The sequence below is a fragment of the Nicotiana tomentosiformis genome, chromosome 2 (assembly GCF_000390325.3).
Source record: "Nicotiana tomentosiformis chromosome 2, ASM39032v3, whole genome shotgun sequence".
In the NCBI taxonomy this organism is placed as follows: domain Eukaryota; kingdom Viridiplantae; phylum Streptophyta; class Magnoliopsida; order Solanales; family Solanaceae; genus Nicotiana; species Nicotiana tomentosiformis.
Genome location: NC_090813.1, coordinates 28291692 through 28420050, shown reverse-complemented (window position 1 = coordinate 28420050; position 128359 = coordinate 28291692). Strand labels below are relative to the sequence as shown.

Below are 128359 nucleotides of genomic sequence, written 5' to 3'. Positions count from 1 at the left end.
AAAACATTATATTGAGGAAAAAAAGGTAATGAAATCCCCCAGTCTTCCTTCACTATTTAAATATTATTCATTATTAATATTTATTACAATTGTATTTAGAGAGTTTAGGGCTTACCTACATCCTCCTGCCAAACTCCCTTCCTTATCATGAAATGATGTTCATAATAATAGTTCACTAATGTAATAATTCTTTAATATTTATTAATTCATAATTGGATTTTGATACTTTTGAATATAAAAAATTATAACGCAATTTTCCTGCATTTTGTTCCGTTTAAATGTTATTCCTAACTAATATTTTAACAATTGTAATAGTAATAATTATATGTGGTGAATTTACAGAGTATTATATTGAGCTTTATTGATGAGGAAAAACAATGAAAGTGAGAAAAAAGATACATATGTTTTCTAGTCTAAAGATGTGCCATATAATCGATCTCTTCAAATACCAAAATTATATACAGGAAGATAGATAAAAATTAATTATTATATTTAGAGATTACTGGGCTTTAATGAGGAGAAAAAATAACTAAAAAGTTTTTCCAAAGTGATAATATATTTTTATATCCAGAAGGTGCCACACCATCTCTTCTTCATGACTCTTCCCCTTGATATAACATTGCTATAAAATTTTATCGAGGAAAGAAAGGGAATAGACAAAAGAAAGAGAATGAAAAAAGGTACTAATAAAACAGAAACAACCAAATGTTGGGTGCAGATTTCTTTAACTTCAAGAAAGTATTCAAATAAATAAATTCAAACAAATCTGTGCATTCATAATTAGATCTAAATTAGATTTTCGATCTCAATGGCATTATACAACATAGACAAACAATATTTTACAACAAATTAATCAGGAGTTGTCTCGTTAATAATTTTTGAAGAAAACTCAATACGGGCATTTCAGTCATGAGTTATTGGCAAGTGAGTATGAAATTGCTTGTTCGAATTTACTGGTTGTGCATTGTAGTTCTCCGCAATCAACCTCTCAATATCGGATCCTACTAATCGGTCTTTGATATTTGCTTTTCTTTTTCATTGCCGTAGATTTAGCAATGGCCAGTGATTCTCCTGCGTCATGGCCCTATTATATCAACATTGAAACTTCTTCTAATTCTTAACAAATAAAACCACAAATTGATTAAGAACATAACCTTCACATAAAAATGTTCAATGAATGTGAGAGACACTAATTTTACTACCTGAAAACCTAATACCACTTGCAGAAGTTACCCCAGACAAAAAGTGAAACAAAAAACGTATGTAGTATTCCTTTCTTTTTCTATGTTTATTATTCATTTTTTAGGTTTTTTCTTTTTCTTTCCATTTCTTCTTTATTTTTTTCCCGTTCAGTGTACTTGTCTCCCCCCAACCACCAATTCTTTTTCTCATCACGCTGAATCTATTTTCTACTCCAAAATAAATTCCACAAACTTACTCGTGTTCCTCAATAACTCCTCATACAATTTAAATATTTACACTCTTTATAGATAATAAAAGAGTAGAAGAAAGAACTAACATTTAGCATTTGGCACCATCCTCACGCTGTCACGCGACTTCACAGATATTTTCAGAGGTGATCATGAGTGCTTCTGATCTTCGATTCATTAAGTTCCTTGGAAAAATGAGATTCAATCCACACATGTAGTATTCTTTTTTTTTTTTTTCCTGATATAAAGTTTGTAAAATTCATTAATTATGATAATCAAAATTTTGCTCACTGTAAAAATCATTTAGGAAGTGATATATATCTTCAAAAAGCTATACCGATGAATTCGTTACCTGAGGCTGTTAAGCTCCTTTCACAATGATCAATCTGGAACTATTATATCCGTGCAAAAAATTTGTTCGTTCAATTATCTTGAGATCTTGTGTTCCCATGGCTAACATTTATACTGCTTTTCATTACCTTTCTCTACTATAATTATCCTTTCCGTTTCAACTTTTTATTAACGTTACAAATCCAGCGTGGTATTTTAAGAAGGTGACCATTGGACCTTTTAAGATAACACATAAATATGAGTATTCCTACAATTAGTGTAGTTTAAAGATCATAATAAAGTAGGTAACGTATAAAGCTAAATGCATTATTGGGCTAATTTATTAAATTAAAAACAAAAACAAAAAAAAAGGCAAAAAATTGAGAAAAAAGATAAATAAGAATCCTAGTCTAAGAGATATGCCACATCATTTTTCTTTTTCCCAGCTTTATATATATAGATAGATAGATTGTTCTTGTATTACTATACTAAAACATGTTTCGGAATTGATTGATTTAACATTTTCATGTAGATCTAGCAAAAGTAACACTTTGGATTTAAGATTTAATTATGAGAGTATGTTTATATGAGTTGTTGTCTATTTTAGTGGAAATTGTCCAGAGGCTCTAGTGTTTTATATTAAATCTCTAATTATAAATAATGGAATGAAATGGATTCAAATGAAAAATAGTGATGATTCATATAGCAAATTCCAAATAGCGAATCTTAGTTTGGAACGTATTTACTATTGTTGAATGTTTTACAAAATCATGTACCTTCTGGTTTATTTTTTAACCTATTAGTAATTTTCATCAATTTAAAAATAATTAAGTATTTGAGGGTAAGAAGAAGAAATATGATGGACAAAGTCTTAACACGGGTGACAACTCCTTTCGCCGCCCTATGCCGTGTGAAAAGATATGAATTTCAAAGTCAAAATTGCATAAATAAATAAATAATAATAATTATTATTATTATTATTATTATTATAATTTAAATCACTAAATTGAGGGATCTTTGTTCTCTAAGCAACTATAGTACATTAATTTATTGAGACGTGGGAATATTTGGAAAAAGACATGAGCCACATTTTACTGATTATTTTCAATGTTTGAACTTTGATTATCAACTTAAAGGTCAAACAACCAAAATATAAAAATAAGATAGTGGCCCTAATCGTGGAAATTAGGGGTGTATAAATGAAACTGACAAACCGTATCAACCCGATAATCTGAGTCAAACCGAGAAAAAAAAATCCGACTATGGTTTGGTGTTGGAAAAATAAATTCGACCATATTTGATTTGGTTTGATTTTAAATTAAAAAAAGTCAAACCGAAATCAAACCAACCCGACATTATATGTATAGAAGTTTTAAATATATTTAATACATAAAAATATTTATGGTAGTGTAGTTTATAAATATTTCTTAACCTTTTTCATAGTTTTATCTTTTAACGTATTATTTCAAGCTTGGACTTATAATTTTTGGATGCTCCAATAAGTTTTATAGTCCATAAATGTTAGTAACTCAAATAAATCTTAAACCAAAATCAAATCAATACTAATGCTAATAAAAAATATTCAATTCAATTATACTATGAATGAAAATAGTGTTGGATATCTATTTTTTAGTTTTTTTATGGTTTAGATAAAATGTATAACTTATTTTTCTTTTAGTGGTTAGTCATGTAAATAATATTACTTATTAGTCATAATTTTAAATTATGTTTGTTTTCATTATAGCTTATTAATAATATTTATTTTATGCGATTTTATTATCTTTATTATTTAATATTTTAGTACAATGCCATGACTCATCTCATATTTATGTTATTTTATTGAAAAACACCTTATATAATTCTGTTTTACTAGGATTAAAGAAATATTTGGAGCACAAATTTTACGGTTTGTGCTATGAAGACTTTATGAAGAAAAAAAATCGAAAAAACCCGAAAATCCGAAAAACCGAGATTAAAAAATCCGACTTTTATTGGTTGGTTTGGTATTTAGATTTAATAACCCGATACAATTGATTTGGTTTGGTAATTAAAAAATCTGAACCAACCCGACTCATGTACACCCCGAGCGGAAACATTGCAGTACAAGTTTTCTTTTTCAATATATTATAGCACAAGTTTGGTTATTTTTTGTAATACGCAATCTTATACTTTTGTTATTTTATTTTAAATAATTGAATACAAGTAGTTGACAAATTGGATAGATATAATATGGCATACCCTATGTCCCGGTCCTAAGTTGTATAATTGTGATATTATATTACATATCAAGAATAAATATATAGAGTTGTCATAATTTTTTATTTTGTCATTTGAGTTGACGTCGTGTATATCTATATCACAAGTATTGTCGCTGTTGGTTAATGTTGACTTTACAAAAGAGAGACTTAGTACTTACTTCTATTAAAGTTTGGGCAAAGATCAATTTTACGTCGAGGCCGAAATTATTTATATTTGGTAATCGCAAAAATTTATAAAATATATATATTTTATATATTATATATATATGTTGGTTAATGTTGACTTCACAAAAGAGAGACTTAGTACTTTCTTCTATTAAAGTTGGGCAAAGATCAATTTTACCTCGAGGCCGAAATTATTTATATTTGGTAATCGCAAAATATATATATATATATATATATATATATATATATATATATATATATATATATATATATATATCCGGCCATTATGTTAACTATGACTATACAGTATCATTTTTTCATTAAAATTTGATACCAAAATATCGAGGTGTGACAGTATTTATAAAGGAACCTATATGATTTAGAAGAAAGAAACTAAGCACAAAGTTTCCTATAAAAAGTTTATAACTCAAATCAATATGATTTATGTAGACAAAAAATTGGGTCAAGAAAATAAAATCAAGACCGAAAATATTGCAACAATTGTAGTATTTGATTTTAACAATACGAGTGTACAATCTCTATTAATCCTCTGATTCTACTTTTCAATAGTAAATAAAAGAGCCTTCGAGTTTAATCTTGAATTTTATTTTATTTTAATCCAAGTACTTGAGGTCTGATCTTGATTTTAATCTTAACGTATTTTTAATCCAAGGGCTTGCAACTTGTTCTTGAATCTTCGTCTTGATCTTTTAATACTTAGAACACTTGAATGCTTGCAGCTTTTAGAGAAATCTACAGCATTTGATTCACGAAATCTCTCTTGCTTCTTGTTATAACTTCTGGTATCTTTTCTGGGTTATGAATACCCCTATTTATAGTTGTGGGAGGGAAGAGTTGTAATGTGAACAAACTCTTTCCGACCAATCAGATTAAAGAGTGACAAGGCCGCATTTGATTGGCCAGAATATGTCACTTGCACAAGTGACGTGATTTCATTGGCCTTTTAATTTGACTTGGCGTGCCTTGTCATTTTGACACGTGGCACAATCTTATTGGCTCTTCCGTTTGACTTGGCGTGCTACGTCATTTGACACGTGGCACCAAACTGGGCCTCTAGGAAGATGACATCTTGTGCTTAATGAAGTTGGCTCATCACTTTAGCCCAATTAAATGGGCTTGCCTAATGGATTAAGATTTATTTATTTAATCCATATATGTTGGACTTATATAACTAATTCAATTATATTAGTCCAATAAATTTGTTTGAACTAATATATCTTGAATTTAAAATATAGTCCAAATTATTTTACGGATTTAATTTCAATAAAATTTATATGCCTACAAATGCCCCTACTTCAAGACTTGTCGATGAATCGTACACTGTAAGGATTAGGCTTGAAGTATTAACTTGATACTTCTTTAAGATTAATAATAATCTGTGAAATGCATTTCATATATGCCAAATGAGAGAATAACTCCATGCATTACGTCACATCAAATGAGAACGTGGAGGATATGAATTAATTCCACGTCTATCAATAACTTTGGTTGTGATTTTTGTCCACTTAACAATTTTACAAAGATACCAAGCATTGCTAGTAATAAGAAAGGCAATAACAATTGTTATTATAATGGCCATTCTATTGTTCAAATTCAGTTGAACAATATCAAAATGTGGGTCCAACGCTGTGTAGCTTTTGTCTTATAAAGATGAGAAGATGAGATTTCATTCTTTGATTGGACAAGGAAAACAGCAACAAGAATAACTAGACGCAGTCCAAGGTTAATTCGGTTTCGGCAATTTCACCGCCGCTAACAAGTTGAATTCCTCCAGGAGTCTGACTATAAAATCCATCCCCCATAGGTATATGTTTTCAATCCTCTCATATAATTATTTTTAATCAAGTATATATAATGACTTTTAAATAAGTCTATTGCGGCTTGTAATTCGATCCCTCAAATATTGACTTTTTAATAAGTCTGTTGCGACGTGCAACCCGATCCTTCAATATAGACTTTTTAATAAGTCTGTTGCGGCGTGCAACCCGATCCTCCAATATATTCATTTCAATTAATTCTATTGCGGCGTGCAATCCGATCCTCTAATATATCCATTTACCAATTCTTATAGAATAAATTTTCTCATTAAATGCAACAATTAGTATAAAATTATAAGACAACAAGCATACAATAATTATGATTTAATTATGAAATAACCAATGACAAATAACAATTTATTATGAAAATCAGGGAGAAAATAGGCAGTTTAATGTTTAATATGCTAAATGTCAAGTAGCAATTAATACATATAATTCAAATAAGATGTAACAATTAATGCAGGAATTCAGGAATTTATATTTGACAAAGAATAGGAGAGAAACAATTATTATAACAATTAATTCATGATTTAAAATAATTTATGATTTTTCGAGTAAATATGCAAATAATTAATTTGACGATATATGGACACTCGTCACCTCGCCTATACGCCGTTCAGATGCATTTCACATAACAAATAATTTAAGGGTTCTATTCCCTCAAGTCAAGGTTAACCACGACACTTACCTCGCTTTGCAAATTTCAATCAATTACTCGACCACGGCTTTTTCTTTTAAATTTGTCTCCAAAAGCTTCAAATCTATTCACAAACAATTCGATATACTCAATATGAATCATCGAAATGAATAATTTTCTGGATAAAAATCTGTAATTCATTTAAATATTCGACAGTGGGACTCACGTCTCAAATCTTGGAAAGACTTATGAAATTTGAACACCCGTTCCAATACGAGTCCAACCATGCAAAATTTATCAAATTCCGATTTCAAATGGACCTTCAAATCTTAAATTTTTGTTTTTGATCTTAAATTCACGGATTCATGATATAAATGAGTATGAAATCACGAAATATAATCAATATAGGATAAGGAACACTTACCCCAATGTTTTCCCGTGAAAATCGCCTTACCCGAGCTCAAAAATTGAAAATGGTTGAAAATGGGTCGAAACCTCATTTCGAGAACTTAAGTTCTATTTTTCAGATTTTTATTCATCGCGGTCGTGGAAATTCGTTCGCGATCGCGTAGAACAAAATTTGCCCAGGTTTGTTTAACACTACGCGATCGCGTATAAGGCCATGCGATCGGAAAGAACAATTTCTCAGCCTTACGCGATCGCGTACAGGTTTATGCGATCGCGTAGCACAATTTCGGTGCTTCAGCTTCTGCCTCATTTCTTCTTCGCGATCGCAGCTTTGAGCTCGCATTCGCAATGCACTGGGAGCTAGCCTTTCGCGTTCGTGTGCCTATCTTCGCGAACGTGAAGAGTAAAACTCACGGCTTAAAATTTTCTCTTCGCGATCACAGGAATAGCTTCGCGATCGCAAAACACAATATACCAGATGACAGCAGAAGCTCAAAAACCAGATTTTCTAAGTTTAAAATCATCCTGTAGCCTATCCGAAACTCATCCGAGCCCTCGGGGCTCCAAACCAAACATGCACCCAAGTTCAAAAACATCATACGAACTTGCTCGCGCGATCAAATCGCCAAAATAACGCCTAGAACTATGAATCGGACATCAAATCAAAGGAAGTTTTCAAGAAAACTTTAAAACTTATATTTTCACAACCGGACGTCCGAATCACGTCAAATTAACTCTGATTCTCACCAAATTCGGCAGACAAGTCATAAATATTATAGTGGACCTATACCGAGCTCCGGAACCAAGAATCAATAAAGCCAATATCAGTAATTTCTTAAAAATTATTAAGCTTACAAACTTTTAATTTTTTATCAAAATTCCATATCTTGGGCTAGGGACCTCGGAATTCGATTTCGGGCATACGCTCAAGTCTCAAATCACGATACGGACCTACCGGAATTGTCAAAATACTAATCCGGGTCAGTTTGCTCAAAATATTGACCAAAGTCAACTCAATTGAGTTTTAAAGCTCTATTTCACATTTTAATCCATTTTTCACATAAAAAACTTTTCAAAAAATTGTATAGACTGCGCACGCAAGTCGAGGAATAATAAATGGTGCTTTTTGAGGTTTTTAGAACACAGAATTACTTATTAAATTTAAATATGGCATTTTGGGTCATCACAAAGACCTTTAAAATTTGCGGCGAAGCCCATAAAAGTCTGCGATGAAGATCTTTAAAATTTGTGGCGAAGACCCTTAAAATCTTGCGATGAAGACCTTTAAAATTTGCGGTGAAACCCATAAAATTCGATGAAGACCTTTAAAATTTGTGGCGAAGACCAATGAAAATTCTTGCAAAGATCCTTACAGCTCGTGGTCAAGAATTTTAAAAGTTCACAGTGAATACCTTTAAAATTCGTGGCGAAAACCCTTACAAGTTCATGGTAGAAACCTTTTAAAGTAGGCAGTCAGGACCCTTTAAAATTCGTCACGAGCACTTTTAAAAGTTCAAGACTGACACATTTAAAAATTCGAGACGTACACCTTTTAAAGGTTCGGAACCAAAACCTTAAAAGTTCGGATGCCTTTAAAAGTTAACGATGAACACCTTTAAAAGTTCGCAATAAAACCTTTAAAAGTCCAAGGCGAATACCTTTAAAAGTTCGCAACGAAAACCTCTAAAAGAAAAACTCCGACATGGACACCCCCTCCCCCCTTTTTTTGCGGTTCAATATCAATATTTGCTTGCTTAACATGATGTATGGACATCTACAAAATAGAACTTGACTTTCTTTTAAACATTGCTATCGTTTAGGAGTGGCAAACGGGCAGTTCGGGTCGAAAACGGATAATGAAAAATGAATAAATTATCCGACCCGATTCATATTTAATACGGATAAAAAATGGGTTAACCGGTACTTTTGGGAGAATTTCTAGTCTCCCAAACTTGAGGAACCACCAATTTGAGACTTTACAAATGTAAAAATTAAACTTATTGGTTATCCATTGGTTACCTATTGGTTATCCATTTTCTAAATGGATAATATGGTTCTTATCCATATTTGACCCATTTTTAAAAAGTTCATTATCCAACCCATTTTTTAGTGGATAATATGGGTGATTAACTGTTTTCTTTTAACCATTTTGCCACCACTATTATCGTTCATGTCTCGAAGTTCTCTGTATTTGAATATACATCCTCAATTTTCTTTTGAAGATAATATTGTTCATTACCTTTGTAGCTTTGCGGTAGGAAATATATATCTCAATGTGAGGATATCAAAAATATGAGCCATTTGATTCCTTAGAGACTAAATTTTAAAATCTGAGACATATCCAAAATTTGGAATCAAGTACCTTAAGAATCGCCCCAGGTAATATTTTGAAACCAACTTTAGATTATACTACATTGAAAATTTTAGATTTGCGCAGTCTCACCAAAAAACTCATATCTTGGTGTAGAAATGTCGAAATTATGAACCGTTTAATTTTATGGAAACTAGACTCCAAAATCTAAGACATATCCAAAATTCGAAATCAAACTCTATGAGAATCATCCCAAATATTATTTTGAATCTAACATTAAATTCTGACACGATGATAGTTTCAGATTTGTGCAGCTTCACCAAAATATTTGTATCTTAGTGTAGATACATCGAAATCATAGACCGTTAGATTTGTTGAAAACCAAACTTTAAAATATAAAACATATCCAAATTTCAAGATTTAATACTTTAAGAATAGTTTCAGATAATATTTCGAAGTCAACATAAAATTCCGACACGCCGACAATTTCAAACTTGCGCGACTTCACCAAAACCTTTATATCTTGATATAGGAATATTGAAATCACGAACCGTAATTTCGAATTGGCGCGACTTCGCTAAAACTTTTATGTTTTGGTATGGAAGCCTCGGGATCACAAGAAGTTTTTCTTGCTATCAATCGAAATTCAAGAGCTCCATTCTCACAAATATCTTGGGTTCAAGTCTCACTGAATTTGAAACGTTGTGCCCATGAATCTTTCTTCTTATATTTGTGTTCCCTTTTGACGCCTCTCTTCACTTCTCCTCTTTTTTTAGGGTAGTGAACGGATATGAAGACCAATAAACTTGAAGGTTATGCGAACATAAAGACATAGTGAATCCCCAGACTTTGATGAAAATATTGTCATCATTTCAGTGAAGACACCATTTTACCATAGCAGCTTTCCCCTTTTAAATTAAATGGGATCCAAAGCTTAACATAAGAATAGTATCTCAACCAAATCAAGTGCTGATTGAATGGATTATATTCCATCGTACTTCATATATATATATATACACACTCTTATATATATATATATATATATATGTCCTAACTTTTGCCTAGGCCGCCTCTTTCGAGGTTTCAACCTAACATGATTGGGGCACTATGTATCTTTTGAACTCATGAGACTGATATCAGAATAAAACTCTAAGCTGCCTACGTACCTCGGTGAAAAGGATCAAGTCATACCGTAGTTCAGAATGGGTAATTTTTTTATTTTTATTTTTTTATATATGTCCTAACTTTTGCCTAGGCCGCCTCTTACGAGGTTTTCAACCTAGCACACTCTTATATATATATATATATATATATGTCCTAACTTTTGCCTAGGCCGCCTCTTTCGAGGTTTTCAACCTAGCGGACTCTTTTTTAAAAAAAAAAATTCTTAGGATGTATTTGATCTCCACGAAAAGGAAGAACATATGTTGATCACTTCGGTGACTTTGAGAAAGACAATATTTGATGTCTTTGATCTCTTTGTGAATATTTCATGTATTTTTATGGAATTTTGAGATGCTTTCAAAGGGAATATGTGGTCCCTTTTTATAGGTGTAGCTAGGATTTTGGGTAGAGTACCATCCAAGCTAGGGTTTCAGGTAGAATAGCCTCCAAGTTAGGGTTTCAGATAGAATAGCCTCCAAAAAAACATCGATGGACTCTACTTGTAGTATCTTAAATTTAGGATTTTGCCCAAATTTCATATGAATTTGATCCGATAAAATTTTAATATCTACAAATGTCCCCTACTTCAAGGCTTGTCGAGGTGTAGGATTGTTGAAACTTGAAGACGAGACTTGAAGTACCCGACCATCATAACAGATAATTTTAAAACTTGTAGTTTTCGATTTGCACGAGGAAGAGATGAAGGGAAGAACTAGTCCCACCGAGCGTGCCAATTTGTTTGCAATAAATTTTATGCAGAAAAATAAAACTACAATCACCAACAACTATAAAGAAAAAAGGATTTTATTGATAAACATTGCGGGTCACAATACTATTTATCCCTTAATTCTTATCTCCGATTTGTTATCCGTAATTCGAGGTCTTAAGCGTCGTATTTCTCGAATGTAGGATGCATGATATGCATCTCCTTGATGTATTTGATGATCAAGAAGCATGTAGCAATACTCCATTTGGATCTTGAATGTTGTTAGAACTTTAAGAAAGACAAATTTGATATGCCTTTGATTTCTTAATGAATATTCCATGATTTTAATGGAATTTCGGAGATCGTATATTTGATCTCTTTATGCATATTCTGAGAGTTTATTGTCAATACCCAAAATTCCCTCCGTAGGATGTCATAATGGCAAGACTAGGTAAGCCTATCAATGCGGAATAAAAATAAAAATCTGAAACTTTAAATAATTGCAACTCCCAAAATCTAGTAGAGATAAGTCACAAGCTTCTAAGAATTTTATCCTCAATGTCTCTATATATATCAAGGTCTGAAGAAAATAAGGAAGAAACATAATAATGATAGAAGGGGACTCCGGAGTCTGCGGACGCTGGCAGATATACCTCGAAGTCTCCGTGTACAGGTAACTCACTGATGTCGGAGCTGGTAAGGAGTACCTGGATCTGCACAAAAAGATGTACAGAAGCGTAGTATGAGTACACCACGGCGGTACCCAGTAAGTGCTAAGCCTAACCTCGGTAGATTAGTGGCGAGGTCAGGTCAGGACCTACTGAAAAATAATAATTTTATGGTAAGATGTTTAACAATATAATAAAATAAAATGACAATGGAAATGAATCAAGTAGCATGTCACCATTTAATTACACAAAATAATGGCAAATAATATCTCGTGGAATCAAAACAAAATTTCCTTTCAACTTCAAGAAAATCACAACAAATAATCAAAGGCAACTGCGGCCATAAATCAATGTCAATAAGGGCACTCCCGAGGTACCGCCTCGTAGTCCCAAATCATAATTAAATTCACAATATCTCATTTCATTATCTCACTACGGGAGCCTTCACAATTTATTTTAAAGAAAATATTTTTTTCGAAATAGCATCCCGCGTTTTAGCCATCCTTATCACACCGCATGACTTTTAGTAGTTCCCCCCATTAGCCACGCGTATCAAGCCACCCTTATCTCACCGCATGCATTTCAATACCCAGACCTTATATCACCGCATGCGTATCAATATCACAAAATATCACAATTTGCACATCAAGTGCTCAAATAATTTAACTTCCCAAAATACTTCAACAACAATATTTTTTCACAATAAAAAGCTCACGGCTCCATCACAATGAGTACGAAAATCTTACAAAAATATTCAGGAATAAATAATTCAGCAAAATAATATTTCAAAATCTGTAATACGTTGCTTCAATACCAAATTTAAAAAATATCAAATACTTCATATTAATAATATTTTATTTAAAGAAAATCAACTTTAAATAATGTACAGAATAAAAGAAACCAAGTTTCAACTAAACAGGTAAAACAATTAGCAGGAAAAGGTCAACCAACTTTAAAATATAAACATTAAATCAATGATGAAGAATATATCAGAATAAAATAGTTTAATTAATGCGCAACAGTGATCTACACAATTTAAAATATAATCTTTCACATTTAGCCCGTGTACACACTCGTCACCTCGTATACACGACTTTCAACACATTACAATTTATCACTTCAATACCAATTCTAGGGGAGATTTTCCCAACACAAAGTTAGACAAGTCAATTACCTTGACTTGCTCCAATTTAATCAAGTAGTATGCCTTTTCCTCGACTTTCCGACTCCGATCGACTCGAATCTAGTCATAATTAATTCGATACAGTCAACAAAAATTATACAATTAATTCCATAAGAAAATACTACATTTTTCAATAAAAATCCGAAATTAACTCAAAAATGGCACGTCTCGGAATCCGGTGAAAGTTACGAAATATGAACGCCCATTCAACCACGAGTCTACCCATACTAATTTTACCAAAATTCGACCTCAACTCGACCTCCAAATCTTCAAATCCCTAAGTTCAAACTCTCGATTTACACCCCAAAAACATGTAATCTAGTCGGATTATTCGATGATAATTCAATATTATGGAGTAGAAAAGCTCACAAGGGACTTACCTCAAAATTTTCCGTGATTTCTCGCTCAAATATCGCCTCACCCGCTTTTGGAAATGTCAAAAATGACAAAATCTCGGACTCCTCTGTTTTTAACATTCTGTCCAGGAGTCTCGCACCTGCAGAATTTGAACCGCTTCTGCGGATTTTTCCCTCGCTTCTGCGATCATCCACGCGCAGGTGCGTGTCCGCACCTGCGAGATGCCTTCTGCATCTGCGCTTCACAGTCACCGGTCCAGCCTCCGCTTCTGCGCATCTCAGCTCGCACCTGAGAGCTCACTTATGCGAGTTTCCTGTCCGCTTCTGCGAACCTTGCGCACCTACGAGGTCCATTGCGCTTCTGCGTGGTCGCACCTGCGAGCCAAGTTCTGTAGGTGCGATTACACCAGAAGGCAGAAACTTCAGATTTTTCTTTTAAGTCCGAATTTGATCCGTTAACCATCCGAAACTCACCTGAACCCCTCGGAACCTCAACTAAATATACCAACAAGTTCTAAAAAATCACACGAACATAGTCGAGTCTTCAAATCACATCCAACAACACAAAAAATATGAATCACACATAGATTCAAGCCTAATGAACTTGAAACTATTAATTTTTACAAACGACGCCGGAACCTATCAAATCAAGCCCGATTGACCTCAAATTTTGCACACAAGTCATAAATGACATAACGGAGCCATAAAAAATTTTGGAATTGGATTCTGACTCCGGTATCAAAAAGTCAACTCCTCGGTCAAACTTCCAAACTTAAATTTCTGTTTTAGCCATTTCAAGCCTAATTTCACTACGGACTTCCAAATAATGTTCTGATCACGCTCTTAAATCCAAAATCACCATACAAAGCTGTTGGAATCAACAAAATTCTATTCTGGGGTCATTTGCATATAATTTGACATCTGGTCACTATTTGACTTAAGCTTTTAAAACCTTTAATTTTTCATCAAAATTCCATATCTCGGGGTAGGAACCGCGGAATTTGATTCCGGGCATACACCCAAGTCCAAAATCACGATACGGACCTATCAAAACTATTAAAACACCGATCTGAGTCTGGTTTTTCAAAATATTGACCAAAGTCAACTTAGTTGAGTTTTAAAGCTCTAATTCATATTTTAATCCATTTTTCACATAAAAACTTTTCGAAAAATTTTACGGACTGTGCACGCAAGTCGAGTAATGATAAATAGTGTTTTTCAAGGTCTTAGAATACAGAATTAATTATTAACTTTAAAGATGACATTTTGGGTCATCATATTTATGGAATTGCCGAGATCGTCTTTGAAGGACATATGTAGCCGTATTTATAGGCATGAATTATGGTTTGAGTGGAGTAGCTAACAAGTAACCCTAATAGACTCCTAAATATTTCAAGAGTCGTCTTGTAGTGTCTTGAATTTAAGATTTATCTTAATCTGTTAAAATTTTAGTCTTTATGGTGGGTCGTACACAAGTTAGACTTATGCGGGCCAGGAGTGTAGGAACGTGCAGTTTAGGCTCATGCATCAAGGAGCGTTGCAACTTCAAAGATAATACTTATTCAAAAACTTGCTATTGATAGTGCCGATTCTTATGCCATCTGCATCAACTAGCTTGTAAGCCCCACTTAAATAAGCTTCTTGTACAACATATGGCCCATCCCATTTTGAAGTGAACTTCCCTACAGGTTTATGGGAAGTAATTATGGGTCTTCATACGGCAAGGACTTGATCTCCTACTTGAAAGGTTCTCGGGATAACTCTTTTATTGAAGGCACAAGACAATCGAGCTTGATAACATTCAAGACTCTGTTGAGCTTCCAACCTCTTCTCATCAAGAGCCTCCAACTCTGCTAATCGAAGTTGAGTAGTTTCTTCATCAGTGATACCTTCTTGGATAGCTAATCGTAATGAAGGTATTTGACGCTCGAGTGGTAAGATGGCTTCGACTCCATAAACGAGTGCATAAGGGGCCGCTTGTGTTGGCGTACAGTGAGTTATCCTATATGCCCATAGAGCTTCTTCCATACGATCATGCCAGTGTCGTTTGGATTTAGAGACGACTTTATTTAACAAGTTGCATAGAGTCTTGTTGAATGCCTCGGCTAGACCATTGGCGGCAGCATTGTACATAGAAGAGTTGTGTTGCTTGAAGCCAAAGAGATCACAAATCTTGTTCATCAACCTATTGTCGAATGGCTTGCCATTATCCATTATTATGTAACGAGGAATGCCAAAGCGATAGATTACGTTTACTCGGATAAAACTTGCAACATTATCCTTCTTTACTTCCTTAAGAGCAACAACTTCAGCCCATTTCGAGAAGTAGTCAGTTGCAGCCAAGATGTATAGGTGCCCACCAGAGGACTTTGGCAGTGGTCCAACAACATCTAATCCCCAAGCGTCAAACAGCCAGGATGCAACAGTGAGATGTAACACTTCAGGAGGCTGATGAATAAAATTTGTATGAAATTGGCATGTCTTGCATCTTCGAGCGTAGTCCAAGCAATCTTTCACCATCGTTGGCCAATAATATCCCATACTTTTTATATGGAAGTGGAGCTTTGGTCCAGACTAACATACCCCAGAATGTGCCTCTTGAAGAGCTTGGAGTGCTTCTTCTTCCCCTAAGCATCGCAAGAGCACTCCCTCGAATGACCTTTTGTATAGAGTATCTTTGTAGTAAAGGAAGCGAGGTGCACGACGACGGATTTCAGTCCTTCTTCTCGAATTTTCTGGAAGTATCCCATAGCTTAAGTAGTTGATAATAGGTTGTTGACATTCTTCTTTCTCAGCTTCAGAAACAGCGACAAGATGCTTGAGATCATTTTCTTCACCTTCAGCCTCATTTGGCAACGGTACTACCCATTTTTGGCAGACAGTAACTTGCACTTGTTCAGGTAGGGTTAACGATGAAGCTAGGGTAGCTAAAGCATCAGCCTTCTTATTTTCTTTCCTTGGCACATGTTGAATAGTCACGTCATCGACCCACCCTATTATTTTTTTAGCATAATCATGATATGGGCGTAGTTCAGGTTTCTTGACCTCATAACTACTTACAAGCTGGTTGATCACCAACTAGGAGTCACCAAAGACTTGCAACCGCAACTGCTTCATATCAACAGCCATTTCAAGCCCAAGTATTAATGTTTGATACTCAGCAACATTGTTAGAACAGAGTTGTGTCAAGGTGAAGAGGTAGGGCAAGACTTCACCTTGGGAAGTGACAAACACTACGCCAGCACCAGCTCCTTCGCGATGCGCAACACCATCAAAATACATTTTCCATGGAGGTTGAACTTTAACGACCATTGCGTCCTCATCAGGTAGTTCGTCAATTAGCTCCCAGTCATTAGGTATCGGATGATCTGCCAAGAAGTCTGCCAATGCTTGTCCTTTTACAGCCCTTTGAGGGATGTACAAAATTTTGAATTGTTGAAATTGGAGATACCATCTCGCTAGTCGATCACTAAGAACAGGTTTTGACATCACGAACTTGATGGGATTTGCTTTAGAAACAAGACGAACAACATGAGCTTGAAAGTAGTGCTTCAACTTTTGAATTGAGAAGACTAGCGCCAAACACAACTTTTAAATTGGCGAAAAATTCTGCTCGTTTGGTGTCATCATCCTGCTCAAGTAGTAAAGAGAGTTTTCTTTCCCCTCACTATTTTCTTGGGCCAACAGTGCTCCAATAGACCTTTCTTGTGTTGAAATATATAGTATCAGCGGCTTTCCAAGTATAGAGGTTGCCAAAACTTGAGGCTTCATCAATTAGGTTTTAATACATTTAAAGGCATTGCTACAAGCTTGGTCCCACTTGAAAGGAACGCCTTTCTTCATGAGGCGACTGAATGGTTAGCACCTCACAGCTAGGTTTGAGATGAATCTTCTCAGGTATGCTAGCTTTCCTTGCAGACTTTTCAATTCATGAATATCCCGAGGCTCAGGCTTTTTCAAAATGGCATCCACTTTGGCTTGATCAATTTCGATCCCTCGATGTCGGATAATGAAACCAAGGAACTTTCCAGAAGTAACTCCAAAGGCACATTTCAATGGTTTCATCCTAAGTTAATACCTCCGGAGGAACTCAAACACCATTCTCAAGTCTTTCAAGTGGTCGCTCTTCTCTCTTGAATTTACCACCAAGTCGTCAACATAGCATTCGACATTCTTGTGGAGAAGATCGTCAAAAATATTCTGCATAGCCCTTTGGTAAGTAGCACCAGTGTTCCTCAAGACAAAAGGCATTACCTTGTAGCAATAAATACCCTTGGGGGTACGTAATGCAGTAAGCTCTTCATCTTTTGGCACCATGCAAATTTGGTTATAGCCCGATGAACCGTCCATAAATAACATTGCCTCGTACCCAGTAGTAGCATCGATCATCAGCTCTGGAATAGGAAGCGGGAATTCATATTTCGGACATGCATTGTTGAGATCCCTGAAGTCAACGCACACTCGAATCTGGCCATTTTTCTTCCTTACAGGGACAATACTTGAAACCCATATTGGGTATTTAACTTCACGAATAAAGCCAGCTTCGATGAGTTTGTTAACTTCGATTTCAATCAAGGGAACCAAGTCCGGCCTAAATTGCCTTTGAGCTTGTTTAACAGGATGAGCACCATTCTTGACTGCAAGATGATGGACTGCTACTTTCGGGTCCAAGCCAAGCATCTCTTTGTAACTCCAAGCAAAGATATCCCTAACTCCTTGAGTAACTCAATATAAGTGCCTTCTTCATCAACTTCTAGTAAAGCATTTAGGTAGGTGGGTATTGGTTCTTCATCGGTGCCAAGGTTAACTTCTTTTAAGGCATCAACTGTTGTCTTCACCCCTTCTTCAAGTTCAGGTGAAGCATCTTTCGCATCTTCATCATCTTGAGGGTCCCCATTATTGAAAGATATATGGTAACACGATGAAACATCCTCCAATTTCTCATCATCCTCCATTAGAGACGAAACACCATTCTCGCCTAGTGCATTAACATGATACGAAGAACCCACACTTTATTCATCTTCATCAACTTCTAGTAAAGAATTTAGGTAGGTGGGTATTGGTTCTTCATCGGTGCCAAGGTTAACTTCTTTTAAGGCATCAACTGTTGTCTTCACCCCTTCTTCAAGTTCAGGTGAAGCATCTTTCGCATCTTCATCATCTTGAGGGTCCCCATTATTGAAAGATATGTGGTAACACGATGAAACGTCCTCCAATTTCTCATCATCCTCCATTAGAGACGAAACACCATTCTCGCCTAGTGCATTAACATGATACGAAGAACCCACACTTTATTCATCTTCATCAACTTCTAGTAAAGCATTTAGGTAGGTGGGTATTGGTTCTTCATCGGTGCCAAGGTTAACTTCTTTTAAGGCATCAACTGTTGTCTTCACCCCTTCTTCAAGTTCAGGTGAAGCATCTTTCGCATCTTCATCATCTTGAGGGTCCCCATTATTGAAAGATATGTGGTAACACGATGAAACATCCTCCAATTTCTTATCATCCTCCATTAGAGACGAAACACCATTCTCGCCTAGTGCATTAACATGATACGAAGAACCCACACTTTATTCATCTTCATCAACTTCTACTAAAGCATTTAGGTAGGTGGGTATTGGTTCTTCATCGGTGCCAAGGTTAACTTCTTTTAAGGCATCAACTGTTGTCTTCACCCCTTCTTCAAGTTCAGGTGAAGCATCTTTCGCATCTTCATCATCTTGAGGGTCCCCATTATTGAAAGATATGTGGTAACATGATGAAACATCCTCCAATTTCTCATCATCCTCCATTAGAGACGAAACACCATTCTCGCCTAGTGCATTAACATGATACGAAGAACCCACACTTTATTCATCTTCATCACCTTTCTTAGTGTAGACCACAGTATATGTCTTTACCTTCGGTACTTCTTTACATGAAACCACAAGTTTTGTTTGTCGCCTCATTCTGTAAGGAACCAAACTTTAGAAATCCTTAGAGATCTTTTGGATTCTGGGTGAAGCGGGTGTTCTAATGCTTTGATAATTTATTTGGAACTTGTTCCCTTCTTTAATGGACCCAATCTCTCAAATACGGAAGTCCTCACAGTTGATTTTCCAAGTCGATCAAATACAGATGGCATGTTAGAAGCGGTAGATTCATCTTCTACAGTGATATAATTATTGCTTGCCCTTCTTATGGAGCTGCGCACTGGTGAGGGTTTTTTATATCCCAAACCTTCACGTGGTTTCCTCGTAGCAGCTTCTGATAGGAGCTTCCCTAACTTTGACGGCTCATTGGGATTGTATCCAGCTTTTGCAAATAGCCTGTAAGTGTTAGGATCAAAACCTTCATCTGTCCGCTTTGTAGGGAGTGACACATTCTGCAAACGATTTTGGGCCACAAACCCTGCAAGTGGTTTTGAGGACAAATTTACTGCCTCAATTCGTTTTACCGGAAGAGTTAACTCCTTTAGCATGTTAGTTTCAAGATTAGATGATTCACCTTCATATTTCTTCCTTCTAGGTACATATTGGAGCGCATGAGTTACTTTCTTGCCACAAGACGCAATATCCCCTCTATAAGATTTATTTGAGTTAGGTTGTACTTCCTCAGTAACAGCTTTGGCTCTACCAGCAGTCACCTCAGCTCTTTTAGTTGTGGGCTCGTCATTCTTACTTTTCATGCCATCATCAGCTTTTAGCTCCTTCATAATGCGGTTCTTCGAGTAGAACTTTGCATTGGCGAAGTGTGACTCAACCTCGGTGAATGGCTCATCATCAGCAACTATCTTCTTCTCAACTTCACCCTTGTAGTATTTTAAACATTGATGGTAGGTAGATGGAACTACTTTATTCTCTTGTATCCAAGGCCTTCCAAGCAAGACGTTGTATGAAGTCTTTTCATCGATCACATGTAGCCATGCACTTGATTGCATATCCTCAATGGTGATTCCCATCCTGATCGCGCCTATGGATCTTTTCCCCCTTGGTTGAATCCTTGGATCATCACATGACTTTCTGAGAGTTCGTTCATCGGAATACAAAGTTCTTTTACAGTGCGAATTGGCAAGATGTTCACTGAGGATCCTCCATTAACCAAAATTCGATTTATCTTTTCGTCACGTAAATAGCCAACCAGGTACAAGGGGCAGTTATGAAGAGTGTCACCTAGCAGAAGATCGTCATTTGTGAACGTGACTTTTTCCTCGCACGTGTTAACTTCTTGAGGAATAGACTCGATGAGATTTTCTAAAGATGGTGCCAATGGTAGGTCATCACTCTTTTCTTCCCCTTTATCAGCATTGCAACAAGAGGCCTCAATACCATCACGGAAAATCTTCATGCGGAACCAACAAGGCAAGAAATCCTCCAAGGTCATTGGATGTCGCAGCTTTTGAGGATGGTGCACCTCCACTTTTGCTTTCTTCAAATGCTTAACTGGATTCCATCTCCTTGTTCTTTTCACCATTATTTTCCTTTTTGGTTGTTCTATTTTTTCTTTTCGTGGGCTCCTTTTGTGGCGCCTACGACGAGTCACTAATGTCCAACCTTCATGATCATCAGGTTGATCGTGTTCAACTTTGTTGTTCTCCAGTAATTATTCATCTTTACTTTCTTTAAAACTACATAATACATATGGACTGAATGAGCCAAATCTGATAGAAACTTGGTTTGCGCTTGCTTTCTCATCTTCAAGCACGATCTTCTTTTCACGAGCCAAGTTCATAACTTTGTCCTTGAAGACAAAACACTTCTCCATAGGGTGGCTCACAAGTCGATGATATTTACGGTAATTTGGGTCATCAGTTTTCCCAATTTCATTTGGCCATTTCATTTCCGGAAGCTTAATGAGATTTAACTCAAGGAGTTCTTCGAAAATGGCTGGCACATCAGAATACAGAAATGGGTACTCTTTCTCTTGCATTTCTTTTAGAGTCAACTTTCCACTTGGCTTATCTTGACAAGAAGTGGATTTCATTCTCTGATTCTTGCTCACCTTCGTCGTGAACTTCATAGGTGATGTGTTGACATTCATAACTCTATTGCTTTCAGACTTGGGTACGAACTTGCCCCACTTCCTGACTTCTTTCTTGTTGTTACCTTTGCGAGGTTCATAGATGGGCAGCCTTTCATTTCCAGCGAAGGTCATGCTCAATTTCATGTCATGGGCACGAGTTGCAAGTTCTTCAAATGTGCTAGGCTTGATACCTTGCAAGATGTAGCGCGATCCCCAATGCATGCCTTGGATGCACATCTCTATACCAGACGCTTCACTAAGCCTGTCTTTACAGTTGAGGCTTGCATTCCTCTAATGATTGATAAAGTCGATAACTGGTTTACCCTTCCTTTGACAAGTATTTGTGAGTTCTACCATGCTCACATTGCGCCTTGTGCTATAAAAACGATTGAGGAACTCTTACTCTAGTTGATCCCAGCTATCAATAGATCCCGCCTCGAGGTCTGTATACCAATCAAAAGCATTTCCTTTTAGCGAGCGGACAAACTGTTTGACGAGGTAATCTTCATAAGTCCCAGCGTTGTTGCATGTCTCAACGAAGTACGCCACATGTTGCTTTGGATTGCCTTTACCATAAACTGTTGAAACTTTGGAGGTTGATAGCCAGTAGACATCTTCAACATATCGATCCTTGCAGTGTACGGCTTTATGTATGTAAGGGAGGATTTGGCAGCAACTTTATACTTATTCTTAATAGTTCCTTCAATAAACTCCTTCAGTTGATCGATGGGAATCATCCCTTCAGATGAGACAGGGATAGCCTTAGCGGATGCTACTCGTCTTGGGGGAGAATCAATCTTTGAAACTTCTGGGAGCTTGCCAGGTGCATAGGTGGACTCTTCTTCCATCAAGATTCCCACCTTGTCTGCTTGCTTGTCAATTCTAGCATCTTGATTTTGTATGCACTTGGTCAAGCCAGTGATTGTTTTCGTCAAGTTTGCAATTGCTCTTCCACAGATGAAGTGTTTGTCGCCATGGCTTGCATGATTGTTGTAGATGATGGGGAGTAGCATGAATTTTCACACAGATTGATTCTCGAATGGCTCATGCTATGCAGTGTAAGTGGGGAGGATCCATCACTTGAAGCATCATCATCTTCCTTCACAGCATAGTTCTTGGATTCAGAGAGGTCAAGCAGAGCAAGAGTTTTCTTGATCTTTTCAGCAACATCGCTTCCTCCTTCGGGTGCGTTTGTGGAAGATCTTTCTCCTTTTGAGGATGAAGATCCGAAAATAGGGGTTGATGCGGACGGCACTTGGAGTGCTTGTTGTCCTAAAGAGCTTGCTTTGCTCCTCGTAACTGGTCCGAAGCTTCCAAAGGTAACATCGAGGATGCTTTCCACATCAGCATAGAACCTGGAGTTAGCAGCCTTGGTGGAAGTTGATCCGGGGTTGATTTTCTTTGAAACCATTTTGATGTTCTTAAACTTTGGCGATTGAAAAGTTGAGATGAGAGGTAGAGATTGTCCCATTGGGCGTGCCAGAATTTGTAAACAATAAATTGGGTCAAGAAAATAAAATCAAGACCGAAAATATTATAACAATCATAGTATTTGATTTTAACAATATGAGTGTACAATCTTTATGAATCCTCTGATTCTTCTTTTCAACAGTAAATAAAAGAGTCTATGAGCTTAATCTTGAATTTTAATTTATTTTAATCCAAGTGCTCGAGGCCTAATCTTGATCTTGACATATTTTTAATCCAAGGGCTTGCAGCTTGTTCTTGAATCTTCGTCTTGATCCTTTAATCCTTAGAACACTTGAATGCTTGTAGCTTTTAGAGAAATCTGCAGTATTTGATCCACGAGCTCCCCCTTGCTTCTTGTTATAACTTCTGGTGTCCTCTCTAAGTTATGAAGACCCCTATTTATAGTTGTGGGAGGGAAGAGTTGTGATGAGAACAAACTCTTTCCGACCAATCAGATTAAAGAGTGACAAGGCCGCATTTGATTGGCCAGAACATATCACTTGCACATGTGGCGTGATTTCATTGGCCTTTTAATTTGACTTAGCGTGCCTTGTCATTTTGACACATGACACAATCTTATTGGCTCTTCCGTTTGACTTGGCGCGCCACGTCATTTGACACGTGGCACCAAACTGGGCCTCTAGGAAGATGACATCTTGGGTTTAATAAAGTGGGCTCATCACTTTAGCCCAATTAAATGGGCTAGCCCAATGGATTAAGACTTATTTATTTAATCCATATATGTTGGACTTATATAACTAATCCAATTATATTAGCCCAATAAATTTGTTTGAAGTAATATATCTTGAATTTAAAATATAGTCCAAATTATCTTACAGATTTAATTCCAATAAAATTTATATGCCTACAATTTACATTAAGGATTAAAGGCCTTAGTCTAGGCTTAATAGAAGCACACTTTCATGATTAAGCCTAAATCTTGACATAAGTTAGGATCATTTGCTTTATACCGTGTTGATTTTGTAAACGTTCAACTAGTATACAATTTTTAAAGTGAATTCGTACTACAAGAACATCAATTGATTTAAATAGTCAACAAATAAAAGAAATTAATTAACCGACATGGTTATAGACAACTCATTAAGCTTATCTTCAACATTAAATTAGTCTACTATGGTTGCTTAAACGAACAAGTATACCATGTAACTCTCCTATAAATATCCCCAGAAAACCAAATGAATCTAACACATCAAACCAAGGAAAATTAGACAAAATTAAAGACAATGGCCAAGTTAGCTCTCGTGGTTGCTTTCTTGCTTCTTGCATCACGTTAGCCCTAATTTCTCTCTCATTAATTCCACATTTATTTTTAAGTACTTTTTTCATATTTATTTCTATTTAATCCAAAAAAAAAAACTTAATGTAAATTATTTTATGAACAGTTTTTCAACCTCTCACGGCTCAGTCCAGTTGCCCAGGTTTGGTTTTTACTCTTCGTCTCCTGCTTCTTAATTCCTATATATATTACCTAATCTTTTGTTCATAATTTTTTCTATTCTTTTTTCCATTATATATCCTCTCTCATTATATTTATTAATTTTAGGAGTGAAAAAGGAGACATGGCCAGAACTTATTGGGGTACCAGCTAAGTTTGCAAGGGAAATAATTCAGAAGGAAAATCCAAAACTAACTAATGTTCCAAGTCTACTGAATGGTTCTCCAGTGACAAAAGATCTTAGATGTAATCGAGTTCGTCTTTTTGTTAATGTGTTGGACATTGTTGTACAACTTCCCCGGGTTGGTTAGGGAAAAAAATTTACCCGCGCCAGGTGTTTAACTAGCCCAAGAAAATAAATTGGAGCCTTATAATTAATGCTCCATATGTAATCAAAACTATTTGGTGATAAATTAAGTGTGGCTTTTAATTTTAGTGTTAATATGTCATCCTGCTCCTGCCGTTTATGGTATTAATCACTACATCTTCTTCCACGTGTCATTACCTTCACTGCTTAACATTTTGATGACCGTTAAAACATAACTCCAAAACGTTGCTATTTATACGACATGTCCTTTTACAATTTATAGTAACTTGTGGTCTATAAATAGTCACTCTTTCGGTAGTTTGACTTGGCACGACAAAAAAAAAAAACTTTTAAACTTGTGGTTTTAAAGGCTTAAAGGGTACAAGTTTTGTAGGACCATAACATTTGTGTCGCTATAAAAGTTTCTCATTAAAAGGAAGTTTGACGTAGTCAAATCCAAAAACTGCATTGTGTGTATACTATCTTAGGTATATTTCAGGACAAAATAAGTACTGGTTAATCTCTAAGGGAAATTTACCTAGTTATACTATAATAGAAACTTATTTACCACTTTTCTTTAGGTTCCTTAAAAATTATATTCTCTATCTATATTTAATATTTATGTACAAAACCTTAATAAAGATAGCATCCTTAAAACTAGGATGTAACTGATACATCCCTTCCCTCTCCCCTCCTCCGCGTCAGCCCTCCCCCCACTCCCACTCTCATGTATATGAGTTATACAAAGACCCTAAAATCATATTTTCATCCCATTTTCAAAAGATTTTGAAATATTTCTCTCTTTCATACAAATTAATCCAAATCTCATCCTCTTCGCATAAATTCATCGACATTATCTCTAAAGTTGCAGTAGCAAAGAGTTCTCCATTGACAACCATTAAAAAGTTTCGAAGCTTTGAATTCAACATTTGGATTTTACGAATTTGTGATTTGTTCTCATCCTCTTCCCAAACATTCGTCGACATTATCTCTAAAATTACAGTAGCAAAAAGTTCTCCATTGACAAACATTCAACATTTGGGTTTTACGAATATTGAATTCAACATTTGGGTTTTACGAATTTGTGATTTGTTTGGATTGGGTGCTCTTGCAAACGATTGAGAATATAACTTGGAGTTTATATCTCAATTTTGAGGGAGATTAGTTAAGTTTAGAATTATTTTTAGGTAAAATTTCATATTTAAACTCGAAGAAGAAAAGTTTCTGAATTGTATCACGATTGTATGATAATTGTATCATAATTGTTTCTAATTGTATCACAATTGTATCAAAGTTGTATTTGACTTGTATCTGATATATCAATATCTAAATTAATACCTAATACAATACTAATACAATTATATTACAATATTGTATCAGAATTTAAGTTTAGAGTTGTGATTGAAACTTGAAGAAGATGAAGATCATAATTGTATCACGATTGTATCATAATTGTATTTGTATCATAATTGTTGCAGAAATTGTATTACAAATGTATGATAATTGTATATGATGATGAGCAATTGTAAGTTTTTGACCAATTTCACATTTGGATTGTGTATGAGTGATTATCCTATTAGTAATAATTTTACTAGAGTTTAATAATTTTTGAATTGTTGAAGAAACTTTTAGCAACTGATTTTTTTTTGTCATCTCATGACACTCTATGCTATGTGTATAAATTTCTAACAACAAAGAAAAAGTATCTTTTGGTGTCTATTATGGAAATCAATTCTGTATTATTGGATTTGTTAGATTAGGTATCACTTTCCTAACATTATAAGTATGGCATTATATCCAGTATTTGAAGGTTCCAACCAAAATCATTCAACAACTGAAGCAAAATTACTAGCTTCTTGTAGAAGACGTGCAACTATCGAAGAGAGAGAAGAGGAGATCTGCTTATTAAAAAAATTAGGGCGCATGAAATGAGGAGAAGTGTGAAAAGAGGAAAGGATATAATTGAATCACTTAATTGAAGGTATTAAACATGGGATGAGAGTTTTTTAAGGGGGGAATATATACAATTTGTAAGAAAAACGTAGATACTTTTTGAAAACTACAAAACCTAGAGAAAATAAATTAATAAGTTCCTATCATAGTATATATAGGAAAAACTCCCTCCTCTAAATAGCATCCATGAGAATTCCTCTAAATAGCATCCATGAGAATGGTTATCCCCTATATTATGGTACCTGATTGATGATTCCAGTCATAGTTTGGCCCAACTAACCTAGTTGCATAAGCAAAATTCAATGACAGAGCTCTAAATAAACAGATTTCAGTATAAGTATTAAGTCATCTGTCAACCAACAGTTTTCCTACAATGCCGCAGGGATTCAAGCTGCTGACCAAAACTCGGTTTTAACAACCCTCTGTAAACTGCAGACAATGCGGAGCTTTGGCAAGAATACATGCATATATCCACAATCTAAAGTGGAAACGACAACACAACAACGACATCAATGTACGCAGACGTTACCCCTACCCTGAGGGGTAGAGAGGCGATTTCCGATAGACCCTCGGCTCAAGAAGATGAAAAGAGACAATAGAACACTAATAGTAACAGAGGCCAGAAAGTTAGTACCAACAACCTAAGAACCACAAAAATAGATGGAAAAAGCAATATCAATAACCAATAACAATGGCAAGGTACTAGGAAACCGGAACAGGAAAATAGTATGAACACAACATGGAAACGACAATACCATAAAGACAAAAATCTCTAAAAGCTAATATTTTATACATGCTCTGCTTCAAGGTAAAAGAAGAAATCTAAACAATCAACAAAAGGTATGGTACATTTTGAAACATCGTACTTGATTCCATTCATAGTTAGGCCCTACTAACCTACTTGCATAAGAAAAATTCCATAAAAATGTGCTCTAAATAAACCGATAAAGCCGCGTCCATAATGTAGAGCAGGGCATACCATGAGGTAGTCCCAACTTAAATCAACTATCAACCAACAGTTTCTAATCAAAATTTGCTGAAGAGAATGAAAAAAGTCAAAAGGGAGACCAAACCTCAATTATTTTTGCCTATCATACTTACAAGCTGCTTGGACACTCTTCTCATCTTCGTCGTTGTTCGCCATACAATTAGTTGGTTAATCTCAGTGCACTTTACGCAATACAATGAGCAAACAAATCTGAAGATCAATAAATGGCTACTGACATTTGTAAAAAGGAGCCCCATTTAATTGAATCCTCCATTTTGTAAACCCCCCCAACAAACACAATCTGATAACTGTTAGGTCATTGCTTGTAACTTGGAACTGACAACCTTTCCTGATATTGGTGGCTTATCCTTCAAGCTTGTACTTAATAAAGACTCCGAGTTGCTTGTTTGGGTTTCACCAAACTCTGGTCTCACCCAAACCTTTATATGCCCCTCGCGGCAGATAGTAAGGACCGATTCCTGAGTGAATATCAAGCCAGAGAGTGGTTCGGTGTGAACACGATGAGTGACCAGGGGCGATAGCTTTGGAATATCTCGCATGCTTGGAGCAGGCTGAAGAGTACCAACGGGGCAAGCCCTATCCCAATGAGATGACTGACTCCCCGTGCTGAAAGTTGGTGATCCACCATGAGGACGACGCATTGGTACTACGATTTCATCCATTTCCAGATCCCATAAGAGCAATTGTGTGTCCTACAAAAAACAAATCCAAGTAAAACAGTGAGACTTACAGCCAATAGTATGAGGTTTTTTTTTTTTTTTTGGGGGGGGGGGGGGGAGGACACATATACCTGACCAACAGAACCAAAACGGTAGACGACATTTTCATCCGTGCCATCTGAATTTGGTGCTGACCAATGTGAATCAAATGCCACACCACTGACCTGCCGAGACCCAAGTTAAAGAGAATAAGGCATGAATGCTACACAAAAATCAAGGTGAGTTAATAACAGCTCAAAACTCACCCACGAGCTATGCCCCTCACCCCATGCAACAACTTTACGTTCATCCATGCTCCAAACCTGAACTAGGTCATCTTCTCCACCAGCTAAAATGTACTTTCCGTCCATGCTGTTGGTTCATGTACTCTCAGTATAGATATTCTCTAGCCAAAACATTAAAAATAACATACTTTGTTTGTTGTGGGCATCTGCAGGGGTGGGGGAAGGAGAGAGGGGGGAACAAAATGTGTGCTACAAGGCAAAAATGACTTCAAGTTACTATATGTCATGAACAGAAAACCTTAAATGCTTACCTCCAAGCACAACACAGTAGAGCACCATAATAGCTTTTTCCACCACATATAAGCTGTTCATTTTTGTAGTCAAATATACGCAGATAACCTGCATTAGGTCAGTCGTACTCAGCTAAATGCCTGTTTAACATGTCATTCATAACAAAGGTAAACAATCGGAACAAAAGAATTAATAGCTTCATAAGTTATCTCATGAAGAAAATACCATCCCTCCCTACAGTTGCAATATACGCTCCATCACTCGAGAAAGCAACGCTATTGATGGACCCTTGGCAAATATGCCATCTAGCTATAGGATTCTGCATATAAAAGCCAAATGAATCATGTAAAAGGTAGAACTTAAAACAGTTAAAATACTCTACTGCAGCAAGAAAGAAATTTGACAACCATTTTTCAGTCTTACCACAATCAGTTCGGAGATAAAATAAAATGACACAATGAATGGCTAATAAACTAACTCAAGACATTTATTTATTTCTGGTAGAGAAAAGCAGAATAAATGTTCTTTTTCCTCGATAGAATAGATATGGAACGTGCTTGTTAACATATAAGGAAAAAAAGCTATTCCTGTTTTCGGAAAGATGAAACTGGAACCATGTTTATGTTTGCAGTGAACAGCAAAAACTTGATTCTTTAGAGATCGTTTGGTTCACGGACTAGTAACGCAGGGACGGTTTAGCGGTGAATAATAATATCGGGATCGCTATACAGCATATAGTAGTGCAGGAATGTTATCAGTAAGCAATAATGCAGGCATCGTTGTGCGGGGATTGCCTTCTTTATGAGCGCTTTCGTCTGTAGGTATTGTTATCTATGTATTGCTAATACACGTATTCTTATTCCGCATCCTTCCTCGTAAAATAATACACAGACTCCCGCATAGCATATACGGGTATTTTTTATGAAGTTAAGAAGATTCATTAATGATATCAAGAAGATGCAAACAGCACAAAAGTAATTAAGCAGCTCCAATACATGGCGTAACGTATACGGGTATATAAGGAGTCAAGTAAACGTGCATTAGCTAGACAAAGTTTAGACCATTCATGCCCTCTGGTCTGTACCCACAGTCACTTTGAAACTAGGCAAAGAAATTCGTTGCACTTTCGGAACTAAAGCCACAGCATGGTGGTGTTGTAACGGACACTAACTCTTCTTGTTCACAGAGGAGAACCTGAAGCACCAATTAGGGAATGAGGCCCATAGAGATTGGCCAAGATTATGGAAATTCAACAGAAACATTCCACTTACTAATTGGGTCTAAACCTGTGGTGCATAACGGTTGTTCATGTCTATTCTCTCTTCTTTTCTTGAAGAAGATGATACAAATATCTCCCTCAAAAATGAATGAGATACAAAATCTAAACCAAATAAATAGGAACCAACTATATATGAAGTGTGCTTAAGACACATGGAACAGTTCCTCTTCTGTTTAATCTTAATGGTCCTTGGAAATAAGGGCAGGTCTCAAACATGATTTCTTTTTTCGCTTTTTCCCAACTAAAAAACACAAAAAGATGTCTTTGCTTACAAAATCAGACCATAAGGATATAGAATTCTGTTAACGAAGCAAGTAAACAACCTAATCCCTAACAATTTTCATATGCATCGAGCATGGGTCTTACACAATGCTTGTAATGAAGTTCCAGGGCCAAGATCATCTAATATGTTACATTTTGCTGGCGTGCAATTTTGTGGAAATATTAAGCAATCGTTACATAATAGATGATAACTTAAGAAGTGATTATAAATCCAATCAAATAACAGAAATCATTAAGCTAAAAACTATTACCTGCAGACTGCAGTGCAAAAGTTAAAACTTTTTTCCCTCATTGCACAATCTGGCAATATTAACTTTATATGAATATGCCGGATTTCAAAGAAATACACCACAATCTCAACCATCTAGCAGTGTTGTTACAGACTCATTTGGCTCGTTTGAAGCACGTTTAACTCCTGAATCTAGGTGAAGTCCAAGTTGGGCGCTTCCCTTTGCTTAGGAGGTTGTTAGTACAAGCACCAAGACACTAAGATATATGCATCATCACTAGGACCTTGATGTTAGGAGCAAAATACTAGACACTAAATATATTTAGCAAAGCGATATACTAATTGTTGACAAAACATTATGAATGATATTTATAGTTGATCAGGAAAATGAACTTGGGAGTAGCTCAACCTCAACAGCTAGCTCATGAGATAAGAACTGCCCAACACCATATAATGAGATAATATGTCATTCCCTCAACCATGTGGAACTCTAACCTCCATTTTCCCAGCACGCCTAGGGCTAGACATCTTAAGCATGGACAATGTAATATGGGAGGCCCTAACATTGGGTGTACCAAGAAAAGAGAGAGGTTTGGCTCTGATAATATTTAAATAATGGACCTCGCGATTAACTCCAGCCCAAAAGCTATCACGGGGCGAGGATTGTCCAACACCATATAGAGAGACAATAAGATATTCCCGTAACCAATGTGGGACACACTTAAGAATAATGATTAGGAATAAGAAGTTAAAGAATTAATATAAAAACTTTAACTTGCATAGCGCCTAAATCGAAAATTTTAAATCATTTTTTGAACTTGACTGACATGATGTTTAATTCCTATTCTTAATTCTAGTTTTCTTCAATTCTTTTGTCCAAACACTTTATGTTATACTTGATTTTCTATAATAGCTTGAGCATAATGATAACAGACAAGCAGTTGACTGTATATATGCCTTTACTCCACCTCGTTTATCTAACAGAAGGAGCATGCTTGTGCTTTCTGATAGCTATTCTAGAAAGGTTAGAATGTTCTTCTTATTAGAAAAGCAGGAATATATGAACCAAGAAATTTGCAAACGGTTGATTCACTCAGTACTGATACCACGGGCACATCATCAAATGCTGAGGAAAGGAACTATAAACACAAGCAAAATACCTTACTATAACGTGCATGGGCAACTGAAAAATGAGTTTGATCTTTAATGACTGGAAATGAAGGATCGGCAGAACCATCTTTGCTCTGTAATATGAAAACGTAATTGCACATTGATTTAAGCGAAGTAGGATATCTAAGGATCATTGAAAAGGGCCAGGAAATTGGCAGCACTCCCAATTAGTTTCAACACTTACCTTATCATAGACGTAAAAATTTCCATCGGCATGAGCAACAATGAAAGACCCATCAGTGTTAGGCACCCATGCGATACTAGTACATCGACTGTTGAAAGGCAAAGTAAAATATTAAATCTGCTCCATGATTATAGGCATCAATGAAATAATAGTACATTGACTGTCAAAACAAAGGAAAATACTAAACCTGATAAGAAAGGATGCTCTTGGGGATACAAACCCTTAAGTTACTTGTCTTTTGAAACATTCTATGAAGCACTATGACTATATAGGAAGTGGGTGGGAGGAACCGAAGGAGATAATGCTCCAAAGTATAACAGCCATACTGTTCCTGATGCTAATATCACGACTCTAATTGTATTTGGGCTGCACGGGGGGGATTCAAGTTGTTAACCTTGGCGAGATATCAAAAAACTGAAAATTCTAATAGAGTTGTCTTTTCATCCTCATATTCCCTAGCTAGTTTGGAATAAGGTGTAGTTGATTGATTGTTTGTTCTCATTCTCGTACTACAAAGACTATCCTAGTTCTCTTTCTTTTCCCTAAGAGAACTTTAAGATTGCACTACATTTATAAGACAGTGGAATATGCTTCTAAGGTTACTGGCTATTACTTAGAAATATTATTTATGAAACTTGAAATAAAGTTTTCTCAAACATGACATGGAGTTCTTTAGAGAACTTTAATCATTAACGGGGTTGTTAAATGGAATCCAAAAAGCAATGCATTCTCTGGATTATATTCCAACAATAATGATTAGCATCTAAGGACTGACCTAAATAAAATTGGGAAATAGCCACCATAACTGCATTCACTATACGATTAAAAATATACTAAGATAGTAAAGATTGCACAAATACCCAAAGAAGGCTTCCATTTAAAACCAACCAAAAACATAGGCAACTAAGAAAATAAGATTCCAGCTTTTTTAGTAAGAAAAACTTGCCACTCTTATAGTTCTCAAAGATTATGCTAGGAAATACGCAGTTATCACTATTCATCTATTTAACAATAACTCAAAAATAGGATGTCAACTGCAGACCATTAACATTATTACAAAAAGACAAGATAAAATAAGGAAAAGCATTACAATCCCTACATAGTATTTATAAGAATAACAAAGGCAAGGGTGAGCTGAGAGCCTTGCCTGTTGTTAACAGAACCATCCTTGTTGTAGTGTTGTGCCCCAATAAGCTTCTTCCCAACATCTTGCAATTGCTGTCGTAGAGATACCGAATAAACTGCAAAGCAGACATCGTAGGTAAAGGGTGGTGAAGTGGAAGATTGAAATTATACATCATGTGTGGAGAAATTTACCGTCTCCCGAACTCAACCCAATGAGCAAATCATGTCCATCCTTTGCATCCGGATCAAATGCATGGCAAATGGGATTTGAGTTACTAAAGTGTATTGACTTTATAGGATCCTACATTTCACAACAAACCTCTCAGATTCATATATTCATTTATTTCCATCTTAGAGAATAAATATAGTTGACAACCATACCTTATCTCGGGAATTCAAATCACTAATAAAAATCGTGTCACCAACATTGAATACCAAATAAGTCCCTTTGCCATCGAAATTGGGAACACTGACATTGTTATTTGAACTTGTCACCCCAAATGATCCAGCTCTACCACTCATGCCACTGACAGACTTACTTCCACCATTTCCTCCGACAAAACTATGTGATTTACTACCATTTCCACCACCTAAGAGTCTCGCTGCTGCCGACCTAACGCCACTGCTGACTCCAAAACTTGATGTCGACTGAGGCTGTGACTGCATGGGCTTATCTTTGAGATGAGCTACGGTTACCTGAAAATCAAAATCATTTCAAGACTTCAAAAGCTGGACTAATATTTGTTTTATTTTGACAATGTAAAAAAGGATGATCAAGCATTATCTACTAATTAAGGCTTATCTAGCTGGTATCAGAATGTAAAAAATAGCAATTCTGCTGATAAATTTCATTCGCTAAACAAGTTTCCTTCAGCCATTTCTTGAAGAAAATTCTTCAAGCAAACAACCTCGAAATAAACAGGACCTGAAATGTTCGAAATTGGAGGCACACAGCTTGAAATAAGTGTAATCACTGAAACCATACGACCTCAAATGATCTCTACAGTGGGTTGTCAAACTGGAGCACAAACTAATATTTAATAACTGAATAAACTGACACAATAATTTGCTCATAAGTTCCCAATTAACTCCAAAAAAACTACAAGGTAGCAAAAAAAAATTAACTTTTCGCATAATGATGACTTATTAAACCCCAAAATCTTAAAATGAATCATGTTATCCAAACACATTCCAGTTTCCACCCAAAAAATCAATTTTAGATAAAGGGTCAATCTCAAAATCTAATCTTGAGCATCATATAAACCACTACTATTTTAAAGTAGCATAATTGGACAAAATTCAGTTAAGAGAATAACCCTAGATCGTATAAGAGTTAATGCTTTACCCGAGTTACTGTCTAGGTAGAATGATAACATATTAAACCCAAAAATCATAAAATAAACCATATTAGCCAAACCCATTCCAGATTCCATTCAAAAGATTAATTTTACAAAAAGGGTCAATCTCAAAAATCTAATCTTGAGCATCACATAAGACACTACTCTTTTAAAATAGCATAAACTGTGAAAATAATTTGCTCACAAGTCCTCAATTAACTCCAAAAACAACAAAATGGCACAAAAAGTAACTTTTTGGCAGAATGATAACGTATTAAACCCAAATCATAAAATTAACCATATTAGCCAAACCCATTCCAGATTCCACTCAAAAAAACAATTTTAAAAAAAAGGGTCAATCTCAAAATCTAATCTTGAGCATCATATAAAACACTACTATTTTAAAATTAAAAGATAAAAAAGTAGGAACCCTAGAAAGTGTAAAGAATTAATGGGTTTTACCTGAGTTACAGTCTTGCCATGTGAAAAATGAAGAAGACCAGCAGGGTATGTTTTCTCATACTGAAGTTTGTATTTTCCTTCTGGGGTTTTGAAATAAGTCTTTAAACCAGGAGAATGTACGTTGTTGTTCGCTGATGCTGAAGAAGGAGACATCATATTATTACTACCCGCCGAGTTGATCATTTCTTTGAAAATACCAATCGAAAAATCACTCCTTTGGGGGGTTGTTGGTGTAATTTAGATCATTTTTGCAATTGGATTTTTGTGACCCTTTTCTTTGTGTTGTTAATCAATTCTGGCTGTTAACTGTTTAAAGGACTATATATAGAGTGGAGTGCATAACTTTGAAAAGGGTGAAGATTTTGACTTTTGGGGGAGCTTTTGGTTGAAGGGATGGACAGTTGGAACAAGTCTAATAGTTTTTCTTCTTCTTCTTTTCTGCTTTCTCTTTCTATTTTGCTGTGTTTGGGAGTTTGAGAATTTGTGGGCGTTGAGATTCACTTGCATTAAGGGAAAGAGTGTTTTGTGCCTAATTTGGCCTTTTAGTCATTGGGAGCTTCCACGGAAAAGCTAAAGAGAAAATGACAAAATTGATCCCTTATGTTTGGTTATAGATTTAAAATAGTCTGTTAAATATATTTTTTTAAAATTTGATCTTTTATTTATTTGAAAACTCTAATTGTTAGATTTAACAACAACAATAATAACAACAACAATAACAACTGTGTACGCAGACCTTACCCCTACCCGAAGGATAGAGAGATTGTTTCCGAAAGACCCTCAGTTCAAGAAGATAAAAGAAAGACGAAAAGAGACAATATATCAGTATCATCAATAGAAACCATAGAACAAAGAACATCACCAGAACTAGAAAATAAGTGAAAAACAAAATAATAACCAGTAGTTAAAGCATAGCACTAAGAGGAATGAAAGAGTAGTGTGAACTCAACGTTAACCACTAACAGTCTAAGACCAAGTCTTAACAGACTAGCCTCAATATGGAGCACCGTAGAGATATTCCCAATTACCTCCTAACCTACAACCTTAATGTTCGATCTCTACAACTTCCTGTATAGGGCCATGTCGTCGGTAATCTGAAGCATCGACGTGTCATGCCTAATCACCTATCCCCAATATTTCTTAGGACGCTCTCTACCTCTCTTCATGCCCACCAAAGTAAGCCGATCACACATCCTCACTGGCGCATCTGGGCTTCTCCTTTGAATGTGCTCAAACCATCTGAGCCTTGTTTCCCGCAGCTTGTCATCCATGGGGGCAACGCCCACCTTCTACTGAATATCTTCATTCCTAATCTTATCCATCTTAGTGTTCCCGCACATCCACCTCAACATCCTCATTTTAACTATTTTCATCTTCTGGATATGTGAGTTCTTAACTCGTTAGCACTCAGCCCCATACAACATGGTCGGTCTAACTACCGCCCTATAAAATTTACCTTTGAGAATCGGAGGCACTTTCTTGTCACACAGGACTCTAGACGCTAACCTCCACTTCATCCACCCAACCCCTATACGGTGTGTGACATCCTTGTCGATCTCCCCATCCCCCTGAATAACCGATCCAAGGTACTTAAAACTGCCATTTTTGGGGATGACTTGTGAATCAATTTTTATTATTGTTAGATTTAACAATAATAAAAATTATAAGTAGAACTCACATTTGCATGAGCTACTTTTTATCCATTTTTTGTGTTCGGTACAGTTTTTTTAAGGGATTATTACATAAATAGTCGGCAAAATTCAATATTTATATTTTCTAGCCGGTATACATAAATTATACATTGATTATACATAGTTATATATATATATTATACATATGCCGGCTATTTTCAATTTAATAGATTAGGTAGGCATCTTTTGGCGTACCTTTTTTTTTTTAAGATGCAATTTTTTTTTTTGTCTATTTCTGATGTTTAGTGTAGCTTTTGGTATTCCAATTTATGGATTTTGATAGGACTTTCATACTTGCATTACATCTCACTTTGTTAAATATTTGACAGAGATCAAAAGGCTGCTCACATTTGGAAAATGCAAAATGAATAGAACTGTTTAGAAGTATATTTAAGGAACTATTTTAAACCTATCCTAAACATAAGGGACTAGTTTGTTATTTTCTTTAGTCTAGGGATAGAAATGTGTCCTGTTCAGCCTTGCAATTTCTTGCCTCTCATGTGATCAAAATAAATAAAAAATCAAATCCAACACAGAGATATCAAGCTAACTTAAAAGTTCGTCCTAATTTGAGTTTTCACGTTTGAGTATTAAAATTTAAGGCAAAATATATAGACAGACTCCTAAACCTGGCAATATTTTCACTATTGTACTTTTAGATACTCCAATCTCACTTATTGTGTGTCCATCAAAAAATTTACAATGCATGAATATTATGCTCTATGACGTGACAAAAATTAACAAAGAAAAAAAAATCTCATGGCTTGTGAATTTAACTAATCCGGAAAAACTTTAATCAAATTGAAGAAAAATTATTCTCAGGAAATAAAGCCTTTCTGGAAATAAAATGATGGGGGCAATGGTGGCGGAAGAGTGGGTAGTGATATAGTGGTTCTATAAAAGAAATTTTGAGAAAAAAGATAACAAAAACTTGATTTTGGAATTTCTCACACGCTAGAGTTGGGAAGTACTTTTTTGCCATGCCAATGCATAAAAGTGGAGTATGGAATAGGTAGAAGCTTTAATTGAGGTAGCTAAATAAAATTGTGTTAAGAGTCATTTTTAAATGACGTAAATCAGAGTTACTCGAGACTTTATTAAATTGATAGAATTACCAAAGTAAAGTATTTTGTCTCTTTATTAATGAATGGCAAGCAAAAAAATAGAAAAAAAATACTTGTATCACATCTTACACAATTTTACAGTAATATAATTTTTTGGTCAAAATTACTATATAATAAAAGCAACATTTAATGGAAGCTTTGCTCCTTCTCCTTAGTCGACGAGTCGTAATGCTCAAGCTTGTCTTGTCGTTATTTTGATTCAAAAGATAACTAAAAGTGTGAACCTTTTTCACTTTTCACAAATAGTAACCAACTTGTCATTTTGATTATTTATTCACAACCCCTTTTATATATTTCAAAATAGCAAAACTTCGAAAATGAGCACACATGTGAATATGTAAATTATTTCATTATTCCTTAATTCCGGTCTTTTTGTTGCATTGACTTCATGGGTATAAACGAACAAAACTAAGGACTTTGGGTCCAACCAAAGAAGTAAAGAGAAAATAAAGGATGTTTTACAATCTAACTTAACTAACCCACCCACTGTACTTAATACCAACACCTTGCCTTAAGAAAAAAAGTCCACATTTTTCCGTTTCGTATATCTCGACGAAATCGCTTACAATCGAAGCTAATTGATAAGGAGGCCGAATTCGTAGATCAGAATCCTCCGATCGCGTGGTATGCATTTTCTGAATTCTCCCCTTTTTTAAATGAGCAGATCTGCTTTGGTTTGAATCAATTTGTTGCAATTTGTGTGATACAGAATTCTGAATGCCTGATTTTGTTTGCCTTATTAGATTACAGAAGTGAATAATTAGTGCTCCTTATTTGTTTTTTGATGAAATCTAGATGCCCATTTGGTACTACGAGTTGTAAACTCGTTATATCTTTGTAAAAAATTCAAGATATCAGTGGATAAGATACAGATGTCTGCATTTAATATTCTCACGGTCTCATTAGCATAGAAAATTAGGCCTTTTGAAATTGGTGATGAAATTTCTGTACAAACCACCACTTGCTATCCTTTAGCTGTTATGAATTTTCGGGTTGAAAGAACAGCTGAGCAGGGTTTTGTCCCTTCTTTGGTTAGGGAGGAAAAGAAAATGGGGTATTTACCTTTTGGTGTAGAATTCTCAGCTTCAAAATTTGAAAATGTGGAGAAATTAAATGTTCTTAACATTCCTTCTACATATACCGAACAAGTGTAGCAGTTTAAATACTTAAAACAAGTATCCCTCTAGTCAGGGACGGATGCAGCATATTGTCAGTAGGTTCATCTGGACTCAGTATTTTTGACGCGCGGAACGTAGATTTATATGTGAAAATCTACTATAACTTCAAAGAATATTAGATTGAACTCATAATTTTTTAAGTAAATTGAGTTAGTGCTAAGAACCTTACAAGTCGAACCCATCAATTTTAATTCATGGATCCACTCTGCTTCTAGTTTCACTTCCATGTCCTCACTATGACCGAACCTACTGTAAAAGGTAATACCTCCATATTCTTCATTAAAAAAAAAAAAAAAAAAGTAATTCCTCCAGATTTCACAACTTAGCTTTTTGTTGTCCACCTATTCTATCTTAAGTTAGAACAACTCATGCTGTTCTCAGGTCATTGTGAACTATCTTTGGTTTGCCTTGAATCTTCAACTCTTGCTTTAGCTACCGTAAGAACTTGAGACCAAGGTGCAATTGACTATACTGCAAAGCAGTCTAAACTTATGCCAATGCATTCTTATTCCTATTCTTATAGCTCTCTCTTGTCCAGCATCATAAAAATCTTTAAATTGCTTATTGGTTCTATACAGTATACACAACTGGTTTTCGAGTCCTTCCTCAAACATCTGCTGATACTTTAAAGCTTACATTTTTAGTTTGACCTCCTCGCGGGCTATTTTCCCTTATTGATTGGTGTTTCTTTATAACTTGTTCTTTGACAATTTTCATGATCATGTTGTATGGGCTATGTTATCTTTGCAGATGTTGCTATACAACATTTTGTCCTAGTATAAACTTTCATTGAAAGTAATGGTTTATATTCTAAAATACATTATTTGCCCAATACGATGAAACATTTGAAGCTTCTTTTTTAAGTTGGATAAAAGCTAACGTGTGACTGCACTACAGAGGAATCAAAGTCGGGATTTACTAAATTATACGCGAGTTTATTGAAATAATATTTGTCAACTTTTGGTTAAGCAGAAAAATATGGCCAATGATGTCGAAGCGAAAGGATTCAACCCAGGCTTGATTGTCTTGCTTCTTATTGGTGGGCTCGTGTTGGCGTTTCTTATTGGAAACTATGTCCTTTATGTGTATGCCCAGAAAACCCTTCCTCCAAAGAAAAAGAAGCCACTCTCCAAGAAGAAGATGAAGAGGGAAAGGCTGAAGCAGGGTGTATCGGCACCCGGAGAGTAATTGTTTAGACACATTGGAGGATATTCCCCTTGTTCATGTTGAAGAGAGAATATGTCTGAGTTATTCAGCAGCACTTTAATCAGATGGTTGTACTTTTTAAGGTTAATACTTTCCTGTCACCATTGTTAGAACTTTAAAGATTGCCAGCTAACTGAGAAATTTTCCTAGAAGCTACTGTTCTTCCTTTTTCGTTCTAGCAGAACTATTTGGTTTTTGTTTTTCCTTTTGGTGGTGATGTGAGGTTTATGCTTGGTGCTGCCATCTTAGGTTGCATGTTTGCGGAAGTTGTTGAGCTTAGCTCTCGAAAGACTAATGGCGGTGAAAGAAATGTGGCAGGAACTGAATTAACTGGTTTCCGTAGAATTGTGTAATATCGGCATATACCACTTAGAAAGAAACTTGCATTGCTTATGCATAGTAGATGAATGTTGGAAGAAAAAAGAGGCAGACAGAAGTCTAGTATTTAAGTGGAGAAAGGTAGAGACTGGTTGAGATCGCAAAAACTTGTAGTGTTCTTATTGCCTATGAGCTATTATTGTGGTTTAGTAGAGAAGAATAACAGAGTGACGTAGTAACACTGTTATTTGACATGTTGAGTTATGGCCATGTATTGATACACAATTCTAATGATTTTATTGATCAACAATAAAGGCAATAGCACCATATAAAATCCCATCCTCATTTACACAAATTATAGTAGTAGATATATTTTAAATAGAAAAATCTCAATCTAATGCTTCTGCATTTAGATTTAGGAAACATTCTTCATATATCCATAATCCAATGATGAAAACAAAGAAATTTTAACTCATTTTTCTTTTGCTTCGTTTAACCTAGAATTAATGAAACACACTCTGGTTGATTGCTCCTTCCAAGTTTCAAGAACACCCAAATAAATCAAACTTCATACAAACTCATCCATGAATTTTCTTCCCCTGCAACAAAACCATGTATTAAATCAAACTTAAAAAATGAACATATAACTTGGAATTCTTCAAATACTACATCATGTGTAGTAGCCAATAGGAAGAGAGTTTCTCACCTGAGTTAGGCCAGGCTTACTAGCTCTAATGCCTTTAGATTTGCAACCATTATGTTGTCCCTTGGATCGATTTGGTGAAGGAATGTGAGGATGAGTTTCAGGACCTCTATAATCGATATAAATATCCGAATCCATGCTTGACAAATCTCTTCTCCCTATAAAGAAAACATCATTTACATTAGTCATGAATCTCATGTACATAACAAAGTCCCACATTGATTGATTGCTGGAAAGATTGGGAAGCTATATAGGAGTATAAGGTATTTGGATACGCTTAATGATGTGAGAACTTTTAGAAAAAATCATACGAGTTTTGCCGAAAACGAACAATACCACATCATGTTTAGAGTATATTTAGGTTGATTTAGTCCAACTTGAATAAAAAAAAAGAACGAGGTGCCATCAGGAGAAGGACGAACAAACCTGAAGACGAACAAGGTGCCATCAAGAGGAGTAGGAGGAAGAAAATGGAAGTCAAGCTAGCCTTAAGTTTCATGACAAATAAAGGTAGCTAGATTGAGTTAATTTTTTCACAAACTCAAGGGTCTTTTCTTGTGATGATAAGAATTAAGAGGATTTTTTTTAGCTAAGGGAGCAAGAAACTATTCCTAAATCACGAGGAATAGGATCAGGGAAGAAGCATGAAGTGGAGGTGGGCAAGGGGGTATTGAAAGATCAAAGATGGAATACATGAGTCAAGGAAATGCACAAGTTTTGGCAATATTTGGCAGTGTCACTATCCTCACAGCAAATTAGATACAAGGTATTGATAGATGATGTGTCGGGTTGGAACATTTATGTAATGAACAGTGCCAATTTGTGCATTATTGCAAAAATGTGCGGGACTTATAACCTGTTTGGCCGGGCTTTTAAAATCTATCTGATTATTTTGAGAAGTGCTTTTTTCAAAAATATTTTTGGTGAAAATCAATTTGTGTTTGGCTAATCAATTTGAAAAGCACTTTTGAACAGCAATTAGTGTTTGACCAAGCTTTTAAAAAGTATTTCTAAGTGTATTTTTCTCAAAAGTGTTTATCAAAAAAATGCTTCTGAGGAGAAACTATTTTTTTCTGTTTCTCAGAAACTGTTTCTGCTTCTACTCAAAAATATTTTTTTTCCTTCAAAAAGCTTGACTGAACACCTTAACTCCGGGAAAAAACACTTTTAACCAAGAAAAAAACTTTGTCTATTAGTTTCAAGCTCCATTTGCTAGCCTCACGAATAGTGTCATTTACCTTCCGATCACGTCTTTCATTACGAGCTTGTATACACGCTTTTATTTAGCAGACGCTTTTGCTGGATCTTCCATAACTAAAAAAACACATCTACCCGCTACTACAAAGAGCAAAATGTCGTGTCTGATACGATTTACTCATGCCGTGATTTTTGGCTTAAATTGAAACGTGACAGATGGTGAAAGTTGAGTGATGGTCGTACCCTATATTTTTTAGTAAAATATTTTTCACACTCAATGTTTACCTAAAACCAATATATTTTATATTTCCTGCGGTTATGGGCGGAGTCGGGGCGAAAAAGGTTCATCCAAACTCCTTTCGTCGAAAAATTATATTATTATATATATTAGATTAAAATTATTTTTATGTACATAGATGTTGATTCCCTAGATTTTTTTTATATATTTACTTCTTTATATTTTAAACCTTATTACTGAAATTCCTGGTCGTGCCACTAGCTGCGTCATATGTATACGTGTTTTTTTTTTTCATTGTACATTTAGAGGGTGTTTGGCTAAGCTTATAAGCTCGTCAAACCAACTTACAAGCACTTTTGTATACTGTCGAAATAGATTTCGGCCTTCGTACGATTGATCTAGGTCTAAATATAATGGATCGAAGAAAGACTTCGTAATATCGAGATGGGTTCCGAAGATGATACAAACAAGCTTTAGATTTCAGGTATAGGTCAAACACCGAGTTCGAAATCATTATCGAGTTTGTGTCTGAATCGAACTATGATGAGATGATTTCGAGCTTAAGGAACAGAGGCCAACCGGGACCGAGTCTGAATCATCACCTGATCCCGAGTCCATATCGAGCTCTAGAAGCAATACCGACCAGCATCGAGGCCGATCGAGCTCGAGCTCACAGACAAGAGCCATTGCAAACACACCAAGGGAGAGAATCTGGGCGAAAATTAGGGAAAAAACTTATTTATCATGGGTTCTCCACTATATATTTTTTATTATATCTAAAGTAGAATCTTCTACTTTTGTAGAGGGCAGTTTTTGCTTACATTGTAATTCAAGCACCATATTCTCCTATATTCAAGGATTATTCTTTTAAGCTTCATTAATTGATTAATTGTGCTTAATCCTAAAAATCATCTTCTTTCCAACCTTATTTATTTTGCATTCTTTGCAATCCATATTTGATATTTCTATTTATCCCCACGATTTGTATCAAGCTATACCACATATCCTTAGAACTACGTACAAATTCAACTCTATCCGTATTTCGGGTAAATAACTTTTCAGGTTATCTACGTGTTTGGTAAAGTTAAAAATGCTTATAAGCCAAGCGGTTCAAAAATAAATCAAATACCATAAGTTGGTCAGCCCCAACTTATGAATTTTTAGCTTATAAGCACTTTAAGTTTGACCAATTTTTTTACTATTTTATCCCTAAAATATTTCCTTTTTAGAATAAAATTCCTACATCGATACGCACTGCCTCACTTATTTATTCAACCTAATCTCCCCCCGCCTCTTCAAGTCTGCAATTTTCATTGACTATTTGAGGTAAGCAAATTCTCTATTCCTTTGCATATTTGTATCTATGTGATTGTGTATAATCTTTGAAGTGTATGTAATAAACGAGGACATATCAAATTTTTAATGTATTGCTTTTTAAGTGTCGTGGTGATGAAGACAATATTTGTTTTTGTTCAAATATTTTGTCCTATTTAGGTTTATTTTTTATTGAGAAACTTTTGTCAATTTATTAATTATTATAACTTATGATTATATGCTTATCATAAAATAAATTATATTTATCATAAAAATTATCTTATTTAATCACAGTTGTATTTAAAATAAAATGACAAATAGAATATTTTGTATTTGAATCGCTCTGAAAATCTAAAATTTTGAAAAATTACGCCATTATAAGTGTAAAGAGTTCTAAGGTTATTTAAGTCATTTTAACATAAAAAATAGCTTATCAGCACTTTTTTATCAGATACTGCAGCAACGTTTTATCAATTTCAACACTTGTATCCAAACACATAATTGCTTATTTATTAAATTAGTTTCACCACTTAAAAATATTTTTTAGCACATAATACTTATCAGCTAATTCAAACGGGCTCTTAGTCTTAATAAATCCTGCAATAGTATGACATTACATACCATCGACACCTGTTGTTAATCGTTCAATGAGTGAATGAGTTTCGATTTGATATATTTGAACTTATAGTTGAAAATTTGAAGATTAATATACTAACGTTATTAAGGGGTCGTTCGGTATCACGGTGTGTTGTATAAGGAAATTAATCATGGTGTAAACATTTGTATTGAGTTCATACATTATTTGATTGTGATTTCAAATGTAAGATAATAATCTATGTATTAGTACTTTATAGTGTATTATCTCATGGAATAACTAATCTATACATAAGCTTTACATAGATAAAACATCAAAAGGACAACTATCTTTTGTCTTTTCCCAAGAAGGCTATGAAGGCGCAAGAGTGTTACCATCATTTACTTATTATGCACTCTTTGAATGGTAGTTGTTTCTAGACAGACCTCCTTTATCACAGAGCAATTGTATCCCTCTCGATCAAATATTCTAGAGTATAATTGTAAATTTATTATTTTTTAATTACAAATAAACAAATAATTTAGATGATACTTTATTTTGCATACCCAATTTTAATGCAATGAACTAAATACCCAACAAGAAATAATTTATATATTATTAATTTTCGTAATATTAATCATTGCATTACTAGTCCAATTATAACTTATCCTCGACGAAGGGTTATCAAAAATTGATTGGTAAACTATTTATATCATAGTGTACAATAGTAATCTTGCTCTATTAGACTGTTACACATGTGCATAGTAACATGAGGTTGTTTTACTATGTTCATTTTTTAATTATCAATGACTTTGATTAATTAAAATAAGACGTAAAATGTTACACCCCATGTTTTAATACGTGAGAGTATGTCGTAAGTCAAGTGACGTAAGCTAAGAAATGAGATCGTCTTTGAATGTATATAAAGTAAGTTAATCATGTTACCTTGGACGTTACAAATATTTAAAATCATGAATAATAAGAACCACGAGTGTTGGAAGGCTTAGAAGCTAAACGAATTGAAGAAAATAAGTTTCGTCGAAAGTCGACAAGCGGGGAAAGTTATGACATATACTTTTGGGGTGAGACTAGGTTGCTTAACATGATAATAAGGTTATGTTATGAGTTATTTTAGTGGTATGATAGTCGTGTGTTACGTTTTGGAGTCAAGCAAGTCGTGGAACAAAAGTTTGCAAAGGTCATCACAAGTTACATTCATAATATGCTGAAAATTAGGTCAAATATAGCTGAGCTTTTCTTTCAATATACTTGGAATTAAGGGATGATCCACATACAAAATTTAAGGTTTACGAGTCTAGTTTACAACGCATTACACCGTTCATCGATACGACGTCGGAGTAAAGAGATATTCGTGTTTTTGTGAGACTACGCAAGCAGCTCCCATGGGACCCACTTAGGCGGTGGGCGATTCTTCAACCTTTAAAGATCGGGTCAAGGCTCATTTGGGGTCATTTTTTGACCCAAACAGACCCTACACTCTCCCAAAACACTCTCAAAGCAGTCTCCATGATTCTATACTGAAAACCAAAGATAAAAATACGAATCCAACGCTAGAGATCACGTGGTGCTTGCTAGATCGCAGTCCTTCATCTTGTGGCTATTTTAAAGGATTCTTCAAGTGAAGTAACCTCAAGTTTCATGTTATTCTTGTTGATTAAGGTAATAATAAGTTCCTCCTTCATATATATTAGATTTTCAAGGCGAACTACAAGTGTTTACACACCAACTTGAACACCAAAAGTTGATTCAAGAAGAGAATACAACACCTATAATGTTGTGGTGTCATTGAGGATAGTTGTGGATTGTGCTTGGTTGAAATTTCATATTTTTTCTACTGGTTAAGGTGAGTATAACATCCTACTACATGTGCTTGAATTTGTGTTGTGTGTTGGTTGCATTATTTGAGCAAAATACTACAAGAGGAGACTTGAAATAGTTTGAGATGTTATTATTTTTAACGGACTGTTTTGGAAAGGTTATTTCCATGAACTATAAATGGTTGAAAACCCTTGAAAATGACACTCGTATGATGTTTTTATTATAAAATATTATCTACATGTCGAACTTGTTGTTGGTACTATGAGTATGAAGAGAAAGGACAATATAACAATGAAAAATTGTACTTGTTGTTGTTGTTAGATTGTTGGGATATTTGAGGGTAAATTAGGAGATAAATAGGAGGTTAGAAGTCCTCCAGTTGTACTTAATATCACGATGGCTATGTTGTTAAGTTAATGAATGAATGACTTTGGAGTTAAAGGGTTTAAAAGGGATTCAATACGAGCTTGTCGTTTGTCGTGTTTAATAGTAGTTTCGTTAGTGATATTTATGCACTTGTTGTTGTGTAGCTTGATTTGTGTTGTGGTGCTGAAAGTATATAGGTGAAGGTTGCATGGGTTCGTGTTGGTTTATGGACTTGGTAAGTAAGGTTACATGGGAGATGCTGCCCAAATTTACATAAACGAGCTGCTAGTTTAAGTTGCGGACTTAGTTTTTACTCAGTACTGATTTTGAATCTCTTTATGCTATGGTAGATTGGGTTGAGTTGTTTGAAGAATTGCTTGAAAGGTATTAAATACTCAACAGAGTTAAGGTATGTTAAGGCTATCATTTCTTTTCTTTTGGCATGATCCATATGATACAACAAAACGAGCAAACACGCAACTTTTACAAGTGACTCTATTCTTAGAAGTACTAGGGTTGCCTATGTTCTTGATTCCTCATATGTCCTCTTATTATATCGTCTGTTCATGGGTCTTAGAAAATACGTAAGTTGATAAAGTTTATCTGAAGGTATAATGATCTTATGACATTCCGAGAGATCTTATTGACTTACTTCATTATGCATCGCATTCATTTATACATGTACATTGACCCATGACCAGCTAGCGTTATATACACGTATATTATATGTACATGGGGTATAGGGAAAGGTTACGATGTTATATACGCACCACCACCTGATTAGTTGTTATACGTTGATAATTTCGTCCACACAGGCCGAGTTGATATGATGGGGTCCCCTCGGAGGTTTGATGACGTTATGTACGCATATACCTATGCATGATATGCCATTTATACGCATATGCATGACATTATAAATGTTTCATGATTCACAGAGCTATTCAGACTTATAGGTTGAGTTCTTTACTCCATGTTTCCTTCATGTCTTTTATATACTGTTTTTTCATGCCTTACATACTCGGTACTTTATTTGTACTAACGTCCCTTTTGTCTGAGGACGTTGCGTTCCATGCGCGCAGGTCCCGATAGACAGGTTGACAGTCCTCCTAGTAGGCTATCAACTCAGCGGAAGGTGTTGGTGCACTCCACTTGCTCCGAAGTTGCCTATTTGGTCATTATGCTTTGGACATGTATAGATTGGTATGGCGGAGCCCCGTCCCGACCTTTATGACGTTTATGTACTCTTAGAGGCTTGTAGACATATGTCATATATATGGATGATTGTATGGTCTTGTCGGCCTATATTTTGAGTGTATAAATAATCATTTCGGCCGTATAGACCCGTATATCACATGTATGAGTTTGTATATCATGTTGGGTCGTCCTATGTCGAGTATTCCCTCAAGTTTTATTCTGGTTATCTCATGACGGCACTTCTGGCACACTTACCCATGATGGTATGATTAGAAAAATTTATTACGTTGGTACTCGGTTGAGTAAGGCACCGATTGCCCGTCGTAGCCCTACGGTTTGGATCGTGACATAAAGTCTTGAAAACTTTTTAAATACCAAAAAGAGTAACAACAAAAGACGCTAAAAAGATAGAAGAAAATTCGATACCCAACATATGCAATAAGTGTGAGTTATTTCTCTTCAGCTATATTAAGTAGTATAGGATGGACCAGCAATATTAAAGACTATCTTTCGCAGATGATAGATCCTCAGTAAATGCATACTGTGTCTACCCAATTAAAGTGTTTATAAAAACCTCACTAATGGTCAGTAAATGAATTAGATAACAATTTAATAACATTTTAAAATCGAATAGCATGAAATTTCCAAAAACAAAAGAAGAAGAGGAAATTCACGACACCAACTTTATCTTTCTATTTGGGAAAAAGACTGACCTTGTGGTATTCAAAATGGATCACTTATAACCGTTATTTTAACTTGAGCCTACTAATGACCTCGTCGTTAAAGAATGGACCTAGTACTACCCTTTTTCACTAATGGCTACTCCCTTTGTCCAAAAAAATCAGGACATGACACGTGTCTTAATCAACCCACCCCTAATATTTTTTTACCAAACCCCCCGCTACGCTACCCCTCCCCGTCGTATTTCATCCACCCCTCCCCCTTTTACCCAAACACCAAATCAAACGACTTCCCCAAAGTTTTTCCGCTAGGGTTCTTTATCCTTCTTCAATTCCAAATTAGATTAAGGTTCCACCACTATTTTCGGCCTACTTACTCGATTAATCCCTTGGTCTCCTTATAAATATATCTTATTGTTCTAGTTCATCATATGAGTCGAAGAAGAGGTGTCTTTGTGGCCTTATTGCCCACCATTTTACGGCATATGCTTCTGAAAAATACGGGTAGGCGCTTTTTTAAGTACCCAAAACCTGAGGTAAGTCAGCTTCATTTATGCTAATAGTGTTCTTTGAATTCTCAAAAGCCTTCTAGCGTTCTTAGGATTCTCATGAAATATTTGGGTTTATTTTTGTTGTGTTATTTTTACCGAAGAAATCGCGTGGTTATTGGGAGTGGCAGGATAATGAATTACCTCCAAGAATTGTGATTTTGATTAGTAGTCTTAAAAGAAAATTGGAAGATGCTGAAATGCATAGAGATATTTTGAAGAAGAAAATGGCCGCTTATGATATTGCTGCTAGCATTGAGGCTTGAGGCTCAAACGATATCAAAATTGGGCGAAAAAGTTGTTGAAAGAAATATTTTGAAGAAGAAACTTGTTGATGTTGAGTCTGCTGCTGCTATTGATGCCGGAACTATTGCAACATTGAGCAAAATCGTAGCCCATCAGTGGATGTTAATTCGTGTCTTATGTGGATGCTTTGTTGGATTTGTTGCATTATGGTTCTTGTTGTGAAGTACGAATTTAGGATATAATGATAGTTAATCCGTGTAATGTATTAATTAGTGTAGTATATTTTATTGAATAGTTATAAGGATTGTAATGATCTTGCTTTTCTTGTGATAATCTCAAGTTCTTCATAATCATAGTCATTACAATCAGATTCAGAGAAATCATAGGAACCAAGGCTATGTTCACAATCAATGGCGATAGAATAAGAGAAGGAAAATGGGGGAAAATAATAATGAAGGGTCTGATTTTTTAGGTTAAAAAATATTAAGTGAAGGGGTAAAAAGGGGAGGGGTGGGTGAAATAAGTCGGGGAGGAGGGGTGCTAGTAAAAAAATATTAGGGGTGGGTTGATTAAGACACGTGTCATGTCCGGGTATTTTTAGACAAACTAAATATTTTAGGGAGTAGTCGTTAGTGGAAAAGGACAGTATTAGACTCATTCTTTAACGACGAGGCATTAAACGAGGATTATAAGTAATCTATTTCGAATAACACAAGGTTATTTTTGGGCCTTTTCCCTTCTATTTTACTTACTTAATTTATTCTCGTTCAGTAAAAAAATAAAATGTTTAATGATGTTTTTTTTTCCTTCCTTTTCAACAACTTTGTATTTCTATTTTATTGATAAGGTGGTAAAGTCCATGGTTTAGGAAGGAGAAGGGAAGACTGAAGAGTTCGATAAAATCAGAACTCTGCAAGGTATTCCATCGATCAAAATAAGAATAACATATTACTACTAAACTTGTGTTACTTTGATATACTTTTCAATTATATTTAACCATAAAAATCATGATTTATAGTATTTTTATAGAATTTTTGAATGTATTAAATTTTGAATTTAAGAAATTAAAATTTAGTCATCCAAATCCAGGTCGAAATTAAATGCATTAATATTTAATTCTACTATGTACTACTTCTTCCGTTTCAATTATGTATTTTAGTTTTAGTTTCACTAAACATGAAGTTTGAGAAAAGTTACTTTTTTAGTGGGATTGATAAAATACAAGGTAACAGTTCTACAAATAAACCAGCACTTAAGTTTATCAATTGTTGTTCGGCAAATGGCTAAATATACCTTTGTATTTTAAAAAATGGTCTAAGAATACCCCATATTATATTATTGGGTTATCTATACCCCTGCAGTCATACTTTGGATTCAAATATACCCCACATTTAAACGGATGGACACATGTCATCGTCCTGTTGGCCAATTCTAAATATCTCCTAATTAATTAAAAAGTCCCCTTACCCATACCCGAAAAGCAATTTTCTAAAGCAATTTTTTTTAGTGTAAAAATTGGAAAAAATTGAATTTTTTTTTTACTAAAAACTGAAAAAACGAAAATATTTTTTTCCAGTTTTTACGAAAAAAAAACTGCTTTAAAAAAACAAAAAAATATTTTCTAAAACAATATTTTTGTAAAAACTGAAAAGCAATTTTCTAAAGCAATGTTTTTGTAAAAACTGGAAAAACTGAATGATTTTTTTTACTAAAAACTTAAAAAATCGAAAATGATGGGTAATGGGTCTTTTAATGGGTAATATGTCTTTTTAATTAATTAGGATATATTTAGAATTGACCAACAGACGATAATACGTGTCCCTCCGTTTAAATGAGAGGTATATTTGAACCTAAAATAATACTGCAGGGGTATGGATAACCCAATAGTATAACGAGGAGTATTCTTCTTCTTATTCATCTCTAGCTGTGGATGCTTTTATCTTTTTTATTTATTAACTATAGTCAAACTTCTCTGTAACATCATTCCTATATAACACTCATTCATTACATAACATTATTTATAGTAGTTATATTTATTTTCTCGAAATCGATTTTTTATGTTATATTATACTCTTTATAGAAGCAATTTACTATAGCATAAAAAAAAATATTGAAAACAAATACAACTATTATAAAAAAGGTTTGATTGTACTTATTTAAAGGTGTCGGCTTCATGAGTTGTTATTATTAAAGGAATAAATCAAGAAAACTCAGAAGCATCTAATCATTATCTACCGGATAAATAAAATAGTTTAGATAATCACAAATTACAAGTGTGGGGGTCCACTTTAACCAACAGTGGGGCCCATAACCAGCTGGTCTTTTTTCATGCTCTCTCACTCATGGTTGAAATTTTCCACTATTCTTCGTCAAGATCTAATTTTTATCACACTAAAGTAAGAGGGGTCCAACACTTTACATTACTTTTTTTTGTTACTGTATACAAAATAGAAACATATTGTGAGATAAAGTTACATTCTTTGAAACAAAGAAGAACAAATTAGATAATTTTCTGAGATCTGAAGAAGCTCCATTTTTTTCACAGGGTAATAATTCCTCATACTTCAGATCTTTCTTTTACTTCCAATTCAGACAAAATATGTATCTTTTTTTCCTTTACAATTGTCATTTTCTTTAATGTCTTTTAAAATTTTGATGGGCTGTTGTTGTTGTGTATAATTATTATCTTCGATGATTTTTCTTTCTATCTTTAGAACTGTAATATAGTGAATTGGATTAGTAGTTATGTTATTCTGTTTTTAGTTGCTGAGAATGTATTGAGATAAAGAGCTAATTGTGATCTATTAAAGAGATTTTTGACCACTATGGGACTGAGGATTCAGAATTTTTATTTGAGGATGATTAGACATGACTGTTTAATTCATAGATCTTTCAGTTGTTACATTCTATTCCCTAATATCTTCAGATAATCTTAGGTTCTTTCCTCACACTTATACTGTCTCAACACATACATAAATGGCAAGTAGAATATACATTTTTGTACAATTGTGATCTTAAGTCAAGGGGATTTAGCTTCCTCTTAATTATGTGAATTATGTGGATGAATCTCTCAGTGAAAGGTTGATTCAGCTGCGTAATGTGCTTTGTTTTGTCTTTTAAATAGGGAAAATTGACGAATAAATCGAAAAATGGGGAAGAAAGGAAGCTGGTTTTCTTCAGTAAAGAAGGCTCTGAGCCCAGATCCTAAGGTAAGAACGCGAACAAGGTTTTGTGGAATAGCTATATCGAGTTTTTTTTTTAGTATGATGTAAGGCTTTTTTTCCTCATTTAACAGTGAATAACGGTGCTTGAGTTTAATTTCAGAAAGGAAGTAAATCAAAGAAGAAATGGTTTGGGAAAGAAAAGGACCCGGTTCCAGATTCTTCGTCCCTGGTCGCTTCCTCAGTGTCTCCTCCTCGTCCAGTTCCTCCAGTAGAAGAGGTCACACTGGTTGAAGTGGAAGAGGAGCAGACAAAACATGTATATTCCGTTGCAGCTTCCACTTCAGCAGCTGCAGAAGCTTCTGCTGCAGCTAACCAGGTTGCTGCGGAGGTTGTTCCGTTAACTAAAGTGACTAAGTTTGCAGGCAAATCAAAGGAGGAAGTAGCCACAATCAGAATTCAGACTGCTTTTCGGGGATATCTGGTATGCTTTTGTACATTCTCATATTCATGTTCTTTTCAGCTAGTTTACCATAAACTTGATGCTTTTCCTTATTAGCTCCGTAAAGATAGCATAAATGGGTTTGATACTAATAAGGAACTTGTTATCGGGGTTTATCATCTGCAGGCGAGGAGGGCATTGAGGGCGTTAAGAGGACTTGTCAGACTCAAATCACTTGCTGATGGACCTACTGCAGAACGGCAAACTGCCCATACTTTAAAATGCATGCAAATGCTTTCTCGTGTGCAGTCTCAGATTAGTTCCAGAAGGATCAGGATGTTGGAAGAGAACCGAGCTCTCCAGAGGCAGCTTATGCAGAAACATGCAAAAGAACTCGAGAGTTTGAGGGTCAGTTTTCTTCCTCTATTCCACCTTTTTTTTTCTTGAAAGAAGGGATGAAGTCAAGCTCTAGAATGCGAATCAATTAGTGCTTAGTGTTTTAATAAAGTTCACTAGGAAAATTTATATGCCAAATAAGGAAACTTTAACTCCAAAAAATGCTGCAATGGAAATTGATATCTACACTTGACCACCGAATAATTACTCACTGTTTAAAAGCTATGCACCTGATCTGTTTTGTTTCAATTTTGGGTAACAATTGTTCTTGGTTAAACTTTGTGTCTCTGTGTCTTTTTGTACATTCTTTTTTTTACCAATAATTTGTTTCTTGCTATACCATTTCTTGTTTGTTTTGATAGAGAGGGGAGGAATGGGATGACACTGTGCAATCAAAAGAGCAGGTCGAAGCAAGCTTAATCAAGAAATACGAAGCTGCAGTGAGACGTGAAAGAGCACTAGCTTATTCATATTCACACCAGGTAATTAGCTAGTCTTTTTTTTATACAAAATAATCAGCATTTGGAAAGAGTGCAGTCGATGCATATGGGTACATGACGGAGAATGTAAAGGGTTAGGATGTAGTTGTGGTGGAAAGATGCTGATTCTAAGAATCATGTATATGACCTTTAAAATTTCTATTGTCAAAATTTTATGGTGACGTGATCACTTATAACAGGGTCTCATCTGTTTTTTCCCCTATTAAACATTAAAAGAACTCATTATTTCAGCAGGATGACTTTTGCATGTGTTTAAAATTTTATGAATTACTTCAGCAGAATCCTTTGTAAGGTAGGGGTAAGGTATGTGTACACACTACCCTCCCCAGACTCCACTTATGGGATTACACTGGGTTTGTTGTTGTTGTTGTTGTACTTCAGCAGAATGACTTTAGCATGCGTTTAAAATTTATAATTTCACAGCTAGTTAGAAGATTTTTAGTATTGCTTGTGACAAAAACTTTGACTGGACAGAAAACCTGGAAGAAGTCATCAAAATCTCCCAACTTGTTGTTTATGGATCCAACCAATCCTCAGTGGGGTTGGAGCTGGTTAGATCGGTGGATGGGCGCGAAGGAACTCAAAAATGATCAAATGTCCGTTAGAAGTGCCAGTATAAGTATTGCCGGAGGAGAAATTACCAAGGCATTTGCTCGGCATCAGCTGAATTCTGAACTCCCTTCTTCTCCGTCCAGCCAAAAGCAAGGTCACCAATCTCCTACAACCCCTTTCAAGACAGCCAATTCAGTAGCAGCCAGAAAATTGAAATCGGCAAGAGTAGCTGCAATAAGCCAAGATGATGATGCGCGAAGCATGATCAGTATTCAATCAGAACGTAACAGGAGGCATAGCATTGGGGTATCATCTATAAGAGATGATGAGAGTTTGGCAAGCTCTTCCTCTGTACCAAGTTATATGGTACCTACTAAATCAGCAAAAGCAAAAACACGATTGCAAAACCCTTTAGGCATGGAGAACGGTACACCAGAAAAGGGATCAGCAGGGTCTGTCAAGAAGCGGCTCTCTTACCCGCCTTCACCTGCAAGACCAAGGCGGCATTCAGGCCCGCCAAAGTTTGAGAATACATCCCTAAACACCTCCATTGCTGAGGATAACGTGAACGAGGTCATCAATTAATTATTCTTGCCACAAGTCAGAAGCTATCCTGTTACCCTACTACATGAACTAAATGCAGATAAGAAACAAAGATTAGAGGGGAATCACCTTCTCCATAAAATTCTTATTAATTTGTCGTTGTATTTAGGCTTACCTTGGATGGTTCTTGCTTTTATATATTTCTTTTCTTCCACAGTTGTTGATAAGGTGAGGTTGTGATAATAGTGAATCATTTTAAAGAAAACATTTTCCTTGGAAGTGGTTATATATGTAATATGATTATTTATTTATTCAGTTAAATGGAAATTATTTTCTGTCTCTAGATCAATTAGTATTTCCCTGCTTGAATTCTGGGGATGGTTGACAAACAGATAGCCTTAAACCTGAATGTCGATCATAATAAGTACGTGTCTTCGCCGGGTAAGTTTGAACAACAAGCAACTGCTGAAAACATCTGCATTTCTTGAGATCAGATACTATTTGATGAAGAAAGGAACTTGAGTAGAAATGAAGTTTATGCAAATGGAAATGAGTTCTGAATTAGTGTAAATTACATATGAATTGGAAATGATGACAATTGACATATTGATGAAAACATAAATGGCAATTAGAAAGGGGAAATATGGCATTGTGATGCTGATGAGAATTTAGCTCAAAGAATGAATGGATTGTTACAACATGCCCAGCGGAAGCAAGCCTTCAAATCAGGCAGCACATACATGTAAACTAGACAATGATATAATTACGAGATTAGGAACCACTAACCTCTTGAAAATGTTGCGCAGGTCCTCCTCAGAGCAATAATCCAGGGCTGCAGTCTTCTGCTATGGTCCTAGCAAGGCCTTGGACAAATTTGCTTTTGGGTGGGCAAGAACAATACAACTCTAAAAAATAGGTCATTGGGTGAAAAATATCTTCCTTATGTAGACTCGTTTATGAGCCAAAGAGGGCTCCAAAAATGTGTAGGATTCTGCTTGTGCAAGTAGAATCTTACTCTAACTCTACAAGATGACTTTTCTCCCAAGTCTCTTCTTTTACCCAAGTCGGTCCAGGTTTTTACTAGGTATAACATGGACCACATAAATAGTAAGAGGCTACCAATTATAGCATAATTCGAAAATTTGGATGAATTAATTCCTACTATAATTAAATGCAGTTTATTCCACTAAAAACTGCAATTGAACTCCTCAATATGAATTTCGAAAATTCACTAACACTTATTTTAACTCCCTATGTTAAGATCACTAGTACCAATTAATTAAATTAAATCACTGATAATTTAATTTAATCAACTAATTAAATCCTCTATAATTCCGCTTAAACTATTTTATGTGACGGATACAAAATTCACCGGCCGGGTTTTCACATGAAAACTTATAAGCTTACATAAAGGGGTATCATCAAACTCAAAACCGAGTCATGGGCTCTATCAACTAATTATTATTTCACAAATGCTATTCGTTATTGTCCAAGCTATTAGGCATACACTAACTCTGAATAGAGTTGTACCTTTTGATAAATCAAAACAATAAAAATCACATTGATCATAATAATTATATCAAGATTAGGAGTATAAGCTCATTTAATGAATTAGAGAAAATGTTTTGTATATATTCAGTACAAAAATATTTTTTCTCTACTTGGTCCGTTCAATATACACTAAGTATACTAGCACAAGAAGTCGGAGTAAAACCACTCTCATTCAAGACAAATTATACTATAATCGTGTGCTACAATCATCAAGATATTTTGCCTAATAATATCTTCGATTGTGAACATAGTTTATTAATTATGAGAAACGATAATTTAATCTTCTATGCATGAGCTAAGACTCCATACACTAAATTGTCTACTACATAACTAAATGACACACATGTAACAAATGATCTATTTAAAATAGTACTTTATTGGATTGAATAAATTAAATAAATTAAATAAATAATTATTCCATAAAGAATAAAACACAATACTATGTCAAAACTGCATGGTTAATAGTATATCCCAACAATCTCCCACTTAGACTCATAACCATGCATCTACAACTCTAACACACATTCCTTCTACATGCTTGTCAAAAATCTTCTGTGGCAAGCTCTTTGTAAACGGGTCTAGCAAATTGTCCTCTGACGTAATCTTCAATACTCTTGCATCACCTCTCTTAGTTATGTCCCGAATTAAATGATATTTATGCTCAATATGCTTACTCCTTTTATGGCTTCTTGGTTCCTTCGAGTTTGTAACTGCACCACTATTGTCATAATAAAGTACAATTGGTGATTGAACCGAAGGAACTACAAAACTCTTTTAGAAAGTTCCCGAGCCAAACAACCTCTTTAGCTGCCTCAGATTCAGCCACATATTCGGCTTCCATGGTGGAATCAGCAACACATGATTACTTGATACTCCTCCAACTTATGGCTCCACCTCCTAAAGTAAAAAATATATCCTAAGGTAGATTTTCTAGAATCTCTATCTGACTGGAAATCTGAATCAGTATAGCCAATGGGTACAAGATCACCTCAGTGATAAATCAACATATAATCCCTAGTCCTTTTCAGGTACTTGATTATAAATTTAACGACAGTCCAATGTTCTCGTCCAGGATTAGACTGAAATCTACTAACCATGGCAACAACAAAGCAGATATCAGGTCCAGTACACAATATATCATACATGAGACTCCTTACAGCATAAGCATAAGGGACCGCCTTCATCTTTTCTATCTCATCAGTCGTTTTTGGGGACTGATCTTTTGACACAGAGATTCCATGCCTAAAAGGGAGAAAACCTTTTTTGAAATCTTGCATGCTAAAACCGGTGTGAATAATATTAATATAAAGTGCTTGGGATAAGCCTAATATCCTTCGCTTGCAATCTCACATAGGCTTGATCCCAAGGATATGTGCCGTTTGTCCCAAGTCTTTCACATCAAAACGCGAGGACAACCATTCCTTTACTAAATTCAACATGCTCATATTATTTTCTATGAGCAAAATATCATCTACGTACAAAATAAAAAATGTAACTTTATCTCCATCCGACTTCTTATAGACACAAGACTCGTTTTCACATTGATCAAAACCGAGGGTTTTAATCGATGTGTCAAAACAAGTATTCCATGCTCTAGAAACTTGTTTCAATCCATAAATGGATTTCTTTAATTTACACAATATGTGTTCATTGCCACTTTTAATGAAACCAAATAGTTGTGACATATAGATGCACTCATCAAGACTTCCATTAAGAAAAGCCGTCTTGACATCCATTTGCCAAATCTCATAATGAGCAACAATGGATAAGAGAATCCTAATGGATTTAAGCATGGCTACTGGCAAAAAAGTTTCCTCATAATCGATCCCTTCTTTTTGAGTAAACCCTTTTGCAACAAGCCTAGCTTTAAAAGTTTGCACTTTTCCATCCACTCCTCTCTTTTTCTTATAGATCCATCTACAACCAATGGGTTTGACTCAAGTAGGCGGTTCTACAAGATCCCAGACTTGATTGGAGTACATGGACTCCATTTCAGATTTCATAGCAACAACCCATTTATCAGTGTCTGTATCCTGTAGTGCTTTGTCGTAATTAAGAGGTTATGTATTAGGATCTTCAGGGATTCTTTCATAAGATTCTCCCAAAAGCGCAAACCAGACAGGTTTTTTAATAATTATCCCACTACGACTAGTCACTACAGGTGCAGTCTGATTTTGTTGTTGAATCACAACATCATTTTCCAGAACTGAAGCCTCAACGTTATCCTTCACACCTTGCGGTGCTGGGATATCATTAACTTCTTCCTGGAGTGCAGGTTGCAGAACAATTTCAGGTTGCTCAACAATCTGAGGTTGCTCAACATTACTCACACTACTTTGGGGTAGTGAGATGTCAGGCAATTACTCTTGTGCATTCTGCTGCCTATTGACATTTCTCCCACTATGATAATGCAGTGGTATGTCAATACTAGCTTCCGGGATATGTTCCAGAGATAAGTCATTAGTTACTCTATTACTTAATTCATGTAAAACTAGTTTACTTATAGGAATATGGTTCATTAAATAGTTCTCTTCTAAAAATCTAGCATTTGTCGTAACAATTACTTTTGTTTTCTTTGGGACAATAAAATAAACCGCCTTTAGTGCATTTTGGATATCCAATAAAAATGTATAATTTTGTCCTCGATTCCAATTTATCCGTTTTCCCTTTCAGCACATGTGTTGGACAACCCCAAACCCGAATGTGCCATAAACTTGGCTTGCATCCAGTCCATAATTCTAATGGAGTTGAAGGTACTGACTTTGAAGGAACCAAATTTAGAATGTAATTTGTTGTTTCTAAAGCATATCCCCAAAAGGAAAAAGGCAGATCGGAATAACTTAACATTGATCTAACCATTTTCTTAAGGGTTATATTTCTTCTTTCTGCCATACCATTTTGTTGTGGTATTCTTGGGACAGATAATTGAGATGTAATTCCACAATATGATAAGTATTTAATGAATTCCGCAGAAAGGTATTCACCACCCCGATCATATCACAATGTTTTGATATATTTATCATGTCGTTTCTCCGTTTCCGTCTTAAATTTTTTGAATTTCTCAAAGCATTCAGACTTACGACGCAACAGATAAATGTATCCATATTTTGAGTAATCATCTATGAAAGTCACAAAATACTCAAAATCACCTCTTGCTTGTATATTCATTGGTCCACACAAATCAGAGTGAATTAATTCTAACTTATCGCTGGCTCTATTTCCTTTTGAGGAAAAATGTCTCTTGGTCATTTTACCTTCTAAATAGGATTCACACGTTGGCAGTGACTCCCCTTTCAATGAACTCAAAGGTCCATCAGAGACCAATCTCGAAATCCTATTTAGATTTATATGACCTAGACGTAAGTGCCACAAATAAGTTTGGCTCAATTCAGAAATACGTTTTCTTTTATGTGGCAGATTAATATTATTTAATTCTTTTGGTTGTTGTAGCACATGAGGAGATATATCAAGAATAAAAAGGTCATGTACTATAGCAGCAGTGTAGATAAAATGTTTATTAAAATTAATAACAACAGAGTTATTAGCAAAATAAATATTATAACTATCATCCATTATTTTCGAAACCGAAATCAAATTCCTTCTAATAGAAGGTACATAGAGAACATCTTTCAAAACTAAAACTCTATCACTACTAAACGAAACTCTAATATATCCTAATGCTAAAGCTGGTGTTGGCTCGCCATTGGCTTGAAAAACGCAAACTTCATTCTCACTTAGCCGCCGCATTTCCTAAAACCCCTGCAAAGTGGTGCAGAGATGATTAGTGGCTCCTGAATCTACACACTAAAATATGGTAGAGACAGTCGCTAAACCAGTTTCAACGATATTTAAATTCGAATTACCTTACTTATTCAACTTTGCCAGATAGGCAGGGCATTGCTTTTTGTGATGCCCAAGTTGCTTGCAATGATAGTACTTTTCTTTGGGCTTTTTCACACCAGCCGCACCTCCAAGTGCCAAAATCTTTTGAGCCTTCTTCTTTTTCTTATCGCCTTTCGACTTAGAAACCGAAGCTTTCTCAATATTTAGTGCCACAACTGGAGCTTGTTGTTTGATAATAGATTCTGCCGCTTGCAGCTTATTCAATAATTTCGCCAGTGACAAATCCATTTTGTTCATATTATAGTTCAAGCGAAATTGTTGAAAATTGTCAGGCAGAGCCTGCAGGACCATCTCAACTTGAGATTCTTTATCAATCACAGCTCTAAGGACCTCCAGTTCATTCAGAGGACCCATCATCTTCAGAACATGGTCCCTTACCGATGATCCTTCAGCCATCTTGGTGTTCAAAAGGGCTTTCATGGCTGTCTGCTTAGCCACACGATTTTGCTCACCGAACATCTGTTTGAGATTTTCGAGCATGTCATAAGCAGATCCCATAGACTGATGCTGATGTTGCAAATCATTCGCCATAGAGGCAAGAATGTAACATAGTGACATCTCATCAGCCTTTACCCATTTGTCACAGGCCTTAACCTGATCATCACTAGCATCTTCATCAGGTTTTTCTGGGCACTCCTCAGTGATTACAAACTTGTAACCTTCAGCAGTTAGGACAATATTAAGGTTCCTTTTCGAGTCGATATAATTCGATCCTTCTAATTTGTTTTGGTTCAAAATTGAGGTAAGTGGGTTGAATGAAGACATTGTTAATCTGAGAGATTTTCGAATTTAAATAGATCATTAGTTATGTAATTAGAATAGTTAAATTCAAAACAGCACATTACACATATAACCATGCTCATTGAACAGTTAGATTCGTTAGGGAAACTTAACTATTCATGCAAAATATATGAGTTATGTAAGATATTTATCCCATAAATTAAAATATGACCAACTCAGATGGAGAGTAAACTGTTAATTTAAGATAGGTAAATATCACTGTTATAAACTCTAGTTTCATTAAATCAATATGTAACTCAGTTGGAGAGTTAATACAAGTAATCAAATAACTAGAGGCAAAACTACAACAATCATCTATAATGAACTTATCCGATATGGAAGAAGACCTATGTCAACACATTATATTACTTTAAAATATGATTGGGAACCATGGGAATTGAACCCTACCAACATTGTTTTCTTTAAAAAAAATTACTAAATTATTTTTCCAGAAAATAGAAAAATGGCCCAAAACCCATCTAAACGACCCCGAATACCCAAAACACGATGTACATCATAAGCAAAGTGATGAGTATTGCTCACTGGGTCGTTTCCGATGAACCTACCAAATTTGAGGTCAATCGGAGTTTGACAGAATTTCAGAATTCCAAATTCATGACCTATTTGAAACATTCTGTTTTTGGTATTTTTTAGGGTTTTGATTATTTTGACTCGTTCATATCACATAATATACTTATGTATGTTAATCCATAATTTCAGAACTCAAAATAATATTATTATTACATTAAAAAAATTCGAACAAACATGGAAAAAACATCACTATTTTCACCCGTTCAAAACGCCATTGTTCATAATTTCGTATATTAATCCATAATTTCAGAACTAATAGTATTCAAAACAGTCACATTTTTATTAAAACAATACTATGACTATGGACAAAAACACAACTAAAATAAATTGTCGTGAAATATAACACCACTGTATATATATATCCATAATAACAAAATTAATAGTATTAAAAAACAGTCACGTTTTTATTAAAAACAACACTATTATTCAACAAAAACGCAAATAAAACAGATTGTCATTCAATATAACACCACTGTTTATGCATATGTATATTAATCCATAATTTTAGAATTAAAATACTAATTAAAACAGTCACATTTTTGACATAGAATAATCATACTAAACATGTATCATCAAACAACACGTTTTAATATTACTCTTTTCATGCTGTATTACATTATCTAGTTAGATGTAAGACGGCATCTGATACCAATTGTTAGAACATGTGCAGCGAAAGCAAGCCTTCAATTCACGTATCACATACATGTAAACTAAATAATGATATAATTACGAGATTAGGAACCACTAACCTCTTGAAAACGTTGCACAGGTCCTCCTCAGAGCAATAATCTGGGGTTGCAGTCTTCTGCTATGATCCTAGTAAGACCTTAGACGAATTTACTTTTGGGTGGGCAAGAACAATACAACTCTAAAAAATAGGTCATTGAGTGAAAATGTCTTCCTTATTTAGACTCGTTTATGAGCCAAAGATGGCTCCAAAAATGTATAGGATTCTGCTTGTGCAAGTAGAATCCTACTATAACTCTACATGATGACTTTTCTCCCAATTCTCTTCTTTTACCCAAGTCAGTCCAGGTTTTTACTAGATATAGCAGGGACCACCAAAATAGTAAGAGGCTACCAATTATGGCATAATTTAAATTTTTGGGTGAATTAATTCCTACTATAATTAATTACAGTTTATTCTACTAAAAAACTATAATTGAACTCCTCAATATGAATTTCAAAAATTCACTAACACTTATTTTAACTTCCCATGTTAAGATCATATATACCAGTTAATTAAATTAAATCACTGACAATTTAATTTAATCAACTAATTAAGTCCTCTATAATTTCTCTTAAACTATTTCATGTGACAGATATAAAATTCATCGGTCGGGGTTTCACATTAAAACTTATAAGCTTACATAAATGGGTATCATCAAACTCAAAATCGAGTCATGGATTCTATCAACTAATTATTATTTCACAAATGCTATTCGTTATTGTCCAATCTATTAGGCATACACTAACTCTAAATAGAGTTGTACATTTTGATAAATCAAAACAATAAACAAATCACATTGATCATAATAATTATATCAAGATTAGGAGTATAAGCTCATTTAATAAATTAGAGAAAATATTTTATATATATTCAGTACAAAAATATATTTTCTCTACTTGGTCCGTTTAATATACACTAAGTATACTAGTACAAGAAGTCGGAGTAAAACCACTCCTATAATCAAGATAAATTATACTATAATCTTGTGCTACAATCATCAAGATATTTTGCCCAATAATATCTTCGATTGTGAACATAGTTTATTAATTATGAGAACCGATAATTTAATCTTTTATGCATGAGTTAAGACTCCATACGCTAAATTGTCTACTACATAACTAAAGGACACACATGTAACAAATGATCTATTTTAAACAGTACTTTATTGAATTGAATATATTAAATAAATAATTATTTCATAAAGAATAAAGCACAATACTATGTCTAAACTGCATGGTTAATAGTATATCCTAACATGGATACATAGGGCATACAACTTTTGAAGGGAGAAACAATATACTAATCAAAGTTAGGCCTATATGTTCGCTTTTACGACTACAATCAAACATCTCTATAATAGTCGCGTTTGTTTCGATATTTGTTGAACGCTACAGTGAAGTATTATTATAGAGGATGTATATTAGTATAACATAATATAAAAAATTAGTTCCAAAAAAACTTGACTCCGATATTTTTTAAATATTATAGTGAAGTGTTATTATAGAGGACATATATTATAACATAATATAAAAATTTATTTCCGAAAAAACTTAGACTTTTATAGTGAATAGTTATTAAATAGAGATACTGCTATACAAAGGTCTAACTGTAGCCAACAACTATAAATCCACTAATCTAATGAACTAAACCAATGTACCAAGTATTCTAAATTACAACCAATATGTACGCTCAATACGACATGGTGACCCATGGAAAATTGAATTAAATCGAAAAATTGAGTTAATCCGACTTAATAATTTAACATTTATTAAGTTTGGTTTGGTATTGAACAAGAAAAAACAATCAAACCGACATATAAATATATTCATTCTTATAAAAAATTAAAAGTTTATATAATTTCTTTTTCAAAAAGTAGTCTAAAAATATTGGTATCTTTGCTTGAAACATATACTACTTAATAGGACTGTTATAAATGGTTCATTTTTGTTTATTTAAATGCTTGATTTTAATGTTATTGATCACATTCTTGTCAAATTTTATTTAACTACTTCAATCTCTTCATTCTTTCATTTTCAAAAGCTAATATTTATTAACTCATATATCCTTTGTAAACAACAATTCCAAAAACTAAACAAGAGATATACTAATTGTTTAAGTTTCATATTAAGTTTTTCATCTCTTTTTAACGTGAGTTCCTATTACTATCTTTGCACAATATTCGTAAATCTAATAGAAAGAGTTTGTTAAATATTTGACGGAGACTAAAACTGCTCACTTTGGATAAACTTGAAGGACCAAACTGATGAAAAAGTATTTAAGGGACTACTTTGAATCTACCCAAATATAAGGGACCATTTTTATCATTTTCTCTCCTCTTCTCCCCCATTTTCTGTTCTATCTTTTGTTGCTTTTCAGAGGCAAAACCCTAGCAGGAAAAGGTACCATGAGCTCATCTTTGTTCTGAATTGTTCTTTAAGCCCTTAGGAAAAGAGACCTCTGCAGAAAATGGTAATGAATCTTTTTGTGCTTTGAAAGAGATTAACTTTTTTAGAAAAAAGATTAAATTTTTAATCTTTGCCTGTTTTACTCATACATATCTACTTAGCTAGAATTGCGAAGTAATCGTCCAATTTGCTTACTTATTTGATATATTCTCTATTTGGGTTATCGTTCGTAAGATAATTTGTAGTTTTTCATGTATCTGTGATTTTTTTTTGCTAGTTGTATTGATAAAAGTTTGAAGCTTTGCTTTTTTCTCCATCCAAAATTCGACTTTAATCTGTGAAATTGGATTAATTATTGCTTTGGGTATCATTTCTGCCAACCCCAACTAGCTTGGGATTGAGGAGTAGTTATTGTTGTTTAACTCCCAAGCTCACTCCTTTTTACTATTGTATGTCTAAAACATCTATGTTGTGTAATTTTTGGATCTCTAGTATTGCTCCCAATCCCAAGCAACAGAGATTTGAAGTTTCTTTGAGTGTCATATTCAGGTTAGGTTTGGTTTGAGATTATTTTTTTCCTTTCTATTTGAGATAACTCTTTTCCAATCTTGATGGCAGAGTTATAAGGGCTCTCTAACCCCATTTGAATAGAAAAAGTTCCCAGAGTGGGTGGTTTTTTACGGGATGGAGAAAAGACCCTTATTGTGGGAAAAAGACGGGAGGCTCTTGATGTTCGGCCAAGGGTGTTGAAGTTGGATAGCATCATTTTTATGCCTATTTGTTCATATAATGTCTTCATATTTGTTGTTGGATGTGCATTTTCCCTTTTGTTGTAAGTTGTAGGTGCTTCACTTGCATCATTTGCAAGAAACTTTCTGCGTGTTGTTAAACTTGTTTTAGTTAGTCTGTGATATATCCTTTGGAACAATGGTTCAAATGCAAGTTTCACATTCAAATGTTTAGTTTCCCATATTCTTTTACTCACTTTCACGTAGTTCTGCTTTCCTTTCTGTCTCCCTTCAGTTACCATTTTTTCGTGTCTTATCCCCAAGTATTTTGCCTTATCTGTATGTCAAATGTACTACATGAATTTTAAGCAGTAATAATAATAGCCCAAGGGCTTTGGTCTGGTGGTAAACGCGCAATCCGCGATGTGTGGGTTAAGCTCACTTCGCGAGTTCGCACCTTGCTGCATGCAAAACTCTGGCAATTAAGTGGAGAAGGGAAGAAGGGCATGCCCATTATTCCCTGAGCTTGAACAATGTGCCAACTGGTTCTCACGAATTTCTTGATTATCAAAAAAAAAATTAAGCAGTAGTAATTGTGTAAACAGGCTGCTTCTTGCGTTTGATTAAACGAGTATAATTAAACGAGTATAATTGAGATCATACTTATTTCCAAACTGTGCATCAGACCACACCATTGATAGTGGGACTGTCTGTTGCTGCTGCTGCATATGCTGGAAGGTATGGCATCCAAGCTTGGCAAGCATTCAAGGCCAGACCACCCACTGCAAGAATGCGTAAATTTTATGAAGGAGGTTTTCAGCCTAAAATGACGAGGAGGGAAGCAGCTCTTATTCTTGGAGTCAGGTATGTTCTGTCATTCTTGTTAAGACTTGGTGGGATTTCCAACACGCAATGTGCAGAATCATCTTTTGTGAAGGCCTCCTATTTTGTCAATCACAAAGAACTTGATTGTGCAGTTTGTACATTTTAATCTGACATGCCCCCAGAGTTTTGGGTCTAGTGGCAAGAGCATAGCTTGTGATGTGTGATTAAGGCGCGTGTCACGGGTTCGAACCCTGTCGCAGAAAAAAGCCTTGGTATTTAAGTGGAGAAGGGTAGAGGGGCGGACCCATTATCCACCAAGACAAAAGACTACTCTGTGACACTGTTAATATCCTATACCTTAATTGTATCAATGTTGCTATGACTTAAGCAATGATCTAAAGTTGTAAGATGAAACCTTTGTCAAAGTATGTTGATATTCTTTATCTTTGGTTCAATTTCCTTGCGTGGAAATAAGTTAGTTGCCAGCCTACATGTATGCCTTCTTTTTTTTCCATGTCTTATTCAGATAAGATTTCCCATGCTTGATCATAGAATACATTACAAATCTGAAGATGCTCATTATTTGCATAGATGGGGAGATGGCTTATGGTCGTTTTAATGGTACTGCATTGATGTATATCCACAATAATGTCATTGCAGATATAAGAAATAACATTATAATGACTATACATAATTAAGAGTAGTGTCAATGTGTCCCTTGCTAAAGGATGCAGACATATGGTGAAAACAAGTTTTGGATGGTAGATTTTGAACATTTAATATTTTCGTGTTGCACATTGATATTGACCACTCTAACTCATTCTAGCTTATGTTAATTTATCTCAGAATACTATTTATATTAACAGGAGAAACGTCAATTTATGTTTCTTACTAGGAAGCAAAATTGAAGCGATGCAAATATTAGTGAAAAATGAGTTTTCTTTTGTGGATTTTGGAGATTTGTTATTTTCTTGCATAATCATATTTACCATAATAAATTACTTACTAAATTTAAATCTTAGTTAGCAATATTTATTATTTTTCTTCATTAAGCGTTATAAATAAATATTGCTCTCTTGATCCCAATTTATATGACATTCTTTCAGTTTGGTATGTCCCAAAATGTTGACACTATTCCACCGATAATGTTTAAATTCATTTTTTACGACTCTTCAACTTCAATTCTTTTGTTTCATTTAACTATTCAAAATTTCTCTGTGTGACCTATAGGTCAAGGGTTCGAGCCATGGAATCGGCCATTGATGCTTGCATTAGGGTAGGATGCCTACATCACATCCCCTTGGGGTGAGGCCCTTCCCTGAACCCTGCGTGAACGCGGGATGCTTCGTGCATCGGGCTGCCCTTTTTTAACTAATCAAAATCTAAACTATGATGTGACGTTTTCTCTATTGAACTTGTCAATTATTTATTTAATACTTTCTTCCCGTAATAGTTTTGTATCTTTGTTAACCATACACTAGCCTTCCACAACTCACATCTCCTTTGTTAAACGTAAATACAAACTAGCCATACTTGTGCATTCTTGAAATTCGAGATCAGAAGAAGGTAGAGATGTTAAATCACAGCTGATCTATGGGAAAGGCCCCTTTGAAGGATTAACTCCTCTTTTTTAAAACTATCCTGTACCCGATACACCCGATACACATTAGTCTGACTAATCTAGATTCGCGTCGCATAGGGTCCTTTAAAGGGGGAAGCGCTCCCTACCAGGATATTTCCATTCACCAGGCTCAAACCCGAGACCTCTGGTTAGGGGTGGAGGGATCCCATTTATCACATTATATGCATCCCCTGGTGGTGAAGGATTAACTACTCAATCTTTTGAAACATGACTGATAGATGTATTAAATGGTTTATAGCATAAGTATGGTGGTTCTTCATTTCCTTAACTTTTTTCCCCGGGAGTCTTCTTGGTCAAGTGTCTCTGAGATTGACATTAGTTTGACATGGTTGCTAAGTAAAAAGCAATGCTTTTGAGACAAGTCAAAAGTGCATGCTGGCATCAGGTTTTGATGCTCTTGCACCGAAGACAACTACAGTGATCTCTTTGAGATGAAGTGGAAAAATCCCTTCTTTTCCCTATTTCCTTTCAATAGATCATATAGATAGTAACACTTTATCTTCTCCAAGAAGGCCATATTTAGATGCTTTGGTATCTTCTTATAACATGATGAGATTCAGCTAGTACTTTATGTTTGAGCTATGAGGAGATGATTTGAGACATGTGGGGTAATCTCCGCTTTCAAATCAGTATGCCGCTTGTAGTAGAATATATGGGCAAATAACATATTTAATTTGTTTCTTATTATCCCTCAGGTTTCATTTCCTGACTTTTGGTCTAGTATGCTTTGTCGCCTATCTCCCCTCTCCCCCTTATAGGCTTGTGGTTTGGTTGATTGTAATAATATATACTCCCATACTTGTTAAAGTGGAGAAAAGTATTATCAATTCATTTTCCACTAAGTATTTGCACATTCAACAGGGAAAGCACGCCACCAGAGAAAGTGAGGGAGGCACATAGGAAAGTGATGGTTGCCAACCATCCAGATGCAGGGGGCAGTCACTACCTTGCTTCAAAAATTAATGAAGCAAAAGACATATTGACTGGAAAGACTAAGAACAGCGGATCTGCATTTTAATCTCAGCTGAGTCTCCTTGTTGCTTTAGAAGTTCCAAATTCATGCTTTCTGGCACTAGACACTAAAATTTTGAGTGGAAGTGGATTAATTCTTTGGACCAAGAAGCTGTATCTTAGTTGGAGAAGGGAAACCTTTGTCAGTTGTGCGCATTCGCTGAATGCGAAGAAGCTTAATGGAGTATTAAGCTAATATGTACTTTATTAATTGATGACACAGTTCATGGTTGAAGTTTGTTTCTTCTTTGTTAGGATGCTGGAAACAAGCATATGTGCTGAATAATCAGATTATTATTATACAACCCTGATAGTTCTGAATTACTTCCATTTTAGAAGTGATTCCTGCAATTTGTGAACCAACTCTATTGGTTGCATGACATCTTAAGATAAGGGAAAAAGGTTAAATTTGCTGCTATACTATTTGAAATTAAGTTATTTTATTAGACTTTTGATTTAATATTGTCCTACCTTTATATAAAAGTTTCATTTTTATCCTTGACCCATAACGCAAGCGCTAACATCAGAGTAATTTTAAATCATAGTCTAAAATTGAGGAGTAAATTTTGAACATTTTTTCTAAAAGAATTTGGACCAACTTCATGCTGCAGTTCTCTTAATGAGAAGGACATACAAGATGATTTGCTTAAGGCAAGGGTATAAATGGACAAAAAATAAAATAGAGGATGAAATTGAGCAATTTTAAATGTTGTTGGGCAGAATCAAAACTTTTCCTGTTAGATAATATGACTGTTCATTCGCTTGACGGTTACTCTCAAGTCTTAGCCAAATTTAGAGCTCTAGTCTCATGTGTGGAAATATGTGGACCAAAAGTGCAGAACTGTTTTAATTGAAGATTAAAAATGTTTAGTTTGAAATTAAAAGGACTAAAATTAAAATTTGCTAAAAAGGGAATAAGATGTGCAATTATCCCTTTACCCCTCGCACAACTTCCTTAACAGTACTCCATTTTGTTTGGTAGGAAATCATTTACTCTGGCACTCCTATTGTATGTGTTACCATTATCATCTGACGATAGTTTCGCAAATTCTGACTAGATCTTCATAAATTTGGTTTATGAATTATTTGATCCAAAAAAAAAAAAAAAAAGAAATAACAAAAATCTGTTGTTTAAGTCTAGACAACCAACTGATAATGAAAGATGATAACTTAATTAAACAACACATACAATAGGCACATGCATGTGTATTTTATGTATTTAATTAAAGAAAATAGTTGTTCAAAGTTCAAACTAATAAAACCAGAAAAGGTATACGATATCCCTAAAGAAAGATTACCCCATCTTTACCAACTAAGCTTTACTAAGATATCACAACTTCCAGAATAAATTAATTAGGTAGGACATATATATGCAGATGCTAAAATATGGCTGTATGAATAAATAACTTACCCCCCCCCCCCCCCCCCAACGTTGGGGACATAAGTGGATTCAGATTTTTAATTTTATGGGTTCAAGATTCTGATTTCAATTAGTGATCCATCATCTTGTTTGAGTTATGAGTTTGTAGCTCAATTTTTTCAGCAATTTTCGTAAATTTTGTAAAATACAGGCCTATAATAAAAGTTATGAGTTCAATTGAATTCATAGCTAAACAATTGGATCCGCCCCTAGTTGGGGAGGGATATTAGTATGAAAATAATTTACACACATTCAATATTTAAACAAAATTATAGTTTATCATAATTAAGTGATAAAATGAGGTGAAAATGTATTTGTTATAATTAAATAGTAATTTGTTTTTATGCAAATACATGCAATGCATTTGTTAGTTTGACATAATTAATAGGTACACTACAATACCTTAGAATAAAAGGGAAAACCCTAAAGAATCTTTTGCCATAGAAAACACCAAAACCAGACAGCTCTATACTTTCTTGCACACATGCAAATGCCTAGCTAGTGAGTACTAATTATAATGTTTTGATTTCGACAGTCATTTTGCAAAATGTTAGGTTGTTTGGCCTAGAAGTAACATCACTTATCAGGTTGTCCCCTTTAACAATAATTTGGATTTGTCTTGTGTATGTATTATACCATGTCACATTTCAGGGTCCAAATCATTAACTAGCAAAAATTGTTTGGGGAAGTGCGTGGAGTAAGTCCTTTGTTTTCTCAAAGTAAATTTGTTGTGAAATATAATATATGACGTTCTAAAACAATAAAAAGTATTTTTTTTATTCGTCCTAATAGCTTCAATTAGTAGAGTATTAATTAGGGCAAAAATCACTTTTAATCCGTGATCAAAACTATTTATATCCGATAGTTACAAAAATGTATAAAATTTATATATATACATTTATTCGGCTATTATTTTGAAAACGGCTATACAATATTATTTTTTTATTTAATTAAGCGAGACATTTAATAGAGAAACAAAAGATTTTAGTTAAATATTTAATGATTAAGCATATTAATTTTTTTTTTAAAAGATGTAAATTTTTATGATTTTACCAGACAGATGGCCAAGTCCTTATCAAACATCTTTACTTCTGAGATTTCACATGAAGTAAGAAATTCAAAAGAATAACAGTAATCATGCAATAGTACATTGATGATAAATGAGATTCACTTGCTTGTTGCGGCTTTCTTAAAAGTTGATACTTGACTTAAACCTAAAGTGAGGTATATTGTATTTTCACAACAAATCTGAATAGACTTCATATATTTGGTTAATGAATTTAAAAAAGGAAAAATCCTTTTTTAAAACTAAAACCTTGATAACTAACTGACAACGAAGCATAATTCATTTAAGAAGATACAAGTTAGGTGCATGCATATATTAAGTATTTAATTAAAGAAAAAAACTGTTCATAACTAACAAAGAAAGTCCTTTTTCAACAAACACGATTCTAGATAACACAAATTAGGTTAAATACATCGAAACGAACTCTATAAACAAGTACAATCCTCTCTTCGCCAACTCTTTATCTTTGTTGGGATTTTTGGTACCTTAGAATCAAAGAGACAACTCTAAAGAATCTTTTGCGACGTAGCAAAACTCCAAAACCAAACAGCTCTAGTCTTCTTGCACACATAAAAGGGCAGCCCGGTGCATGTAGGATCCGGAAAAGTCGAAAAGGGTTACACCCTAAGGGGTGTGAACTGTGAAGTACACATCCTACCCTAATGCAAGCATTAATGACTGTTTTCATGACTCGACCCGTAACATATAAGTCACACAAAGATAACTTTATCGTTTCTCAAGGCTCAAATAAATTAAATTACATGTTTTTTAGTTAACCTTTCATTTTTCAAAATGTTAGTTAATTAGTTTGTTTGGCCTATATATCATAGGCATCATGTGTTAAAACGTCACCTTTCTACTGATTTCTATTTGCTTTGTGTCTTTATTATACGATATTTCCCGTATTATTGTTTTTTGTTGAAGTAATTATAAGATTTGTCGAATTATTGAGAACGAAACTGCACATAATTAGCGTAATTAAGTCAACTGCGCAAGTGAAAGAAATTGCGATTAGAAAAGATTTCGATCCGTGAGGTCTGTGGGTATTAGGAACTATAGAGTATCATTCTTACAACTCTAAATATGTTCTAATTATAGTCATGTTATAGGTATAATGTTCCTGCACATAGAGGCAGTGTTATGATTTGAAATTTATGGGTTCGAGATATTAGTCTATTTAAGTTATTGGGTTCTAAATTAATAATTTGTTCATATTTAATGAATTTCTTAAGACAAATATATAGTTTGGACCAAATTCTATTGGGTTCGACCGAACCCGTGTCTCGTATGCTAACTCTCCGCCCCTGCCTGCACATGTTTTATATATATATAAAATATTAAGAATTAAATTCCATGGGGCTCACGCCCAGCATTTCGGAGCTTACGCTTCCCCCGTATAAAAGAAAACGCCTTGCCTTATGTTAAAAATTTTTAAAACGTCTTTTTAAACACTGATATATAATGAACATGCAAGTAATTTTGTATAATGATATTAAATTCTTGCTCGTGCCTTTTTTTCCAACTAAGTGCGAGCTTGCTCACATTGCCAGTTAAACTACCTAATTCATGATAAATCCTAAATCCTCATAATACGTTGACTTGAAAGGAATTTAAACGAGGAATGTGATTATCTATGCTGACTGGACTTGTTTACGCTGACTTAAACATACTTTTCTTATACTCCATCGGATTCACTTTTACTGTCACGTTTTAATTTTTTAAGCTCTTTAAGAAATAATAAATGAAGTGCATAAATTACCATAATACCCATATTAATTGATGTATATTTTATTGAATTTGAGAAAATGATTTGAAATGAGTAATAAATATTGTGGGTATAAAAAAAAAAATTGTTTGTTTTCACAAGTAGAGTATGAGTAGCATAGTATATACGCAGATCTTATCTCTATATTGTGCAATATTTTCGATAGACCCTCGGCACACTGAGAATAAAATCACAACAGTTTTAACAAAGAATTACGAAAAAGAAACAGTAAAAACATGCCGAAAAACAATTCACCAATATTTACTCTAATATTATTCATATGTAAAACCACCAAATATGAAGAAGGAAGAAAAGAAGCAGTAATTTTTCCTCATTGACTTTCATTTTAGACTAACTTACAAGCCCAAAAAATATAAAAAATTAGAAAGAACAAAAATGGAAAACAGATTGAAGTAGAGTAGTCACTATCATTGGACTAGAAAACAAGTGAAAGCCATCCAATTCAGTGCTTTGTTTGGCAGTGGTTGCTATAGTGTCAAGTATCCTCCGCTTTCAACTAAGAGATTGTGAGTTCGAGTCATCCCAAGAATAAGGTGGAAAGTTCTTGGAGGGATGGAACCGAGGGTTTATCGGAAACAGCCTCTCTACTCCAAGGTAGGGGTAAGGTCTGCGTACACACTACTTTCCCCAGATCCACAAGTGAAATTATACTCGTTGTTGTTCGGTAACTTTGAGAGGTATCATTCACTAACCTTGGGTCCCACAACATCCAATAGAGCGTGGTTAAAGCGCGTGTTTCACGAGAGTGGGTATTAATTTAATTATCCAATTCAGCACTTCTTTCCATCTTTTTCCTAATACTCCTATCTTTTCACTTTCTTCGTTTCCCTGACAAAAACAGAACTATATATAAGACAAGTGAAGAACAGAGACAAAAACAAAGAGGACAGTGACTTAATTGGAAAACTCACTGGATCTTTCTTCTTCTTCTTCTCCTTAGGCATTTTCTTGGAGTTTTTCTTTTTTGCAAAAGATAGCAGCTGCTGGTTTTCACTAGAAAGCTTTATTTTCACTTGACTGAGATCTTTCTGGTCAGTTCAAAACTGTTTCTTTTATACTGTAATGGTTATGTTTGTCCCTCTGTTTTCATGTGTTTGTTGTACTACACTACTAGTGGTTGTTGAAAACATTCATTTTTCATGTGGTTTTGGTTTCTTTTTCTTTTCTTTTTTCTTTTTTGGTTGAATGGGTGTTGCTTTCTTTAGAATTAAGCTTCAGTCCTTGAGTATGTTTTTAGTTGGTTTTTAAGTGTAAGTTGGCGTTTGAGGTTTGCAAAGTTCAATAAAGTCACGAGTATGAGCGGTAGGAGAAGCCATTAATGCTTGCATTGGTTAGATTGTCTACGTCACACCCGTGCGGATCTTCCCGACCTTGCGTGAACGCGGGACTTTGTGCACCATACTGTTTTTTTTTCTTCTGTTGTTTTCTGTTTTCTGTTATGTTTAGATAGTAAAACGAGACTTGTTAGATCTATTCAGTATAAGTAACTTATTTTGAGAAAAATTATCACCTGAGAACTGAAATTTCTTTATTTTTTTGTTTTTCTTTTACTTCAGCAAAAAAGTTAAAGTACAAGTACATAAAGTAATCAACTTCTTATCAGCTTCTAAAGTGGAGGTTTAGATAGCTTAAAATAAGGTCTTATTTTGCCTAAATATTAGCAGAGCTTAAACTTGTTACGTTATGTAGTGGGTTATTTTTATGAGATCTCCGTATTTTTATCAACACAGCTGTGAATTTGCTTTCCTTGAGTCGAGGGTCTATCGGAAATAACCTCTTTATCTTCACAAGATAGGGGTAAGGTCTGCGTACACATCGTATGAGATTACACTGTTGTTTGTTATTTTTATGAGATCTATGTGGATATTATAAACTTAAAAAAAGAATCAACAAAAGATTTCCCATTATGTGTTAATTAGTGTTCCATAAAGTCATTAGTGATTACTATGTTAAATGGGACTTTTCAAATATTTTTGAAATGTGGTTCTATATCATTTTCTTAGGCATATATGATTTTGTCCAAAAGTGTTATTGCTATACAGTATAAGCACAGGAGTAGAAATGAAGTAAAAGGAAAAAAAAGAATTGAATTTAGATATGGCTTACATAATGACATTTGTTTTCTTATGTTGAAACTTCCTTTCCATTTTTTCTCTTTTTAGTATTTTGGCTTCTTGCTCTTGTATTGTAGGTTTGGTTGGTGGTAGTGGAGGTAGTTTGTATCTGGAGTTCCTTTGAAGGGATGGTGTGTTTACTTAGTTTGGTTTCTAATTTGGATGTAGATTGAAATTTGCATATTTAATAAAATTTCTTTCTAAACCAAGGAATCTTCTGAATTATTTCAGGTGTTGCTGAGAGGAAATTAATATGCAGACACCAAAATCAAGGTATTTCTAATTTAATCAGATTTGTCAGTAGTCTATGGGTATCCCACTCTGCATTTATTGATCTTCTTTTTACATGTAATTCAAAAGCCTTCCTCATGTTTCATTTTTTTCCCCTTTCTTCCATGAGCTTTGAAAGCATTGGTTGTTGATTATAGTATATGAAGATCGATTTATCGATTAAAAGAGTGAATAAAATAAATTACAAATTTACAATACCTCATGCTTGGCATGCAGTCCGGTGAACAAAGTATCTCGCGTTAACGTAGGATTCGGGGAAGGACCGCACCCTAAAGGAGTGTAATACCTCATGCATGAAATAATGTGAAGTTAGTTACAGATACGCCTGCAGCAGTGTCTGCGTACAGGCTTGACGAAGTTACCAAGTACCTAGAAGTAAAGTAAAGTTTTATACCTCAAATCAAACTACAGGTCTCAGAGCAATGTTTGTAACTGTAGTATGTGCGCCATTCGTGCAAAAGAGTTCGATACTTATAACATAAAAAAGGGGAAGAAGAAAAGAGTTTGATTCAACGTCTCTCGTATTACCTATTATGTGAATGAAAATCTTTGACCATTTAACATGCAAGCTTCTGTAACATATTAGTCCTAGCAATAGAATACTATAACAAGAGTGATTCTTCTCCAAGTTCAAACCAGATCACAACATGTTTCCAGAAAATAGGAATGTTATTTGCCAATTCTGCAATGTTCTTTTGTATAGAGGTTTTGAAATCAATAATCTGATGGCGATTCACATATATTTCAAGTACTAGATTTTTGTCTGAACATATCATTACCTCTGTCCTTGTATTTGGCTGAAGGAATATTTCTGTGGAGGTGCCACAAAGGAAATCTCCAGCACCAAAAACAGCTCGAAAGCTTAAAACTTCAGGGTCAGATGCTGATTCATTGTCAGCTCCAAATCCAGCTACCAGTACACCTAATGAGAGGGGTGTCAAAGTTGTTGGCCGCCGTTCTCCACGAAGTCCAGTGGTGGAGGTAAAGAAGAAACTTATATGCTTAGGCTTATTAAAATTTCTGCAACTAGGACAAGTCTATCAAATATGTGCAATTAAGTTAAAACTCTCGTTCTTACAAACTGGCAGTTACGACGTTCATTTATGCTTTAACTAGTATGCTTCAAAATAACCATTTAAAATAACTTTGTTCTTTATTTTGGTTTCCTGTCTGACTCTAGCTGGTTCAAGGTACTAGCAGTATTTGATGGAAATATTCTACTTATACAACTTAAAATCCAAATTTACAAAATTATCTTTCTATTCTTAATGCTGCTGTTTCTGTTGCTCGTTTCCCGCTTAGAGGTCCTCAAATGTTGCTAATTTGCTCATTTTTCGTACTTTGTATAAACAGAAGAAGCATCCAACCAAAGTTACTGACTTGGAAACCGAGCTTGCTCAACTCCAAGATGAGCTGAAGAAGGTAAAGGATCAGCTCACTTCATCCGAGTCATTAAAGAGGAGGGCTCAAATAGAGGCGGAAGAAGCTAAGAAGCAGCTTGCAGCCATGTCAGAAAAGCTCGAGGAGTCCGAGAAACAACTAGTTGAGCTCTCAGATTCTGAGGATGCTCGAATCCTGGAACTACGCAAGATTTCACAAGATCGAGATCGAGCATGGCAATCTGAACTCGAGGCTGTCCAGAAGCAGCATGAATATGACTCCGCTGCTCTTGCTTCCGCCATGAATGAAATCCAGAAGCTTAAAAGTCAATTGGACAGAGTGGCTGATTCTGAAGCCAATCAAGCTCGCCACGCTGAATCAGCTTATGCTGAGATTCAAAGCTTAAGGGGAGAACTTATGGAGACCCTTACATTGGTCGAGAAATTGAGAAACCAGCTAAATGATAGCAAAGAATCTGAGGCTTGTGCACTTGAAGAAATGAGTAAAGCTCAGATGCAGCTGGAAGTAGCAAAGATGACCGAGGATTCTCTACGTTCGGAAGGTCTAAAAGCAATGGAGGCTTGCAAATCCTTATCATTGGAATTAGAACAGTCAAAGAATCAAGTAGCTACATTGGAGGAACTTGTCAGTGAGCTCCAAACCGCTCAAGTTACTGCAGACGGAGTTAATGAGGAAGCCGAGGAACTCAAAACTGAGCTCAGTAATCTAAAACTTGAGGTAAGCCAACTGAAAACTGCATTGGAGGTTTCGGAAAGAAGATATCAGGAAGAATATATCCAAAGCACTTTGCAGATTAGAAGTGCTTATGAGTTAGTTGAACAATCAAAGTCTGAATCAGTTCAGAGAGAGGCTGAATGGGAGGCGAAGTTAAAGGTTGCAAAAGCGGAGTTGGAAGAGTTAAAGGAGAAACTGATGAACAAAGAAGCTAAGTTACAAAATATTTCGGACGAAAATAAGGAGCTAAATATGCAAGTTGAGAAAATACAGTCTGCTGATAGAGAATCTGAATTAGTAGCTGTACTGAAGGAATCAGAGTCAACTTTGGGAGATTTGCGGGCGAGTTTATTGGACAAAGAGACAGAGTTGCAGAATATTAAGGAGGAAAATGAGATGCTGAAGTCAGAAATCAAGAAGAGGGAAACCGAGGGTAGCAAAGTAAATGATGAAACTCTTGCTGTGGCAGAAGCCGCGAGAGGTGTAGAAAGAGAGGCTCTGATGAAGTTAGGACATTTGACAGATGAAGCAGATGAAAGTAGCCGAAAGGCAGCACGTGTTGCCGAGCAGTTGGATGCAGCACAGAATGCTAACTTCGAGATGGAAGCCGAGTTGAGGAGGTTAAAAGTGCAAGCTGATCAGTGGAGGAAAGCTGCTGAGGCAGCTGCAGCTATGCTTTCAACCGGCAACAACGGCAAATATGTAGAGAGAACAGGTTCTTTAGATTACCATACTATTGGTGGGAAGCTGGATTCTCCATTATCTGAAGATACAGATGATGAATCGCCAAAGAAGAAGAATGGCAACATGTTGAAAAAGATTGGTGTTTTATTGAAAAAAGGCCAGAAGTAGAAGCTTATCTTGCAGGTTGCTATTAAATAATCACTGTTTGATTTCTCTATTACTCATAGTGTAGTTTATGTTTCCAGTTTTTGTTAATAAATCTACTATATATCAATCGCTTAGCGGATTTTTGTATAGCTATTTGGAAATTAATAACACTCTATGATCTCATCTGCAAATACCTGTAACTGTGTGTTTCCGAAGGAGGTTGTAAGTGCTGTACTTTCTTTTGGTTACAATTTCCTGTTTATATGGTAGTTGGTGTACGCTAGTATTTTCAACAAATCTGCAAATGTAATGAAGCAAAGATAAATAATTAAGAGTAGAATTTGATCTATTCATCGCTTCGAAACGTGCACTAAGCTCCCGTTATATGCGGGGTTCGGGGAAGTGCCAGACCACAAAGGTCTATTGTACACAGGGATTTCAATGGCTCGAACCCGTGACCTCGTGGTCACGTGGCCACAACTTTACCAGTTACGCCAAGGCTCCCATTTTGTATAATCAAGAAGGATTTAATTTTAATCTCAACAGAATAAAACTCGATCCACCATTAAAATTTATTCCTCTCGTATTTTATTAGAGAATGATGTCAGGTGTCGAACCTAGATTGCAGTATTCAATCACAACTCTTTTATAAATTTGTTACGAAAGGTGTGCGTAATGAAAGACACATAATCAAATATATAAAAGCATAGAGAAGAATAAAGATGGACACAACATTTACAAGGTGTGACACATAATTATTGGACACAAGTCATAGAAAACTCTAATGAACTTATAATTTGATTTTAATTAATCGATATTAACATTTCATGTAAAGATGAATTATAATTCATCTAAAACAACATATCACATGCACAATATGGTAGCTTATAAATTATATCTCTTGGAAAGTCGAATGGCTAAGAGGGAACTTACAAAAGCGGGATAGAGTGGATAGAGCTGCAAAGGACTATAACTAATCATGAGGAAGCCGAGGGCAATCTGAAGTTTCTCAAATTATTTGCTAAACTTTAAATAGCTTTTAAAAGAATTGGCTAAATCTTAAAGAGAGTATCTAAAAGCGGTTACCCGGTGCTATTTTTACGATTATAGAAGCCGGATACTGCGGGCCTGAGGAAACGCCTCAAAGCAGTGGAAATGACATCAGGTAGCCACTTTTGAGCATATTGTTTAAAATATATTCACAATTTATAATATATTTAATGATTAGCCAATTTGTTCAAACTTCAGGACACGACGTCCTGAATTATAAACTTTTAATCTTTAAGTTCGAAAATTATGTCCAAAAATTTGAATCTAATATCCTGAATTTTAAATTAGTAGTTCAGAAATTCAGGACATTTAATTTTGAATTTCAAATTAGCAGATCAAAAATTCAGGATACTTAGCCAGCGTTTGGCCATAGATTCCCAAATTTGTTCTGAAAAATCTGATTCGGATGAAGTTTGGTTTGAAGATGAAAATGTGTTTGGACATCTGTTTTGGGTGAAGTTTGGTTTGAAAAAATATGAAACATGACTTATACCCATAAGTTCTAAAAACTATCACAAATACCCAACAATACCACTATAAATAACATTCATTATATTATCGCAAACCATAGTCCTGAACATAAATAAATTTGATACAAAATTATCATTTTTATAATGAACTACATGATACACTATCAGATGACCGAGAAGACGAAGCAACATCGTTACAAAATAATAAATGGTGGGCTCTTTTATAAAATACAAAAGTTTGGGGTAATTTTAAAAAAATATAATATTGATATTTTGGCCCAAAACAAGCTATTGAGCTGGTTTTGGGATTTGAGATTTGGCCAAAATATAGGCAAAATCTATGGCCAAACATGTGTTTGCCAAATAAAAATCAAGTTTATTTTGGCAAAATCTATGACCAAACGGGTCCTTAATCTTGATTCTTGAAGTTTGGATGAATTGGCTAATCTTTAAATATATTGTAAAGTATGAATATAATTTAAATAACAGACTTAAAAGTGGCTACGCACTTCGCCCCAAAGCATTCTTAGAACCCAACTTCCTCAAGCAGCCCAAACCCAGATCTAATTTATGGATAGGTTAGGGTTTTATTAGGCTGCTGTGTGCTGCTTCTCCTCATCAGCAACATATCAAACAAGAGTCTGAAGTTGGAGTCCTCTGTCACTCAGCAAACATGGGGTAAACTTTCTTCTTCTTTTTCCTCCATTTTTTTTCCATTTCGATTTACTTATTGCAATTATCCACCGCTATACATAATACATTACTTCCATTTGAACTTTCTCATTTGCTATCATCTGCTAGTGGCGCTATTATGGAAGTAAAAAGTAAAAGAGATTTTTTTTTTTTTTTTTTTTGGGATTCTGATTCTATATGTTCTATTAACTCTTATTTATTGTTAATTCTATCGAATGAATTATCTAAGGGAATGATTTCACGTTGATTGTTTTATTTTCCCTGCAAGCTGATGGTAATGGTAGATATGGTGAGTGTTTAAGTACGTTAGATCTGTGCAGGTACCAAAAATTGGCAGATTTAAATGCTTTTTTCCTTTGTGGCATAATGCATTTGTATGGAAAAAATGATGGCATGAATGTTCAGTAGGGAAATCCCAGTAATGTTACAAAATGATAAAAAAATGAACAAGTAATGTAGAGATTGAAATAAAAAAAGGAGTGTGGAGATTGTTACTTCATATCTTATTCAACCCTATCTTTCACAGGCTAAGTGTACCTACTTCTATGGTGCAAAATCCACCACAATAGTCACTAGACTTGAATAGACAGTGTAATAGATATACGTATAATCTACACAGTTCATTGGATTTATTATCTTGAAACAGATCGTCCCAACATGTTGGGTTATGGATATATAATGCAGAGTGTTGTGAATACATTAAACTAATCCTATACCTCTTTTCCCATGAACCATGTAAATTATACATGTGTGTATGAAGTCGGTGTACTTAATCCTTATGATTCTTAAGATGGATTTTAGATCCTATACATGTGGTGCTTTTAGAAGGATACACTTGTTCAAATAAATTTGGTGTTTTAAAGATAAACTTGATATTTTTTAATAAGTAGGGTATTTAGGTTAATAAGAAGGGTATTTATGTAATTTAACCTTTTAGTTTAGATTCTTACGTTTGTAAAAATGCAAATATAGATGTATATACTAGTTTTTCAGCACATGCATTACGCGTGGATTTCAAATCATTTAGTACATATGATTTTGGAAAACCCATTTATGGTTGAATGGAAAAATTATGAACCTTAAATCAAAAGGTTAAATTACCTAAATACCCTTCTTATTAACCCGAAAAACACCAAGTTCATCTATAACAGAGCCAAGTTTATTTGAAAGGTTTTAATGCTTCGATTTTACTAAAATATGATTATCAAAACTTGCAACTTTTACCCACCAAATGAAACTATTGGCTAAAGAAAAAATATCCAAAAGTATTACATCAAAATCAGATATAAGAGAAACAAGCCTTTAGATATATTATTCTATTTAAGATTTTAAAATTGGAAATGATGCAGAAAAGATTAACATGGAATGATAGGCACAAATCGAGAAATGGTCCAAATTCTATTCATTAATATCCTCAATTAAACTGAAGATAAAATGGAGAATCATGGAAAAGAAAATGGGGGGTTGTGTTTCAATTAAAAAAAGGTCCTATCTTTGTCAAGTTGACAAGAAATAGTAAGGGTATTTAAGGTCAAGGAAATAAAAAATGGGAAGAGTGCTACCTTAGTACACTCATCTAGTAGGTTAGCAAAACCCCCTCTCTCTCTCTCTCTCTCTCTATATATATATATATATATATATATATATATATATATATATAGGGTCTTGCTAACCTTTTAGATGAGAATGGAGAATCATGGAAAAGAAAATGGGGGGTTGTGTTACAATTACAAAAAGGTCCTATCTTTGTCAAGTTGACAAGAAATAGTAAGGGTATTTAAGGTCAAGGAAATAAAAAATGGGAAGAGTGCTACCTTAGTACACTCATCTAGTAGGTTAGCAAAACCCTATATATATATATATATATATTTGTATATATAGGGTCTTGCTAACCTATTACATTGCTATAGTAGGTTAGCATTGTCCCCGTTTTAATTTTCCTTTGACATCTTTATGAGTACATCGCTAAGACACTAAAATGTTGGGCTTTTCATCGTTATACCCTAAATACCAAAGTTTGGTCCTTCTTTCTCTTTCTTCTCCTTTGTGTTCCTGCAAATCTATTAAATGCAGATATACAATCACCATTTTTTTCATGAGTTAGAGCTCAAAGACTATAAAGTTGACTTCTTTAGAGTCTGGTCTTCATGGACTTATGGTTTTGTATTAGTCGAAGAAAGAATTGGATATAAGTTTGTTGGAAAAAAATGGAGTACGATTTAACTGGAAAAAGAAATGGAAAATAGTAAATCATTAGTAAATATGAAAGAATGGAGAAGGGGTGCCAATTTTTGTTTTGGTAAAGAAGGTATTTTTCGAAATAGAGAGGAGTAACCGCCGAAGAAGAGGAAAGATTAGAAAATTAAAATTGTAATGGCTAACGAACAAAGAGGAGTTGTCGACGGTGAAAATGAGTTCGCCCAAAAATGAACATGACCTTTTGATTTCACTGCCAATGAGGAATGTGGAGAGAGGCCTAGATGATGGGAAGAGGGCGTGTTTTATCAAATTTGGGTGAATGGACGAAACAGTCTCACCAATTACCATTAAAGAGATGATATGGGCTTTACGAGGATATTAAAGGAAAATTAAAAGGGGATACATTGCTAACTTATCACTCATTTATACATATTCTTAACCCTATGAAGAACACGCCTCAAGTGAGAATACTAATCTTTTCCATATCTCTTGCTATGCTTACTACTCTCTCCTTTTCAATTTATGTGCCATAGTATGACTGGAAAATGAGTTTAAGAAAGTAAGAATGACTTTTGTCATTTCTGGTCTTAAACATGCCATTACATTTGTCTAGCTATAAAAGCTTATCATTAAGGTAAAGTTGAAAGTTCTAGTTAAATTGTTTTCAAATATAGAAAGCTACCATTCTTTTCAGTACGAACTAAAAAGGAAAAATTACCACATAAATTCGAACAGGGAGTATTGTCTTAAACACATTATCAACACGGGTTTTCCGTCCACACTGCTTTCCTACATCTCTTGTCTGCTTCCCCTAAAGATCCTGCCAATTCTTAATGAATTACTACATGAATTTACAACAATTGTTTTGATCATTGTTGACTTGGGATCTACCAAAGTAAGTGTGGAGATTGTTACTCCCTCCGTTTCAATTTGTGTGAACCTATTTGACCGGGCACGGAGTTTAAGAAAAGAGAGGAGACTTTTAAACTTGTGGTGTAAATTGAGACACATTTTGTGTGGGGGTAAATTGTTTTCAAATAAGTAAAGGGTCATTCTTTTTGGCACGGATTAAAAAGTAAAAAGGTTCACTTAAATTGAAACGAAGGGAGTATTAGATAATCTCATTCAAGTGTGTATTTCATAGGGCTAAGATAGCCTATTTTAGGATGCAAACTTCACCCCAAGAATCAGAAGAGTTAAGGAGACAATGTATACATTATGCTCTATATGGTTCATAGAATAAGTTATCTATTAAATTGTCTACTTCAATCTTGTGACCCTTGGGATAGATTTTGCACTCTATAAAGTATTCTTAGCTCGATGATACATACAACTTGAGTGAGATAAACTAATAATAATCTCTACATCCTTATCAATCAAAAAATAGTCTCTACTTCCCTCTCTTTATATCTCTGTTCCTATATTACTTTATCTTATAGGATTTCTGTTATCAATTGATGCTAGACAGTGTGTCTATGAAATTTGTTGATAAAAATCCCTCATTAATTCACTTCCCTCAACCCAAAATGGACCTAAAATTCTTTTTGTAAGCTTCTGGCCGAGCTCTGAAGAACAAACTCTAAGCTACTAATTAAGAGATCTTTGCGGTTGGGAGAGATGATCATTGCCCATTAAGATTATGTTTGTGTTGCTTTGGACGATTAGTTCATTCTTGATTCCTATGATTTCTTGAGAAGGTACTAGTTGAAGGGGGAATGCATAGCCATATTGCTCATTAAACTATGTCATTATGGGTAAAATTTTGCAGGAAGACACGCGGTATGGGAGCTGGACGCAAGCTGAAGTCTCACCGCAGAAGGCAAAGGTGGGCTGACAAGTCCTACAAGAAGTCCCATCTTGGGAACGAATGGAAGAAGCCATTTGCTGGGTCATCCCATGCCAAAGGCATTGTGCTTGAGAAGATGTAGGTCCACTTTACTCTGTTTATAGTTACACTGTCCTCCAAGCGCAGATTTATAGAACTTGGCTCTAACCATCAAACTTGCTGGAATGTCTTGTGCAGAGGTATTGAAGCTAAGCAGCCAAACTCTGCTATTCGTAAATGTGCTAGGGTTCAACTCATCAAAAATGGGAAGAAGATTGCTGCTTTTGTCCCCAACGATGGTTGTTTGAACTACATTGAAGAAAACGTGCGTCCTTTTGCTTTCTCGTACTCTCTCCTTCACATGTCTCAACTTTTTCTTTTCAGTTTTCTTGTTGCTAACCTTGTTACATTGCAGGATGAGGTGTTGATCGCTGGATTTGGTCGTAAAGGACATGCCGTGGGAGATATTCCTGGTGTTAGGTTCAAGGTTGTGAAGGTTTCTGGTGTCTCTCTTCTGGCTCTCTTCAAGGAGAAGAAAGAGAAACCCAGATCTTAAGTTGCCCTCTTTGCCAAAATACTTTTAAGCATGTAACAGGCTATTAGCTATCTTGAGTTTGTGAACAAACAGTTTTTGATCTAGGTATTGTACTGGAAATTTTGGTTCTTTCCTGAAGTTCATATTGTTACCCTAAAGTATGTGGTAATTACCCTCCCCCACCCAAACCAAAAAAACGAGACTTCTCTAGAAGTTTATCTGGCAATTGTTCCAGCGACGTTAGTATTAAGAAGTTGTGATATTATAAGTGTTATAGATATGTCTCACATTGGACCATATCTCTTTACCAATATGACGGATGGTATAGGCAAAATTCAAAAGGTAGTTGGATTGTTTTCCTCCCTTTTGCATTTGACATGAAATAAAACTTCTGTCGAAGAAGGTAATGGAATAATTGAATGAGAACTCACTGAAATACTCCATATGCATAAGCTAATTACAATTCACAAGGCTGATGACTGTAAAGCTTGCTTTGCACTAATTTGGGCTTTGCATTATATAGTAAGAATTTTTCATATTCCATTTAAAAATTTTAAACTAAATTTATACATGTATAATTATTAGTAAAGCTCATACTTAATTTTGCAGTGCAATCTTTGCAAGGCAATTCATATATTATTAGTTATCGCATAATAATTTTTATATTATTATTAACGCAATAACATACAATGTAATTATGCATGAGTTGTTTTACGAGTGAGTGGTGGCTTTCATAAACACTGTCCTAAGATAAATCGCTTTTCAGGAAAATATATTTGAGAAAATGAATTACTATTTGAACAAGAAGCTTTTCCAAATACAAGCGGGGAGTTGATGCCAAAATCTGCTTAAGCTAACAAAATCTTGGACTTTACATTTTTCAAGAATGAAAGTTTATATCAGTCAGCAGATTAATCAGATCTTTTAATTAATTACTTAATTAAAGTGTTCATGAATAATTATTCTCATATTTTAACCAGCAATACAATCTCTTTGAAATTAGATATTCTAATATCAAACATTAATAAATATCATATATTTAATTCTTTATTTTACTTTAAACCCCCTCTCTCACTGTCAGTCTTTCATTCCTTTTGTAGTATAAGCATCAAAATTCTCCGTCATCGTCTCCGATTCTACTAGCTCAACTATCTGTATATCAATTTTTTTTTTCCAGTTTTGCACTCATTTGGAATTTGTGGTAAGTTTTCAATCTCTCTTCATCACCCTGCAATTTGTGTTCTTTTTGGAAATAAGATCAGTTCGTACATTGTTGCTTTGTTTTCAAAACAAGTTTTAGTTGTTCAATTTACGTTCAAAATTGAGGCCAAAAAAAAAATGCTTGAAAGATAACTAACATAATGTTGCTTAATAATTGAATCATAACCACCTTTGGTTTCTCGAATTTAAGATAATTTTGTTGAAAGTGAGTTGATTTGTGTAAAGTCCAAAAATTTGTGAAATGCATATCAGACTATGATTTCAATTTTCAAATTTCAAACCACATTGATTCTGGATGGAACTATGTTACTGCACATATTTTTTTTCCTCAACATTTTGGTAGAAAGCTGGAATATTGGAAACATTTCTGCTGAATTTTTAAGATTATGAGAGAATATCTTGTTTCATTATCCAAAAGGTTAGAAACACTTAGAAAAAAATAAGTTAATGATATGCCCTTTATTGCCTGCACTATATTTTTTTTTTGGCGTTCTCATTTGATCAATTAGTATGGAATTTAGCCTTTTGTTGAATTTCTATCGAACTAATGCTGCATTTCTCTTCAGTATCAAGAACGCAGGTCTTGCCGCAAGTTCAGTAATTGGAAGCAGCTTTATTTATCATAGGCTAGTGATTTTACTGTTAGCTGAGGACATGCATCAGCTGAAGCAGGTAGAGCCTGTTTTGAAGAGGCCAAGAGGGTTATAGTTTCTAAAGATTTGGGATATGAAGGCCATGTTAAAGCAAATTATTATCATTCAAGTACAACGGTAAACTAGGGAACAGGATTTTGATTGTGCTCGAGTACAGGTTAAGACCTCTGATTACTCTCAGTCCTCATTGCTTTGATGAGAGATATTTCATTCTTGCAACATGCCTCAAAAATCATTCATCACCCTCTCTCTTATCCCCTTCATTCTGGCATATACACTCATCTGCGTCGACCCACCAATAGAGTCTGAGCCATTAATTTCTAGTAGCTCTGATTGCTACCAACATGACCAGAAGCAACAATCTGATAGCAGAAATTATATTGTTCGATTCTATCATTATAGGACAGCTGAAGATCATTGGCATTGTCTTCACGACCACTTGAAATTTAAGGGTTGGCAATGGATTGAGCGGAAAAATCCAGCTGCGAGATTTCTCACTGACTTTGGATTGGTGGCAATCGACGTATCAGTGAACGAACTCTTGCTAGAAAAGTTTAGGAAATTGGACCTTGTAAAAGACGTTTCATTGGATTTGAGCTATCAAAGGATAGTTCTTGAAGAGAAAAGTGAGAAGATTGGGGTTTTCACCAATGGGAAGAAGAGGCCAGGAAAGATTTTTACTGCTATGTCCTTCAGTGAAGGTCAAAACTACGGAGTGGCCAACACTAGTGAAATGAAGATTAACTGGAATAGACATCTATTAATGCAGGCAAGACCGCTGATATGTTTGTATTTTTTTTAATGTATGCATTTACTATAATTTACGTCGTTGGAACGAATGCAACTTTTCTTTTTGCAATCATGACATGTGATAGAGTCAACTTTATTGCATGGAATATGTTCTCAGGAAATTAATCTCATTCATTTTCCTTTTGTCTTTGTCCTTTTCCTATTTTTGTCTAATCAAGTGTTCGTTCTTCTATTAATTTGTCATGATGCTGAGACTCCGTAGTGAGAAAAATATGAGAAAGATTAGAGAATGGTTGAAGACTAAGTTCTTACAACTGATTCTTTTTATCGGCACACTTTACGGTGTATAGAGCTGTGATTTCCCGAAGTGGGATATCATAAGCATAACTATTTACCTATTTACACTTAACTATCTAACACTCCCTTTCTAGCGCTTGTTACATATGTAACTAATTCAGGGACTAGTGAAGAACTTGCGGATATATCTACAATCTAAGTGTTCGACTGCACGAGCCTTGTGCCAATATCTTCTGAGATTATCTTCTCTCTGACAAAGTTACAATTGATTTTATTTGTTTATTTCTTTCATGACATACTGAATTCAACACAATATGAAGAGAAACTTGATTATTACACAGAAGCTGCACCTTACTGATCAGTACAAATTTTAATCTTTGTGAGATAATCCATATATTTCGCAAGTTGTCACTGCGATGGCCCAATATTCTGCTTTTGCACTGGTTCTAGCGACCATTTTTTTAAAAAGTCTTTCTAGACACCAAATTACCTCTAAAGAGAACCACTTCTATATCCTTAGATAACTAAGAGGCTCACTTTAACTTGGTTGGAGCTTAACATTCAGATCTGAGAGTGTCAATTGGTCTATAATTTGTCATTCTTATTTCCTCAAGGTTATCGGGGCATACTTCCTTCTTGAAAAGCATGGACTGCATTCTTTGAGTGTCTGGGTCCCACGTTGCTGCTCTATTTTCCTTTTCATTTTTAGATTGAACATATTGCTGTTGTTCGCTGTATTTTTCTTGATAAACTTGTTGTCTGTCCTGTATGATTATTTTGCAGAAATCTCAAGTCACATCCCTCTTTGGGGCACATGAGCTTTGGTCAAAAGGGCATACTGGTGCTAAGGTCAAAATGGCCATTTTTGATACAGGTATCCGGGCAGATCACCCGCATTTTCGTAATATCAAGGTATCTTATCTTTTCTCTTTTTAATATATTTTTTTGATCAAAGAAATGCTGTAGTTGAATCCAATGACGTTTGAGGCTTGACATTTACATTTACATACGTGTCAATGCGGTACCATCTTTACCTCATTAGTAACAGACAGTCGGCTTGCTACCTGATTAAATTTCAGGAACGCACAAATTGGACCAATGAAGATACATTGAATGATAATGTAGGACACGGGACATTTGTAGCTGGTGTTATTGCTGGTCAGGATGAAGAATGCCTCGGTTTTGCTCCAGATGCGGAAATCTATGCTTTCCGTGTATTTACAGATGCACAGGTAATGGATTGTTTTGAATACGTATTCCAATTCCTTTTCTTTTGGGGTGTGATGGTGCTTTATTTTCTTAAACTGTTTAAGTAAGCTGAGACTTGAAGATCTGCAACAATCTGGCATCTTGGATTAGTGCCTCTAATTTATTGTACTGATGTTTTATACAAGTTTGCTGCTTGCTGAGTGCTAATGATGATTTCCATTAGGTCCTTTCATTGTTAATATCAGCAAGGCAAATTCTTGATGTGTTAAGATCCTTCCCTTCCCCCGCCCCCTCCAGTTTTGCTGCTAGTAGAGTGCGCCACATCTGCCTCATGAATATGGTGAACCTAATATAGCAAATTCTTGCAATCATAGTCTTTAATATAGACCATTGTGGTCCGGCCCTTCCCCGGATCCTGCGGATAGCGGGAGCTTAGTGCACCGGGCTGCCCTTTTATAGTCTTTAATGAAAAGTTCATCTTCAATCCCAACAACCCTGATGGCATTGGAATGGAAGAAAGAGTACTTTAGATTGCCTAGTCTCCGTAAATGACAAGTTTTGCTTCTGCACCCTTTTTTTTTGATTGTTAAAGGTAATTTTATTGATAACCCAGCAGCAAGGAGATGCTGAAAAAGTACTAACAGCCTTTACAGTTGCAAATGTAAAGAACTCAAAAAAGTCTATCATGGCTTCTATGTCATTTGCCCTAGCCATGTTACACCAAAAAAATAGAAGAGAGATGCATCTGTACTTTATACCTTTGTTGCGCGGACTTTCAAAATGCTGCCGCACCCGTCTTGGATCCTAAAAAAATACACTACTTTTGGAGGATCCGACACGCATCCGGCAATACTTTTGAAGAGTCTGAGCAACATAGCTTTATGCTACTTACAGATTCAGCTTTGCTTTCAAAAATTCTTGCATTCCTTTCTTTCCAGATTACCCACCAACGAGCGCAGGGAATAGAGTTCCAAGTTTTTACTTTTGTCTTTCCATCCCTTTGATGCACCAGCAAGGCAGCACTGTAGCAATTCCATAGCTGTATTTGGTGCTATCCAGTTAACTCCTAAGATGCTGAAAAAGAGGTCCCAGATTTTCTTGGTGAATGAGCAGTGAATAAATAGGTGGTTAATACTTAATATCCTCATTCTGCCCTTCACAAAGTGGACATCTGCTACACATAGTGACCCCTCTTTTTGAAGATTTTCATGAGTTAAACATGCTCCATGAGCAACCAACCAGGTAAAGCACTCTACCTTCAAAGGTGCCTTATTCCTCCAAATGCACTTCCACGGCCAAAGAGGGATGCTGGCTGAGAGGTCTCTTTGAAGTTTATAGCACCCTTTCATGGTGAATTTCCCTTTCACATCACCCTTCCAAATAAGAGAATTAGATCTAGACGATACAGGCATTGTATTGTGAAGCTATAACAGTAACGAAGATACAGTGTCCTCTTCCCAATCGTTTTGCTTCTGCAGCTTATTTTGAGCAAGCTCTAACTTATTGTCGTGTAGCTGTAAAGTCTTGGAAGATTATGAACCTTGATATGCACATTTATCTCATACCCTTTCCCGAGGCCAAGCACACTGATTGTAGTTAGTGGTGGGGTCCATATTACTTGCTAGGTTATTGCACATATAATATTTCTTCTGCCATCTTATTATTACTTTAATGATCAAAATGCAACTATTTTTCAGGGGATTGGGGAGGGAGGACATTGCTTACTTTTATGTTTTAGAAAAGCCAGGAACTTTTCTTCTAATTCTATGCAATCTATGTTTTATATTTCGTTTTTTAAGGAAGCACATAATATTACCCACAGGTTTGGGCTACTCCTAAACCCCACCAACCTGGTGGATCTTTTGATTAAAAAAAAACTATTACCCACTGTTGGCAAGGTATAAGCGGTTTGAAATGTTATATAACAACTGTATGCGCTGTTTTAGATATTATAACAAGTAACAGTGTTTCTGATAATAAATTGGAAAACAAAATTACTTACATAAGGGAGGCATTAAATACTATTTTCCTTTCATGGAGATTTGAGGCAAAGACCTTATTGATCTTGGACCTCAGTTGTTCCACTTAAGCTACCTATCATTGTTTCTACACAATCTATTGATTTCAGTAGATACAGATCATATCTGCAATTAAGGACAATCAAGATGATATGGAGTACTTGCCCCCGGGCTTTGGTCTAGTGGTAAGAGAGCAGCAAGTGATGCGTGGTTAGACGCATCACGGGTTCGAACCCTTGATGTGGGGGTTTGAAAGAGAGTCTATTCACACAAAAAAGATCAATCTTGTAGCACCCAAGGGTGGAGGGGTAGTGTTCAATGAAGTGGGCTAAAATCTTGGAGACTAGGGTTCAAATCCCAGCCCATGATATCTACCCATGGAGTTACCCGGTACCTGTGCTAGTGGGAGGTTGCAGGTACCCGGTGGAATAGTCGAGATGTGGCAAGTTTGGCCTTGACACCATTATTATAAAATAACAATAAAAAGGTTAGAAAATAAAAAGATCAATCTTGTAATGATCAATTTAGCATTATGAGAAATGTCTCTTCAGTTTATCGCAGGTCTCTTACACGTCGTGGTTTCTCGATGCATTTAATTACGCAATTGCAACCAATATGGATGTTCTGAATTTGAGCATCGGTGGACCTGATTATTTGGATCTCCCTTTTGTGGAAAAGGTGAGGTAACTGATCTATTAGTTTATTTTTATTATTTCTATGTGGTATGATATTGGATTGCATTTTGTCTACAGCTTAGGCATTGAAATAATCTTGCTGTTGTTCCATGACTCCACATAATTATTGTCTAAGTTTCGGTATAATTTATGGTCTTGGAAGTATTAAAACTTTGATTTTAATTGGCAGCTTGTTAATCTTATATTTCTTTATGTAGTACAAGGATTTTAATTACCTTTGGTGAGCTTATTGGGGCATTTGTTTCATGAGATCTATTAATTTTGCAAGCTGAACTATGTCATGGAGTCTTAAACACAAGGGTTGTATATTATATGTAGTACTCATTTTTGTAGAAAAATTCTGAGTTGTTTAAGCCTGTCATTTCACTGAAATTAGCATTCCTTTCAGCAGGACCTGAAACAACATTAGCAGAACTTTTCACCTTTCTATTGATGAGATGTACAACAACAACAATAGTTACGCCTTAGTTCCAAGCTAGTTGGGTTGGCTAATGAATCCTCATCATCCATTCTGCTCCATTTGGTGTCATTTAATATGCAATAGTTTGTATATGTATAAATCTAGAGGTTCTTTTGTACTGACATACAAATTTCTAGAGAGTCTATAAAAGTTCCTAGAGTCACTGGACCTAAGTAAGCGCACTACCATGACTACACTTTGATTAATAGTCGATCTTTTGAGTCTGCATGAATTTTACGAGATTAAAGGTCTTCTGAGACAGCTTACTTCCTTGTGATTCTAGGTATGCATCTCTTTTGGCGCCTTCAATCATCATGGTTTCACACCTAAAGACCAATTTCTTTGGAGGTTTAGTTAGGACATAATAAGATCATCTCAACTACATTTTCTTATTTTATCCTCTATGTTCTGTCAAATGTAATCATTGCTGGTTTTCTGAAAACTTGTATGACCATACATCCATCTTGCATATGCATTTCGGTGAGGCTCATCTTTCTAGTATAAAGCCAAACATTGTACTCCGCCATAATATTTCTAGTCTTGTAACCATTGTCTTAACTTGTCATTCACTCTGATAGGTATCCTCTTATTGCAGAAACCTCCATAGCACTTCTCCATTTCAACCATTCTATTTAAATTTGATGTGATAAATCTTCATGGATCATACTATTTTCATGGAAAATTGAGCTTAGATATTTGAATTTTATGCATTTAGGTGGAAATCTTATCTAATCTCACCTCAATATAAAGCAACTGAATATATAAGTCTCTCTTCATAGTTGCTTTATATTTATGGACGTAATTAATATTTTTGCTAGGTTTGGGAGCTTACTGCAAACAATATTATCATGGTTTCCGCTATTGGAAATGATGGACCACTTTATGGTACTCTTAACAATCCAGCAGATCAAAGTGATGTTATTGGTGTTGGTGCCATTGATCAAACCAATCATATAGCGTCATTTTCTTCACGTGGAATGAGTACCTGGGAGATTCCTCATGGGTATCATGCCTTTCTCCTTTCTTTGCTATGTATTATTCTTTTCACTGGAGTATAGTCGTTATACAGACTAGTCCTTTATTTTTCTGCCCTCTCCTTCCCTGTATTAAAGTTGTGTTCTGTATATGACCACATAGGAAGTCAATGAGTGTGTGGATGTACCAGCTTCATTAAAAAAAGATGCCTTTAAAAATCAGCTCTTCGAAACAAACGAGCATTTTATGAGCTTTGTTTTATCCATGGTTTTGATGTTTCGAGTAAAATTCTGCTGAGCGGAAAATGATGGGTGAAAATGGCAAAATCTTTGTGGATGAACAGGAGTATGGCATCTGTTGAATGCGTCTTGTTTTTATGCACTCAGCTTCTAAGGAAAAAATAAAAGGAATAGAGATGAACTGTAAACATTAAAAAATAGAAAAAATTCACAATTAAGTTCTTTGCTTCATTTTCTTTTTCTATTTTTGATATTTTAGGTTCTTGCTTTTCTAATGACAGTTCAATAATTACACTTGTCTATCAAACCATAGATTCTTAACAATACTGTGCCCTGACAGTTATGGTCGTGTAAAGCCAGACATTGTTGCATATGGACGTGAGATCATGGGATCCAAAATCACCACAGGTTGTAAAAGATTATCTGGCACAAGTGTGGCGAGTCCTGTTGTTGCTGGCATAGTATGTCTCCTTGTTAGTATCATACCTGAGAGCAAGCGAAAGGACATTCTAAATCCAGCTAGTGTCAAACAAGTGCTGGTTGAGGGGGCCGCTAAGCTTTCTGGTCCCAACTTATATGAGCAGGGTGCTGGCAGGGTTAATTTGTAAGTTTTGTATTTATTCCTGCTGTTCAAACATATTCACTGCATAGTTATATTTTGTCAACCTTCAACGTGAATGACAGGTTGGAGTCCTATAAAATTTTGAAGAGCTATAAACCTCGAGCAAGCATCTTTCCCAGTGTTCTTGATTACACTGATGGCCCTTACTCTTGGCCATTTTGCCGTCAACCACTTTATGCGGGTGCAATGCCAGTTATCTTTAATGCCACTATTTTAAATGGAATGGGTGTAATTGGTTACGTCGAGAGCCCACCTACCTGGCATCCTTCCAATGATGAAGGTAACCTTCTTAACATCCGTTTTACTTATTCAGATGTCATTTGGCCTTGGAGTGGTTATCTATCACTACACATGCAAATCAAAGAAGAAGGAGCTCAGTTTTTAGGAGAAATTGAAGGCAACATAACTGTCAAAATCTACAGCCCACCAGCTGTAGGAGAAAAGAGTCGTCGAATTAGTACCTGTGTCCTGCACTTGAAACTGCAAGTAATTCCTACTCCGCAAAGATCTGCACGAATATTATGGGATCAATTTCACAGCATCAAGTATCCGCCTGGTTATATTCCGATAGACTCCTTGGATATTAGGAATGACATGCTCGACTGGCATGGAGATCACCTGCATACAAATTTTCATTCACTGTTTGACATGCTAAGGGATACTGGATACTATATTGAAACTCTTGGCTCCCCTCTCACATGTTTTGATGCGAACCAGTATGGAACGCTTCTCCTGGTGGATCTCGAGGATGAGTACTTCCCTGAAGAGATCAAGAAGTTAAGAGATGATGTCATTACTTCAGGTCTTGGTCTAGCTGTATTTGCTGACTGGTATAATGTGAATGCAATGGTAAAGATGAGGTTCTTTGATGGTAATACCCATAGCTGGTGGACACCAGTAACTGGAGGTGCCAATGTTCCTGCCCTGAATGATCTTTTGGCTACCTTTGGGATTGCATTTGGTGATAAAATTCTAAATGGTGATTTTGTCCTCTCCAATAAACAAAATCAGTATGCATCTGGGGCTGATATTTTGAAGTTCCCAAGCAGTGGATACTTGCACCGCTTCCCCTTCCTGGATAGATCAGAGAGCAGGGCCACTCAGAGCATGACTAAGGTGAGCTAAGAAGACTGTTCATAATAAGTTTTTCCTAACCTATCCCTCACCTTTAGGTTCATAGAAGCCACAAGATTCTTTAGTAAGAGTTAGATGACACTGTCAAAACTTCTCTTTTAGCTTATCCCTGAACTGATATTGAGTATCTCTTTGAGGCTGTAGTGTTTTAGGGTACTCTAATCCAATGCTGAAGCACTTTGAAGTGAGTTAGCTTTCCGTAAGCGTGTGTATGTAATTTTCTATTGTCTTTTTTTTTTTTTTTTTTCCATTTTAAACCAGATTAAACACAATGTGTTACAGTTAGTCCAACCACCTTCCGCTACTGTCTGCCTCTCCAAGTTGTGTTCTAGAAGTCGACTTTATTTCATAAAGCTTTGATAATTGTACTGCTATTTTGGTGGGTAACTGAAGGGAAGTATGCTTTTCGTTATGACATAGAATTGTACTTCAATCTTCAATATCTTAAACAAATAATTGTCTGTTGTTACTTGCTTTAAATTGCACAAAAGGACACTGGGAAAAATATACATTATCCAATGAAGATTATGCCAATAATATTAGCATTCCTATCAATTTTCTAGGCAGTAGTTGAGCTGCCTATCTAACTCAATATATTTTATGAATGCAGATAGTTTCACCTATTCTTGGTCTTTTGGAGGTTGATGGGGGCCGAGTTGCAGTATATGGGGACTCAAACTGTTTGGACGGCAGCCATATGGTTACCGATTGTTATTGGCTTCTGAAGAAAATATTAGATTTTACTAGCAGAAATAAAAAAGATCCTGTACTTTTCTCAGATTCAGTTAGACAAAATACACCATTATATGTTGATAAGAACAAGCTACCATCGCGTAGAACAGATGTGAATTTTTCTATGTATTCTAGTGTTGTCGGAAAGGAATTGATCTGCGGGCGTGACTCAAGATTTGAAATATGGGAAACTAAGGGTTACAATTTACAGGCCAAGGGAAAGAACCGCAGATTGCCCGCCTATCCTGTCAATGACTTGGGTGGAGGTCTAAATTCTACTGTTGAAACACCGGTTTGGTTAATATCTAATTCAGCTCAGAAGAATGGTGACTCTCTTGAGAACAAGTACTGGAGTTCATTCTACAAAGATGATGTAAGAACTTTTAGTAGTCACTAGTCATTTGTTTATGAGACTCATTTTAAACAGATGTAATAGCTAATTTCATTTTTCCTCAATTGCAGATTGACGTTCCTCTTCTGGTTGCTAGTCACTGGTTTGTGCGGGCAATTGTTGCCATAATTGGTAAGTGCAACATTGTACTATTTGATGATTCACATAGTTCTGTTAATTATTCTTATGAACTTTTGCAAATACTATTAGGTCTACTGCTCTTATTCTGGCGCATGCAAAAGCGTGGCAGGAGGAGGAGAAGATCGAGCTCAGGTCTATTGTACGCAGCCTTATAGTAGACCACAAGGTTCAGGGAAGGGCCGGACCACAAGGTCTATTGTACGCAGCCTTACCTTGCATTTTTGCAAGAGGCTGTTTCCACGGCTCGAACCCGTGATCTCCTAGTCACATGACAACAACTTTACAAGTTACGCCAAGGCTCTCATTTTACTAATTTATAGCCCTAATTTGACATGTATTCTACATTTTAGCATTACTGTGCCTCCTCATATCGATGCAAGTTGGTGCTTATCCATGTTCAAGAGTTTCTTAGCTGCTAATGGCGGTGACATTCACTTCACCACCATCAAAAGCAATGTCCGCCATGTAGTCCGCTAGTGCATTCCCTCCCCTCAAAGTGTGCTTGAAATAAAAGGTACCTTGTCGCATTAATCTCTGGATATCTTCTACTATATTGGCAATAGACCATGAGCAAGACCGCGAACCATCAATAATATCATCATTGGGAACATTCAAAGTGAAAGTTGAAAGACTAAAATGCCCCGATAAAGCTGAATGATATTTTTGCCCCTCAATCAAAAACCAATCCAATAACATTTTCGTACAAAGATGTAAGTGTACACTCAAATAATGATATCGAAATAAATTAGAAAAGTATTTCTCTTTATTAATACAAAACTGACGAATTTGAAATGTTTTGACGTATTCAATACAAATTATAGGCCAGATTCATTTACAGAATGAAAAATCTGTTTGAACAGTAACACTCTTCATTGCTATTTAATGATATAATAAAATTATAAGTATCTCAAAAACGTGAAAGGTAAGAAATAGATAATTAATGGAGTTATAAGGTGTATATCATCTTTCATCATTGTGACAAATTTTTATTCGTCAGCTTCCTTCAGTTTTCATTTTTTTTGTTGCACAATTAAAAAAAAAAGAAAAACGTCTATCGTTTGAACGAACTCTTGAACCAAAGCAATTCACTATAGAAGAGAGGTCGATGATATAAATAAAAGCTCGAAATTTCTTACTGCGTAGAGATACAGCAGTGGATGAATTATTCCATTTCAAGGTGGGACATTTCTTTTTATATAATACTCCTATTGAATTATATTTTCCTTTTTTTTTATAGCTAAATTTGCTGAATTTCATTTCTATCGTTGCCATATTTGTTATTGGTTGTTTCGTTAGGACCTAAATTTTTTGCAACTATATGCTTGGACAGTGGATAACAAAGATTGAAGACGCCAAATTCTCCTTTCCTGTCTATCATTCAATAGCGTTGAGCAACAGCCATCATCTTGAGTCGTGATTTCCATATCGTTTTTTAATCATTTTAACCAGTTCCCCTTTTCCTCTAAAAAATGTCAGTCCTTTATTTAGAAAATGAAAAAGAAATACAAGAGAAAAAAAATATTGATTTATTTTTATCTTTCTTGGAGTATCTAAAAAGTAGTGACAATTCTAAGAAACAGTCGGTTAAAGTTTTTTTTAATAAGGAATGGCTGCCATAAAAGATTTTAAAATGGAAATATAATCAAAAAGATGATCGCCAAGTAGGTGGTAGCGTGACAAAAGAAAGAATATTCGTATTCTGCAGTACCATATGTACGTTTAGATTGATTTTTAGGTAATACTAAAATCTTATTAATTCATTCTAATAAATGATATTCTTTTCCATGAATTAATTATAATCTTTTATGTAATTTATATATCAAAGTAGTAATAATGACGGATGGATGTCGTATTTGCAGTGGCGGACGCACGTGGTGGCAATCCCGCTTCATCAAAAAATAATACTGTGTATATGTATAAATTAGAATTAAAGCTGCATAATTTTTGTATAAATATTTTGTTTGAACCCACTTGACAACTACTATTTTACGACTAAAGTTATAAACTTCTAAGATTGAATCCGCTTGCACAAAATCCTGGGTCCACCACTGACTTGCAGAGTTGCGGTTTCCATGAATTAGAAATACCATATATGTTATAACTATTTCATATTCAATTTTGTAAATATTATTGAGTATTTTATTTCGTAATGATATGAGACTGAAAGAAAGCAAAATATTGTTTTATGATATGAAGCTACCTTTGTCTAACATAATAGATTGACATCTTCACTATAATTCTTTCTTCTTGTCTTTGCACTAATTTATGGTGAGCAGTGAGCTTAAGTTTGGCACTATGGGACAGTGGCGGACCCAGTATTTTACACAAACGGATTCAAAAAAAATAATACAACGATAGACATTAGTATAAGCGGTGTTGTATGACAAGCATATAAGGTTTGATCACTTTTTTTTTCTCAAAAAAAATCTCAAAATAAAGTCATTTTAAAGTCGTGCTCTATAGTTTTAACAAAGTTAAAAATATTTTTAAAAAAATACAAAAGTTATATGTTTCTATTTTTAGCAATTTATCTATTTAATTTAACAAATTTTACTTCAAGAAATTCAGTTTAAAAAAAGTACTAGCCCTAAGATATTAATATAAAATCAAGATGTTTTCTTGTTATTATGTTAGAAGTAATTAATTCTAAACAAAAGAGAATAACATTTTTTAATAAATACTAAAATAATTCCAATAATTTGCGAAGAGTTATATATCAAATCCGAAATTTTAGTATCATTAAAATTTGAATCAAAATTCATGTTGTAGATAGGTTTAATTTTTTTAAAGCAAACTAAACTATAGAATAATTATTGTTGATTTTAAAATAAAGTAAAATAGAAAATAAAATAAACTATAGAAGGGACAAAGTGTCTTTGCCTTATGGTAGTACGTGAACGCCGAAATGGATTCGAACTCAGTATCATCTATACATTTTGAACCCGCTAGACCAACTTGACAGACAACGCAATTGTGACAAGTGGGTTCAAGTTATCATTTATATAAAAAATAAATTTGTTATAAATATAATTTATCTGTATATACAGTACAATTTTTCAACGAAGCGGATTCAACTGAACCCCCTTGACCCTTCTTGGGTCCGCCCCTGCTATGGGATATGCAGACCCTGCACTATGGACAGAGAGATTGAAATCATATTTCATGTATCGATTTTCTCTTCGTTGTTGTTCTCAGTAATTATATTGTTGTCGTCTCAATTTTTGAATTATTCGTTATTTCTTCTATATTCAAACGTGGGAGCAAGTTGATTCGTACAAATTAAATGATAAATAGCTAGACAAGTAATTGGATAAATTAAGGTTACTTAGGTGATCTTGGTTGATATGCCAAATTGCCAATATGCATTTAGTAGGTAAATAGTTTATTGCTTATCCATACTTCCATTAATATTTACCACCCACTGGATAATTTTGTTGAACAATTTTTTCTTCTTTATTCAGTTAGTTAAATAGGATCAATATTATCATTTTCAAAAATTTGCATTTTTTTTATTTTTTATTCTAAACTGAAACAAATTTGTTGATATTATTTATGTACGTTTTAAATTTTTATTTTAATTAATAAGGCATACACGCGCAAAGCGTGTGTCCATAAACTAGTTTTTTTAATAACAACGAGTCCGTCTCTAACCTCCCCTATTCTAACTTCTTTCTAACAGCTATTTTATTTTACTAGTTTTAGTGTATGTGCGTTGCACATGTGCATCACGTTAATCAATATAAAACGAATATACAAATTATTTAAAAATAGCAACGGAGATAAAACTAAACGCAATTTATGTTTAAATGGTGAAAATAATTATTAGTACATTGATACAATATATAGTTGAATTCAATATTTTTTGAATGAATTTTGTGTAATTAGTTCTATATTATTTATAGTTATAAATATTTATTAAATAAGATATAAATTTGCTATGTTGTTGTATCTCATCTAGCATCTCTTTGTAAACTGTACTTTCATAATATCATTATACAGAAAGAAAAAAAAAACAGTTCTTCATTCAAAGTTAATCAAAATTATAGACAAGCCAAATGAACCTCTTCTTGTATAAAAAAGTTGTCTGGATTCTTATTGATTTAAGTCTAAATTCCCTTCTTTGCACGTTCACCCAATACTAAATAAAAGTTAATACTATCCTAAACTCATTCCGAACGCACTCTGCTAATAACAATTTTGAAATTTCAAGAGTTCACCATATTTAGGACTTATATATATATATATATATAAAATTGATTTTTGGGAGAAAATTCATATTACGAAGGAACCCTTCATATGGTAAGAGACGGACAAAGTTTTCTTATCCATGTGAGATTATGGTGTTGGAACTGCTAGGAAAAATATATATATTTCATATAGCTGCAATTTTAGAACTTTCGAAGGCCTATATTGTAGGCAAAATACTCAACTTTCACGTTAGCTTTATTTTACACGATCTAAATGAGGTAAGAATTTGTATACGTGAAATCATTAGTAAGAATTAGATGACACTGTCAAAACTTCTCTCTTTTAGCTTATCCCTGAACTGATATTGAGTATCTCTTTGAGGCTGTAGTGTTTTAGGGTACTCTAATCCAATGCTGAACCACTTTGAAGTGAGTTAGCTTTCCGTAAGCGTGTGTATGTAATTTTCTATTGTCTTTTTTTTTTCCATTTTAAACCAGATTAAACACAATGTCTTACAGTTAGTCCAACCCCCTTCCGCTACTGTCTGCCTCTCTAAGTTGTGTTCTAGAAATCGACTTTATTTCATAAAGCGTTGATAATTGTACTGCTATTTTGGTGGGTAACTGAAGGGAAGTATGCTTATCGTTATGACAGAGAATTGTACGTCAATCTTCAATATCTTAAACAAATAATTGTCTGTTGTTGCTTGCTTTAAATTGCACAAAAGGACACTGGGAAAAATATACATTATCCAATGAAGATTATGCCAATAATATTAGCATTCCTATCAATTTTCTAGGCAGTAGTTGAGCTGCCTATCTAACTCAATATACTTTATGAATGCAGATAGTTTCACCTATTCTTGGTCTTTTGGAGGTTGGTGGGGGTCGAGTTGTAGTATATGGGGACTCAAACTGTTTGGACGGCAGCCATATGGTTACCGATTGTTATTGGCTTCTGAAGAAAATATTAGATTTTACTAGCAGAAATAAAAAAGATCCTGTACTTTTCTCAGATTCAGTTAGACAAACTAGACCATTATATGTTGATAAGAACAAGCTACCATCGCGTAGAACAGATGTGAATTTTTCTATGTATTCTAGTGTTGTCGGAAAGGAATTGATCTGCGGGCGTGACTCAAGATTTGAAATATGGGGAACTGAGGGTTACAATTTATTAGGCCAGCGGAAAGAACCGCAGATTGCCCGCCTATCCTGTCAATGACTTGGGTGGAGGTCTAAATTCTACTGTTGAAACACCGGTTTGGTTAATATCTAATTCAGCTCAGAAGAATGGTGACGATCTCTTGAGAACAAGTACTGGGGTTCATTCTATAAGGATGATGTAAGAACTTTTAGTAGTCACTAGTCATTTGTTTATGAAACCTTTTTTAAACAGATATAATAGCTTGTTTCATTTTCCTGAACTGCAGATTGACATGCCTCTTCTGGTTGCTAGTCACTGGTTTGTGCCGGCTACTCAGAAGGTCACTCAACTAGATTTTCTAAATTTTGGATTGTCAAATACCTATTTTACCCTCTAAATTATAAACATTTATCTTCTTTTTATTTTTTTTAACTTTTTAATATTATGATTTTTTCCTTTTTAATTTATATTATAGACTTACCTATATAATAAATAAATTTTATTTATAAAATAAAAAAATAAAAAGTATTTAAGCATATATAATGCTGGAATAAAAAAATAATGAGCATAGTAAAAAATTTAATTAGAATAATTTGTTCGTAATAATTAGTATTAACAACAAAAATTAAAAAATATATTTACACAATTGAGAATGAAAGAAAATAAAGGTTGTAAAATATATATTCCATGCACGTAATATAAAAATAACTATTTAAATAAAGGTATTTTTATAATATACATTATATATGGTTGAAATTTATACTTATATTATTATTCCATCATTATATGAGCTGAAAACTAATTTTTTATTTTTTATTTTATAAATAAAATATATTTTTCTATAGGTAAGTCCAAAATGTAGATTAAAAAGAGAAAAAATTTATAATATTTAAAAAGTTAAAAAAAATGATAATTTAGAGAGTACAATAGGTATTTGACAATCAAAAATTTAGAAAATCTAGCTGATTGACCTTCTGAGTGTTATATGCATAGTTAAGTGATTTTGTTGTTACAAACGAAAGAAAAATGACTTTAGCAGATAATTTGGGATAACTGAATGACCATTTGAATAATAAACTCTTACTTGTATCTGCCAAACTTGTATCTGCCAATTTGAAATGCAATGAAAGTTCCCTTTCAATCCTTAGTCACTTTTTAGTTCTTGAAAATACTAAAAATAAAGCGGATTGTTATAGGTCAAAAAACTTTAGTCCTTGAAATTTAACAGTCATATAGAAAGATTCAAAAAAAAAAGATCTGTTAAAATTATAATCAAGCAAGTTTCTTGAAAACAAAGTTGTGCTCTGCATTCTCGGTTGAAACTAAAGGTGACAGGGGGCGGGCCGGATTGAAGAAAAATATGACCGGACGGTCACCAATTCGGGTTGGTACCGTTTTTTCTCAACCGGGTCCGGGTTCGGGCCCATCCGGTCATTTAATGAACCGAAAGGGTTACGGGCCAAATGGGCCAGGCCGGGTCAGTTTTTTTATTTTGGTATTTTGTATAACTATCGTAATTTATATTAAGATAAAGTAAAAATATAAAACAAAAAAACAATCTTATAAAAAGAGTGTTTGAATAAATGATGCAAAGGCTTTAAAATCCTTATATTTGAATATTTCATTAAGAATTTAAGATAATAGAATATAATGAAGATGGAAAAAAATTGCACTTATAATTTGCAAGTTCCTTTTTTATTTCAAACTTGCAAATTAAAGGTTACATTCAAAGGTTTTGCATTGCCTTAATAAGTTCTTCATAATCAATATAAACTTCTTGGCCATCTTCTGGAGTGTTAAATTTAGATAGGTGACCATATGTTAATATATCTTCAAGTTCCTCGTAGATCTTCTGGTTTATCAACATCTTCACGCCCCTGATTTCTTCGTCCCGATCTAATCCAATCTCTGAAAAATACTAAAACTTCCAAAGCATTGCTTCCCAATGAGTGATGGGTGTCTCCTAATTGTTGTCTTGCTTGACTAAATGCACTCTCTGATGCAACAGTTGAAATTGTCACATTCAGCACGTCCCGAGCCATAGCAGAAAGAACAGAAAATTGCTAAATTAGTAATTACTAAAAGTGTTATTTTTAAAAAAAATTACCCAAAAAGGGCTATTCTTGCAAAATATCCGTTGGAACGATCAAATTGGAAGCTGACCGTTGCCAGCGGAAAATGAATTTTAAAAAAAAAAAATCAAAAAATAGCCGTTGAACCGGTCCGGTTAACCGGTTCAACAGTGATTTTCCTTGATCGGTCCGGTTAACCGGTAAGAAAAATGTAAACTTCCCAACCCCTTACCCCTCCCCCTCCCCCCCCAACCCAGCCCTACCCGGCCCTCTACCACCGGTCCAATTTAATACCGGTTTGAGTCGATCCGAAACCGGGTCAACCCGACCCGTTTAACAGGTTTAGTTGAAACTCAAGAAGATACTCTTTAAGCTAACAAGGGAACAAAAAGGTATGACTAAAAAAAAGGCAACTGGGTGCACTAAACTTTCACTGTGCGCAATGTCCAGGAAAGGGTGTATTGAACGCAGTTTTACTCTGTATTTCTGCAAGAGATTGTTTTCATGGCTGGAACCCGTAACCTTCTTGTCACATGGCAATAACTTTACTAGTTACGTGAAGGCTCCCTTTCAGAAGGAGGAGTGACGTAGGGGTCCAATTACCATTTGTCAAATAATTAATAGCCTCACATAACTAATCATACTTGTGTGAGTCACTAAGTAAAATTTCTCAGAAACTTAGGATTGTTGACTCAAACTCTCTTTATGGCGGAAATGATACATTTGGCAATCAAACAGCACCTTCAGACAAGTATGAGTAATTGTATTTCACATAAAGTAAGGTTTCTCAGTTATACGAGGTACAATCTTTCACATAATTTCCAATTCTTTGTTAAATTGAGATTTGTCTGGGAAAAAAAAGTAAAATAGAGATTTCAGCTTCCTCCACTTCTCTCTTCATCGAGGGTTAATTCACTCATGGTCATTCAACTTATCATTTATTTCACAAAAGTCATTTAACTATTTTTCATTACTTAAAAGTCACTCAACTTTAACTTTATAACTTAAAAGTCATTCTAATTCAAAACCTACAAAATATCCAATAAAAATATGACATGACATTAAATTTAATTAAAAAATCTAAAAATAATGTCACATAAGCTTAAATATACCATATCTAAGTTAGATTCATTTTTTCTTCAGCCCGATTTGACCCATAACCCAAATGAGTTTTAATATTTTGACAATTAGAAGGAAAAGAAAAGAACAATTATTTTGTGCTAAAAATATCTTACTTAATTTGTTACGTAATAACCTTAATACCATCACCTATAATTTCATTAAAAATATGAACAGAACTAGCACAGAACCAGTTTTTGCATCCTTTATATCATTTTATAATTTTTCATGAAGTTAAAATACTACCATATCAATCTCACATAACAATTAAATGTACCACTAACAGACAAGAACACCAAGCTAATAAGAACTTATTTTCACAAATTATTATTCCACTAAAGTCAAAATATTGCTTATTAAGCAATACTAACAGACAAAAATATTGTTCAGTAAGAAACACCGACAATGAAATTGCATAGTAAAAATTGCCGGTACACACCACAATCGTAGACAACCTATAACGATAATTTGGATAAAAGAAAAAGACAATGTATTGTGTTTGACCGTAAATATACTACCAAAACCTAAAGATAAATTCAAAAGACCTAATTTTTCTTAAATTTCTTAGACTTCTTTTTCTACAAATTAACCACAAAATCAAAGTGCTAGTCTAGTTAATTGTTCAAATATTAATAATTCATTTTGATTATAGGTCAAATCGGGTTGAAGAAAAAATGAGTCTAATTTAGATATGGTTTATTTAAGCTTATGTGATATTATTGCTAGATTTTTTAATTAAATATAATGTTATGTCATATTTTTTATTAAATATTTTGTAGGTTATGAACTAAAATGACTTTTAAGTTGTAAAGGTTAGTAACGAAAAATAGTTAAATGACATAAATGATAAGTTAACCGCTTCACTTCTGGAGAAGAACTTGTGATTTTGTAAGAAGTTTTTCGGAGTATTTTGATGTGCTTCTCCACTAAAGATCCACAGTTTAGCTTAAACTCCCTGCTCTTAATTCTGGAGAATGAAAAAAAAACAGTCTGAAGGTATAGGAAAAAACTGATCACATTCCTTTTCCCTTTTAAAGTAGAATAATATATTGGGTAGAAAATATTTGTTTATGTCTTTAGGTGTTTGAGGAATGCTTTCAAAGGAGAAGGTATTGGCATATCTGCTATTTCATAATTGAGTAAATATTGGAAAATGAATCGAAAGAGAAGCACAAGATTGACTTGGATATGGTAAAGTTTCTTTCTTTGTGTTTTTCTTCTGTTGGATAATTGCACTTTTGGTTCCTCCGTGATTGATAAATTCTGATTCGATAATTGAATAGTTTAGCACTTAATAATTCGTTAAATTTAATGCACATATGAACTAATTAAAGGTTAAATTGTGCTTAATCAAAAATCATAAAGACTAAAAGTGCTAATTTTCCTTTATTTCGTATTTTTCACAGGAAAATTTATTTATGGTGATGATCTAATATGGGCAGTGACAACTTTAGGAGTTTGAAGATTACATTGATCAAGGCCTACTTCACAGGTACAGTATTGTGTCCTCGCGTTTCTAATTCATTACTGCATCAGCTTATTACATCAACTTGTGTTGTATAGCTTGGATGACTAATTCATATTGCGTATAACTTGGATGACTAAACATAACGAACGAAACAAGACTTGTACTTATTTATTTTGAATCTGGTGAGTTGCAGAAGACTTGGAAGGAAAAAGAATGGATCTATTTATAACTGCTAGAACAAAAACATTTAAAAGTTACAGTTGTTACAGAATAGATCTATTTACAATTGCTAAATCTATTTACAACTTGAATATAACACATATTTGCAAATAACTAGTCAGTTTGCTCAACTCAAATATTGAACAACAGATGACTGACTACTCTGATCTTTTGATCTTTTGTTTGTTAAAGTCTTAAAGCTGCCTTGGATTTCCTAAGTCTTCTTTCTTCTGAAAGCAACTTCGCGAACCTGGCAAAGAATGGTTATGTAAGCTCATTTATTCCAACTAGTAAGTATTACTTTTACTATCTAAGATAGTGTATTCAGAAGATTAATTTGAATTACCTTTTCAGACTTTCTTCATTTGAGCCACCATTTTGACATGGTTCAAGTAGACCTGTGTGCGAATTTATCCTTGAAACTGGTTTCTTCAGCAAGTTCTTCCCAATTTCAACTAATTTGTCCATGTTATCCTTTGTTGATATGTCAACAGAGGAGTTTGTCCGAGATAACGTGTCATCCTATCATTATGATAAAAAAAAAAAATCCATGTTACCTTGGGTGATTTTAAAGTCCCCTGCCCTACTTTTTCTTATAGTAAATTGCATATATGTACCTGAATACGAAGGTAATTATTTTCAGAATGAAGCGCTTGGAGGAGAGCAGACAAGGGCAAATTAACCATATCGTCACTGGCTTGAGTAAGAACATCCACAATTGGAGAAGAACCACCATTGAGCAGCCATCTGCAGAGACCCCATTTGATTGCTGTTGTGGCATTGTATTTCGGCTTCACCTTTGGTGAGCCAGTACCTAATGAGATTACTAAGAACCGACCACAATCCATTGAGAAATCTGGATCTCCAAGGAAAATTTGTTTGGTTACTTGGCTTGTAGCGACGAGGACCTACAAGTGAAGACTTAAATCAATATGTATGAAAAAGAGAGGAAATGACAGATATTTGGAAAGATAGAATAAATGTATTTACTGGATTGTTGGCTGCTACTCCACCATCTACAAGATTGAATTCTTGAACATGTCCATCTTTGTCTTGGTTCTTGAAATAATGTGCAGGAAGATAAGTTGGAGCAGCAGATGTGCTGATGCAAATATCAGATAACCGAGCATCCATTAATGGATCTTCTTTGGCCTGCAAGATGTAAGAAATATGTTAGTTTTTATGTCGAGTAAATAAGTCATAGAATGGAAAAAAGGATATATGTATGTTATTAGCTAGAGTACGAACCTCAAATGTAGAGAAGACTATTGGTTGCAAATTCTTGATATCAAAAGTTGGAACAATAATATTGGTTAACGTTTTACACAATCGAGTTTGGCCTAGCTTCTCTTGTATAACTTTGTGAAGATATTTCCCATTATACTTTGGTCTAACCAGAGATTTCAACATCTTCTTTATTGATCCAAGCAATCCCCTGATAAATAAAAAGCAACTTCAATCATTAGCGCTATGATATAAACACTAATTGATAGAAATATTACTGCTAATTTACAAAGTGATTTTACCTTCCGTATGGAAAAATCTTAGGGCCCTGTTCAAGATAGAACGGAATGATATCTTTAGCAGCAAAAAGAGGACGTCCCTCTTTGTTTGGTGCAGTTAACATTGCAGTTACCAAACCACCTGTGCTCGTTCCTGCGATTACATCGAAGTAATCTGCGACCCTTGCTTCTTTACCATCCAATTCCTATCATCCAAATGTGGAACTTGTAAATTTATGTGTAAAAGCAACATGTATGGAGGGTGGTCAACATAACATTGGGCTCAACATCGGCTAAATCTCTAAATATCTCTTTCATGTTCCTTAATATCAAATACAAAATATACAATTTAAACTCTAGTATAAAATGTCTCCAAAATTATTTAAAAAATATAATAATTCCAAAATCTTGGAACTTCTTCGACTAATCTTATTTACAAATTACAATCATCTCATTTCTGAATGTCATGCAATGAAGCAAAGTTGAAAATCCAATTTGGGCGAGACCATGTTATATTCACTGATGATGACTACCATAAACGATAGTTTTGAAATGATTATTTTGGAGAATCGTAGAAAAATCATAAATGTCTGAGAATAATGAATCAATCCGTTTACTGTAAAAGCACTTTTGAAAATGATAGTTTTTTTAAAAATTGGTGAAAATCATTTACACCCACGACTTGCTCTATAAATTAACTTTCCAACTTTGAAGAAAAAAATATTCTCTTCCTCCTTTCCTATGTAATGTCTATTTTGCTCTCACCACTTAGAATCTTCCCTTTGCAATTATACCGAGTACTTGACTTTGGATTGATTGAATAACGTTTAAGTTTGAAAAGATAAACAACCAAATTGATTAGATATCATTTGTAATTACATGAATTTTTTTAAATAATTATATGAAGTAGCTTTTATTTTGTGAGGTACAAATATATATTTTGTCGTATCTGATCAAGTAATATTTGTTTCTTATAGACAACGTTCTTGTCTTCTTGATGTATCTGATCAAGTAATATTTGTTTCTTATAGACAACGTTCTTGTCTTCTTGATGTATGTTCCCGCTACGCTCTAAGCGGGCGTTTTGATAGTGCTCCACCCCGGTGCGAGCCCGAAGGCAAATTCATAGTGCTCCACCCCGGTGCGAGCCCGAAGGCAAATTCATAGTGCTCCACCCCGATGCGAGCCCGAAGGCAAATTCCAAGAAAGCCTTTTTAAAAAACTGCTAAATACTATGGGCCTAACACTTCAGTCTTCATTGATTTTGTAGATACACTCAACGCTGAAAAAGAAATAATAGCTTAGTATTACCTATTCTCTTGTCATATTACCAGAGTTCTCTTTCCTTTAAGCAATTATCTCTAACCATAGGAGCCAATCTTGATTCCAACTACAACATAGGAACTTACATTTTTTACAACCGAGAAACTTTTAGGCGAACACTAGAAAAATCAGCTAATCTTTATCCAGTCATACGTGAGCATACCAGAAAGAATAGATGGAACAACACCTAAGCTCTATAAACATAAGCACCGCAGGTATCACATTAATAATTGTCATGTTACTGTTGGTCCTTAAATAGCACAAAAGCAACAGACACCAGATGCGTTTAGTGTCCAATAACCACTTTCAAACGAACACCAGTATGAGAAGCTGAACATATCAAAATGATAAATCAGACATGCGATGTTGAAGAGCAATTCATTACAAGGGCTATTCCACAAAATACTTAATACCACATCTGTCAAAAATAACACTCCAACTAAAACAAAACTTGACATCAAAATGTGGTCAGGAAATATATGTGCAAGTAACAACTTAGGTGACTTGAGCATGTAATTTCCCTCCCACTTGATCTCTTTCATAGTTTGAACAATCAAAGCTGAAAAACCCAAAATAGTTTCTAGCATGATTTCAAAACAAAAAAGTCCTTCACTGTGTAACGCCAAGCCACTTTGTGAAGTTCTCGAACTCTGTGTAATCAGAATCTGAAATCATTGTCTTGAACCAAGATGTGCCTGCTGCCCTGATAGCTGATGCCTCCTCCTGTGGAACAAGAAAAACAAGAAAATTGAGTTAACATAGTGCACAATCAAACTCAGGTTTCACAGTGAAATACAGCATTACTAAAATACTATTAACCAAAAATGGGGGAACTCTAAGGCTGAGCTTGGATTAGAAAATGGTTTGACTTTAGGGAATTAGCTGCGGGTTTTGGTGAAAATAATATGAAACCAACTAAAAGTTTGAATGCTACGAACTGTATTAATATTAATTTGATCGTGGAGAAAAAAATATGGCAGTGACAGGAAAAACCGAATATGTGCAATTTTCAGCTCTATTGGATCACAGTTAAGCAGAGTATTTTTTTTATATCAACAGAACTCTTGTTTTTCTTGAACAAAAGCAATATTCATTTAAAAAATATGTGCAGTATGTCTAGTCAGTATTAGTCTTACTATTTTCACCCAAATAGATGACCCAAAAAATGTAGGACATTAGTGATACTTCCAACAATCTCGAAACAATTCCAGACATTCTCAGTTGTTTTTCGAAAAACAAAAACAAGAAATTATAAAACAAAAAAAACTGTTGTCTAATACAAAAACAAATTAAATACAAATGGCAAAATAGATGCGTCCCGTCCATTCGACACTTTATATTTAGCTTCCACTAACATAATAATGATGAAGATGATAAGGATTATCACTAGAATTGAGGAAACTTTTGCCAAGAACTAGAAGTCGGTGTTAAATTTTTTAGAACAGAAAATAACACGCCACAATCTACAGGTCAGGTGTTAAACTAAATTTGGGAAGTAACATAATATCATAACATCCCATCTCTATTAAGAAAAGCTAAAATTTAAATCCAACAGTATCATGCCCTTCAGGCTATCCTTTTCTTAGCACTATGATCTAAACATTGTTTTGCACACTAACCCACCAAGATCAGAGAAAAATAGGATCCATATCATCCCTACATCATTACACATCTCAGTTCCTCAACAAAACTTATTAGCTCGCCTTATCAGGGGTAAACATACATTTAGTTATTCGAGAGGGAATCACAGAACAATCAACTGAAGCAATCAGATTGCAATTAAAGTCAAACAACACAACACATAGTAAATTACAGCAATTGCAAAAACGACCACAAAAGTTTCTATAAATGAGTACTAGCAGCAATGCAAACTCCGCAAAAACCCAAACTGAGTGTTCTGTGCATAGTAGACTCAACAAATTATAATGACAAACAAGAAACAAACAACAGAATCATCTCTAGGAAAACAATCTAAACCAAACCAGGATACTAGATCATCAAAGAAAATTGTGCATACATAAGTACGTTCTATTCTATGAGGTCTGCTAAGATTAAATCAATTTTAGCTTAAAGACAATAGTTCTGTATTAACGTAAATAAATTAGCAATTTTTTTCTTATAATATCACAAAAGAGATTAAACTAGTAAACTAAAACATGAAGTTAAACTAACAACAAGAGCTAATCCAAGTCTCAACAAGTTGGGATCGGTTATATTAATCCTCAATGGCCATGTTACCCAATATACGCTCATTTCAGGCCAATATTATAAAACTACACAAAATCTCAGGATATGTACAGCAGTGTCTACTGCTATATACAAAATTTTAGAAGAATATACCTTAGTGACTTGATGCCTCTTCTTGTCGAGCTTCTCTTTCTTAGCCTTAACACGTTGAGCCTCAGCCAAAAGAGACATTCTCCTTGCAGTCTTTGCATATGGGTTAAGCTTCAGCAGCACATTCAGGTTCTTAAGTGGGTTCTTCTTCAATGTCGCCCTCTTATTAACATCCTTCTTGATTGGCCTCACAACGGACTGCACCTCATCAGAATTAATAATCCTAGCCAGATCAGCATTCGCCATTTTCGGCCTAGGCAACACGTATCCCTTCTTCTTCTCAGACGCCTTATCAAATGAACCATAAATCCCATCCAATTTCTCATAAGCCGATTTAGTCCACACAATAAACCTTCCTAAATGACCTCCAGGAGCAAGCTTCAGTAAATTCAATCGATCGACATGGCAAATTTCGACTCCAGGAATATTACGGAACGCTTTTACTAGCTTAGCACCTTCAGTTCCGTACACAATCAGTGGACCTTTACGGGAAATGTACCTACGGTTACGCATTTTACCTTTACCTGGACGAATCGCGTGACTGTCCTTAGCTTTCTCAGCATCAGGATAAGCACCGATTTGTTTTAAAGCTTTGATAGCATTAGATGTCTTTTCAATACTCTCAACTGAATCCGAAACAACGAGAGGGAGCTCGGGAACTGATTCAATACGATGACCACGCGCGAGGACAAGCGAAGGAACTGCAGACGCAGCAATAGCTGAAGCTACAGCATAACGCTTTTGGTTAACGGGGATCTTACGGTGCCAACGGCGCCAGATTTTGGTCGGAGCGAACATGCGACCACCACGACACATGTTACCGAAAGCAGCTTGCCCAGCACGGTGGGTTCCACCACCGGCGACACGAGGGATACGTGAAACAGCACGTCCAGTACCCCATGACTCAGCGGAGGTTTGGTGACCGGCTTTTTTCGAAACGGCGTAAGGTTGACGGGCGTTTTTGGAAATGTTGGAGTGGACGTAGGTTACGACGTCGGGTCGGATCGGAGCTTTCATGACGGCGGGTAGAGGAACGGCGCCGTCAGTGGCCATGTCATTTTCGAAGGATTGAACGGTGGTGGTGGGAATGGCCGCAGCTGTTGCCATTGGTAATGGCGGGGGTTAAGGGGAAGGGGAATGGCTGCTAGGGTTTTTTAAGAGTAGATGAACAGAGTGGCGACTTTGAAGAGAGCTAGGTTTTTGTCCGTGTATGAATATAAGTAGCACAGAGGAGCAGAAGGGTTAGAAAATGGGCCGGACTTAAATCCATTTTTGGGGCTTAAACCCATGGATCCATTTTCCTTGCAATTTCTTTGTCTAAGAATTTACCCAAATAGCCGTCCACCCGACCACTTAAATTAAAATTGTCGATAAATGTATAATATATAGAATAATTCATACATAATATGTAATATAATCAATGTATAATCTATGTATGCCGACTATAAAAATTAAACGATAAATCTGGCTAATTAATTATGTAAAGATCCCTTGTTATTAACACTATTCCATTGTATTGTATGTATCATTAATCACTTACACTTTATTTCGGATTGTTGTTTTCAGATTTTAATTATGTATTGTTTAATATGGTGTCAATTGTATTATACTACTCTATGAATATAATACTTAGATAGATTATATTGTTTGTTGTGGTTTAATAATATTTTTATTGTTTAGTTTGACTATCTAATCATATTGCACGATAACTAATAATAGCTTGTTTGGTCAAACTTCTTTTGAGGCAAAAGCATCTTTTTTGGTCAAAAGTATTTTTTTTTTCTATGATTAAAGTATTTGGCCAAACTTTTGAAAGGAAAAAAATGCTTTTGAGGAGAAGCAAAAGTAATTTTAGAAAAGCGAGAAAAAAATAGTTTCTTAAAAGCAGTTTTTAAAAGTTTGGCCAAACACTAATTGCTGCTCAGAAGTGATTTTCTAATTTATTAGACAAACACAAATTATTTCTCACTAAAAATACTTTTGAGAAAAACACTTTTGAGAAAAAACAATTCTCAAAATAAACTGATTTTTGCCGTTTGACCAAACGGGCTATAAGCTTATTAAATTGTTCTTAGTTGTTGTAAATATTGAGATTGTCAAAATTGCTCATAAAATAATTTTAAAACAGCTTTTTTCCTAATTTATCACCAACGTGCATTGTTAATACATTAAGCTATGAAAATCATGCAACCTATATAATGAAATTAATTAAACTCAAGTTAATAATTTTAACAGCAACAATAAGTACACATGTTTCATGATTTATATCATAAATAATGTTTCTTAACTATATTATTGATAGTGTCGATCGATGAGATCCGTACACGTTATAGTTATGTTCTAGCACTTGTGCACTTCACTATGGTATGTTGGGGACATTTTGTGTTCATTTGGCTGTAACTTAGATGGTGTTCTTCGAATATTCATTTAGTTGATCAATTCTGCCTCGATCCAAAACTAGTTAGGATCCAAACTAAAAGTTATATAAAAGCAAGTTTGTTAGTATAATAATATTTTATTATTAAAATAAAATATGTCATAACTCCCATTACTTTATGATATAAAAAATGGCCATAACTCATATAACTCTCACTACTCCATGATGTAGAAAATGGCCATAACTCTTTTATAACTTTTCTCCCATGTTCTACCACTAATTACATAATAATTTAACCATTATCCCATGTTTTTCATGATTTCATAACTTATTACCTCACTTTCTTCCAATTTAATTCAAGGAAGAAATCTGACACCTATAAATAGGAGTCTTTCCTCCGTATTGTGGTGTGAAAAATAATTATAGAGTGTTTCAATAAAGTGAGGTTAAAGTTGTGAAGAGAAGAAGAAGAGAGTTTTTACTTTTGTTGAAGGAAGGTGTTCATCTTGGTGGAACTTTGGACTCAACAACTTGTCTAGAGTTTGTTCGAATCATACGACGTGATCGGATTGTTGTATCCTGGGGGAGACAAGTCAAGAGGATTACTGTTAGACCAGTGAAGACTTTGTTGCGGTGGGCTTGAATCTCCTTACAGAGAGCGAGATATTCGCACCTCAGCTTGAAGATTTTATTTTTTTTCATTTTTTTTCAACTGTAATTGTATTTTCACCAACAAAGTCTTTTAAATTTCATACTTTTGTGTACACTGTTATATAGGTTTCTAATAAAATTAAAGGCATTCTTGACAAATTTCGAAACAACAATAGCTAAACTTTAATTCCACGCAGTTGGTTTTATCTATATGGATCTTCTATAGCTTTTTATCCTTTGTTAAGTTGATTCAAACATATTATTAGTCTTTTGAGACAATTTTCTTCTATATAATTTTCGTTTCTCGTACCTATTTAGCACCTTCAATCATCAAAATGGAATACTTACAAATTGTTGCATATTGAGAATTACTTGGATCATGGTTAAAGCATTTCAAGCTATCTTCTCTTATCCTTGTATGTGTGTGTTCGAAAATACATGTCTTTTTACCCATGTAAAATATTTCTTTAAATAAAGGAATCTTTAAACAAATAATCAGTCATATTCATAATTTTTTTTTTTTTAATCATATACATATATTATACATTGATTATATATAATTATATACACACATGATGCATATATTATACTTCTACCGGCTATTTTTAATTTAAATGGTTGGATGAACCGCTATGGGTTGATTCTTCTTTAATATTTAATAAATAAAGCCTCTATCATTAGTTAATTTGAAAAATATTATCTTAGCCACTAAGGTGCTACAAATTTCATATTGGTGTGAAGTAAAATTATAAGGTTGAAAATATAATCCCCTCGTACAGGGATCACCAACAAACTGGTTGAATTAATTATCCAATGTGACTATTTTTGTTCATGGGCTTGGTGTTGCTCTTATTTGAGCTACTTTTTCTTTTTGCAAACTTATCTCTTACCTGACATCTGTTAGGCAATTAGTAATTAATTAGCCTAACTTTAAACTCTGTCCTATAGGCATATTTATCAGGATTATTATACTGGGGCATCCTTTTATAAGTAGGAGAAATTCATGACTTAAAATGTTCACTATTTTTAGGTGACAAAATCAGTAAAAACCTTATGCTATGGACAAGTCCAGATTTCACTCTTGTTGGGGGAATCCTTATGGGGGTGTGTTTGGTAGCGCAAAAAAATATTTTTCCGAAAATAAGTCATTTCTGGCAATTGAATATCAAAAAGAATGTTTTCCATTAAACGGGGAAAAGCAAGTTTCTGTGCTTATGTTTTAAATTTTTCTGTTAGCATTGGATAGTAAGGCAGTTTCTTCCGGAAAATATTTTAGAGAGTTAACTGCAACGCAGTAATGAGAACGAGCAAACTTTAAATTCTGGTTTCGCCTATGAGAAATACGGTAGAATGCGGGTTTGTAAAATAATATAGATCAATGCAGCCTACATATGTAGGTGAATGAACTTATTGATAGTAGCAAACATGTTGTTGTATGTGAAAGAAAAAAAAGTGGACAAAACAAAAGAAAGAAAATCAAAAAGAGATGAACTTATGATGTAAGCGCTTACATCGGCATTCCTATAATGTAAGCGCTTACATTGGCAGGTCATTCAAATGCCTATAAAAGGAGTATGCATTTTCATTTGCAAATCATCCCTCGACTTTTTCTTTCTCTCTTCAATTAATAAAGAGTTATTCTTTGTGTGGCCGTAGAGTAGGCAAAATTGCCGAACCACGTAAATCTTGTCTTCTCTTGTCTTGTGCAATTTATTGCTTTTCTCTTTCAAATATTTTTTCCTTCTATTAGCCTGACACGTTTTCCAATAACTGATATCATAGTACAGACATTGTAATTCTAGTAGAAAAATACGGTATCGGTGCATGTACTATTCTCAAGAATAGTGCCACATTATTGATCATCGTTACTATTCACATAAATTATTTTTGTGAAAAATGGCATCGTGAGAATGGAAGGTTAAGATTGACAAGTTCAATGGCAAAGATTTTGGATTTTGAAAAATACAAATAAAGGATTATTTGTACTAGAAAAAGTTACACTTACCCTTGACCGAGGTAAAACCGGAGAATATGGCCAAAGCGGATTGGGATCTATTAGATCGCCAAGCTCTTGGTGTGATTCGTTTGACGCTAACACGAAATGTGGCATTTAACATCATTAACGAGAAGACCACCGCATGCCTGATGAAGGTGTTGTCAAATATGCACGATAAGCCATCTGGTTCAAATAAAGTTTATTTAATGCGTAGATTGTTCAACTTAAAAATGACAGAAGGTGAATATGTTACGGAACATATCAATGAGTTTAATGTAATATTAACTCAGTTGAGTTATGTCAATATAACATTCGATGACGAAGTCAGGGCATTGATTCTACTATCATCTCTACCGGAGAGTTGGTCTGTAACAGTAACTGCAGTTAACAGTTCATCGGGAAGTACCAAACTCAAATTGGATGATATTAGAGACTTGGTTCTAAGCGAAGATATTCGCCGGAGAGAATCAAGTGATTCCCCAGGATCTGCTTTGAATACCGAAAGCAGGGGAAGAAACAGCCAAAGAGGACAAAGTCATGGTCGTGGCAGATCAAAGTCAAGAAGAAGAGGGCAATTCAAAAATCGCAAAGACATTATGTGTTGGAATTGTGATAAAAAGGCCACTACAGTAGTCAGTGTAGAGAGCCAAAGAAGAAGAAGAACGATCAATACAAGGATGATAATTCAACAAATGCAATTGTTGAACAAGTCGATGATGCACTAATTTGTTGTGCAGACAGTCCAGTCGAATCTTGGATTCTCGACTCAGGTGCTTCCTTTCACTCTACATCATGCAAAAAATTATTGCATAAATATATTGTTGAAAAAATTGGGAAAGTTTATCTAGCAGACGGCGAACCACTGGACATTGTCGGAAAAAGGTGAAGTTCATATAAAGACTTCACAAGGCACGCTATGAAAATTGTAAAATGTCCGACATATTTCTGGCCTCAAGAAAAATCTGATATCTATGGGTCAGATTGACAATGAAGGATATACAACAATATTCGGTAACGGATCGTGGAAGATAACCAAAGGAAATTTGGTTGTGGCGCGAGGCTTCAAGAAGGGAACACTGTATGTAACTGCAATACAACGAGATACTATAGCAACAGTTGATCATGGTCGTGCTACAACATTGTGACACCGGAGGCTCGGGCATATGAGTGAGAAGGGAATGAAGTTATTGGCATCCAAAGAAAAGTTGCCAAACCTAAAGCATGTTGAATTAGATTTGTGCGAAGATTGCATTTAAGGGAAACAAAAGATAGTTAGTTTCTCAAAGGTGGGAAGGACGCCAAAGAAAGAGAAGTTGGAACTAGTGCATACAGATATGTGGGAACCAGCACATGTAACTTCTCTGGTAGGCTCACACTATTATGTCACCTTCATTGATAATTCCATAAGAAAGGTATGGGTTTATTTTTTGAAAAATATATCTGATGTATTTATTACCTTTAAAAGATGGAAAGTTGAAGTTGAAAATCAGACAAGTCTAAAGTTAAAATATCTGAAGTCTAACAATGGAGGAGAGTATGATAGTCAAGAATTTAAAGCATTCTGCTCTGAGAATGGTATCAGAATGATCAAGACAGTTCCTGGAACACCGGAACAAAATGGCGTTGCTGAGAGGATGAACAGAACCCTGAATGAACGAGTCAGAAGTATGAGAATACATTCTGGATTGCCGAAGTATTTTTGGGCTGAGGTTGTTAACACGGCAGCTTACCTCATAAATATGGGACCCTCTGTACCGCTGAATTTTAAAATTCCTGAGGAGGTATGGACAGGAAAAGAGGTAACTCATTCACATCTGAAAATTTTTGGTTATGTTGCTTATGTGCATATAAATTCTAATGATAGAAATAAACTTAATCCTAAGGCCAAGAAATGTTTCTTTATTGGCTATGGCGATGATAATTTTGGTTATCGATTTTGGGATGATCATAATAGAAAGATCCTAAGACACATGAATGTCACAATTAATGAAAATGTGATGTACAAAGACAAGCTTGAAGTAGAACCAACCAGCACCAGTAGATAGATATTTGAAGCAGTTGACTTAGAAGAAATCTCAGAAAATGAAGTGGCTAGAGAGACTACAACTGGATCTGAAATTGAAGATGTCGAACTAAAAGCCGAATCTGGATCAGAATCAAAACCAGAACCAGAGATAGAATCAGATGGAGAACTAGATCTGGAGTCAGGACTTGAATCAAATTCGGAATCAATTAATCCTTAAGAGTCACGAATGCTCCACATAGGTTAACTATTTCTCTCCACTATTTACTTCTGACTGATGTTGGAGAACCAGAGTATTTTGTTGAAGCAATGCAGGTGATAATCCCTGATAAGTGGAAGCTAGCCATGGAAAAAGAGATGAATTCTCTTCAAAAGAATAAAACATGGATACTTACAGAGTTACCAAAAGGAAATAAGGCATTGCCAAACAAGTGAGTGTACAGGGTCAAGGAAGAACATGATGGTAAGAAGAGATACAAAGCACGATTAGTGGTAAAAGGCTTTCAGCAGAAGGAAGGGATTGACTACACCGAGATCTTCTCTCATGTAGTCAAATTAACTACTATCAGGTTGGTTCTAAGTATCGTAGTTGCAGAAAATTTACATTTGGGGCAGCTAGATGTTAAAATTGCTTTCTTGCATGGTGACCTTGAAGAAGACATCTACATAAAGCAACCTGAAGGTTTTCAAGTTTATGGTAAAGAAAACCTTGTGTGTAAGTTGCAGAAGAGTTTATATGGTTTGAAACAAGCACCCCGATAATGGAACAAGAAATTTGATGGATTCATGCATAATAATGGTTTCACACGATGTGAGATGGACCATTGTTGTTATAACAAAAATCTTGATAAATCCTATATCATTTTACTATTGTACATTGATCATATGCTAATTGCAGGATCTACCATAAATGAGATCAATAGGGTTAAGCAACAACTAACGTAGGAGTTTGAAATAAAAGACCTAGGACCAACTAAGCAAATGCTTGGGATGAGGATTAGCAGAAGCAGGTCTGAAGGAACCTTAAAATTATCTCAAGAAAAGTACATACAGAAGGTACTAAGTAGGTTCAGTCCTCATGATGCAAAGACCAGAAACACTCCACTCGGAAGCCATCTTAATATGTTGAAGGACCAATCACCTAAGACAAATGAAGAAAGGAAGTACATATCCAAAGTTCCATATGCTTCAGCAGTAGGAAGTTTGATGTATGCTATGGTTTGCACTAGACATGACATAGCCCATGCAGTTGGAGTTGTCAGTAGATACATGTCAAATCCAGGAAAGGAGCATTGGGAAGGTGTAAAATGGATATTGCGATATCTCAAAGGCACCTCAGGTATGTCACTTTGTTTTAAAAGGAGCAATATTATCTTACAAGGTTTTGCTGATAAAAATTTAGGCGGCGATCTGGATAGTCTAAAAAGTATCACATGCTACGTATTCACCTTGGGTGATACTGCTGTTAGCTGGATGTCTAGACTTCAGAAAAGTGTTGCTCTATCTACCACTGAAGCAGAGTATATGGCAATCTCAGAAGCTGAAAAAGAGATGATTGGGCACAATAATTTTCTTAAAGAGTTAGGTAAAGAGCAGGATAATTGTGAGCTTTTCAGCGATAACGAGGTTGCAATTCATCTTGCCAAGAATCCAATGTTTTCATGCAAGATCGAAGCATATCCAATTGAGGTATCATCATATCTGAAAGTTAATAAGTGAAGAAACTCTTTCCCTGCAGAAGATACCAATATCAAAGAACCCGTTAGACATGTTGACCAAAGTTGTCGGTGTTGACAAACTGAGGTTGTGCACTGCCTCAGTTAGCCTTAAAGACTGTTAGGGTGAAGGCGCCACCATAGAATAGCAAATCTTTATTTTAATTTCTTTCTTGATGTAACATAGGCTTGAGGAGGAGATTGATAGTAGCAAACTTGTTGTTGTATGTGAAAGAAAGAAAAGTGGACAAAACAAAAGAAAGAAAAATCAAAAAGAGATGAACTTATGATGTAAGCGCTTGCATCAGCATTCTTATGATTTATGCGCGCTTACATCGACATTCGTATGATGTAAGCGCTTACATCGGCATTCCTATGATGTAAGCGCTTACCTCAGCAGGGCATTCAAATGCCTATAAAAAGGGTATGCATTTTCATTTGCAAATCATCCCTCAATTTTTTCTGTCTCTCTTCAATTAATAAAGAGTTATTCTTTGTGTGACCGTGGAGTAGGCAAAATTGCCGAAACACGTAAATCTTGTCTTGTCTTATCTTGTGCAATTTATTACTTTTCTCTTTCAAATATTTTTCTCTTCTATTAGCCTGACACGTTTCCCAACACTTGCCATATTTGAAGTGTTTTAGTTAGTTCCTTTTGAATTGTAGAGTTCAATTTTTTTTCGTAAGTGTATGTGAAACTGAATCATGAAGAAACTGTACTTTTTATGTCTACTAATAATACTATGTTAATTGATTAGAAACAGAGCGCGCTACTAAATAGGAAAAAAATAATGCAAACAAATTATCTGTCATCTGTCATTTGAACTTGCTACAGAATTAATCTTAAGTACTGAAGAACCTATTACATGTGAGGCCAATATCTATCAAATATATATTAAAAACACGAAATCCCTTAGCAAAATGTCGTTCGTCTTTTTTACCCTTTAAAAATAGAATTCACACTAGATAAAATAGTATTTTAATTTTTAATGTTTAACCTAATATTTAGGAATATTAATTAAATTATTTCTCTAATATTTAGGAATAGTCATAATTATTTTCCTAATATTTAGTATTACAAAATCAATTAAAATTTATTGATTAAATTTTTCTATATTTGAACTATGTAGTAACTTATATAATTAAGAATTTGAAATCAAGTAGTTTTTAGCTATATAAGTTCTTTCCTTTTAGAATTTATTACTTCAACACCAAATATTTAACCATTAATTGTAATTCAAATATTAAAACACGCTTTTGACTTAAATGTTCTCTTACCAAATAGTAGAGCTTTTCGCTCTTCTTCTTAAGTGTCGTATCAATTTGAAACTTAAAGACGAAAATAAATTTCATTTAAAGAGTTTATCTGATGACAAGTAAAAGAAAGATGAACATTACTTTAAAACGGAAAGAAATATGTTTTTCTCCAAAATAGCATGATAATTTTTGAATTTGGAGTGATGAAATTATAAAACTAAAATAAGTTTATAATTGAATATATTATCAGATGATTGAAAAATTTTATGTGGTAGTTTTTTCTTTTATTGAGTTAGGAACACATGATCAACATTTATTATTTTTAGAAATATGTACTTTTATTTTATAAATCAAATATAACATATTAATATAATACTTCTATAATATTTTAATATTCTTTTTTTTCATTGAATTAGTATACACGCGCGACGCGCGTATCATAAGATTAGTATACTATATTAAAAGCACGAAAGCCCTTAGCGAAATGTCGTTCGCCTTTTTTACCTTTTAAAAATAGAGGTTACACTGGATAATATAGTCATTTAATTATTCCCCTAATATTTAGCACTTTTAAGTCAACTAAATTTTGATTATTAAAATTTTTACTACATAGGAAATCCTAATATTTAGGACATCAAATAAATCAAATTGAATAAATTATTTATAGAATCTAATTAGAAACGTGCATAGTATCAGATTTCATTGAACATTTTATGGTTCCATGAAATGCATACTTTTCTCCCAAATTAAGGTATAGTCTATATAATTATTTCTAGAAAAATATACTTATGTCATTAAAGTGTAGTCAATATTTTGACTACTTATAATCTTTAACCCATTCTGACCATCTAGAATTATGAATACCACGAAAAACTTAAAAACCAAATTTTGAAATAATGCAGGCGAAATATATGAAAAAGTAATAAAAACATAAATATATAGCTCTCTATAGTCTGAAAATAATTACTATAATATTAAAATATGTAGAATTTTAAATTAGTTAATTTTTTGATTATTAATTTTTTTTACTTGAATTATGTAGAAAAATCTAATAATTAAAAGTTTAAATCAATAAAGATTTTACCTTAAATAAATTCTTTCCTTATTTGGACTATGCAACATAACTATAACACATTACATATTAATCTTAAGGCAGGATAGCCCGAGAGACACTTGTATTAGTTTGGTTTTGTCATCCTGGTCCCTCTACTCCACAAAGTTTCAACCGGATACTTGAACTCGATCAAAATATAAATTTTAAACACTTCTGATGCTCACTCGCTTGACATGACAAACATATCATATCTACCTCAGCTAAATTAATGCCACATCATTATTTATTACAATTTTTTTATATATAAAAATTGCAAATCCATCCCTTTTTTCCAAAAAAAAAAAAGAAATCTGAAACAGTCCTCTCTTCCACTATTCCGTTTCTCAATCTTCTACCCACCATCACCAGACATCACCACCCCTTCTTCCTTGTCTGCAAATACATAACCAAATCCACGCTTGGTTACAATTTTCAATCAGCCCTGTTATCCCCACTGTCACCGTTACAGGTGAATCTTTCCAAAACCATGAGTACACTCATCTTATTTTTACTTTTACTATCACTTCTTAAAATTCAAGCAGTCTCTTACCGCCTATTTAGCAGAATACTACAGAAAGTACAATGCTTAACCACCACAATTTAAAATATTTCATAAAACAATTGGAAAAGTTAAAGAAAAATAAAGAAAATCAGATGAAAACTATGAGATTCTTTTACGAGCGGTAGCACCTTCCCTGACACCATTATCGAAATCGAATTTTAGAAGGGGAACTAAAATTGAAGCAACATGTTTCATGATTTAAGTCATAAATTTCAATTGATTATTTTGAGTACACTTCACAACAAAAAGTAAACATGCAAGTGATTATTCATACCATGAATTCAAGCCTTCTCATCAGAAATTGAAAAAAGAAAAACTCAAAATTAAATCAAATCATAGGGGAAAATTTTTTTGATGGCAGAAATAACCATTTTCAGTAAGGGATTGCTTTATTTTTTTGTGTGTGTGGGGGGGGGGGGGGGGACGAAGAAACGAACAGGGAAAAAGAAAAGGCAACGAGATGGGAAAAAGAAAAGGCAACAAGATGGGATGGGGTGCTGGGAAGAACGATAAGTCTCCTGTTTTGCTTTTGCTCATTTTCTTTCTTTTTTGACTTTATCTTTTTATTTATTTTTTCTTCTTATTTTAATAATTTATTGTTCAAAATGTTCATATTCACGCTCACTGCCCCGCGTGAATTACACCTATTTTGTCCAACTCAATATTTTGTGCCACATGTACTTAGTCAATGGTAGAGGTATTTAAAAGTTATATTTTGCATGAGTTCAAGTGTCCGGTTGAAACTTTGTAGAGTAGAGGGACCAGGATGACAAAATCATACTAGTACAAGTGTCTACTAGGCTATTATGCCTAATCTTAATATTCAGAACTTCAAAATCACTTAAATTTTCTTTATTGAATTTTTATATAATATTTAAAAATTACGCTCAGTAATTATTTCAACTTGCAAAATCATAAAGAAAAATGTATTCTAAATGAGTAGAATCTACTCAATAATGGCAGAATATCATACACTCAATAATTATTCTTCTATTAATATTTGCAGACTTGAAGCCATAAGGATGAAATAGTAAAAAATAAAAATATATTCTAAATGAGTTGTCATTAATTAATTTTCTTTTTTTCCCCATAAATATTCCAACAAATGACATCTCCCTATATTATTATATATTATGTTATTTGTTATAAATTATTAATTAAATATTAGTCATCTTTTAAGTTTATAATTCCACTTATCAATTTGTATTATTTGAAAATTTATCTTAATAAAAATATTTTTTTACTTGTTTGTTTCTATATTAGAAAAAAAAATTAACAATAATTTTTATAAGTTATTCTTATTATTCTTTGAAGACTTCCATCTACAGGATTTCATCTTATATTTTGCCTGCTAAATGGGATCAACATTTATATTTTTAGAAAGTTATCTAATTTAAATCGTAGCAGAAAAGACTATATCTAACCTACACATGTTGTGTCTCCTGATAAAAGAAACCACTTTTGACCTAAAAAAAAAAAAGTTGGGCCAGAGAAGCAGCTTGAAATGGTAGCTGCTTAGATATTTTTACATGTGTTTTTCATGGCAAATTGAGCTTATTGACGCAGGCATAAGTTAGGCAATATAATGCAATCGTCATTGATCATACTCTTATTTTTTTTATAAATTACCAAAAAAAAAAAAAAAAATTCCAATTCAAAGAACTGTTCTATTACTTTAGCTACTTCAAGCTTTAGGCTTAAATTGCTTCCTCTAAATTAAGCTTGTTACACTGAAATGTATTTCATTTTCCGTATTGTTTCATCTCCTTCTTCACAAGGGCAACTTCCAATCTGGAAGAAGGATATATTACCAGAAAGAAGATATATGTTGTAGTCGTATTCCCAAACTTTCTATTATTATTTTTCTATTTTATTATATACAAGAACAACTACCTTTCAAATCCAAACAAATTGCGGTCGACCATATGAATTATAACTCTTTATATTACTCCATTTAAGCACCTTGGATCTTATTGAATCATTGCCCTAATTGGAATGCAAAACTAGTCACGCCCCTTTGTTACTTCTCACACATCCTCTATTGCTAGTGGTTAAGAGAAGACCCTTGAAATTCATAATAAAAAGTAGAAAATGGTGTGTGGATTTTGCAACGATATTGATTTCATATATTATCCTACGACATTTAGGGTTATTTTCTTTTAGAAGTGAATGCGTTGTTATTTGCTTGTGGAAACTGACACTCGTCATTAACAAAACTTGAGTTACTCGGTCCTTTAATGACAATGTAGCGTAAAGGAGAAATTGTTGGATTATATTTTTTGTCACTAATGTATGTAAAATCATTTATTTGCTCTCCTGGTATTGTGCATAATTTGAGGTTTTTTTTAGGAAATCATACTTGTGATGACCCAAAATGTTATTTTTAAATTTAATAATTAATTATGTATTCTAAGACCTCGAAAAGTATTGTTTATCATTTCTCGACTTGCGTGCGTAATCTGTAAAATTTTATGGAAAGTTTTTATGTGAAAATGGATTTAAAATGTGGATTAGAGCTTTAAAACTCAATTGAGTTGACTTTGGTCAACATTTTGAGCAAACAGACTCAGATAAGTATTTTGACAGTTCCGGTAGGCCCGTATCGTGATTTGGGACTTGGGCGTATGCCCGGAATCAAATTCCGAGGTCCCTAGCCCGAGATATGGAATTTGAAGAAAAATTAAAATGTTTAAGTTCGAATAGTGACCGGATATCTAATTATGTGAAAACGACCCCGGAATAGAATTTAGATGATTCCAACAGCTCCGTATAATGATTTTGAACTTAGGAGCGTGTTCAAAATTTTATTTGGAAGTCCGTAGTTAAATTAGGCTTTAAATGGCTAAAAATAAGAATTTAAGTTTGGAAGTTTGACCGATGAGTTGACTTTTTGATACCGGAGTCGGAATCCAGTTCCAAAAAATTTCATAGCTCCGTTATGTCATTTATGACTTGTGTGTAAAATTTGAGGTCAATCGGAGTTGATTTGATAGGTTCCGACATCGAATGTAGAAGTTGAAAACTTTTAGTTTCATTAAACTTGAATTTGGGTGATTCATGGTTTTAGCGTTGTTTGATGTGATTTAGAGGTTTGACTAAGTTCGTATGATGTTTTAGGACTTGTTGGTATATTTGGTTGAGGTCCCGAGGGTCTCGGGTGAGTTTCGGATGGTTAACACATCAAAAATTGGACTTAAAAGTTGCTGCACTATTTCCTCTTCTGTTGGATATTCTGAGTTGATATCGAGCCCAGGTATCGAGCCCAGGGTTGACGACGCTCAAGTTCGAGCTTGAGATCGAAGCCACGATCGAAGGTCCAGCTCGAGGACATGATCGAAGGTAAGGCTCGAGGGATAGGATCGAGACCCATGCTCGATGCTCTGATCGAAGGCCCATGCTCGATGCTCTAATCGAAGGCACATGCTCGATGCCCTGATCGAAGGCCCAATCTCGATACCCTGATCGAAGGCCCATGCTCGGTGCCCTGATCGAAGGCACATGCTCGATGCCCTGATCGAAGGCCCAGCCTCGATGTCCTGATCGAAGGCAGGCCATGACCGAGGTCCAGGCTCGAGCATGTGATCGAAGCCGCGATCGAGGACCAGTTCAGAAGGCTGCTGGGTAGTTTTATAAAAAGAGGGCATTCGTCCCATTTGCCATTTTTGACGAACTTGAGCTTGAGCAGAGGCGACTTTTGGTAGATTTTCAAGGGAAAAATATTGGGGTAAGTGATTCTAACTCGGATTTGGTTTACATATACAAGTATATCATTGTTTTCACCATAAATTAGTGTTTTGAGATTTAAATTTGGGAAATTTTTAGAAATCTCATAAAAACGAATTTTTGAGATTTCGGTATCGATTCAGAGTCGGATTTGAGTAAAACTGGTATCGTTGGACTCGTAATTGAATGGATTATCGGATTTCATAACTTTCGCCGGATTTTGAGATGTGGGCCCCACTGACGAATTTTTAATTAATTTCGGGATTTCTATTAAAAATGTAGTGTTTTCTTATAGAATTGATCCCATAAGTGATTAAATTAAATATATTTTTGCTAAATTGCGGGGGCTACGTACGCACGAGGTGACGAGAGTCCGTGCGTAGCAACTATTAATGCTAAAGTCCGGGTAGTTTAGGACTCAAAGCATGAATTACTTGTGTGAATTGTATTCTTTATTAATTGAAATAATTGATGTATATATTGTGAATTGTTTTGAAAAGTAGAAAAATATGAAATTTTTATATCCTT

The 128359-nt window shown here is 34.6% G+C and overlaps 9 protein-coding genes and 6 long non-coding RNA genes across 19 annotated transcripts; 10 read left to right on the top strand and 5 right to left on the bottom strand.

Moving 5' to 3' along the window:
• Window positions 1-24075: 24075 nt before the first annotated feature.
• Window positions 24076-24816, top strand: LOC104087568 (trypsin inhibitor 1). The gene is made up of 3 exons (XM_009592079.4): window positions 24076-24215; window positions 24329-24364; window positions 24490-24816. The coding sequence occupies exons 1-3, from the start codon at window positions 24170-24172 to the stop codon at window positions 24690-24692; spliced, it is 285 nt and encodes a 94-aa protein (XP_009590374.1). The 5' UTR covers window positions 24076-24169; the 3' UTR covers window positions 24693-24816.
• Window positions 24817-27370: 2554 nt separating this feature from the next.
• LOC104087569 (probable catabolite repression protein creC) lies at window positions 27371-35465 on the bottom strand. The gene is made up of 11 exons (XM_009592080.4): window positions 34953-35465; window positions 33535-33849; window positions 33346-33454; window positions 33176-33269; window positions 32029-32116; window positions 31835-31918; window positions 29110-29203; window positions 28905-28992; window positions 28615-28720; window positions 28441-28533; window positions 27371-28342 (listed from the first exon to the last, which is right to left on the bottom strand). Exons 1-11 carry the CDS (start codon window positions 35133-35135, stop codon window positions 27941-27943), a joined length of 1656 nt encoding a protein of 551 aa, XP_009590375.1. The 5' UTR covers window positions 35136-35465; the 3' UTR covers window positions 27371-27940.
• A 2727-nt stretch (window positions 35466-38192) lies between these two features.
• LOC104087570 (uncharacterized) lies at window positions 38193-40303 on the top strand. Its single transcript, XR_011413753.1, has 2 exons — window positions 38193-38391; window positions 39918-40303. It is a non-coding gene; the product is annotated as an uncharacterized lncRNA (long non-coding RNA).
• A 440-nt stretch (window positions 40304-40743) lies between these two features.
• On the bottom strand, window positions 40744-41867 carry LOC138906409 (uncharacterized). Its single transcript, XR_011413754.1, has 3 exons — window positions 41599-41867; window positions 41176-41330; window positions 40744-41068 (listed from the first exon to the last, which is right to left on the bottom strand). It is a non-coding gene; the product is annotated as an uncharacterized lncRNA (long non-coding RNA).
• A 6952-nt stretch (window positions 41868-48819) lies between these two features.
• On the top strand, window positions 48820-49714 carry LOC117274486 (uncharacterized). Its single transcript, XR_004504590.2, has 2 exons — window positions 48820-49110; window positions 49254-49714. It is a non-coding gene; the product is annotated as an uncharacterized lncRNA (long non-coding RNA).
• Window positions 49715-51736: 2022 nt separating this feature from the next.
• Window positions 51737-55305, top strand: LOC104087572 (protein IQ-DOMAIN 2-like). The gene is made up of 6 exons (XM_009592082.4): window positions 51737-51914; window positions 52493-52577; window positions 52693-53013; window positions 53158-53379; window positions 53730-53849; window positions 54342-55305. The coding sequence occupies exons 2-6, from the start codon at window positions 52518-52520 to the stop codon at window positions 55002-55004; spliced, it is 1386 nt and encodes a 461-aa protein (XP_009590377.1). The 5' UTR covers window positions 51737-51914; window positions 52493-52517; the 3' UTR covers window positions 55005-55305.
• A 9492-nt stretch (window positions 55306-64797) lies between these two features.
• Window positions 64798-69452, top strand: LOC104087573 (mitochondrial import inner membrane translocase subunit TIM14-1-like). Its single transcript, XM_009592083.4, has 3 exons — window positions 64798-64986; window positions 66336-66514; window positions 68979-69452. The coding sequence occupies exons 1-3, from the start codon at window positions 64984-64986 to the stop codon at window positions 69133-69135; spliced, it is 339 nt and encodes a 112-aa protein (XP_009590378.1). The 5' UTR covers window positions 64798-64983; the 3' UTR covers window positions 69136-69452.
• A 4177-nt stretch (window positions 69453-73629) lies between these two features.
• Window positions 73630-74428, bottom strand: LOC138906408 (uncharacterized). Its single transcript, XR_011413752.1, has 2 exons — window positions 74312-74428; window positions 73630-74228 (listed from the first exon to the last, which is right to left on the bottom strand). It is a non-coding gene; the product is annotated as an uncharacterized lncRNA (long non-coding RNA).
• LOC104087574 (interactor of constitutive active ROPs 2, chloroplastic-like) lies at window positions 74289-78942 on the top strand. Of its 3 annotated transcripts, XM_009592085.4 has the most exons (5): window positions 74294-74431; window positions 75592-75645; window positions 75746-75787; window positions 76609-76786; window positions 77159-78942. In XM_009592085.4, exons 3-5 carry the CDS (start codon window positions 75768-75770, stop codon window positions 78770-78772), a joined length of 1812 nt encoding a protein of 603 aa, XP_009590380.1. In that variant the 5' UTR covers window positions 74294-74431; window positions 75592-75645; window positions 75746-75767; the 3' UTR covers window positions 78773-78942. The 3 variants fall into 3 exon arrangements, with proteins under 3 accessions (XP_009590379.1, XP_009590380.1, XP_009590382.1); XM_009592084.4 differs by lacking the exon at window positions 75592-75645 and having other exon boundaries at window positions 74289-74431; XM_009592087.4 differs by lacking the exons at window positions 74294-74431; window positions 75592-75645 and adding an exon at window positions 74831-75197.
• A 1851-nt stretch (window positions 78943-80793) lies between these two features.
• LOC104087575 (small ribosomal subunit protein uS12) lies at window positions 80794-85681 on the top strand. Its single transcript, XM_009592088.4, has 4 exons — window positions 80794-80949; window positions 84932-85087; window positions 85187-85313; window positions 85404-85681. The coding sequence occupies exons 1-4, from the start codon at window positions 80945-80947 to the stop codon at window positions 85542-85544; spliced, it is 429 nt and encodes a 142-aa protein (XP_009590383.1). The 5' UTR covers window positions 80794-80944; the 3' UTR covers window positions 85545-85681.
• An 820-nt stretch (window positions 85682-86501) lies between these two features.
• LOC104087576 (subtilisin-like protease SBT6.1) lies at window positions 86502-97591 on the top strand. The gene is made up of 11 exons (XM_018767894.3): window positions 86502-86724; window positions 87311-88166; window positions 89228-89356; window positions 89524-89676; window positions 92233-92349; window positions 93645-93829; window positions 94381-94644; window positions 94725-95778; window positions 96407-96901; window positions 96991-97051; window positions 97130-97591. Exons 2-11 carry the CDS (start codon window positions 87618-87620, stop codon window positions 97213-97215), a joined length of 3093 nt encoding a protein of 1030 aa, XP_018623410.1. The 5' UTR covers window positions 86502-86724; window positions 87311-87617; the 3' UTR covers window positions 97216-97591.
• Window positions 97592-102453: 4862 nt separating this feature from the next.
• On the top strand, window positions 102454-102812 carry LOC138906407 (uncharacterized). Its single transcript, XR_011413751.1, has 2 exons — window positions 102454-102592; window positions 102681-102812. It is a non-coding gene; the product is annotated as an uncharacterized lncRNA (long non-coding RNA).
• Window positions 102813-106436: 3624 nt separating this feature from the next.
• LOC104087578 (uncharacterized) lies at window positions 106437-108601 on the top strand. 3 transcript variants are annotated; one of them, XR_684318.4, is made up of 5 exons: window positions 106437-106581; window positions 106666-106776; window positions 106992-107077; window positions 107465-107562; window positions 107916-108601. It is a non-coding gene; the product is annotated as an uncharacterized lncRNA (long non-coding RNA). The 3 variants fall into 3 exon arrangements; XR_684317.4 differs by having other exon boundaries at window positions 106437-106776; XR_011413750.1 differs by lacking the exon at window positions 107465-107562 and having other exon boundaries at window positions 106437-106776.
• Window positions 107254-109078, bottom strand: LOC104087577 (patatin-like protein 2). The gene is made up of 6 exons (XM_009592090.4): window positions 108799-109078; window positions 108521-108707; window positions 108263-108424; window positions 107890-108180; window positions 107619-107794; window positions 107254-107522 (listed from the first exon to the last, which is right to left on the bottom strand). The coding sequence occupies exons 1-6, from the start codon at window positions 108897-108899 to the stop codon at window positions 107459-107461; spliced, it is 981 nt and encodes a 326-aa protein (XP_009590385.1). The 5' UTR covers window positions 108900-109078; the 3' UTR covers window positions 107254-107458.
• A 1342-nt stretch (window positions 109079-110420) lies between these two features.
• Window positions 110421-113634, bottom strand: LOC104087579 (large ribosomal subunit protein uL4-like). The gene is made up of 2 exons (XM_009592091.4): window positions 112438-113634; window positions 110421-110820 (listed from the first exon to the last, which is right to left on the bottom strand). The coding sequence occupies exons 1-2, from the start codon at window positions 113539-113541 to the stop codon at window positions 110707-110709; spliced, it is 1218 nt and encodes a 405-aa protein (XP_009590386.1). The 5' UTR covers window positions 113542-113634; the 3' UTR covers window positions 110421-110706.
• Window positions 113635-128359: the final 14725 nt, after the last annotated feature.

What these genes read in the sequence shown, in the direction of transcription:
- LOC104087568 (XM_009592079.4), top strand. Translation starts at nt 24,170, where the DNA reads ATGGCCAAGTTAGCTCTCGTGGTTGCTTTCTTGCTTCTTGCATCAC. An exon ending in TTTCTTGCTTCTTGCATCAC is followed by an intron (nt 24,216 to 24,328) that starts GTTAGCCCTAAT and finishes TTTTATGAACAG; the next exon opens with TTTTTCAACCTCTCACGGCT. An exon ending in GGCTCAGTCCAGTTGCCCAG is followed by an intron (nt 24,365 to 24,489) that starts GTTTGGTTTTTA and finishes TATTAATTTTAG; the next exon opens with GAGTGAAAAAGGAGACATGG.
- LOC104087569 (XM_009592080.4), bottom strand. Translation starts at nt 35,135, where the DNA reads ATGATCAACTCGGCGGGTAGTAATAATATGATGTCTCCTTCTTCAGCA. An exon ending in ATTTTTACGTCTATGATAAG is followed by an intron (nt 31,919 to 32,028) that starts GTAAGTGTTGAA and finishes TTCATATTACAG; the next exon opens with AGCAAAGATGGTTCTGCCGA. An exon ending in GTGAGGGGCATAGCTCGTGG is followed by an intron (nt 28,534 to 28,614) that starts GTGAGTTTTGAG and finishes GGGTCTCGGCAG; the next exon opens with GTCAGTGGTGTGGCATTTGA.
- LOC104087572 (XM_009592082.4), top strand. Translation starts at nt 52,518, where the DNA reads ATGGGGAAGAAAGGAAGCTGGTTTTCTTCAGTAAAGAAGGCTCTGAGC. An exon ending in CTGCTTTTCGGGGATATCTG is followed by an intron (nt 53,014 to 53,157) that starts GTATGCTTTTGT and finishes TATCATCTGCAG; the next exon opens with GCGAGGAGGGCATTGAGGGC. An exon ending in AAGAACTCGAGAGTTTGAGG is followed by an intron (nt 53,380 to 53,729) that starts GTCAGTTTTCTT and finishes TTGTTTTGATAG; the next exon opens with AGAGGGGAGGAATGGGATGA.
- LOC104087573 (XM_009592083.4), top strand. An exon ending in GCTCTTATTCTTGGAGTCAG is followed by an intron (nt 66,515 to 68,978) that starts GTATGTTCTGTC and finishes CACATTCAACAG; the next exon opens with GGAAAGCACGCCACCAGAGA.
- LOC104087574 (XM_009592084.4), top strand. Translation starts at nt 75,768, where the DNA reads ATGCAGACACCAAAATCAAG. An exon ending in ATGCAGACACCAAAATCAAG is followed by an intron (nt 75,788 to 76,608) that starts GTATTTCTAATT and finishes ATTTGGCTGAAG; the next exon opens with GAATATTTCTGTGGAGGTGC. An exon ending in CACGAAGTCCAGTGGTGGAG is followed by an intron (nt 76,787 to 77,158) that starts GTAAAGAAGAAA and finishes TTGTATAAACAG; the next exon opens with AAGAAGCATCCAACCAAAGT.
- LOC104087575 (XM_009592088.4), top strand. An exon ending in GGCATTGTGCTTGAGAAGAT is followed by an intron (nt 85,088 to 85,186) that starts GTAGGTCCACTT and finishes TGTCTTGTGCAG; the next exon opens with AGGTATTGAAGCTAAGCAGC. An exon ending in TGAACTACATTGAAGAAAAC is followed by an intron (nt 85,314 to 85,403) that starts GTGCGTCCTTTT and finishes GTTACATTGCAG; the next exon opens with GATGAGGTGTTGATCGCTGG.
- LOC104087576 (XM_018767894.3), top strand. Translation starts at nt 87,618, where the DNA reads ATGCCTCAAAAATCATTCATCACCCTCTCTCTTATCCCCTTCATTCTG. An exon ending in GGTGCTGGCAGGGTTAATTT is followed by an intron (nt 94,645 to 94,724) that starts GTAAGTTTTGTA and finishes CGTGAATGACAG; the next exon opens with GTTGGAGTCCTATAAAATTT. An exon ending in GTTCATTCTACAAAGATGAT is followed by an intron (nt 96,902 to 96,990) that starts GTAAGAACTTTT and finishes CCTCAATTGCAG; the next exon opens with ATTGACGTTCCTCTTCTGGT.
- LOC104087577 (XM_009592090.4), bottom strand. Translation starts at nt 108,899, where the DNA reads ATGTTAACTGCACCAAACAAAGAGGGACGTCCTCTTTTTGCTGCTAAA. An exon ending in AAGATTTTTCCATACGGAAG is followed by an intron (nt 108,708 to 108,798) that starts GTAAAATCACTT and finishes TTTATTTATCAG; the next exon opens with GGGATTGCTTGGATCAATAA. An exon ending in AATGAAGAAAGTCTGAAAAG is followed by an intron (nt 107,523 to 107,618) that starts GTAATTCAAATT and finishes ATTCTTTGCCAG; the next exon opens with GTTCGCGAAGTTGCTTTCAG.
- LOC104087579 (XM_009592091.4), bottom strand. Translation starts at nt 113,541, where the DNA reads ATGGCAACAGCTGCGGCCATTCCCACCACCACCGTTCAATCCTTCGAA. An exon ending in AGAGGCATCAAGTCACTAAG is followed by an intron (nt 110,821 to 112,437) that starts GTATATTCTTCT and finishes CTTGTTCCACAG; the next exon opens with GAGGAGGCATCAGCTATCAG.